At 39.1% G+C, this 144,179-nt stretch overlaps 2 protein-coding genes across 4 annotated transcripts; both read left to right on the top strand.

Moving 5' to 3' along the window:
* Window positions 1–69,016: 69,016 nt before the first annotated feature.
* OBI1 (ORC ubiquitin ligase 1) lies at window positions 69,017–111,850 on the top strand. Of its 3 annotated transcripts, none has more exons than XM_074021612.1 (7): window positions 69,017–69,153; window positions 82,099–82,234; window positions 83,982–84,090; window positions 84,916–85,007; window positions 87,313–87,561; window positions 91,210–91,298; window positions 109,012–111,850. In XM_074021612.1, exon 7 carries the CDS (start codon window positions 109,172–109,174, stop codon window positions 110,552–110,554), a length of 1,383 nt encoding a protein of 460 aa, XP_073877713.1. In that variant the 5' UTR covers window positions 69,017–69,153; window positions 82,099–82,234; window positions 83,982–84,090; window positions 84,916–85,007; window positions 87,313–87,561; window positions 91,210–91,298; window positions 109,012–109,171; the 3' UTR covers window positions 110,555–111,850. The 3 variants fall into 3 exon arrangements, with proteins under 3 accessions (XP_073877713.1, XP_073877714.1, XP_005586114.3); XM_074021613.1 differs by having other exon boundaries at window positions 83,822–84,090; XM_005586057.4 differs by lacking the exon at window positions 83,982–84,090.
* Window positions 111,851–122,743: 10,893 nt separating this feature from the next.
* Window positions 122,744–129,163, top strand: POU4F1 (POU class 4 homeobox 1). The gene is made up of 2 exons (XM_045377209.3): window positions 122,744–123,007; window positions 123,677–129,163. The coding sequence occupies exons 1-2, from the start codon at window positions 122,885–122,887 to the stop codon at window positions 124,820–124,822; spliced, it is 1,269 nt and encodes a 422-aa protein (XP_045233144.2). The 5' UTR covers window positions 122,744–122,884; the 3' UTR covers window positions 124,823–129,163.
* Window positions 129,164–144,179: the final 15,016 nt, after the last annotated feature.

The following is a 144,179-nucleotide window of genomic DNA, read 5'->3' as shown; positions in this document are numbered from 1 at the left end:
ATAATGATATAAATCAACTAGAAAACAGCATGAAAACACCAGTAAAGACAAATATTATCTTAACTTCCTCATATTGTTCTCTTGTAATATCTCCTGTTAAAAGTGGTTAGGAAGAAAAGAAAAAAATACCTCTTAAAATGATCTTTGCCATAAATATTCAAATTGTGATGCTGTTTATGCTAGACAAAACAAAAATCTAGCAAGGAAAATGCAATACTACCTTCAGTGCTGATGTAAAGATAAACAATAGTAATAGCAGTAATGTACCACATAATACATAGAGAAATAAAATTGATAAAGAATCAGCAAATAAAATTCCCTCAATAAACTTTTTCATAGAGCACACATAAACAGGAATTCTGGAGCATTTAGAAATCTTATTTAATCCCATGATGACTATACTCACAATTGTCATGAATGTGAAAGAACAAATAACAATTTCTTTTCTCTTACAAAGTAGTCACAGAAAAATAAAATTAAAATATACTAAATATTACAGGTACCAGTTTCAAAACACAATTTTAAGTTATTAAGAGAGTCTGCTACTAATTCTTCTTTCAAAAAAGGCTCTGACACAGCAAAACCTAGTTACACAAAGCTAAATTCATTCAGAGATTTTAAAGGAAAAACATCGTTTTGTTACTTTCTAATAATTTATTTAAAAAATAAAAAATATTTATTTAAAAAATGCACACATGTACACACACACCACCATTTCTATCTCTCGCTCTTTTAGTAATGCAGCAGTGGGTGAGACGGGGCGTTCAAGGCCTCTGTGGTTTGAAAAGGCTCCCTATGTAGATTCTGATGAACATGCAAGCACTGAGCAGCTTTCCTCCAGCTTCTTACTCCCCAAAGAAAAGCAACAACTCAAAAGGTCTTAATTTTTACCTACATAACTTTAGCTGAATTAATTATTGACACTTTAGTTTTGAAAGGTTAAAGGCTCAATTTCATAAGAAAGCAGGGTGCATGGGCTGGAGGGAGATGGATGAGGGGGCTGGAAGGGGGAGCTGAAATCCTGAGCAAGCACAACTGGAAATTAGATGACAAAAGACAGTGTTCCCCAGACTCTGGGCGTTCTAAAGCAGCGGTCTCCAATCTTTCTGGCACCAGGGACCAGTTTTGTGGAACAGTTTTTCCACAGACGGGGTTGGGGTGGGGGTATAGTTTTAGGATGAAACCATTCCACCTGAGATTCTCATAAGGAACGCACAACCTAGATCCCTCGCATGCACAGTTCACAACAGTGTTCCTGCTCCTGAGAGAATCTAATGCCCTGGCTGATCTGGCAGGAGGCGGAGCTCAGGGGTTAATGCTCACTCCTAATGCTCACTCGCTGACCGCTCATGGCCTGGTGTGCAGCCTGGTGCCTAACAGGTCAGCGATTGCAACCCTGGGCTTGGGGACCCTGTCTTAAAGCAAAAAGCAAAGACCAAGGTGAAAGCAAGGATGAAAAGGAAGATCGGGGTGACCAGTTATCTGGTACAGTCCATGCTTAGGCACTAGAACTATGACTGCAAGAATCCTCCTCTTCCCTCCTTCTCCTCCTTCCCCCAAAATATTCTTCCATATAAAAAAAAAATTTTTTTTTTAAAGAGAATTCCTAAGCATAGGACAGGATCTATCCATTCCTTAAAAAAGAACGTTTATTTTTTTGACTAACATCAGATCAATCTTTAAGCAGATAGAGAGAAAGAAAGGGGAACTATCAAAGGACACAGTATCTCTGTGTTGGCCTATGTTCAACCAACGTCTATGAGGACCTACTATGTCCAGCCATTGAGCTTAGTTTTTGTTTAACACGGCCAACATTTATGAATAATGTTAACATGTGCCAGGCTCTGTCCTGAAAGTTCTTCATGAACCATCTCACTTAATCTTCACAACAATTATATAAGGATGAGTCTACCATTATTCCCATTTTACATATGGAGAAACTAAGGCTCAGGAAATATAAGTAACTTGCTAGCTGTCATACATCTCTTAGTGAGAAAAAGATCATGGTAATCTGACTCCAGGTAATACCCAGGTAATCTGACTCCAAAGCCCATGTCCTTATCCATTGTACTTGATGGCAAACTAATGCTTTATTGGTAAGGGGTTTTGCAGGTTGGATGAGTAGCAATGACATCATCCCTCATGCACATATATGACTGTGGCCCTACACTGCCCTTCTGTTTTTCCGTAGTTTCATAAACTAAATGTAGGTTTCATTTCAATATCTTTAATGGGCTGTTAACTTTTCTTTACATGCATCTGTTGGCATGCAGCCACCCAGCCTTTACAGAGCTATGCTAATAATGGCAGAAGCAATTCAAAAGAAAGGGTTTGAGTATATTGCACAATGTTAGATTAGTGGACTTTTCCTCCTAATTAGGTATTTCTTATGTTATTGGTAAAAATATCTCAATTCCCTAAGGCCATAGTAACTGATTAGTGAGGACAGCACATGTGGATCACGCTGGGCAGCAGACAGAGAACAAATGTGGGGCACCATGGAGGTAGCTGGGTCTGAATCTCAGCTCTGTCACTTAATTCCTGGGTGATGGCCGGACAGTCATAAAGCTCTTTGAGTTTATTTACCTATCTATGTAAGGGAAAAAGAAGACAGCTACCTTCATAACTGTATTGTAGGAAATAGAAGAAACCATGTGAATAAAAAAGCCTAGCAACATACCCGGTGTCTACTGATGCTTTCAGCACATTAGCTTAAATTTCACAGAGGCTAACCTGATATTTCTGTATTTGACTGCTTATTGGCCAGTCCAATTTTCTCTTAAATTAAATGCAAAACTGTTTCAAATGTGCAAATTCTATACTAGCAGATCTCAAATTTTACTATATGTAAGTATCAGTAGAGATACTGTTAAAATGCAGGTTTTGTAAATTCTACTCACAGAGATTCTGATTCAGAAAGTCTATGGTGGGGCCACAAAATTTTCACTTTTGGTGAATCTGAATTGAAAAACATACTTTGAACATTATGTACGCTCTCACTCCCCTTCTCCATATATGTGTATATATGTGTGTCCATATGTGTATATATATGTATATGTGTGTATGTATGTATATAAATATATATAGATTCCATTTCAATGTGTGTGTGTATATATATATTCTTTAAAGTCCTGTATTTAAAATACTATATGTGCAGTCTCAGCCCCAAATTCACTAATGCTACTGAAGCCTACTGAGCATTAGGTTAAGACTATACTTTTAATATCTTCATGACACTAAAGGCCATGGGACCCATAATAAAAATACAAATCTATATCAACAAATAATTTCTGAAACTTATTCTTGAATTAGTATGTGACAAAATAAAGAGAGCATAGTTGGGTATAGTATATAGCAATGTGTAGGAGAGAATTGAAAAAAAGCTATTCAGATTGGAGTAGCTGTTACAAAAAAGAGTATGGAGGTTCCCAAATAAATTTAAAATGCAACTACCATATGATTCAGCAATCCCTCTTTTGGGTATATACTCAAAGGAAATGAAATCACCACCTCGTAGAGATACCTGCCATCTCAAGTTTATTGCAGCACTATTCAAAATACTCAAGATATGACAACAACCAAAGTGTCCATCAATGGATGAATGGAGAAAAGTTGTGTTACACAGTCATGCACTGAACAACATTTCAGTTGATGATGGACCTCACATAAGACAATGGTCCCCTAAGATTATAATGGAACTGAAAACTTCCTATTCTCAGTATGTCACATAGCACAGCGCATTACCTACTGCACTGATAGTTGTATAAAAGTATAGCACATACAATTATATAGGCTGGGCCAGCGGCTCACACCTGTAACCCCAACACTTTGAGAGGCCAAGGCAAGAGGATCATGTGAACCCAGGAGTTCCAGACCAGCCTGGGTAACATGGGGAGACCCTATGTTACAAAATTAAAAATTGAAAAAGAAAAAGAAAAAGAAAAAAAAACTTAGCCCAGCATTGTGGCACGCACCTGTGGTCCTAGCTACTTTGGAGGCAGAGGTAAGAGATCTGCTTGGGTCAGGGAGGTTGAGGCTGCGGTGAGCCATGATCACACCACAGTATTCCAGCCTGGGTGACAGAGCAAGACCCTGTCTCAAAACTGTATATATTTATACAGTGCATATGCTTGATAATGATAATAAGAAACTATGTTAGTGGTTTATGTATGTACTGTAATATACTTTTATTGTTATTTTAGCATATACTCTTTCTATTTATATTAAAGAAAAAACAGCTAACTATAAAACAGTCTCAGGCCGCTCCTTCAGAAGGTATTCCAGAAGAAGGTATTGTTATTCTAGGAGACAATAGCTCTGTGTGTTATTGAGCCTAATAGACCTTCCAGAGGGACAAGATATGGAGGTGGAAGATGGTGATATTGATTATCCTTACCCTGTAGAGGCCTAGGCTAATGTGTGTGTGTGTGTCTTAGTTTTTAACAAAAAAGTTTAAAAGGCAAAATATAAAATAAAATATTTTAAAATAGTAAAAATCTTACGGAATAAGGACATAAATTAAAAAAACGTTTTGTACAGATGTACAAGGTGTGTGTGTTTTGTGTTATTGCAAGGGTCAAAACGTTTTTTAAAAGTTCATAAAGTAAAAAGTCACAGTAAGCAAAGGTGAATTTATTATTGAAGAAAAAATATTTTTATGAATCAAGTGTAGGCTAAATGTACAATGTTGATAAAGTTTACAGTAGTATACAATAATGTCCTAGGCCTTCACATTCAGTCACCATTCACTGACTCAGCCAAAGCAACTTCCAGTCCTGCAAGCTTCATTCAAGGTAAGTGCCCTATGCAAGTGTGTTTTTTATCTTTTATGCCATATTTTTACTGTACCTTTCTATGTTTGGGTATGCTTAGATACACAAATCCTTACCATTATGTGACAATTGCCTACAACACTCAATACAGTAACATGCAGTACAGGTTTACAGCCTAGGAGCAATAGGCTATACCATATAGCCTAGGTGTGTAGTACACTAGCCCTCTAGATTTGTGTAAGTACACTGTGCGATGTTTGTACAACAACAACATCACTTGATAATGCACTTTAGAAGGTATCACAGTTGTCAAGCAACACATGACTGTATATGGACAATGAGATATTATCTGGTCTTTAAAAAAAAATTCTTACTATTGGCCACAGCTGTGGATGAACCTGGAGGACATTATGCTAAGTGAAATAAACCAGACACAGAAAGATAAATACTTCATGATCTGTTTCACTTATATGTTGAATCTAAAAAGGTAAAATAAAAGTTAATTACATAGAAAAAAAAGCATGTAATTTTGGTTACCAGGAGGAAGTAGGCAGAAGTAGGCAGAGTTGGAAATTGGGAGATCTAGGTCAAAGAATTCAAAGTTGCAGATATGTAGGAGGAATAAGTCTAGAGATCTAATGGACAATATGAGGACTTTGATAATATTGTATTGTTTTTGAGATTTTTGCTAAGAGAGTAGATTTTGTAGGGGCTCTTGGCCCTAAAAAGCACACAAAAAAGGGTAACTATGTCAGATGATAGACATGCTCGTTGCTTTGAATATAGTAACCATTTCACCACCTATAAGTATATTAATACATCATGTTGTACACCTTAAATATATACTATTTAAATTTTTATAAAAAGAAGCTACCCAGATTATTATACTTTTTTCCCCGCGGGCATGCTTTGGAATAAAAGGAATGCAGAAAAGTTAACTTTGGAGAAAGCTTAAAAAAGAAATCAATGAAGTTTTAAAAGGAAGGCCACAGAACCAGTCGCTGGAAAGAAGTTCTCAGTACTTAACTACATTTTCAGGTTTTCAAAAACAATTAGGTAAAGCCCTTGTTTGCAAGAAGTATTGGCAGAGTTTTGTTGGTACTTCTTTTGTGTTTGTTTGGACTGCTTTGGCATTCTTCAATTTTTCTTGGACTGTGAAAGGATCTATTGTGCCTCGCATCACCAGTGTTCATTAAGAAAAATTCTTACTGGCTGGGCTCGGTGGTTCACGCCTCTAATCCCAGCACTTTGGGAGGCCGAGGAGGGCGGATCACAAGGTCAGGAGATGGAGACCATCCTGGCTAACACGGTGAAACCCCGTTTCTACTAAAAAATACAAAACATTAGCCAGGTGTGGTGGCAGGTGCCTGTAGACCCAGCTACTCGGCAGGCTGAGGCAGGAAATCCGCCTGAACCCGGGAGGCGGAGCTTGCAGTGAGCAAATATCACACCACTGCCCTCCAGCCTGGGTAACAGAGTGAGACTCTGTCCAAAAAAAAAGAAAAGAAAAGAAAGACAGGTTTTACTTTGGTCAAAGGAAATTGCATTCAATAAATGATGGAGACAATGTCCAGTTTTGCCAGGTAAATCTGCCTGCATGGAGCTAAGTGCATTCTTCCAGAAGAATTTGGCCATAGATAGAAAACCTTGTCACAAGACTTTAAAATACAAATGAGTTATTAATTTCCTAGGCTTGGAAAATCAGCCTTCAGTCTATCTGTATCTTTCAATATTCCCACAGAAATGATGTTCTGGGGGAATGTGCCCACTAGAACATGTCACTAAGTTGCCCGCTAAGTTACCAACTGGATAGGGATTCATTTGACGCTGAGGAACTTCCCTAAAATGCCCCATCATATCCTTCACTTCAGCCCCTTGACTGTCATCATTCACTCTTCTCCAGAAGTGGACTTTCCTATCCAGCTCTTCTACCTGAAACCTAACCAGATATTCCCGCTTGTGGTAACCACTCTGGTGTCCTGCAGCCCTTAATGCCTGTGCCATTCACTCAAAACCTGTCCATTTTTAGCCTACACTTTATCCTTCTTGAGTATTTGTCTCCTTAACAATATCATAAACTCCTCAGAGGCCAGAAACCATATCTTCAGTTTCATCTGAACCCCTATAATGCCTAGCCCTGCACTTTTGGGCATAGTAGGCATTCATTCAGTAAAGATGTACTGACAGGAGTTCAGCATACTGAATTTCACACATCTCCCCAAAAGTGCCATGCTAGTCCTGAAGTCACCGAGTGTTTGCTGGGCAACATACAAAGCCACTGGTTTCTTTTGCTAGTACTGAGAGTGAACATAACCTTCTCCATAGCTCACTGAGCTTTGGATAGTGTCTTGGCATTATGGGATTCTCATCTTTTGTATGATAGAAGTCCAAACTTCAATCTGGACCCATTTTTATTCATACATATCTCTAAGTAGTGTCAGAAAGACAGAGAAATAGTCTGTAGCCAATACTGGTCTTTATTTTCTTTGGCTTGAAGGCCAGTAGTACCATATTTTCAATACATGAAAAATACCACCCAATAAAGCATGCATCAATATAACTGAAAATTTGAAGTAAAAATAAGAGCAATATTTCTAATGTGGAATATTATTTCACCCACACATTGTTAGTGCTGGGTGTGCAATACAGGAATAAGTATGACCAAAGAATTAAGAAAGTAAGCTTCTACCTCTTTCTTTCTCATGGCTTCACGGTGCTTACATCCTCTCACCGATAAGATCACAAGAGAACTTGTTAATTACCACCATTCACTATAGTGTGACATTATCTGTGGAAAAATAATGTATTTTTCTTGGCCCCCATTCAAAGGGATTGGTTACATAACAGCTTAAACAGGCTCATTAAAAAAATTGCTTTACCTGCAAAGCCTATCCCACACCAGGAAAGCACAGGAAGAAATCTTTGAGGAAAATCTCTGTTTTAAATCATCAAAAGTTGCTTTATGTTTCAGTATCTCAGATTTTCAAAGGAGTAAACTTGCTTGAGTCCATGTGACAAGAGCTAAAAGAATGGTAAAATAGATCTGTCCTGTACCACACAGTGGAGCCTTGAAACAGACAAGTAAGTTCCCTGATAGCATCAGTCAAGTGAAGTTCTAGTTATTTTTTTGACTACGCACTGAGACAGTGATTGGAATAATGAGAAACAATGCTGAAAAACAATAGAAAATTGCTGGCTTCCCCACCTCCCTCTACTACCACTTCCAAATGATAGCTATAATTCAGCAAAAGATCATAGAGGCTGGCATTTATGCTGAATATCACTTCCTACCAGCCTTTTATTTACTGAATTTCTCCTAAATGAATATCTAGCTGAGGGAAGTAAATTGTATGTGACCATCCCTATCAATAGCAAACTAAAATATATTGGCATGATCTCAAATAAATAGAACAGATAAATATATTAGTCTGGCACAGGATTGCACATGGTGAGCTGTTTTATAGGTTTGTGGCGAAAGAATAGAAGACGCATTACAAATAAATGTACCGTACTTAATATTGTCTCATGGAAGATGGCTCAATCTTGCTAAATCAAATAAGAATTTCAGGGAAAGATTTGAGCCATACTAAGTTTATAAATCATAATACAGCTCTTTTTCTAGGGTACAGAATTTCACATCTGAATGGAGAAGTTTAAGACTGGCTGAAATAATGAAGGCTGAATCCAAGAGAATGAGTTGTGCACTCTATCAAGAGAGACATGGAAATGTTTGCTGATGAATAAATTTAAATTCATTATTGCAAACTGAAACAGCACAGTATTTGTTAAAATTAGCCTAAAACTTTAAATTTGGAGGGAAACTTTGTAGACAATAAGGGAGAAGTTTTAATTTATAAATTATTGTCATTTTAACTCTGTCTTTCTTACATGATGTCTTCAAAATCCATAATAGAAATATGACTCTTGTTTTGTTATTAATATTCCCAGAAAGGAAGGCGAGAGGGAAAGAAAACATTTCTTCCTCAATTAAGAAGGCTTTTAAGCCTTTTTTTGCCTGAATTTCACTAATGCTTCATTTCGATAAATCAATCATGTTGCTCTACTATTGTATTAAAATGTACTTCAATAACAAATGTTTGAAATCAGAAGTGACTTTTTTTCTAAGATGCATATCTAATAAAGTAACGCATTTTCATCCTGTGTGAAACAGCTGGACCATGACGAGATCACATTAGCACTAATTAAAATGATATTTTTTGTGCAATTTTTGCTAACCCAGCTTCATTGGACTCAAAAGGATTTTTGAAATCCATAATAAAGGCTATTATGTAATCTTACCATGATTCTTTTGAATCAGGCTACTGTCTAGTTTCTCTGTAACAATATTTTCTTAAAACTCTCACTCTATAAAATCAATATTAAGTTTTTACTTATATAGCTCTTTTTTCAATATATGATCCTCATTTAATTAAAAAAAATTAAAGCTTTAATTTATTTTGCTTGATGAACAAAAAAAATATAATATTAAAGACAACATTTTGCAATGTTTCTCTTTTTCCTCACTTTACTGGGTCCCTGTTGTTCCCAACGTATAATTTGCAAAACATATTGCTTCAATACTTACAATGAGAGAGGCGGCCCAGCTGTGGGAGGGAGAGGACAACAGCCTCCAATATTACCATAATAATCTGCCTAGGGTCCCGTGAGCCCTCTGGTATATACAATTCTCTGTACTGCAGGCCCCAGCTGGAGAACATTCTCTTGACATGTATGCCAACCTTTGCCTGCAGGCAAAATAAAAAAAAGGCAGAGAAGTAATCATGAAAATAAAAAATCTTGTCAACGGCATTAGAATGCAGTTCCCATGTTTTTGCTCACGTAGGCAGCCATTGTGCTAACAAAATGATATGAGACTTTAAAAGACTGCAGCTGGTATGTATTTAGAGTTTAAAAAGAAAGCCATGTGCTACGTTAATTCTGCAATCCTAAAATTCGGAGCAGGGGGGTCTGTGGGCAGTGATAGTGTAGTTATTACTGTCAATATATATGACAACTTTATTTACTAACTATTACTTGGAAGATTGCTTATTATAGAGATTGAACAAGAAGTAGCATTACAGTGATGAGGTTAATCATGGATAAAAATTTCAAACAACTAATTTTTATTTTTTTGGTCAAATGAATGTGAGAGGAACTTGAGCAGTTGCTGATTGTAATACACTTAACTTTTTTTTTTTTTTTTTTTTTTTTGAGACAGGGTCTCACTTTTTTGCCCAGGCTGTAGTACAGTGGCACAATCATAGCTCACTGCAACAATCATAGCTCACTGCAGCCTTTAACTCCTAAACTCAATTGATCCTCCCGCCTCAACCTCCCAAAATACACTTTTAAAATAATCTTTCAAAAGTAATATTCTATCAGATCCAAAAACTCAATCTTTAGTTAAAAATGTTATGTTCACCTTTAAAATAATAAAGCATTGAAGATACTTTTTGAACAAAGTATGTGTATTTTGAAACCAGAAGTTCAGGTTTGGTTGCAGTTTGCTTACAAAACCAATAAAACTCAATGGGCTTAGAATATTCAAAATTAATATTAAAAAATCTGATATTCTTGTTACAACACTAAAAGTTCCCAAACTTTATTTGTTGAAATAAAAGACTGCCCTGAAAACAATTCAGAATATATTTGGAGTCACACACATTCTAAGCTCTTTAATCTGGGTAGCATCCCACTGAATAATTACTCTGAACAGGTAAGAATACACTATGATATATGTAGGATATAAACTTTCTTTGTCAAATTAACTTTTCGAGATACAAGACCGACTGAAAGAGGGCAGAATAATGTTGTATCATTCTTAAACATTGTCAAGAAATGCCAAATTTTACTGTCTTTTTACAAATCTAGTAATGATAAGTCTCTCTACTTGGCAAACGAAGAGACAGATTTAGACAATGTAGATTTCACAGTGCAAAGGCAAGTCATTCATAGTTGATTACTTGTGGGGACAAGATACAAAATAGGGTTCGTAATTACATATTTATGAGACTACTTAATTAATCTCAATCTCTCCCACCAAATGTACATGAGGGCAGGATTATTTTATTTTTACTTTATTTAGAACATTTTATCCGTTTGTACCAACAGCATTACACACACTAGGTATTCATTGAAAGAACGGGTATATGCATTTAATCATTCATTCATTCACTAAGCAAATATTTACTGAGGCACTGGGGATATAGCAATGAGTAAAACTTGTCTTCACAACACAGAAGACAGATAAAAGATAAAAGAAAAATAAGTACAATATATACTGTGTTCGATGATAATAAATACTAAAAAGAAATGTTCATCAGGGAAAGGGGACAGAGAGTATATATGGACAGGTGACTGCAATTTTAAAAAGAGAGGCCAACATGCCTGTAATCCCAGCACTTTGGGAGGCTGAGGTGGGTGGATCGCCTGAGGTCAGGAGTTCAAGACCAGCCTGGCCAACATAGTGAAACCCTGTCTCTACTAAAAATACAAAAAATTAGCTGGATGTGGTGTGGGGTGCCTGTAATCCCAGCTACTCAGGAGGCTGAGGCAAGAGAATTGGTTGAACCCGGAGGCGGAATTTGCAGTGAGCTGAGATTGAGCCTTTGCACTCCACTCCAGCCTGGGCATCAAGAGCAAAACTCCATCTCAAAAAAAAAAAAAAAAAAGAGTGGCCAAGAGGCCTCCCTACAATGAAAGTGTGAAATGGACTCAGTTCTTTCCACTGGGTAAAAGTGAATAGGTTCCCAGCAAGAATCCAATAAAAAAAACAAAGCAACATCTCAAAATGCTTTCCCTTTCATCGCTGATGTGAATAGCTGTATCTCCCATGAACTTATAAGCCTCTCTTAAAGCGACTGCAATCTTTTTTGGATATTATGTCTGGCATTTGGCACAGTATCTTACACATAGTAGATGCTCTACCTATTATGCCAAATTGACTTGGCTTTATATTGGAATAAAAGGACAAGAATAAGAAGATCTTCTCTGCCCCCAAGGAGTGGTAAAATCAGCAAGAATGGAGAAGAACCACGCAGCACACTGCATGTCCAGAGGAGAGATACGGTGATGTTGGGCATACATCATCGTGCAACATTTGGATTGATACTGCTAAAGTTCCCAGATCACTACACTCAGCTGCCCAGCCCAAAGATGAACAACCACTTTTGGTCCGAAGTGAAAAGAAGGCAAATTTATGTAGAGAACTGTGCATATGTACCATTACAAATAGGGAAATTAATCAAAGCCCTTGCCTTACTAATAGCGACTTAAATTAAGATCATGCTTATCCAAGAAGGAAAGCACACATATGCCATTCTGATGAAAGTGGTCTTAAAGGAAGTTTATGCCTCTTTTTATCCATATTTTCAAAGTGTAGAACTGGACACATGTAAATAGCAAATTACATGAGGTACTTAGATGCTGCCTGGAGAGGTCAAATGCTGCAGTGTCATGTAGCATGAGCTAAAGGGACACTGCTTTCTCACAGACATAGGAAAATGGGTCACTGGATGGGGGCTCTGGGGAAAACAAGTAACAGTAAAAGGCAGATGCAAAAGGCACTGTGATAAAAAGGGGTTGACACAATTACTGCCTGAAGTTGTAGAAGAACGTACAGATGGCAAAACAAGAAAAGTTGCAACTAACACAATGGAAGAAATGTGTAATATCATGTTCTTCCTTCACCTCTAGCTGAATGTACATGTTCTTCCTCACCTCCAGCCCATTGCATGTTTTCCCATTGTCTCCTTTTCTGCTGTCTATTACTGAAAGTCACAGCTTTCTCGTCGCTGCCTCTGTGTGAAGACTGAAGGTTTGCCCTTTTGAATTCCTGAGTCCTGGAAAGTGTCTAGAAAATGTAGGCACTCAACAAATATTTGTTGTTAGGAACAAAGCCTTCAATTACATTAGGCGCTGACTTCAATCTTTATTAAGCCACAGTGCTCACATTCTTTTAGCAACTTTATTGAGATCATTATTGACAGATAAAAATTGTATGTATTTAAGGTATTCAACTTCATGTTTTGAGATATGCATTACGTAGACATTGTGATATCATCACAATCAATCTAATTAATTTATCTATCAATCACCTCACATAGTTAACATTTTTTCTTTGTTTGTGGAGTGAGAAGACTTAAGATGAACCTCTTGGCAGTTTTCAAGCATACAACACAGTATTAACCACAGCCACAGTGCTGTACATTAGATCCCAGGATGTATTCATCCTATGTAATGGAAGCATTGCACTCTTTGACCAACATCACCTATTTACCCCTCCCCACAGCCACTGGTAACCACCATTTCACTGTCTGCTCTTGTAAGTTGACTATTTTAAAATCTGCATATAAATGAGATCGTGTAGTATTTGTCTTTCTGTGTCTGGCTTACTTCACTTAATATAATGTCTTCCATTTTCATTCGTGTTGTGGCAAATGGCAGGATTTCCTACTTTTTAAAGGTAGAATAATTTTCCATTTTGTGTGTATGTGCATAAGAAAAATATAACATATGTATTATATGTATATAAGAAATACATGCATTATATTTCCATAAAAATATATGATTATATATAATATAAGAAATATAATATATATTTCTTTTTTATTCATCCTGTGACAGACATTTAGATTTCTTCCAATGTCTTGGATATTGTAAATCATGCTGCAATGAACATGGGCACAATGCTCACATTTTACTAGGGGCAGCAAAACTATACATCGGACATTTAAGTAAAAGGAACAACAATAATCATTAAAGACAAGTAAATTTTAAAAGCAGATGTCCATTAGCAGTGAAGAGAATCATTAAGTTAATTTGGTAATATGTGCTTTTAGTTTTGTTTTGTTTTGTTTTGTTTTGTTTTTTTGAGACAGTCTTGCTCTGTCGCCCAGGCTGGAGTGCAGTGGCCCTATCTCGGCTCACTGCAAGCTCCGCCTCCTGGGTTCACGCCTTTCTCCTGCCTCAGCCTCCCGAGCAGCTGGTATTACAGGCGCCCACCACACGCCAGGCTAATTTTTTGTATTTTTAGTAGAGACGGGGTTTCACCATGTTAACCAGGATGGTCTCGATCTCCTGACCTCGTGATCTGCTCGCCTTGGCCTCCCAAAGTGCTGGGATTACAGGCGTGAGCCACTGCGCCCAGCCTATGTGCTTTGTTACTACTAGAAAAGTACAGAGTAGCTGGTCCCATCGTTGCAGAAAATAATAGAAACCAAAGTAAGGGCACATAGGCATAATGAACTTGAAAGAACTAATTTAAATATCAGCTAGATGTTTGCTTGTTTGTTATTCTAAGGGTCTCAAAATATTCACACATGCCACCAAGGCGCCATTTCTAGAGAATGATCACACAATAGGTAACAATGTTCATATGGATGTTAATGCTGTCAACTTTCCTCCACTCTTCCAGTGTCTCCATCGCACCGATGGTCATAAATAGCTCCTCTCTGCTGGGGTCCCCCATCTCCTTCCAGCTCACTTGTCTCTTCTGAGCTCCACATAAATTGCCTCTTGGACATCTTCAGTTACGCTCCACAGACCTTCAAATTCAACACACGCATAATTTTGCACTCTAAATCCTTTCCTTTCTTATCTTTGTCTTAGTAAATGGCACCACTAGTTACCCAAGCCAGAAGCCTGGAAATAATTTTTAACTCCACCGTCTCTCAGATTTTCTCCCCACAATGTCATCAGCCACCAAGTCCTATAGAATCTTCCTCCTGAGTAACTCTCACACCTCTTTAGCTGCAATTCATTGTTAGTACCTTGGCTCAAAAACTTCACATCTCAGCTAGATTACCGCACATCTTCTGACAGGTCTTTTCAAAAGAAGTTTCCTTCATCCCAAGCAACACATCCCAATTAAAGTTACCCTGAGTGACCTTTCTTAAATGTAAATATCTTCTCATTCACCTACTTAAAATGCTTCAGTGCCCATCTACAAAGCACCCTTGCCTTTAAGTTAAAGTCCACATTCTTTTGTGTGGCCTGCAAGGCCAATGTAATAATGACTCCTTCCTATTTCATCTTTCCATACCCCCATGCTCCACCAATGCTTCAGGCACATATAAAGATCTTCCTTCATGTCACCCAACTCTATTCCTTTGCTGACACTCTACTGTTGATCTAAAAATGCTGCCTAGCCTTCTCCACCTTAATCACCCCCATTTTTAAGAACTCAGCTTAATCATGACCTCTTTATTTTGTAATATTCTTCCCTTGGCTAAATTATGAGGCCCTTCCCTGTGCAGGCATCTGGCATAGCACTTACCACACAGAATTCATTTCTAGCTTACTGTCTCTATCCCCCACTTAACTATATGAGCATAGAGAGGACTGTTTACATCTGTTCACCCTATGCCAAGCACAATGTCTATTGTTTTGTAGATGCTCAATCAATGCTTGTATAGTGTACAATAAAAGAATGAGTTTCCAAGGATAAAGCCGGACGACTGGATGAAAAATACACCACCTATTTCTGTATTACAAGTAATCTGTTAGAAAACAAAAAGAAACAAGTATTTCCTGTGTAACTTATACTCAGCACCAGATCTGTGGATCTATTGATTAAGAATTGAAGAGAGAAGCTGGGCCCGGTGGCTCATGCCTGTAATCCCAGCAGTTTGCGAGGCCAAGGTGGGCAGATCATGAGGTCAGGAGCTCGAGACCAGCCCGGCCAATATGGTGAAACCCTGTCTCTACTAAAAATACAAAAATTATCCAGGCATGTTGACACCTAGTTACATGGGAGGCTGAGGCAGAAGAATCTCGTGAACCTGGGAGGTGGAGGTTGCAGTGAGCAGAGATCCTGCCACTGCACTCCAGCCTGGGAGACAGAGTGAGACTCCATCTCAAAAAAGAAAAAAAAAAAGAATTAAAGAGAGAAAGAGAAAGAAAAAGGGTGGGGAAGAGAGGGAGAGAGATCTATTGGTGTCTCAGTATTGGTTTAAAAGCTCCAGAATCCTGCACAAGACAAGCTGATGAGAAATGGATCTGGCAAATTAGTGCTTCATGGGGCTAGGACTCCTTGGAATTCTAATACCAGCAGATCTTAAAGAGGAACAAAATATGTAACTAAAAAGAAAATTGACCTGGTTGCCAAAACAAATTCTCTAAATGTCAATATAAACTTGTTAAAACTATCTGATTTTGTTTTTATTTTACAGGATACATTTTGAAGGCACTATTTTAAAAGAATAATTTAGTTTTAGCCTATGATAAAATAGGCAATTATACCAATTTTTTAAAGGACAATATATGCCAAACTAAAGCATTACTTGTTCAGTCAAAGGAGCATGTAACATATGTGTTGAAACTGAGATTGGTTCTCAAGAGTTTGCAGAGTCTAAAATGCAAAACTAAAATTGACTCATCGAAAAGTTTTCTAAACAAAGCTATTACCTGCTCCTCTCAAATTAGCATGTCTGATTCCATTTAATCGTACCTGACCTTTTGCAAATCCACCTGCTAGGCCATTGTGTTCATGCGCTGCCAACTGCCTTTCACCATGATACCCCAGTCAGGTCTGCCTTTTCTAATAGTACCCTCTAATTCAGATCTCAGTCACACCATCAAAACTTACCGGTCCTGTTACATTGCCTCAAAATGTTTCAGTACCACAGGCTAAAAGAAGTTCCAACTAATGGTTCCCACAAAAATTCAATAGACTTCAAATCACAATATATAAGTAGGATCTCCCTCAACCTTGTTTAATTTATTAATGGTTAAGCTGGCTTTACTCTTTCATCTTATTTCTACAGTCATTCTCTTCCAACCAAACTCATTCTCAATTCAGCCTGAAGGAGTCATTGTATGGCCACATTAGTCATTAGTCTCATGTTCACAGTCCTAGTCATTCTATCTAACTTGGGCTAGCTAGCTGTGTACTCACAGGACTAAGACCTTATATTTCTATTTGATCAGACCCAGCTGAACCCAGCAGTGATAGACAAAAGAACAGAATGAGACAGTCTTAAAGCACAAGCCAATTAATTGAGTCTGACTTATTATAGGGAGCACCTAAATATGTGTCCCCAAAACTTTGTAATTGCTATGAATATCTATACAAAGTTACTACGTTCCAATCTTTTAATCTCTGAATCATTTTATCTCTCAAATATGTTAAATTACTGGAAATTACAAAGGCCAAGTGATATTAGTAAGCTGAAGTTTTACTATTTTTAGCTTCCTTCAATTTTCTCAGAATAATAAGCTTCTGTTATTTTTCATTTTGTTTTGCTTTGTTTTGTCCTTTAAGTGAAGAAAGGGAAATGTTTCCTATCACTTTTGTTTCTGATCACTTCATTCTCCTAAGAAGTCTTTAGGAGGCTACTATTATAATACACCAGGAAAACTTATCCTTTTCAAGTTAATTGAAAAAATAAAAACTCTGAGAACTTCCTTTTCAAAAATTCCTAGGAACAAAAGATCACCAATGGAGTTGGCAACACGAGAACAATCATTTCCCTAAGGAAATGAATGGTACAAACTCTGAAATGTTAACATTGAGTTATCTTCCAAGTATCTCAGGCACATAGGGTTGGCAGCTCATTGACTCAGTCAGAGACTTTGAAAGAAAGATAGCAATTACAAGCACTGAATAAAAGAAGGAAAAAAAAGGAAAGATTTCCATAAAACAATCTGTTTTCTACTTTGATTTTGTTAAATTATATTGCCCACAATTTGTTGCGTTCATTTTTTTGTGAATATGGCTTAAATAATCTGTCTTATTTTTAGTTTTATTTACACATTTATTGTATTTATATGGATAACATACTTATAGAAAACCTGTTATACCCAAAGGAAAATAAATTGTTCTACCAAAAAGACACATGCACTCATATGTTTGTCACAGCACTGTTCACAATAGCAAAGAGATGGAATCTACCCAGAATCCCATCAACAGTGAGTTGGATAAAGAAAATGTGGTACTTAGACACCATGGAATACTACATAGCAGTAAACAAGAATGAAATCATGTCCTTTGCAGCAACGTGGAGCAGCTGGAGGCCACTATCCTAAGTGACCTAAAATACAAGTAGAAAATCAAATACTGCATGTCCTCACTTATAAATGGGAGCACATGGACATAGAGATGGGAAAAATAGATACTGGGGACTGTAGGAGGGAGAGAGGAAGGTAAGGATTGAAAAAATACCTATTTCGTACTACGCTCACTACCTGGGCAATGGGTTCAATCACACCCCAAACTTCAGCATCACGCAACATATCTTTGTAACCGACCTGCACGTATACCCCCTGAATCTAAAATAAATGTTGAAAAAGCAAAACAAAAAAGGGATTGATAAATACGTGTAGAATCGAATTAAGGGACCCATAGTATAATGTTAGGCCACATGATAATGCATTAAGGAATAAACTTGACCAAAATTAAGCTAACTCATCTACATCAGTCTTTTGCTGTAAGAGATACTTCATATTACTACCAAGAATTAAAAAAAAAAATTATGTTTCCTGCATTTTTTTTCTACCAAAAAAAAAGGTTTGCAATGAAGGAAATCTGTTAAACAACTAGGAATCTACATTGTTTTCAGTGTGATCTTTTTTTTTATTTTTTTATTTTTTTATTTTTTAAAGGGTCTCGCTCTGTTGCCTAGGCTGGAGTTCAGTGGCACTATCACAGCTCACTGCAACCTTGAATTCCTAGGCTCAAGGATCCTCCTGCTTAAGCTTCCTGAGTAGGTGGGACTACAGGTACTTGCCGCTGTGACTGGCTAATTTTTTTTAGTTTTGTAGAGATGAGGTCTCACTGTATTGATCAGGCTGGTCTCAAACTCCCGGACTCAAGCTATCCTCCCGCCGAGGCCATAGCCTCCCAAAGTGTTGGGATTATAGTCTGAATCACCTGGCCCAGCCTGTTGTATTTTAATTCAAATGAAAAAAATAAAAAAAAAAAGTAGACTTTTGTCATGTTGATCTATTTCTCTTAAACACACATCTTTCTGAGAATGCATGCAGTGTACAAATTTTAATGCTAAAATCTAAATAAATTCTAGTGGGATTAGCAGCCAAAGTCAGTACTACTCCTCAGGTTCCCTGTGGGCAAGTATCTTTCTGCAGGTTTTGTGGCTGCTCAGCTTTGGAAGCTTTGCAGTCCCCATGGGCAAGCAGCTGCAGAGATATTTAAGCTGGAGAAGATTCAATCTCTCTTCAATGAGGGGTGTGATGGGGAGGAGCTGATCGTTGTGTTTGCATACGAGGCAGTGCCGTTCCTGCTTCAATTTCTCAGCATATGTTAGCCTCTTTGTAAATTCTTTGCAAAATATATTTAAGTGTTCAGATTACTATAGTAAAAGAATAAAATATGATGTGCTCATAACAAAATTATCTGGTTGAATATTGAGGGGAAAGTGTTATTGATCCTGTAGGGAAATCACTGAAGCCAACCACTCAATTAACACTCACTTGTTCATTCTACAAACAACCCATGAGTGTCAAGTATTTGGCTATGTGATGAGTGTGCAGTTTTGAACAGGATCGAGAGAGGTTATGCTCTAGTGGAGAAGATCAACAATTAAGCAATTTAGTATTAAAGTATGACAGGACATTACAAAATAAACCCCCAAAGATGAGAAGAAAATCTCTCAGGACTGAGAAAGTTTACAGTCTAATGGGGAAGATCGACAATTAAGCAATTTAACAATAAAGTATGATAGGACATTACAAAATAAACTCCCAAACATGAAAAGGAAGGGAACAAATAATATTACCATGAGAGATGACGCAAAACAAAGAATCAAGTGAAGCAAAACCCTCTTGATGGTTTCCAAATTTGTTTAAATAAAAGAGAGAGAGGACAAGAATCTTGTGTGGGGGGGGAAGCTTCCTCATCTAGATCTAGTTTCCCATATACTGTAAATATTTCAGCCTTTGTCACTGGGCAACTGAAAACTTTCTGCCATACTTCAATGTATGTTCTCAGCAAAGCAAACAGGTGACAAAGCAACAATATGTAAATTAGCCAAGTGAAATGGAGTACAAAGGCTATATTTGAAATTCTATGTGCAGAGTTAGTCTCCCAGTGACCTTACTGTAGAAAAAGCAAACATTTCTGCCTCAGAGAAGAAGCAATGCACATACCAAAATAATCCATGCTACTCCATCTGTTTTTGATCTGGAAGAAAGCCCTCAGAGGAAGAGAGACTATACAGTAAATGTTGTATCAGAAAGCCAAAATGGCATAGTGAATGGGAACATCAAAGTGTCATGATGCGTAAAGATAACCTTCCCTCATACATTCTGTATTACATAAAATGATGACTATGAAATGTTTTTATTCTTTAACATAAAAATTCATTCCACATATGTTGCAGGCCAATTCTGCCTTTTTTCATTGATCAGCATTTCCAGGGGCCCAAATCCAGCTATTATTACATTTTTATGTTTCATATCACTTCAACATCTTTAACTAAGTTTTAAATGAATTGTAAGAGTTCCAGTGAATAAAATGAGAGTCTCCTTTTTTTTTTCTCCTCGGCCATAATGGCTGACATGTCCCTTATAGTCACAATCAATGTATAGTCAAGCAAAGCATAGGAGAAAAAAAAAATGGACTTTGTGGTTTAAAAGACATAGGTTTAAAGCCAAGTTCTACCACTGATTATTATGTCATCTTGAGCATGATGCTTCAATTTCCTAATTTATTGTAGGGTGGAAAATAACTTCCTAATACAATAATTGCAAGAATCAAATGAGATAATACAGAGAATGTACCAAACACAGTGTATGGCATGCAGTACACATTCAGTATGCAGTGGCAACTACTTTCCTGGTAGTGCTTCCAGAATTCTTTTATTTTTTTCTCTTTAAAACCTTGCTTTCTTTAAAAAAAAAAAAAAGACTTTTTAAGTTTACAGGCACATATGCAGGTTTGTTATATAGGCAAACTTGTGTCATGGGGGTTTGTTATACAGATTATTTCATCACCCAGGTGTTAAGCTTAGTACCCATCAGTTATTTATCCAGATCCTCTCCCACCTCCCACCCTCCACCTTCCGTTCTCAGATAAGCCACAGTGCTGTTGTTTCCCTCTATGTATATACTGTGTACTATATATACTGTCCATGTGTTCTCATCATTTAACTCCCACTTGTAAGTGAGAACATGCAGTATTTGGTTTTCTGTTCCTGCATTAGTTTGCTAAGTATAATCGCCTACAGCTCCATCCATGTTCCTGCAAAGGACATTATCTCATTCTTTTTTATGGCTGCATAGTATTCTGTGGTGTATATGTAGCACATTTTCTTTATCCAATCTACCATTGATGGGCATTTGGCTTGTATCCAAGTCTTTGCTATTGTAAATAGCACTGCAATAAACACACACATGCATGTGTCTTTATAGTAGAATGATTTATAATCCTTTGGGTACATCCCCAGTAATGGGATTACTGGGTCATATGGTATTTCTGGTTCTAAATCCTTGAGGAATCACCACACTGTCTCCCACAATGGTTGAACTAATTTACACTCCCACCAACAGTGTAAAAGCCTTCCTATTGCTTCACATCCTCTCCAGCATCTGTTGTTTCCCAACTTTTTAATGATTGTCATTCTAATTGGTCTGAGATGGTATTTCATTGTGGTTTTGATTTGCATCTCTCTAATGATCAGTGATGATGAGCTTTTTTAATGTGTTTTTTGGCCACATAAATGTCTTCTTTTGAGAAGTGTCTGTTCATACCCTTTACCCACTTTTTGATGGGGCTGTTTTTCTCTTGTAAATTTGTTTAAGTTCCTTGTAGATTCTGGATATTAGCCCTTTGTCAGATGAGTAGATTGCAAAATTTTTCTCCCATTCTGTAGGTTGCCTGTTCACTCTGATGATAGTTTCTTTTGCTGTGCAGAAGCTCTTTAGTTTAATTAGATCCCATTTGTCAATTCTGGCTTTTGTTGCAATTGCTTTTGGTATTTTAGTCATGAAGTCTTTGCCCATGCCTATGTCCTGAATGGTATTGCCTAGGTTTTCTTCTAGGATTTTTAAGGTTTTAGGTCTTACATTTAAGTCTTTAATCCTTCTTGAGTTAATTTTTGTATAAGGTGTAAGGAAGGGGTCCAGTTTCAGTTTTCTTCATATGGCTAGCCAGTTTTCCCAGCACCATTTATTAAATAGGGAATCCTTTCCCCATTGCTTGTTTTTGTCAAGTTTGTAGAATATCAGATGGTTGTAGATGTATGGTATTGTCTCTGAGGCCTCTGTTCTGTTCCATTGGTCTACATATCTGTTTTGATATCAGTACTATGCTCTTATGGTTACCATGGCCTTGTAGTATAATTTAAAGTCAGGTAGCGTGATGCCTCCAGCTTTGTTCTTTTTACTTAGGATTGTCTTGACTACACGGGCTTATTTTTTATTCCATATGAAATTTAAAGTAGTTATTTCTTGTTCTGTGAGGAAAGTCAATGGTAGCTTGATGGGAATAGCATTGAATATACAAATTACTTTGGGCAGTATGGCCATTTTCACGATACTGATTTTTCCTATCCATGAAAATGGAATTTTTTCCATTTGATTGCATCCTCTCTTATTTATTTGAGCAATGGTTTGTAGGTCTCCTTGAAGAGGTCCTTCACACCCATTGTAAGTTTTATTCCTAGGTATTTTATTCTCTTTGTAGCAATTGTGAATGGAAATTCACTCATGATTTGACTCTCTGTTTCTCTATTATTGGTGTAAAGGAGTAATTGTAATTTTTGCATTGTAATTTTGTATCCTGAGACTTTGCTGAATTTGCTTATCAGCTTGAGGAGTTTTGGGGCTGAGACGATGGGGTTTTCTAAATATACAATCATGTCATCTGCAAACAGAGACAACTTGACTTCCTTTCTTCCTATTTGAATACCCTTTATTTCTTTCTCTTGCCTGATTGCCCTGGCCAGAACTTCCAATACTATGTTGAATAGGAGTGGTGAGAGAGGGCATCCTTGTCTTTTGCTGGTTTTCAAAGGGAATGCTTCCAGCTTTTGCCCATTCACTATGATATTCGCTATGAGTTTGTCATAAATAGCTCTTATTATTTTGAGATATGTTCCATCAATGCCGAGTTTATTCAGCATTTTTAGCATGAAAGGGTGTTGAATTTTATCAAGGGCCTTTTCTGCATCTATTGAGATAATCATGAGTTGAGACACAGTCTAGCTCTGTAGCCCAGGCTGGAGTGCAGTGGCACAATCTTGGCTTACTGCAACCTCTGCCTCCCAGGTTCAAGTGATTCTCCTGTGTCAGCTTCTCAAGTAGCTGGGGTTACAGGTGCCTGCCACCATGCCTGGCTAATTTTGTTTGTTTTTTTAGTAGAGATGGGGTTTCACCATCTTGGTCAGGCTGGTCTTGAACTCCTGACCTCAGATGATCCGCCCGCCTCAGCCTCCCAAAGTGCTAGGATTACAAGTGTAAGCCACCACACCTGGCCCAGAATTTTTTTTTTTTTAAATTTCTGTCTAGTCCACCTCTTCTTCTTCTTAAAGCTGGCCTTGCTTGTCCCACTATTATCATTGAATAATTAGATTTCATAATTTCAGCATCTAGACTGCCTTTATTTTTAAAAAAAGTTTAAAAGTTGAACTGAGTATGCCCTTTAACATTTTATTAAATTCACCTATAAGGTTTGAGTTCTTTATGAATAAGAAAAAGAGAATGTCACCCAAGAGACTAGCTTTTAATTTAGATTTCATCAAACTATAACAAAGTAAGACAAAATGGCTGAAATTTTCCAGAAAAGAAAACCACTAAAATAGCCAAGTAGCCCAACAATTAATCAATCATTCTAATACTCATAGATTGTCTACTCCATCAACAGCTCGGTGAGACCATGTTATAAAACGGTTTTATCAGGCCCCTTGTACAGGAAACAAACTAAACGAGAGAAAATCTGAGTTTGGCAGCAGAAGGACCTAGTGAGGTCTGCTTAATCCCACAATTTCCTGACAAGGCCTGAAAGAAGAATTCAGATTGGCAGAAAATTAGGCAATCTAGAATGTATTTCTGCAAATAAACATTGACTTTAGAAAAAGCAACCTCAGGAATTATAAACCAGTAAACCTGTATAAACCAATGAGGCTGCCATTATGTTTATCTCCCAGTCATTAAGTCCAGTTCAAAATCAAAATACAAATCAGTGTTATCATTTCAGAGTCACATCTCCATCAGCATCAAAAATCAGGTATCTCTTTTGTTAACCAATTTTAACTAGTAGATTTCATTTCATATGAATTTTGGCTATTTCCAGAAATCAAAGCTGCCCTAAAAGAAGCAAGATGAGGTTCTGCTGAAGGTGTGTGAAATAATACAATGAAGGCATGTTCTGAGACAGCTTCTCAAAAAAAAAGAAAGTCATGTAAATTCAAAGATGATTGACTATCTTCAAGAGCACAACTCTTGATTATACAAGTTCCAGCATAAAAATAATGAAAACTGTCGTGTGAATTTTGCTCCTGATGTTAGCCTATGTCTCCTCCCTACACCTGAAGATGGGAATAAATTTTATGCCGTGATCAATTATTCACTTTCTGCCCTGCTTCAGGCTTGCTTTTATCAGCATCCTGGTTATACTGTAGTTTCTGCAGCTGTGGAGCCAAGTCCACTTTCTGAGGGAACAACAGCCAGCCGAGGAACAGAGGTAGTCATCTGCAAAAGCCTGTCTGTCTGGGGAAATGGCTATTTATTGTCAGTTGAGTTGGGAGTGAATCGCAACATACATCAGTGGTGGTGGCAACGTTATTCATATAATATTTAATAAGTTTATGTAATTGGACCAAGTTCCATTAGTACTTGTTGCAGTAAAACCACAGACATTTCTCAAAAAGCAGGGCATCCAGCTGGAGGATATAGACTGTTTATTTAAAATTGGTGAATACATAGCCACGGGCATCCAAAAGCCAGAACAAAAATAAGCATGAGCAGTAAAAAGTGCAGCAGCCAAAAAAGAGGCTGAGTGGGCAACAACAAGAAAAAGAAAATTTAGCAAAAGCTCATCTTGCATTCAGTCATTCAATTCACAGAGGTCCATGAGCAACCACTATTGCAAAACAATTCCACTGATCTCTTTCATTGTTTTCTAATTAATTGCATGTGTCATAGACTTGATTTTTGTTTTCCAAAAAATGTGTCTTGAATGCAAAATCCAGTTTATACAATATTGTTTTTCTATTACAGCATTTGGCACAGTGCTTTGTATTCTAGCTCTTATCAGTACATTTTAGGCCCTTTGCCAGACGTTAGAATGTAATGTTATAAAAAGAGTACTGTACCTTCAGTAAAAAATACATCGGTACAAATCTCAGTTTTCCATTTCATTGTATAATTTGGGTAAAGTAACAAAGCATATTGAGAAATATAAAGAAGATCTAATTAGTCTGTTAAAAGAAGAGAATATGCATTTTTCTAGTTGGAAACATCAATTCTTTGCAAATTATTTTATTAACCAACAGAATTCCTTTTATTCTCAATGAATTTGGGGGACAGCTTAACAATGGTTTTAAAGTTTATTTAAGGAATTAATAAGTGAAAGTAGATAAGAAGCTTTCAGGAGAAACAACTGATGTGAAAGTTGCCCCACCCAGATAAAATATTATAAAGCTGAAATCACTAAAATGACTGTACCAATACAAATATTTAAAATGTTAATCATTAAGTCTAGGTAGTGGGAATATAGATGATTTCTATATTATTCTTTGGCTTTTTTCCTGTTTTATTCTTTTCAAAAATAACTCAAAAGAGCCAACAAAGAAGAAAAGCCACCACTTAAAGAATAAATACATGAATCAATATAGATAGTCCCTATGAGCCTTAGTTTATGTAAAATTTTAATATATGATGTTATGGACTGAACACTTGTGTTCCCCCAAAATTCCTATGTGATGAAGTAGAAGGTGGGGTTATTGAGAGGTCATTAGGATTTAGATGAGGCCATGAGGGTAGAGGCCTCATGAATGAGATTAGTGCCCTCATCAGAGTTATGAGAGAGCTTGCTTTCTCTCTCTTTTCATACACTGTGCAGATCCAAGAAGTTGGCAGTCTGCAACCTGAAAGAGGGTCCTTACCAGAACACCACCATCCTGGCCCCTGATCTCAGACTTCAAGTCTCCAGCGCTGTGAGAAATCACTGTTTGTTGTTTCAGACACCCAAAGCACAGTGCTTTGTTAAATCTGCCCAAATTGAATTGAGATATGTGACAAAGCAAGCATCATAAAACAATGGAGAAAAAATGAAATAATCAAATTATGTCACGAGAAAACGAGCTAGGTATTTAGAAAGAATTCTTTAGATTCCTTATACCACACAGTGAAATGCATTTTAAGTTGCTTTCAGAAATCAATATTAAAACTAAAACAATTTTTAAATATAAGAAAATTTAAAAGAATTTCTTATTTTTGAAGAAAGAAATGCTTTCTGACCCTGAAAGTAATGGAATAAATAACTAAGGAACAAGTCAATATATTTGAAATAGATTTATGTTTAGAACTTTGGCTTATCAAAAAATCATAAAGTTAAAGACAGATCAAATTGGAAACATATGCCATAATTTTATAAAGAATGAGTATTCCAGTATGTAGAGAATTCATAGAAATTAAATAATGAAAACAATATCTAAGAATCAATAGTAATATGAGAAATAAATATGAGAAATAAATATGAGTAGCAAATTCATAGAAGAGGAATTTCATGTATCTGATAAATGTGAGAAAACCAATTCAACCTAAGGAGTCATAAAAAAAAATGTAAACTGAAACAAAAATAAAATATTATTTTCACATATTTGAATAGCAAAACATTTTAAATGTTGATTATCTTAAGGAGGCAGGAAAACATACATTCTCCTGCAGCATTTGTGGTGTGGCTCTATAAATTAGTATAACTTTCTGGAAGCAAGTTGTGAGTTTTAAAACCCGTATACTCTTGCTCAAATAGTCATGACTAATTCTAGTGATCTATCTTTTTTGTTTTGTTTTGTTTTGTTTTGTTTGAGATGGAGTCTCATTCTGTCACCCAGGATGGAGTTCAGTAGCATAATCTCGGCTCACTGCAACCTCCACCTCCCTGGTTCAAGCACTTCTCCTGTCTCAGCCTCCTGAGTAGCTGGTACCACAGGCTCAGGCCACCACGCTCAGCTAATTTTTGCATTTTTAGTAGAGACGGGATTTCATCATGTTGCTCAGGCTGGTCTCGAACCCCTGACATCAGGTGATCCACCGGCTCAGCCTCTCAGAGTGCAAGGATTACAGGTGTGAGCCTCCACGACCAACCCTAGTGATCTATCTTAAAGAAATAATCAGAAAAATGGTCAAAGATTTATAGAGAAAAATATTCATTGCAGTACTATCATAGCAAAAACTGTCCAATATGAGGAAACCAAATTACAGTGGGTGCCTAATGGAATACCAGTCATTATTTTTCAATGTAATTGTAGACGTACATTTTTTGACCAAGAAATATGTCACAATATGTTGTTTTGTAAAAATAAGCATACAGAAATGAAAATAGAGTATAATTTCAACCATATAAAGATATTCACATAGAGAAATGATTGCCTCAAAATAGTGATAGTATGTATTGGTTGGTAGTCTTATACGTTAGAATGAAAGCAAAAATTAAAAATGAGTGCAGTTTTCGGTGGATATAGCAGCTCCCCACTGTCAGGGTCCTTCCACCTCACTATGTCAGTATTCTGCAGTGTTGCCATCATTGTCCTCAAACAGTGCTCAACCCTGCATTCGTGTTTCAGGCAGAAGGTAAAAAGGAAGAGGGAATATGACAAGTACACTTCTTCCCTTTCAGGTTACAGTTCCAAAATTCCATATATCACATTCACTTTTATCCCAATGACCAGAGATAATCTCATGGCCCACCAAAATGTAAGAGAAGCCGGAAAATGAAGTCACTAATTAGGTGATATTGCAAACTAAAAATTGTATTACTACATTTAAAAAAAAAAAAAAAAAAAAAAAAACACAGACTATTATGAGATAATTTCTGGTATAGTTCACCTCTTTGGACATGACACCCAAAGATCCACGTGCACCTCTCATCGTATATGTAGAACATGCCCATTTCTCAAGACAGACAATCCAAAAAGTTCTTCCAGTTATTAAATGTGTCTCAATGTCCTGGAATTCTGGAAGATGCGCAGTTCTCTTCATCACATCTAGATGTGTTTCCTAGCGGTCTGACATCCTACAAACTAAAATACAAGTTGTATACCTCCTCCATCCAACACACATAAAATATAATAGTGGGATAGGAAAAGGTTAACTGCATTAAAAATTTCCCTTCACACAATCATGCCAATGAAATTAAAATACTTGGGTATACATTTAGCAAAACATGTACACAATCTGTATGCTGAAAATTACAAAATGCTAATGCAAATCGAAGGAGACTTAAATATATAAAGAGACAGACAGACTGTGTCTATGAATTGAAAGACTAGTCATAATAAAGATACCAATTCTCCCAATTGATCTATATGTTTAATGCAATTCCTATCAAAATCTTAGCAAGAGGATTTTGTCTATATTTTTGTAGACATACGCAAGCTTATGAAATGTATATGAAAAGGCATGGTGTTAGAATAGTCTATGTATTCTTGAAAAATAATAATAAAATGGAAGTAATCACTCAGCTCAATATTATGGCTTATAACATAGCCAACATAATCAAGACAGAGTGGTATTAGTGGAGGTATAGATATGTAAATTACCAGAACAGAATAGAGAACTCAGAAATAGACCCACACCAAATATGCTTAACTGACTTTTAATAAAGATGCAGAAGCAATTCAATGGAGGAGGATAGCCTTTTCGACAAATGGTGTTAAAGCAATTGGACATCCAGAGGCAAAGAAAAAAAAAGAAACTTAATCTAAACCTCACATCTTGTGCAAAATTAACTCAAAAAGGGTCACAGACTTAACTGTAAAATGTAAAACTGTAAAACTGTTAAGTTGAGTGTGATAGTGTGCACCTGCAGTCCCAGCTACCCACGAAGTTGAGAGAGGAGGACTGCTTGAACCCAGGCATTCAAGTCCAGCCTGGTCAACATAGTAATACTTTTTCTCTAAACAACAACGAGAACAAAAAAATTAGAAAAGACATAAGATAAAACCTTCAGTGTATAGGGATAGGCAACCTGTCATGAAATCATGATTCCTGAAAGGAAAAATGGATAAATTAAGCCTCATCAAAATTTAAAACTTTTACTCTTTGAAAGACCTGTAAAAACAATGAAAAGGCAAGCTGAAAACTGGGGGGAGATATTGTAAAAAAAAAAAAAAAAACCACAAAGAACTAATATCAAGGGTATATAAGGAACTCTCAAAACTCAACAGTAAAAGAACAAATAATCTAAACAGAAAGTGGCCAAAAGGCATGAACAAACATTTCACTAAAGAGAATATATATGTCAAATAACCACATAAAAAGTAATTCAACACCACTGAACTTTGAGCTTAGTCCATCAAGAAAGTGCAAATTAAAACCTCAATATCATTGCACACCTATTAGAATGGGTGAAACAAAAAATAATAACACCGAGTGCTGATGAGGATATGGGGAAAACTGGATTGTCCACACATTGCTAGTGAGAATATGGAATGGCACAGCCACTCTGGAAAGCAGCCTGGTTGTTTCTTGTAAAACTAAGTTTGCAGTGCAACTGCAATTGACCTGGAAATTTAAATATTGGGCTTTTGTCCCAGATTAATAAAAACTTATGCTCACTCAAAACAACTTGTACATGATGGTTCATAGCAGCGTTATTTACAACAGCAAAAAACTAGAATCAGCCCAGATGTCCTACAACTGAGGAATGGTTAAACAAATTGTGCTGTGTCATGCCACGGAATACTACTCAGCAATAGAAAGAAACAGATGATTGAATTCACCCATAACTTGGATGAATCTCCTGAATATCATGCTGAGTGGGGAAAAAAAAAAAAAGGCAATCTCAAAAGGTTACATATGAGCTACAAAAAGTTACAAAGACATAAATTCAATTTATATAACATTCTTGAAAAGTGAAAATAAGAGAAATGAAGAGCAGAAGAATGTTGCTAGGGGTTACGAATTGGGGATATTGTTCAATGTTTATGGCAATATTATTCATAATAGCCATAGCCTGAAAACAACCAATTAACAGATAGAAAAGCAAACTGAGATAAATCCGTACAATAGAATACTACTCCTGATACCCAGCAACATAGACAGACCTCAAAAGCATTGTAAAGTGAAAGGACCCACACATCTATTGATATAAAATGTAAACTAAATTGCATTTACATGTAATCCAAATACAGGCAAAACCAATCTACAGAAGAATCCAGAGTGTATGTGAGGGTGAAGACAAACTAGAAAGGGATGTGGGAACTTTCCGGAATGGTGGAAATTATTTATATGTTACCAGGATAGTGGTTGCACAGGTTTATACAATTATCAAAACGTATTGAACTGAATGCTTAAAATCTGTACTGTTTATAGCACATTAACTATAAAGCCATTTTCAGAAATGCGATTGTGAGGTTAGATGGAGAGAAATCACTCTATGATTTCACTTTAGTATTTCCAGGGTCATGCTAGGAGTTTGAGCAGAATTAGGACAGTTGCCTCCTTAAGCCTCTAAGAGGATTTGAATCACTCCATGTTTATCTCACAGCCCTTGAATTATTCATCCATTCACTCAGTAAACACTTCTTGAATCCCTACAATGGGTCAGGCACTATTATAGACACTTAGAATCTAGACAGAGAACTTGTTCAGGAACAACATCCTACCTGTCCTGACCCACGTCATCCTCCCAAGCCCAGAAAGGAAAGCTATCGAGGTTCAAAGAGCAGAAATAGGGACCAGACACACATGAGCTGCTTCATTTGTTTTTGTTGTGACTAGTGATTAATGACACACACGTCATTAACTATATTACCACCTTCTGTAACATATACAATGACTAAGCACATTCACTAGCCCTATGAATGGTTGAAAAACACAGCAGAGAATCTGCACAGGACTCCTGGATAAGAGGGGAATGCCAAAGAGGCACATCTTGATATATAAAGACAGGGTAAAATTTTCAAAAGCTTCTTTGCCTTTTCTCCTCCCCCACTCTTTGTTTACCTTTTCTTTTCTCGGGATTTTTGCCTCTTTCTCTCTGAAACAAACTTGTTCCCAGTCTCTCACTTCCTGTCTTGGATTTTAAATATTTTAAATTTCATAAAATAAGATCTTATTTAAGTTGTAAATGTTCTTTCCAGGGCCTTACCTTCTTAAAAGGAAGAACTGATATATGAACATATCTTCTTCATCAATGAAGAGTATGGGGAGGACCCCAACATGGAAAGAACATGTATGGGCCCCAACATGAAATCAACAATACGAGGAGGGCCCCAACGTGAAAAGAAAAGATAAAATACAAATTTTGAGAAACAAGACAAATCAGGAAAAGTTAGATGAGGACAAATAGGGACCTTCTGTGAAAGCTTAAAATGAGAAGCCAAAATGGGTAGAACCTTTGATATCATTGTAAATAGTAAGATATGAATTGGAGCTATAGTAGAGATGATACAGTCACATGGAAAAGATTAAGTTTTAAAAGCAGAGTTATTATCTAACAACAACAAGAAAAGCTGCCAATGAAACAGATGAGCCTAATTATCAGTAATTTTGAAGGGTCGTTGTGAAATCCATCCATCAGATATATTAATAATTAAAGTTTCAGGAAATGAAACATGCTAGGACATTAGCACTGGTTTCTTAATATTTGGCTAATTCACATATTTGGGAGGTAAACATTCCCATAGAACATGTCTCAAAGTCTTAATGACTTGTTTGATGATTAGACAGTAACTGAATCAAGAATAGAATCAAGATTTTCCAACTCTTGGTTTAGTAGCCTGGCTCCAGACCAAACAGATATACCTTGTTTTTAAGAAATATACCTTTGCATTTAAGAGTTTTTGAAATTATTTCATGGACCACCTATAACTAATAGCAGCTTAAACAGCATTTCTTACTGTACTCACATTGAACTAGCATCTGTTCTAAACGGTATATGCTTAATCATTGTTGCTTATTTGTCATTTGACTCAAAAGAGATCATTTAGTATTGAATTTTTAAAATAATTTTATGCTCTTAGGAACCATGTCATGAATTCAAAAAAGATAAATCAGCATATTATTTTTCAAGGAAAAAAATCACAAGCTTATGTTTTAATATGTAAAATACAATAAAGCCATTCTCAGATCATAATATCAGTATTGATTTATGGATCAGTTGTAGATAATCAGCCTAAGAGCTCAGAGACCCCCAAATCATTCTATAGGAGGCAAAATATCTGTTTCTTTAGAATCCACTTATTTGTGCCCAGCAGAAGACCATGCCCTAAATAGGGACCGAACGTTTGCCTTAATAAACTCAATATTTCATATAAACCAAAGATGAGATTATTTAATTTAACAGGAAACAAATATTACAAGAATACAGGAAAGTCGCACAGCCTTCCATAGCGAGAGCATCGCCACTCATAATACTGAACTGAATTCTTATCTACAACAGACAGTGCCAGTCTGAAATAGCAGTGGCAAAATTTTGAAACTGATTGCCATGGAAGATGCCACTGCATGGAAAGTCTTACCCAGGTTAATTTCATCTGTTTGTGAGGGTTCTTATTTTTCACTCTTGTCCGTAAACACAACTATTAAGAATTACCATCCAGAAGTTGGTTTCCTAGCATTTCTGAGAAATCCACATAAAATCAACAAAGTATATAAACTCATCAAAGTTGTTGATGTGCGTAATTTGGGAAGAAAGGAAGGAGCTGTAATAAATAATACCAGGATATGACCAGTAGAGATGTGAGTTAGTTTGTTGCTATCCCATTTTGCCTTGAGTGAACAATCTATTTTTTATTCGTGATGTTCTGCTTTCAAAGTTCACATTTTGTAGAGCTGTAATGTGAATCAAAAAATGTGGCTCCACAGAGACCGCTAGAAATAGAAACTGCTATTTTACATCTATGATTTCAGGGAAATGGCCATACTTCAGCTTTGTTAGTAAATTGGCATAAAGATTCTACAAGCCAGAAGAGAGTCGTCGTAGAAAAATAACAATGTCAGGCAGAGGAGGGTGCTGGTAATACACACGAATAAGGTGTTTAAAATATCCTCTCCAAAACGTGTTCCTGTATTAACTACAACTCAGATTGACTCCTATAGCACCTCATCTGTACCTATACACTGGTCTATAAAGCTGTAATGACGGCAAAATCTTGAAACATATGCTTTATTTCTTTCTAATGGGAAAGGTAAGGCTTTGACATGAGAGAGAACTGAGTTTGAATCCTGGTCTGGCCCTACTAAGTTGAATGATCTTGAAAGACTGACTTTTTTGGAGGTTCAGTATTCCCTTTTGTAAACAAGGATAATAATATTAATACTTGCCTTAGGGGCTTGTTTTATGAGTTATTTCAGATAACATAAAAATAACCTAATCGTGGAGAATAGATACTACATACATGATAGCTTCCTTTCTTTTTCCTTCAGGCTAGGGATCAAGATTTCTAAAACGTTTATAATTCCTCTACAACCTAAAGAATTCTACATACAGTGTACACTTGATAACTGAGCAATCACATCAGTATATTTTAGCAAGACTATGAATATTCAAGTTTTAATCACTACTACCTCCAAGTCAACTGATTTCTGCAACATAATTACAACCACAGATACACACAAAAAGAAATAATGATCAAGTTAAGGAGCAGCACATATTTAAGGCTTATGTTGAAATAAATTTTAAAGGCTCTAGAAAAAAATATCTTTCAATTGGTTATGTAAGATCAAGAGCTCACTCTCCTTTCTTAATATTTAATTTAAATAATGCCCAAACATACAAGCATATAGTAGACTAACAATAGAATTCAATATTGATTTGTTTGTCCAAAACACATAAAAAGCAAACCTTATAGAAAGCTTTATGATGTTAATAGTTAGCCTAATCACATCATTTGGAATACAACACTTTTCTCTGTTTTAAAATGAGTATTAAAAAAATCAATATGCTCTCCCTGCACTATCTGTATGTTGTCAACACTCATAAGTGTAATTTCAAATCAAGACAACATCAAAGTGCCACCTATATTGCCTTCATTTGGACCTGCTATGAGATTATTGTTACAATATGAACTACATTTACATACATTAGAATACAGCAGAAAAAGTAGCCACTGTGCATGCTAAATAGTTATTTTCCTAAACTTAAATATCTCAGGTGGCTTCCTTTTATTCCCCAATCCCCTAAGGACATTTTTCTACATTAAGAATTGCCTACACCCAGGCAATTATTTGTAAAATTTCGAATCAACAATACCTTTGCTTATTTGTGATATTGTCTCTATTTTTCTATGTCTGTTTTCAAACTGCAAGGCTACCATGAAGTCTGATTTCTTTACAAGTTCATTTTCTCCTGCTGTTTCTCTCTCACCTCAAATCAGCATCCCCTGTTGCAAAGGGCATGTGCTAATGATCCAAGTCACAAGTGAGTAGATAAAAGAAAAAATGAAAAGGCTATAATCACGTTAATGAAATGAACAAGGGGGATTTCAGGAGGAAAGTCCACAAGGCTTTGAGTAGCAGTCCTGTTATCATTAGCACTATCTCATCTACCAACTAACTTGTGCCAGTCTTCTACCGGCAGCCTAGTTAATCCAGGACCACATGCTTGTAAATGCTTGCATGAAATACCACCGAAACGCATACATAGAAATTGTTATTCATTAAATACACAGTTCTATTTTAAACCACACCTCTGACTGCAGGCGGACGTTTGCCTGAAGGTAGGTCATTGAGAGTCAATGCAAATAAGGGCAGCTCCTCAGCAGTTTAAAAAAAAAAAAATTAACTTAGGGAACTTTGTGGTCATAGGTCTTTCTCAAAGCAGCTCCACTGATGCTCTTTAAGATGTAGGCCCATCACCCAGGTGCTGAGCCAAGGCCTCTAGGCTGATTACTGAGAATGGAAGCTCTCCCAGTGGACCACTAGCATGGTGCCTTCCACTGACTGTGGGCTGCCATCACTTTATAAAAATAACAAGGATTACAATGAGAGACACGGGATATATTCTATAATATGATAATTACATCGCATCACTCTTCTACCTGGAGTAACATTCATTAGAAAGTGCCAAACACAGATCACATTAGATCTTACCCAGTCTTAAAAGCACTTTAAAGTCATGGAGAATATAAAGCAAAATAGCTGAATTTCTCGGGAACCTAGGTCTTGACTTCAATAGAGACCTTATTCTTCTCTCACTGGTTTCTAGCTGAGATACAGAAATTGCTTCTATTCACAAACTCCAATTTGAAATTGGAGGTTTCTTCTTTTTAAATGTGTTGGAATCAGGATTCAAACTTATATTTTCAGGACCCAGATTTTTGTTGTTACCCACTTTGTCATAATGGCTTTCAAGAAAGAGAGCAAACCCCTTCATCTGACAAAAGATTGGATAATACCCTGATCTCTCCTCTGCTCTACTTCTTTTACTCAGTAAAGCAGGTTCTATAATTTCCAGAATTCCAAGGAGTCATCTCTCTAGGTACAGTGATCCTTTTTGAGATAATCAAATGGCTTACCTGCTCCCTACCTCCGATTTTTCTATTTCCTTTAAGAATCTTCAATTCGGGCCAGGCACGGTGGCTCACTCCTGTAATCCCAGCACTTTGGGAGGCCGAGGCGGGTGGATCACCTAAGGTCAGGAGTTGGAGACCAGCCTGGCCAACATGATGAAACCCTGTCTCTACTAAAAATAAAAAATCAGCTGGGCATGGTGGCATACACCTGTAGTCCCAGCTACTTGGGAAGCTGAGGCAGGAGAATTACTTGAACCCAAGAGGCGGAGATTGCAGTGAGCCGAGATAGATCGTGCCACTGCACTCCAGCCTGGGCGACAGAGTGAGACTCCACGTCTAAAAAAATTAAAAAAAAAAAAAAAAAGTGGATTGGAATCAGAGATTTAGTTGGCCACAGGATTTCTAACAATTGATATCAGCAGTCCCCAGGGGGTGGTAGGAAGTATTTGGGCCCTGAAAAGCAAGAAACTGGAGCGATGGTCCTGAGGGATTCCTAATCCAAGGGGAAAAGAGTGAAAAACAGGAGTATTTGGTTCTCAGGAGTTTTGCCACATGGTGGCAATAGTAGAAGCCTCTGATAATTGGGAGACTTAGTTTTTTCTCTGGAGCTTCTCGTGAATACTGAGCTTTCAACAACTAAAGTCTGGATTGATTTTTGTGGTCTAGATGTACTGCTGAAGAGTACAAAAATACCAGAGAGGGACTCTTAATAGGTCCCTCTTTTTGGCTGCTGCCAGAAAGAATCCTAAGACATGCTTACTTAGAAAACTAAACTAAATGGTTTGAGGTTCCATCCTAGTGCATAGGTGCTGAGAGTAATCAGAGTCAAGAATTAGTGGTATTCCCACTGAAATCAGGAAGGAGCCATTGCTGATAAAACCACGTTGCAACCTAGAAATAGAAAGAAACACTCTCATTGTGTGAAAAATTAGGAACCAATGACAAAGATCATTCTAAATGGTAAGGCACTTGATAATTAAAGATAGAAAAAAGATATATGTGTTCACTATCATTGTTATTTTTAACAAAGTTCTGGAAACCTTAGCCAATGCACAAAGAAAAATAAGAAGCAAGATGTGTGTACCTATTGCAAACGAAAGGAACGGGAAGAGAAAAAAACTGTCCTTATTTGAAGATTGCAAGATGATCAGAAAAATCATTTTAATGCAATAGAAAAGCCATTGAAACTATTTAAAATTTTAGTAAATTAATATTTGGCTAAATGAAAATTTAAAATATGTATGTGTATACTGCAAACTGCAAAATTAAATAACAAATTAGAGGAAAACATAAATAAGAACAGAAAAGATATGAAAAGGCTTAATATACAAAAAGGCTTTTTTTGCAATTCAGTAACAAAAGCATTTTGATAGCACGGACAAAGTAAATAAACATAAAAAATACAATCGAATATATAAAAATCTCCTAAATGGAAATAAAACTGCAAATTTTAAAATATGAGACAGCCAGATCGATTTGATAAAAATATTTAAAAAGGTAATAACATTTGCCAAAACCTGTCAAATGCACAACACCAAAAGTGAACCCTAACCTAAGCTGTGGATTTGGGGTGATAATGACGTATCCAGGTAGGTTTATTGATGGTAACAAAGGTATCACTGAGGTGTAGGAAGTCAATAGTGGCAGAGGTTGTGCATGTGTGGGACAGGGGCAGATGAGTACTTTCTGCTCAGTTTTGCTGTGAATCTAAAGCTGGTCTAAAAAATAGAGTTCTTTAATGAAAAATGACAAAAACACTTTTGTAACTGCTATTTAAAAGTTATTTGGTATCAATAACCTTAAATATATTGATATGCTAGGGGCCCATAACTTTGCTTCTAGTAGTAAATCCTAAGTGATTTGTTTAAAATGTAGCAAAAATTATGTGTGAAGATGCTTAGTACAACTTTATAATGATGAAAAACAAATAGCAAGCAAAACAAAAAGCAAAACCTAATTGTCGATGAACATTTCACACTAAAGACAGTACAAAACTGCAGAAGCAAAAGCACACCTGGAACATTTTAACAATCAAAAAAAAAAAAACCTCAAGATAAAACATCACTTAAACAAAAAGAAGATGTATGTTGTACATGTATGTGGTTTTAATCCTAACTCTATACAAATATAATTACATAAATATTCCTTAAAAACTGTGTGGATGTATTAACAATATTATCACTGGGTAGTGAGATTTCAGGTGATTTTTAGTTAATTTTTTATAATTTTTATATTTTCTGAACGTTCTACAATAAGCACATATTATATTATAATTTAAATGCAAAAGAAATATTTTAAAATTGTTGCTCAAGGCTAGCTCAATATTCAAAAATTGATCAATGTAATTATTATATTGTCTTTTTAAAAACTCACATGCTTATATCAATTCATACAGAAAAATATTTAACAATGTTCAACATCTCTTCATGATAAAAAGACCCATCAAACTATGAACAGAAGGGAACTACCTTAACCTGATCAACAGCATTTACAAAAACACTATGGCTAACATTACACTTCATGGTAAAATAACAAATAACACTTTCTCCCTAAATTCAGGAAAAAGACAATTTAAGACTTCTACCGTATTTGTTAATAAGAGACAGTAACCTTGCTACTCAAAGTGGATAACAAGGTAAGTGCAGACTGGGCGCGGTGACTCACGTCTGTAATCCCAGCACTTTGGGAGACGAGGCAGGTGGGTCACCTGAGGTTGGGAGTTCAAGATCACCCTGGCTAACATGGTGAAATCCCATCTCTATTAAATATACAAAATTAGCTGTGCATGGTGGTGCATGCCTGTAATCCCAGCTACTCGGGAGGCTGAGGCAGGAGAATCACTTGAATCCTGGAGGCGGCGGTTGCAGTGAGCAGGGATCATACCTCTGCACTACAGCCTGGGCAACGGAGTCTCAAAAAAAAAAAAAAAAAAAAAAAAAAAAAAAAAAAAAAAAAAAAAAAGCAAGGTAAGTGCAAAGGCGTAAATGTGCAGAGAAAGCTAACATTCCCAGAACTATTGATGGGGAAAAAGCAAAAGCAAGAACTTAGGTTTCCTGAGTACCAGACTATCACACACTGTATTTGACTTTGCTAGGCTCTTATCATAAAACTCAGACTTGCCTCCACCCCCAAGTCATTTCCTGAATTGCTGAATTATATATTTCTTGACATAATATAGCAGTCACAGATAACTAGTATTAGTCTATATGTCTATAGACAGACTACTGCTATCATTTTTAAAGGTCGAATTGAGATGTAGGTAAGATCTCTCCCTCTCCAATATACCATATTTGTCTCCTACAACTTTAAAAAAGAAAGTTCCTTATTCCCATCTTGCAGATAGTTATGAAAAAGAAATGAAAAAAAAATCAGAGTGAAAAATGCAAGGTGACAAATAGAAAAGACCTGTCTTAGAACTCAACTTCAGCTCCAAATAGCAATGAGAGGATCAGAAAAATGAATTCCATCGTTCATATTGGTCAACAGTAAAGAATTAATGAGGTTAAGGAGTCAGAACGAGACTTTTTACTCTTAATTCCACTATTTCAGAAATCTTAGAGTCATCACACTCTCTTTATGTCTGATTTATTACCTCCCTGCTGCTATTTTAGCCAATGTCCCCTTTTGGTCCTTAATGAGGATGTAGAACATTTGGTCACCAGTCATCTTGGCAAAAAGTTCACATGGCCTTATTCAATCATCCCTCACCTTTTTTCTCATCAGCTTTGCTAAATTTTATCTTATGAACAAACCATTTTTCTTGTTGCCTTTCACTCAAACAGAATACCAAATCCTTTCCTTTCTCTTCATATTTTCCTTAAATTCCTTTCATCCCTTGTTGAGAATTTCTTCTGGATTTCTGAAAATGGTGTTTCCAGAAAAAGTTCTATAGCTCCCATCTGCCACTCAAACTTTGTGTCCGTTTTTACAACACTGGGGAATGGCCTCCTGGGGTACCTGATAACAGATCCCAAGCAGTGCCAGTAGGTGTCAGGGCCCACCATCACCACTCAGCACTTCTGTGTAGCCCAGCACCAATCCTAGACTCATGCCCATCAGAGACCATCCCCAGTAAAGGCACTGTAGTGAATTTTCATAAAACTGTGTTTATTTCCGTGGAAACAAGTTGCTTTGTATTCTGAGATTGTATCTTTTCTTTTCCTGTCTTTAAAATGTCCTTTCTTTTGTTTGGATAGCATATTAAAATTGCCTTCTTTGAAATGGATTATCTTTGCAAAACTAAAATGCTGTCAGCTGTCAGTCCCTTTATCTTTGCTGTTGTTATTTCTTTTTTACTGCTTTGTGAAATATCGGTCTGGGTATGGAGGTTAAGACTATACGTCTTGACCTCAGTGGTCAGGGCTGGATTCAAATTCCTGCTCCTACAGTCTTTGTTGGTAAAGTAACCATAGACAAGTTGCTAAACCACTATAAGCTTTCGTTTATTCATATTACAATGGAGATATCAGGATCTACATTGTGAGGTTGTCAAATAATACATGCAAAGTGCATAACATAGTATCTGACACAGAGTGATGAATCAATAGATAATTGTGATGATTATTATATTCCCTTGAGTGTTATTTGGTCAAACGTTTAAAATAATTTCCCATCTGTTATCAAGGTTCCACTTCCCCTTCTGAGTGAAAGCTCAATATCTAGACAACTTCAAGATCTCACCTTTGATTGCAACTCAGCCCTACAGAATAGGGATTCATGATTGAAGTACAGCCAGAGTATTAGTCATGTTTTCCTTTTTTTTTTTTTTTTTTTTTTTTTTTTGTATTTCATTATGCTTTGAAATATTGGGAGACCAGGGAAGAGACGGTCCTTCTCAGAGTTAGCAAATTCCTGGCAATACCAAATGTAGGAGTCAGAGAGCACTCCTAACCCTCCTTTTGCTCTTGGTGGGATCCTCAGCTGGATCTAAAGACAAATTGACCCCAGGCAGATTAATAAGAGAAAAGTATGTAGATTTTGTTAGGTGTACATGTACATGGGGATCTTCATAAGAGAGTGAAGTCTGAAGAAGTGGCTAAAGCAAGATGCTTTTGTACTTTTTGGACAAAAAGTGATAAATTTAAGAAGAAATGACAGAATAAAGAAAATCTGGCTGGGGCAGTAAATTTCTAGGGGTATCATTAGGAGATATATGTGGGGAAAGTATACAACATGTGGAGGATAAGGAGGTTACTTCATTAAGTATGGTTATTCAGGTCCTTCGTAGCTTCCAATTCCAACTCTCTGGTGATAAAAGCTATTTTTTCACCTTTGTATGGAGAGAGTAGCTCTCCCAGAGGAATCTTTATCACTTTGCTCCATGCGGGAAGAGACAGGTCAGCTCACTTTTTCTGAAATTATAATTTCTCCCACGTTTTTGAAATGGGAGAGTTCCCTGGCTCCCCTCGCAGGCCATGCAACAGATGTGTGACTTGTCTGTTCAGGCCGCATGCTCAAACCCGTTGTGGGAGAGGGAGCATGCAGATGGGAAGATGCAGGAGCTGAGGCAAGTGCTTTTGGACTCTACAGTAGAGTCTAGAAGTGGGTGCCTGTGACTCCAGAAGCCCCAATTGGTGTGTTACAGTGCTCCTTTAGCTCTGCCATCAGCAGACAGCTTAAGTGTTAGCCAGCTTAGTGCCCTCTTGGTACCCAGGTTCGTGTCTAGTGTTCAGGAAGAATCAGGTTACACATGGACTTTAAGGATGGTGAATGCTGGGGTTTTATTGAGTGGTGGAAGTGGCCCTCAGCACAATGCATGGGGAGCTGGAAAGGGGATGGAGTAGGACGGTGACCTTCTCCTGGAGTTTGGCTGTCCAGCAGCCGATCTTGTCTCTAACCATCCTCAGCCGATCTCCTTTCAACGTTCAGACACTCCTTCCCTTCTCTCCTCCTCTGCTGTGCTGTTCTCCTGCTCTGCCACTCTTCGTTCGTCTGCTCTTCTGTTCATGGAGCCTGGGGTTGGGGTTTATATGGGTATAGGATAGAGGGACATGGTGGGCCAAAAGGCAACAATTGGGCACCAAAACAGGAATGCCTGTTCCCATTTAAGGCCATGGGTTTCCAGGTTTGAGGGTAAGGCCTTTACCAGGGAACCATCCTCTTCTGCCCAGTATTTCCTTGCCTCCCGTTTGTATCATTTTCAACCCAAAATAATATATTAATTAGTCACATATTGGTGTAGCACATCCTTCACTCCTTTACAACTTGCCCACTAGAATACTAGAACACCTTTCATAGGCAAACCAATTCATCCCAAGCCCATATCCCTAACCACCACTTTTGTTAAGTCTCACATACCAAGTCAGTATTTCCTTCGCCCTTAATCACTCCAGGGCCAGGTACTGGATGACTATAGCTCAGAGCCCACCAAAATTATTTAAACTAAGATCCTAAGGTATTTACCCTCCCCTGCCTTGCCCTTCCCACAGAAACCACAGTAAAATTTGGGACCGTGCTTTCCCTCCCTTCTTCTGCCTCCTGACTGACCCAGGTGCTCCCCCATATGATCCTGTGTGCTGCGTCTCCTGGTTCCAGGGAACTGTTAGAAAAAAATTAAAATAAAAATAACTTCTTTCTTCATGACAGTCCTCTCCTGACCTGTTGGTCTTGCTATACATGATTAAAACAAGTACACTTTAATACCAGCCAGCAAGTCAAACCTGCCTCAGATTAATTTTTTTAATATATACTCCCTTAAATTTGCACCAACCAAAGTATCACCAACCATCAGAGTGCAAATGTATTCATTATTGATAAATGCTCCCCACTTCCACTCCAAATCCACTTGGTAATAGATTTGAAAATCCGGAATGGCTGGAGAATTCATTGACCTTCCAAGGATAACTTCCAGTATTGAATATTGTCCTCATGGAAAGTTGGGCCAGATTTAGATCCCCCTAACCCTGACTCAGAATTGCAGTGATAAGCATTGCCTTCAGAGAATTTTTGAGAACAAGCCACAATAAAGCAAAAATTATGTTTTACTTATTTCCTGGGAAGAAACTTACTTCTTATTAATCAATTTTCTGTGTTTTAATGACGTTAAAGATTCCTTTCAGTTCTTACATAATTTTATGACTATTACCATCATTTTATTTTCTCACCACTTATGATACAGTTTGCTGAGATACTGTTAGGAGGTATGAATTGTTATTGATAACAGATGAGACTGAGCAAAATATGTGTATTGTTCAATACAAGAAATAACCTTGTGGAGTTCAAAAACTCAGAATGTTTTTTCTTCCTATCCCACTGACTCCCCTACAAAAAGTCTTTTTGGCCAAAATAAAAGTTCCTTGCAACCACCTAAAAAATTGCTTACTCTCCAGAGAATCTTATCCCCTCACCCTCCACAGCCATTGAGGATGATAGAATGAAGCACAGAATTTTAGAGGCTCTGAATTCCTCACTTTCTTGATTCATTCTGGACATTGAACAGAATTACCTGCTGGGAGACCCCAATAAAAAGACTGCCTTTACAAACACTTTGCCTTTCCCTTCATTTATAATTGAGGTTGAGCTTGTCAATAAAGCTTTCCAAAGGCCATTCACCACAATACTCTTAGACAAGTATTTACATTCTTTCCTCTTCCCCTATCAAAAGGAAGACTATTTTTGTTGCCTTAAAAAAAAAAAAAATAGTAGTAGCAGACAATTGGAAGCAGACCTTAGTTTTTCTATCCTGGTATGATATTAAAAGATACCCACTCTAACAGAAATACATCGTGGACAATAAGAAGTTGTTCCACTTTTTTCTCTTACTGTAGTTCTTGTCATGTAGTCCAAAGGAATTTCAAAAATGGGGTCCTGAAGTCCTTTTTCTCCTTGCTCCTCCTACTGCGACTATTCTGCTGGGCATTCCGTCTTTCCTTTTTTCCCTTTATTTTTGGTAACAAATGAAAGAAGAAATTACTGGACTTGGGTCCATTTTTTTCTTCTCCAAATCCATTGGTCTTACTGAGCTTTGGTGCTTGTGTTCACATTTATGAAAATGATCCTCTGTAGACTCCTGTTAAGAAATGTAAAGTTAAACAGCAACACTAACCAGCGTATTCCTCGTCTTCATCTGGTCAGTCATAATTACCCACTGCATGCACCATCACCAAGTGCTGAAAGTGGTTCTTTTCTCTATTTGTACTGTTTATTTTACCTCCAAATGTATGCAAATAAAGATTAATTGTACCTAGACTATGTAGATCATTTTTTAATTAACAGAGTTCTCCGGGCTTACAGAATATGATGATTAAATAGGACAGTAAAATGGCTAATCCATCATAAAATGTATAAGTTCCTTAACCCCAAACTTTCACCTTAAGATGCTTTTACTCATTCGAACAATTCAGCCTTGCAGTAAAAGACAAGAAGGCAACTCATATGAGCTAAAGCCCCATATTTGCGTTAGCATCAGTCAAATAGAAGAAAACAATATAACCTATTTTTAATTACATTCAAGGTGTTTGTCCTATTAATCTGAAAATTAACTATGCAAAAATGAATTCCACTGGTGAAATATTACTTTCTAGTATATTAGAAAAAGAAATAAAATCACCCTGAATATAAAGCAACGTGTGGTGAACACTTCTTACAAACTCTTGCATGGTGGTTTCCCAGGAAACCAAAACTCTGCAGATGTACAAACAAAAATGCAGATGTGGGCATTTCACAAAACTAAATCCAGTTTTCATTCCTAATGAGACCAATTCATTTTCAGACATTTATGCAAAAAACTGTGTCCCTCTAAACTGAAATTAAAATATGATCTCCTAAGCATGAACACTGATGATGTTTGAAGATGAACATTTATTCAGTCAAATTTGATTTTTGAAGCCATGTATTTCACAGGATCTCCATAGACTGGCAACTAGTGAACTACCAGGTAACCTGGTTCTTTGGTACCTCTACAAAGGTCCTGCTGAATCATCGCCTTATAGGTTGTGTGCCAACTCTGGAACAAACACAAACGTGTATTTCCTTTCCAAATGCCCCACTTCTGCCAGGAAACTAACAGATGCACCAACAAATGTTGCAAGTCTGCCTATTAAACATGGAGCTCATTGAATTTCTATTGCATTTCTCCAGCACAAGTGCATTTGGAGCAAAGAAAGAAATTAAAATGAAGTCAGGTGTCATTCAAGAAAATTACAGTCCCACAGAGGATAGTTTTGAGTTGCAGTTTTGAGTTGCCATGCTGTGCCTTTCACAGCTGCCTACAGTTCTCGTCATTAATAATCAGTAAATAAGATCTGCAGGTGGGCCTGGAAGGCACCCTGAGCCAAGAAGACAGTAGTTAGGGCTTCTGTCTCTAAGATGGGTGGCCAGGCTCATTTGCACAACCCAGCTTATGTTTCCACACAAAAGTGCAACCCTATTTAGCATAGCTTCAGGGAAGCTGCCACAATATAGGGAACGCTAATTACTGTAACCAACTGGCAACGATGCATCCAAAATTAAATGGCCTGTGACTGAGCAGATGAACAATTTTTATGGCTCAAAGATCAGGGAACAGGGATAGTTTGTTAAATTAACTGACAGCCTCTTTGGTCTAAGTAGGTGAGTCGAAGTCATTTGAAAGCTGTGTTTGCGTGCAGTTACATAGCAGAGTCTCTCCTGCGTAAGTACGGTTCCCCTGCAGTTTTATGTGGGAGTACGGCTACATTTAGTACATAAAATTCACAAAGTTCTCCGGTTCAGTTCATAAATGACCAGGAGAAGCTATTCTAAATCCCTATGGGATTGATGTTTCACATACAAAGATTCAGTCTTTTAAAATTCAGCTGAATCTAACTCCTAGAGTTGTGTAGAGAGGTTTTTAGGAAACCTACAGACCCCTGCATGAACAAAAGCTTTTAACTTCTAATTTCCAACATTGATCACACTTAGACACCAAGCCATTTCACTAGCATATCAGAAGTTGCTGTTATTACATGTTCATTCCCAACTGTTAATGCATATCTAAAAGTCTTCCTGAAAAACAAATAATGTAGAGATGAGAGCACGTCCTCTAACATTTCCAAAGCATTGCTTCTAGCAAACAACGCTTTTTCACCTCACAGTTTAAGTCAACATTTCTTAGCTTCAGCACTACTGATATTTTGGACCGTATAATTATTTGTTCCAGGGGGGTGGAGGCTGTCCTGTGCATGGTGAGATACTTAGCAGCACCCCTGACCTCTACTCACCAGATGCCACTCCCACCCCCTCCCAGTTGTGACAACCAAAAATATTTACAGGCACTGGCAAATGAACCCTGACAAACAAAAGCACTCCTAGTTAAGAACCACATTAATTGAATGCCTATGATATTTTACAAGACTGCGCAAGATGGGGGATAAGTAAGGTTTGTACTGAGAAATAACAGTCAGACCATGCCGCAGTGTTAACCTGGAGGAGTGTGTAGTTTAATAAGGGAGACAGATATGTGAACAGAACATTTCAGCACTATACAATAAGTACTAAAATACAGGTGTGTAGAGGGTGCTCTGGAAATATAGAGTAGTGACAACACCTCCTAAAGGTTCTGGTAGGATTTCCTAGAGGAGATTACTCTGAACTGGGGCTTGAAGAATGGGTTAAAGCTGGCCAAGTAAAGAAAGATGGAAAGAGTATTCCAGGTAGAAGGAACTGCATGAGCAAAGACATAGAGGTATGAAATAACAGGGTATATACAAGGTGCTATGTCCAGTTCTAAGCAGCCCCATTAATACTACAGTTTTTAAAAGCACATCCAAAATAAAAAGGAGACAATGCAGTGAGGTTGGAGCAGAAGTATATCATGATTTCTGATGTTACAAGAAAGTTCTTCCTAATCATTAATTCAACAAATATTAATTTACTGTCAACTAGGAATACAAAGATACATGACACACCTTGCCATCTAGATGATGCTCACCATCTGGTGAGAGATTTCAGAAATTCAAGTATGACCCAGATATTGAACTAAGCTGCACATTAGAATATAAATCTGTGTATTACTCCAGCCTCTAGAATCTTTCCTTCATATGTTGAATTTCACCATGAAACATTAGAATTATAAGACTGCTATTACAGACTTATAGGAGAAAATGAAGAAGCTGAAGACAAGCAGCCTACAAAAAAACCTTATAATTTAGTTGGAAAGATAAAATTCATTAAAAAGATAATAAATCATACAAATAACAAAAATGCTAAAGAAGAGTTATAGACGCAGTGTAGCAGAACAGACTGGAATAATGATAGACTTTCATAGCCAGGAAAGGAGTTGACAAGGACATGGACTTTGTTCTGATCTTAAAATACAGGTCATGTTAAAATAGTAGAAAATTGAAAAACATTTTAGACAATGGAAAAAAATGATAATTACAGTGAAACAGATGTTAGATTGTGCCTGGCATTGCAAAGACAGTGAGAAGACATACTTGAGCAAAGCAAAGAGCTCCGGCAGGAAGGAAGCAGAAAGGAAGGGTTGAAAATAGTAGCAAGATATGGAGAACCTTCAAGCTAGAGGATAGGGTTTGTGGATGGGGTGCAGTTAGACAATGCTTGGTATTTAAATCTGTCCTTGAAAGGAAAACAGAATGTTGATAAGAATTAGGGGGAAATACATGGAAAATAGTAAGGAGGTGGGAAAGGACAGTGCATGTCCAATGTGGCTGGAAAGTTTTGCATGGTCTTACATGATGGATGAAAGACACGTCTTATTTGTCTGCACTTTTTCTGTATTTCATGATAAATACCATGATATGGCTTGGCTATGTCCCCACCCAAATCTCAACTTGAATTATATCTCCCAGTATTCCCACGTGTTGTGGGAGAGACCCAGGGAGAGGTAATTGAATTATGGGGGCCCATCTTTCCCGTGCTATTCTCTTGATAGCAAGTAAGTCTCACGAGATCTGATGGGTTTATCAGGGGTTTCCACTTTTGCTTTTTCCTCACTTTCTCTTGCTGCTGCCATGAAAGAAGTGCCTTTTGCATCCCACCATGATTCTGAGGCCTCACCAGCCGTGTGGAACTGTAAGTCCAATTAAAGCTCCTTTTCTTCCCAGTCTCGGGTATGTCTTTATCAGCAGCATGAAAATGGACTAATACACACCATTTCTTTCTTAGCATTGTAATAACATAATGGTTACTATAAATAATTACAGGGAAGTTTTTATCTTGTTAGAAAATAATTTCAAAGCCATTCTTTAATATGTATTATATCTCTGCAACCACAGGCCAAACTTCTAGGAAATGACTTCTGCCATTCTCCTTCAGTCCTCTGACTTCAAAAAAATGACACTCACTTTTCTCAGCCCTGTAGAATAGGTAATAAATAATACCTCCCAACTACACATGCCGCTGCCCCATGCCCCTTAGGGACTCTGTTGCCTGCAGCCAACAGATTTAGGTGCATTCCTGCCTAGAGCAGGTAATAATCTGGCCCAGCTAGTTAGCATCCTGCAAGTTAGCTCCTTCTCTCCCAGAGGCAGGTGTGGGAATCTCTTGCTGTTTTCCTTACATTTTCTTTAGAAGCATGAAGTTTTTATTGTAAAAGGCATGAGATAGAACATAGACTTTGCCTTCCAATGACCCTGTGGCCCTGGCACAGAGGCCAGCATCCACATTATATAACTAAACACACATACAAGAAAAGACATTTCTGTCCATGATTTTCAAATTTCAGAGTACATAAGAATCACGTGGATACTGGCAGCCTAGAAATTCTGATTCTGTAAGTGGGGGGTTGGAGACTAATAGCTCTTTTTACTCAGATGATTCTGACATAGGAACATATTTTTAGAAACAGTTTTCAGAGAAACACAGATGATTATTTTTTAAAGAATATTCCAGACATCTTTCTGGAAATTAATGCTTATCTTGACTTTCTCTCTAAATAATGATTAGTCAAAAAAGAAAACTTGTTGATGCTTTAACTTGAAGGTTTTAGGTTATGAGGCAAATAGATCACGAGTATTCAGTACTTTAAAATCACTAGAGGAGTCCTTTAAAGAAATCTACTTCCACAAGTCACACAGCTCAGACTCAAATCTTCCCTGGCTTGCTCTATAACTCACATTTTACATCATTGCAAAATGTGAGTTACGGAGAAAATTTCTTGTCAAAGAATCTCCTTTCATTGAGTAGAAGAGAAGCTCTCTCAAAATTCAGGCCAGGCACTAAGGCTCATGCCTGTAACCCCAGCACTTTGGGAGGCTAAGGTGTGTGGATCACTTGAGGTCTGAAATCTGAGACCAGCCTGGCCAACGTGGTGAAACCCTATTTCCACTAAAAGTACAAAAAAAAAAAAAAAAAAAAAGCTGGGTGTGGTGGCACGTGCCTGTAATCCCAGCTACTCTGGAGGCTGAAGCAGAATTGTTTGAACCCAGGAGGTGGAGGTTGCAGTGAGCTAAGATCATGCCACTGCACTCCACCGTGGGCAACACAATGACACTCCATCTCAACAACAACAACAACAAAAAAGAATCCTTTGGAGTGGGTTGAGTGCTGGTCTGGGGTGAACTTATGATTGTCACCATAAAGCCTTCATCTTACCTGAGACTCCTTCACTCTATGCTTTAATTCCCTCCTACAGAAACCAGGGAATCAAAAACATGTAGAAAGGGGAAATGCCAGAACTAAACTAGGGAATAATCTGACGTGGTCCTGCTCACACATCAGCCAAGATAGAGTAAAAGAATCTGTCCCACTTCTAGACTTGAAGGAATCAAAGAGAGGGAAGGAGAAAGAACAACTTCATCAAAATTAAATACTTTTCCTCTGCAAAACAGATTGCTAAAAAAATCAAAAGACAAGCCATAAACTGGGAAAAAGTAATTGCAAAACACATATCTGAGTGACTTCATCAAAGAAGACATATGAATGGCTAATAAACACATGAAAAGATCCTTTCAGGAAATGTAAATTAATAGCATAATAGATGCCACTGCACACCTATTATAATAGCTAAACTTATAAAAGCCTGACTGTACCACTTGCTGGTGAGGATGTGGAGCAACTGGAATTCCCATACATTGTTGGTGAAAATGTAAAAAGATAAACCACTTTGAACAACACTTTGGCAGTTTTTAAAAACACAAACACACTAATAAACTAAAAGCTGCCAATTATAGGAGGGTTGCTGTATACATACCAATAGCATGTAAAAATCTAAGAAATTAAAAATGGAGCTTCCTAATCTCCTTTTGAGAGCAAGGAAGATAACCTGCTGATATTTTCCCCTTGCTGCAAAAATGAATTGCAATAAACTAACTAGCAGACACAGGCCCGCTTTATTACATCTATCTCTGGCCTGGCCTGCAAAGCCTGATGCCCCAGTACTTAGCCTTGCAAGCCTCAACATGGCTTTTCTAGGTACTGAGCATGCCTGTCCTTAATAGCAGCATGCCAGCAGGGACTATCAGTTGCCGCTGTTTCTCAGCTGTTTACAGCAGAGCTACATTACTTCAGGCTGAGCTTCTGTGCTTTGTCCAGCCACCTGGTCTGATTTCTTCCACCTACTTTCCGTAAATCCAATGATGATTGTTTAAGTTGAAATGCTGTTGAGAGTATCACAAAGTCTGATACTCTCCTTAGAGTTGAGCCCCATTTTAGTGAACCCTAGAGTAGTGATAGGGATTCCTCTTTGCCTAAACTTGACCTCAGATTAGGTCACACAGCCCAGAAGATACGTCTGGCCCCTATCTCTGCATCATAGGTTTATTCTAGTTCTTTCTGAACACACAGGGGGCGGTCCTGTTTAGTCACTTTGCTGTTCAAAGGACATTTTTTTCCCAAAATGACTATAGCCCTGATGGAAATGAATGGTATAATCTCACCCATCTTCATCCTCATCCTCATCCACCAAAACCTCCCCTCAGTGAATCTGACCATTCCTCTAAGCCTAGACTATGTCATTTCAATATTTAATATTTTAACCTATAAAGATTCATCTCTCTTATTCCCTGCTTATCATCACTCTTACTTCTTAGTACATTCAACTAACTTTATTACACGCATGGCACAGAGTAATCTACCTTTTTATTCCACAATCCAATTCATTTTATACACTGTTGATAGGTTCATTTTTAGATGCACACACTCCCTTGCTCAGAAATTTCTATTGGCTCTCAAGAGCCTATAAAGCAAAGTTCAAAGTCCTGGGAACCTTCAAAAGTGGCCTCAGCCTGTGTCATTGGTGTCTCTACTTCGGCCCTTTCCCCAGTTTATGTTTCAACTAAGCTAAACCGTGGACTGTTTCTAAAAGCTTTACTGTCTCCATAACTTAGCTTATGCTATCCCTTCCACTTAGAATACCCTTCTTCCTACTGCATACATCTATGTATGACCAGCTAAAAAGGCTTTTTGAATGAAATCTGCTCTTTTATGCACACTTAAAATAATCCGTCCCACTTACCAATTCTTATTGTCACATATTTGAATCTCTCTTGATTCTTATCAACTTACTTCTTTTTAGGATTTATTAGAGTATGTGTTCTCTCCCCATGTTTGACACAAATGCCATAAGAGTAGGTAGGATCCATATATGACTTATCTTTGTTCATACTGTCTTGAGTATAGTAAAAGCTTAATAAACAAATATTTTCAAGATAAGCTCAGTCTTATCCTCCAGAGACAGCTGGGACAGAATTTGTGAAAGGAGAGGAATTTGAGTTTTTGCCCTAATGTTTGTTAGTTCTGCACCCCAGGGCAAGCCACTTACCCTCAGTTTTCTCAAATGTAAAACTGGAATAAGAGCATCTTTCCAACCTACTTGTGGGGTCATTATAATGTCAAATAATGTGTTGAAAGTGCTTTGAAAACTCCAAAGTCTCACTCAAGGCTTATATTCTTTCAACTCAACATCTGGCACATGCTTTAGAAATACACATGTTTTTCTACATTGCAACTAAAAGTATTAGGTATATAAACCCATCATAAAGTTAGAGTAGCTCAGTGTCATCTCATCTGATACCATTAAGGTCAGAGAAGCTTGGGGACTTGCCCCTAAATATTAGTGTCAGAGCCACAATGCCCAACTTTTAGTCTTATGCTATTGCCATTAAACCATTTATAACAGATACTCAAATACATGTGGAACCAAATAGATTCTGTGACATTTTGGTGGAAATTTCAAAAGGTACTACCATTAGTTCCCTTGAAAACTTACCTGACTGAAAAAATACTATCAAAGAGTACTGGTTAGGAAGACATCCTGTATGCCTCATGACATAATATCTATACTATCCTAGGCAAAGTCTCAAAACTCTCTGAGCCATCCCTAGAATGTGAAGTCCAGAAAGGTGGGGACTTTGTGTCTGTTTTTTCATTGCTCTTTACCCAAACCTAGATCAGTGGTTGGTATGCAGTATACATTGAATACATATTTGTTGAACAAATGACTCTCAGTTTTCTCAAAAGTAAAATAGTAACAATAGCATAGGGTTGTATTGTGAATTAAATGACCAGAATAACTAATAGGTCTTTAGAATGACTGTAATCCAGTAAGTGCAATCCAGTAAACTGGCTATTTTTACCATTCTGAAAATCAATCTCTTATCATTTCTATGAATTGGAACTGGCTGGAGAGTGGGGTCCAAAAGTATGGGTTTTCTAACCTAAACACCCAATCTTGGTTACTATGGATTGAAAGTCTAGAAAGAATTAGCATATCTGGCAAATGTAGATTACTCAGAGATGCCTATACCAAATAAAGCGTTAGTAATAAATATTAGAACTTCAAACAACTAAACAAAAAGAGCTCACAGATGCCATTCACCAACATCATATGTCAATTTTTTTTCTTAAATCAAAGAAACATCATTTGCCTACCAACTGCCTCAAAAATTTAATTTAGAAGCAAACATACATACAAGGCAGTAGTAGGACATCTACAGGTAGCAGTCCTTTTATATCAAAGGGATATTTTATAGTGACCAGTTATAAGATTAAATGTGCACATTAAATTCCTTTCTCACAAATATTCACACATAGAAAATTAAAATATAGTTAAATAGGGCCAATGAAAACAACAATGTATGACACAGAGAGAGAATCAATATTTAAATAATATAATAAAATATAATTATCAATAATATTGACTTTGACATAATTTAATATACCCTTGGTAATCTCAAAAGGTATTTCAGGATCATTCAGGATTGTGGAATTATTAAGAATTCCCATTATAATTGTGCAGTGTTGATTGAATTCTGGATAACAGATGTTTGTTTGCTAGGTATACGAAGGCAGGTGTTGGGAGCAGTGTGGGTACAGCTATGCATATACGGCATGAACATAACGTAATTACAGAGTGCATAAATTTCTCTCCTGCTTTGCGTTCCTTTTCTAGAATGCAAAAAAAAAAAAAAAAAAAAAAGGAAAAATGCTTCCATTTTATTCCTAAAAAAGCACAACATATTCTAAAACATTTTTATCAGTTTAAAAAAGTGCTCTTGGCAGTTTAAAATTTTAAAATTTTTCATTCAGCACATACTTTGAATCCTGGATACTTGTGCCTTCACACTTTTAAAAGTTTATTTTAAAACAACGATGTTTGATTCCTTACAGATCCATCCAAATAATGATTTAAATTTAAAAAAGAGTTATTCAAACATGAATTACTTCAAAATTTATTTTTAATGATATCCTTTGTCATTCAACTAGATTGTATCTTCTGGTAATTACCTGTTTATTATCCATCTTCTACATCGGTTACCCATATCTGCCTAAACACTCTGAAATTGACTTCTCCTATTTCATTAAACTTTTAGGTACAGGTTTTCAATCAAAAGATGAGTCCCCATCACTGAAAGATTTGAATATTGGGTACAATTTTTGATGTATTCAATTTTTCCAAAATAAACTCCTAAAACAAACAAATAAACAGAAAAATCAAATTTTTAAATCAACCAGCTGTTCCTAAAACTTAGTGTTTCGTTTGTCTGTCTGTCTGTTTGTTTGTTTTAAGAGATTGGGTCTTTCTCTGTCACCCAGACTGGAGTGCAGTCACACCATCATAGCTTATTGCAGCTTCAAACTCCTGGGCTCAAGCGATCCTCCTGCCTCAGCCCCTCAAAGTGCTGGCATTACAGGTGGGAGCCACTGTGCCTGACCTTGAGTTTTACTTTTTTAGATTCCACAGATAAGTGAGATCATTCCACAATACCGAATCTTGAGTAAACTTACAAAATTCAGTGATTGCTTATGTCTTACCCCCACACTTTGTTGTCCAAGCTAGTAATCCTGAAATCTTCACAGCTCTCTGTCCCTTGCTTGCATCCCCATGACAAAAGGCACTCTCTCATCCAGCCAATTTCTCTGCACAGTCAGTCTGCTCTGTCCTGAGGGCTTTGCTGTCCTTGGTTGCTGCTGAATATTCTAACCACTATTTCCTAGAAATGGTAAAACTTGCCTGATCCCTACCCTTAAAGCAGACTTCTCCACAGGATGCCCACAGCACAGTGGAGGCCTCAAGCCTGGCCCAAAGTTAATGCTCCCTAAGTGATGGCTGTTGTGGCTATATTATCTCACTATATTTGATTAAGTATGAAATGTATCTATAGCCACAGAGTGACTCAAGCTGTTTGAGGGCAGACACTATGTCTTAATTTAATATTTTCCAGGTTTCCTAATACACAGTTTCTAGGACTTAGTGCATCCTTGACAAATGATTGGTGAATGAGCAACCACTGGAACACGTATCAGAAAATCCATCAGTGGCATTTAGCAGCTATGTAGTTTTGTTACCTCTCTGAACTTCAATTCTCCGAACTATAAAACAGAAAGAATGGCAGGCTATCTATAAGGGTTGTTGCTAAGAACACATAGTAGACATGGCAGAATGTCTGCTGGGCTGAACCATTATTCATATTGGGTTACCTTTTGCAGTACTGTATTAGTCCATTTTCAGGCTGCTTATAAAGACATACCCAAAATTTGGTCATTTATGAAGAAAAATAAGTATGCCAGGCACAGTGGCTCAAGCCTATAATCCCAGCACTTTAGGAGGATCACTTGAAGTCAGGAGTTCGAGACCAGCCTGATCAATATAGTGAAACATAATCTTTACTAAAAATACAAAAATTAGCTGGACATAGTGGCCTGTGTCTGTAATCCCAGCTACTCAGGAGGCTGAGGCAGGAGAATTACTTGAGCCCGGGAGGTGGAGGTTTCAGTGAGTTGAAATCACACCACTGCACTCCAGCTTTGGTGACAGAGCGAGACTCTGTTTCAAACAAAAAAAAAAAAAAAAGAAAGAAAAAAGAAAAAGAACAAGAGGTTTCATTGACTCAGTTCTATGTGACTGAGGAGGCCTCACAATCATGGAGGAAGGCAAAAGACACGTATCACATGGCAGCAGTTAAGAGAGAATGAGAATCAAGCAAAAGGGGTTTCCCCTTATAAAACCATCAGATCTTGTGAGACTTATTAACTGCGACGAGAACAGTATGGGGGAAACTGCCCCCACGATTCATCTATCTCCTACCGGGTCCTCCCACAACATGTGGGAATTATGGGAGCTATAATTCAAGATGAGATTTGGGTGGGGACACAGCCAAACCATATCAAGCACTGCTAGAATTTTGTGTCTGAGGAAGAAATTACAACAAAAGTCATACTCTTTTCTTTTGCTTGCACTCAGTTTTTGCAAAGCCAGAGCAATAAAGTTGAGACTATTTCTTGAAAATATATAATGTTTAACTTTATATTTTGGTGGAGGGGTAAGGCTAGGAGGGAATGGGGACAGAAAAAAAAAAGTGGTTAATCAAGGCACCACTGGGTTGGTAAAACACCTTCTTGCTTAGGGTGGATGGGTGGGGTAATACTAGAAGATTCGTTTGGCCCAAGTCTTGCATTTATCAGGTGAACCAAGTTTTGATATTTAACATCATCTCAGAAAGAATGTAAATACTTCATTGTAGGGACATGCTGATCATTCAGCCTAAACTTGTATACTATGATACCAGCTCTGAAATTTTTTATTGTAAATCACAGTCAGAAATGTATTATACATCACAAACAGCACAAAGCAATATTTACAATTACCACATGCAACCCACTATATATTTGTATTCCATTCTCTTTTCTGGAAAAATATTAAAGTATAGGTTGCAATCAGATGAAGGTGAGGGGATGGAAAATGTGGAGGCAGTATAAATTACTAAGGTTCTGCAGGCTGGTGTGAGTGGGGGGAAAACACAAATCCCACATAAAAAATTTCAACCCATCCACCCTGGCTTGGGGGAGAGAGGGTGAAGGAGTTTTTTACACCTGAACCTGCTCTTGTTTGCTCTGCTGTTCACCCACAATTGATTTCATGATCCACTGAGGGAGATGTGATCCATGGATTTAAAAAACCAAAAACTTCCCAAGACAGCACTTCTTGTAGTGCCCAGGATTTAATATTCTACAACAAATCCTATAATTATCTTGGAATATGTGAACTAACTTTTTTACATTATTTTTTGTGTTAAAGAAATTCATTTGTTAAATGTAAATCTTCAAAATATACTACAATACTGTAATACTGTGTTGGCATTTTCTTTCATTAAAAAAAAAAGTATACTGAGGAGCTTAAGAAATAAAAACCAAAAACCAAAAAAGGGGCCCCGCCTTCTGACTTCTGATAGGTCCTTCTTACACACCTGTAGTTGATAAGGAGTTTCCCTCAATGACCCTCAACATAAAAACCAAGTCTCCTTCTGAAAGATAAACTTGCGCCTCTGACGTATCTTCTAGAAGAAGATAATCTCTGAGGCCCACAGGAGCAGAGGGGGCTGCAGTTATCCGTAATAATGACCTATCTCAACAACAAATGGGTAACCAAAGGAGGAAAGTGGGAAGACCCTGAGGCACAAAACCTATCCGCAGTAGGTGTGTGCCCAACCCACTCCAGCAGAGAGAACTACTGATTGCAAAGATCAGAGAGGAGAAGTATCCTCGGTCTTAACTCTTTAGAATTTTCTGCACCCCAGAAACAGCATACCCTCCAGACTCTCCATTTTCCTTTGCTTTAAAGTAAAGGAAAATGAAAGATGCAAGTCACCAGAAAGGCGTTTCTTTCTTTGTAAATTCATGCGTTTGCATTATTCTTTATGTATCTGTGGTGGTCAGTTTGATAAAAGTGAACCTGGTAAGTATTGACTGAACTGATATATTGCAGTTTCTGTACTTTCAAGGCTGAGTCAAATCTGAAGTAAGCTGAGTTTACCAACATGATGCCAACTATGAAGAATGATGGCACCATTTACAGTGTTATTCTGATGCTTCTATCCATGTCCCAAAGCTCTTGGGTGTCCCACTGGTCCCTTGGAATTCCTCAGCCACTTATACCCTCCCTAGAACTATAGGAGGAACTTCTATATTTGGTAGCTCTTTTTGTGCTATAATTAGATTTAGCAATTAGATTCAATGTTTTAGGCTTCCTTTAAGACCTGAAAGAACCTTTGGAGGCTATTTTGCCCAATCTCCTTGACAAGCAGCTGAGAGTACCGAGGCCCACACACGTGCAATGATTTGCCCTCCGTCAGGCAGGTAGGTGAGATGTGGTGCCAACGTAACCTTCTGCCCCCTCGATTCCCGGGGTACTTAATGCTGAGACTGCTGAGAATCGAACGTGTAATCAATAACCTCATAGTAAAATGTGTTTAGGTTGCCCTAATATGGGGTCAGAGAGATAAAGCATAAAGATGGATAGGATATTCCAGTGAACAACAGGAGAAATGGGAGCTAAAAGCCCAGTGTCAAATGTATCCATGTAGAATTTGGGACAAGGACAAAGAAAATAACTTTGGGCTGGAAATGTCTCTCAATTCTCTTTCAATCTCTCTCTTTCTCACTCTCTTTCTTTCTTGCTCTCTCCTTCCCTCCTTCCTTCTTCTCTCCCTCCTTCTTCCCTTCTTTTCTTCTTTCCTATTGTTGTTTCTTAAACCCAGTTTTTCTTTATAGAATAATTATGGGGATAGCCATGAAGCCAGGATTAGATGCACAGATAATTAAACATACGTGTCCATTAATGCACACACGAGCACATGCATGCACACACATGCATATCCTATGTACCAGAAACCAAGCTCAAGGTATGTTGTTGCAGGTTGGGTTCTCTGGGAAGCTGATTCTGAGACAGAGTTGAATATGCAGGATGTTTGTCAGGAAATGCCCTTGTGACCAATACCAGTGAAAGGGTAGGAGAGGGAAGTAGGGTAGGGCACAGGAAGAAGTCAAGCTGGGATGCAGACCCATAAACACTTCATCAGATCCCACAGGGAGCTCCAGAGCTAAAGCCACCCATTACAGTTGTTCTGCATTGTCCCCAAATAGCCAAGCCTTTATATCCCTGCCTCCATTAGTCTTCAGGTGTGAGCCACCCCAAGAAGAATATGACCTTGATTGAGATAGTTCTCTGTAGTTGAGGCAAACCCTGAAGGGGATGAAGGCTAAAGAGTGTCTGCTGAGAGTTCTCCCAATGAGCGGGGCAACAAGATTCCCCTGAAAGAAAATTTATGTGGCTTATCTATGTTTAGCACATATTTTTCCAAGAAAGGGCTAACCTGTACTGTATACATAGACACAGACACATATACAGTCTCACAAAACATGAGCACTTAGAGGGCAGGGCTGTTATATTGGAAGGATGAGCTAGTATTTGCAGCTATTGAAAAAAAAAAAACACTCCAAAATGTCAGTGGCTTATAACAATAAAGACTTACTTCTAACTTATGTTTCAAGTCTGTTGCATGTGGCTTGAGATTCTTCTCTGTGCTGTCTTCACGGTAGGAGCCAGGCTTACAGAGAAGCGTCTACCGAAGTACTTCCAGTACTCACAGCAAAAGAAAAAGGGGCATGAGGAAGTAAGCACATAGTTGTAAAGTTTGAGTGTGGAAGACACCTATCTATATTACTTCTACTCATATTTCATTGGCCAAAGAAAGCACCATGATCAAGACAATTTCAATGGGACTGTAAATATAACTGTCTTCCAGGAAGGGGAGGAGAAGCAGATTTTGGTGGCCACTGTTACAAATTTTTTACAGCCACATTAATCTCAAGGAACACTCTAGGGAGACCAAAAACAATTCTGCAAGTCACCATTTAAGTTCATGAAGTACAGAAATGGTGTGTGTTATAACTGTTGAAAGACAGATATGAGATTTCTGTGAGGCCCTTAAGTATAGCACTTGTTAGGGCTTTGACTAGACCCAGCAGGCCCTCAATATATTTCCATAAAATTGAATTGAAATTTGGTTTTCATGTGGATTTTCCTTGAATTTTGCTCTCTGTAAAGGTAACACAGGTAGCCTATTTAGTAAAATATATAGTATAATGATGATGCTTTTAAGGTTGATTTTTTTTTACTGTTAAAACTTTTGTGGTTATGAAAGTAATTTTTAAGTTTAAGAAAATCAGAAAAGCATAAATAAGAATCACAAATAGAAAAAAAAGTATAAATAAGTAAGAATAAGACATAAATAAGGGGAAAAGTGTCTTGGTTCAGCCTGCCATAACAAAATAGCATAGACTAGATGGCTTAATCAATAGAAACTTATTTTCTCACATTTCTGGAGCCTAGAAGTCTTCTCAGAATGACAATATGGTTGGGTTTTGCTGAGGGCTCCTTGGTTTGCAGACAGCCCTCTTCTGCTTTTCTCATACATCCTGACACTGTGGGGAGTAAGAGAGCTCTGATCTCTCTTCCTCTTCTTAGAAGGCCACAGTCCTATAAGATGAGGTCCTCACACTTATGACCTCATTAACTTAAATTACTATCTAAATACTCTCTTCAGATACTTTCACATTCAGGGTTATGATATAAGAATTAAGGAGAAATCACTTAGGCAGTTAGCAAGGATATGGGAGTCCTCAGTAAGGCTTTTCTTTTTAATGGGTATATTTAAAAGGGCTTTATGTTTTTCTCTTCATAAATCTTGTTTTTCTGGAAGAGATTTTTTGCTATCAACTGAATTACTTTTTTCACTGTTTCTTGTCACTCTTGGTGCATGCATGAAAGACCCTAGAATGACTTCCGGTGGCCTAGGACTCCTTGGGAAAACAGAAAAGGCGCCACAAATCCCATTTTGGAAAAAATCAGGTTTCTTCATGGAGCCCTTGGAATTAGAGGTCAATAAGTAAGTACCTCTCAAAATCTGTCTTTGTTTTCCAGCTATGCTTGTCCGCTAGGCCCTGGAAATTGTATTCCTGGCCCTTTTCTTAAAGGGTCTCACCGGGAAGCCAATAATCCAATTGAGAAATTAGCAAATAAAAAAATCTTACAAGAAGTGGATCTTCTTCTGTTGGTCTGTGTGGTTATATATGTGTTATGTGTGTAATCTCTAATTAATTGGGCTAAGAACAGTAAGTGCTTAAATCAAATATTTTTAAGGGAAAAGTAAAAGCTGTGGTACCTTTCAGTTCATGTAACTTTAATCTTTAAAAATAAAAATAGTCTTAGGAATTATCGTGAAACTTTAACAGGTGCTCTAAAATACAATGTCTTCAAGGTGTAAAAATGTGGTCTAAATTAGGCAGGTCAGATACTATAGGTTTGCTAAATGTTTTGAGGTTGTAAACTGCTTCTTTAGCCTTTATAAACTGTCAACTTGCCTGCTTCACAATTGGTAAGGCCTGAGAACATATGGAAGCAACCATGCCCCTAACTATGCTAAAAGAAGTCAAACTTTATCTACATCTAGCACAGAATTAAAACAACCTACCGGGTTTTACATTAAAGTTGAAAATTGCTAAGAGTTACCATTATGACACGTAATTGAAACTACTGAATATAAATCTACACACAAGGTGTATACAAACCAGTAAAAGGTGTTTTCATTTAAAGAGTATAAAAAGGCATGGAAATGTACATTTTGCCTAGAAATAAAGGATTGTCTTAAATTAAATAAAATAAAGTGAAGGGCTTAAGCAAATTGTGAAAAGATTGTAAAAATCTTGCAAAAGAGACTCTGTGTGAACACACTAACTATATTCAAAAGAGTATTCTTTGTTTTTTTTCTGTAAATTAAACACTAAAATAAAAGCACAACGAAGTTTTTTTTTTTCTTCCTTTCTTTCTTTGAGACGGAATCTTGCTCTGTCACCCAGGCTGGAGTGCAATGTCGCGATGTCAGCTCACTACAACCTCCACCTCCTGGGTTCAAGCGGTTCTCCTGCCTCAGTCTCCTTAGTAGCTGGGATTACAGGCGCGTGCCACCATGCTGGACTAATTTTTTGTATTTTTAGTAGAGACAGGATGTCTCCATGTGAGTTAGGCTGGTCTCAAACTCCTGACCTCGTGATCTGCCCACCTCGGCCTCCCAAAGTGCTGGAATTACAGGTGTTAGCTGCCACCCAAGGTTTTCTTAAGATGCCAATCTGCTTTTTAGCAAAACTTGAAGAGAGTTATAAAAGGTTTGTGAAAATCTCACTTCATGGTCAAACTGGTTAAGATTAAATAGGATTGTCTATAAGGTTTCATTAAAAGTTAGGGTTAACATTAATAGCAAACTAATGCAAAGGTGAAATTTAACTTTCTCTGTTGAACAGGATTTTCATGTAATACAAAAGGCTGATGGATTGTTTTTGCTGTTTCAAATTTTTGACTCATCATTTTGGCAAAACAAACAACTTACGGTAATCTAAAATTCTATTTCATAATATCAAGTGTTTTAAATTCTAAACCTATTTGACATGTTTCCCAAAACCAAACTTTAGCCTCAAGGTTGTCTTTCCTAACCCCTTAGCTTTTGGGTGCTACAGAGGGACCCTGGAGCATCCGGAAGAAAAGTAAACAGAATTATTTAACATGTTTAGGTACATGGAATTGCCAAAATAATGTAATACTCTTCAGGTTATATTTAGGGAATAATGTTAACATGTCTTCCAAAAGTGTATGGGGTGTCTAATGTCTAAATATGTGCTATCAGTCACAATTAAGGTTGTTATGTTGTGTTATCGTCAACCACAAAAATCACCAAATTTCTTTGTTTCTGACTGTATCCAAACTGGACATTTTTGTCATTTACAGACAATTATTGTCTTAATTTTCTTCAAAATATGGTTTATAATCAAGCTGTGAAACTTTAACAGATGCTCTAATAATAAATGCAGGTTTCTAATAACAGAAAAATGTACAGGACTCATAAAAAACTAAAATGTTTATGAATATCAAGCAGAACAAGGGTTAACAAAATAGACTAAACGAATAGAAAACTAAGGCAATATTCTTAATTTATGCTTGAAACATTGCTAATACTTATTTTGTTTTTCAAATTCAAGGAAACTCTCTTAAAAGTTTTCAACACCTAAACAAGTTGTACTCCCATAAACAAGATTTAAAGCATGTTTGTTTCTCCCTGCCTAGTACCTCTAACATTTGGAAACTAGTTATAAGTATTCTTAAATTACAACAATATAGTTGTTTGCATCAGTGCAACAAGAATCCATTCTCTTTTGCAACAAAACACAATTGGAAAAACTGGTTGTTTTACCAAAGCTTTGACTGGAAGGGTCGGTTTCCTTTTAAGGAAGCAAGCTTGACTTGCAAAACCAATAAAAGCCCGTTTAAAAAAAGTGACCTCATACTTTTCTACACAGTGTACAAGGGTTGTTGACCTGTGGTAAGTAAAGAATGTCACTTTTTAACAGGCCAGAAACGCCATGCTTCTGGAACCTCAAGAAGAAAGAAGTTTACCCAACTTACATGTATTTAAAGGTACAAACCCATGTCTGGGCTTGGTTTTAAAAATCCTATCTAAGATTCCTTGCGGAACAGAGTTCCATCAAAGCCAATCAAAAAGGCCTGTATAGAGGTAATTATTCTTGCTGTACTTTATGCAAATAATCAGGCCAAGTATAAAACTTAAAGTTTATTTTGCAAACAGCTCAGTCCTATCATAAGTTGTTTGTAACAAAAACAATGACCGGTGAGAGATAAGTTATGTTTGTTTGTTTTGTTTTTGAGATCGAGTCTGGCTGTGTCGCCCAGGCTGGAGTGCAGTGGCGTGATCTCGGCTCACTGCAAGATCCGCCTCCCGGGTTCACGGCATTCTCCTGCCTCAGCCTCCGGAGTAGCTGGGACTACAGGCTCCCGCCACTACGCCCGGCTAATTTTTTGTATTTTTAGTAGAGACAGGGTTTCACCATGTTAGCCAGGATGATCTCGATCTCCTGACCTCGTGATCCGCTGGCCTCGGTCTCCCAAAGTGCTGGGATTAGAGGCGTGAGCCACCGCGCCCAGCCATAAATTATGTTTTAAAACTTATCATACATCTGTCATTAACTTTTAGACTCATTAGTCGTTTTAAATTCTTGCCTACATTTTAAACTAACCAGACTTATTCCTGTAAGCCAACCACCAATCTTCAGCTGTGGCTCACGGAAACAGAAAGGGATGGGTAATGTAAAAATCCAGAACATATGTAACAAATCTGCACGTTGTGCACATGTACCCTAGAACTTAAAGTATTAAAAAAAAAAAAAAAATCCAGAACAGTGTTCTAGTTCTCGGCAATTATCCTATAAATCCTGTCGGGTAACCTATAACCCCAAAGTTTCCTTCTTTTGGGGCGGGGGAGTGGGGAGTAAAACCAAGAAAACTTAACAAAGACAAGCCCCATACACCCACCTACAACAGCACAACCCATCTAAATGGCTCAAAGGTATAAAACAAACTCTGTTGTCATGTCATGACCTATATTGCCTCTACTAATAATGGTAGTCTTAATACTCATATTTAAACCCTATATTTATAAACCTCCTTGTAAAGTTTATCTCTTCTCACCTAGAAACCATCAAGCTTTAAATGATGCTGCAAATGGGGCCAAAAATAAAACCGCTCTTCTACCAAGGACCCTTAAATCAACCCCAGGAGGAGCCCTAGCTGCTGTTTCCATACCACGCCCCTCTCCAGCAGGAAGTAGCCAGAAGTCGTGGCCCAATTCCGCCTAACAGCAGTTAGCGATTCCATTCCTGAGGGGGGAAATACATTATAGGAGATAGAAAGAAATTATTAGGTAGACAGGGTAAAGAAAGTCCCCGGCAGAAAACTTTCTTTCTAACAAAAAGCAGCTAAGAAATAGCTCCTTTTCTAACTTCATGCAGTTCAAAGAAATCACGTTTCTTCTAACAAAGAACAGCCAGAAAGATCGGGCTGTAAAAACAGATAAACAGGTTGGGCACAAAAGAGTCGGGGAGTCTCCTGGGTAATTTACCAAACTTCACACTCATACAGTGGGCCCCAGTAAAAACAGTGGGCCTTAATAAGCACATTCCTTTCCCTTTAGGCACACTAAGATAGGGAAGCTAAAAGCGAACTCTGAGATGAGGTGGGGGCGGTACCTACAACTGCAAGAAGATGTCTAGGAACAGACATAGAAACCCTGCCTCCTAGATAAGCAAAACAAAGCGGCACAGACTAAGAGTTTGCCTATGGCCGGCCGCGGTGGTTCACGCCCAGCGCTTTGGGAGGTTGAGGCAGGCGGATCACCTGAGGTCAGGAGTTCGAGACCATCCTGGCCAACATGGTGAAACCCTGTCTCTACAAACACACACATACAAAAGCCGGGCATGATGGCGCGCGCATGTAATCCCAGCTACTCGGGAGGCTGGGTGGGAGAACTGCTTGAACCTGGGAGGCGGGGCTTGCAGTGAGCCGGGACAGCGACACTGCACTCCAGCCTGGGCGACGCAGCGAGACTCCAGCTCAAAAAAAACAAGAGTCTGCCTACATAATCAAGGAATGGGGTGAATGGGGTGAGAACTGATAGAAATCTCTGCTCTATGCAGACAGCACATCTGGCCCCAACTAAATCTTTGGGTCTTAGGAAGATAAATTCCCCACCCACCACTCCTCACTAGCCCGTTTATAAAAACCCTAACATTTTTACCCCGACTTGGCAACCTGCTTGAGACCCTTCTCTGTGACAGAAAGCTGTTCTTTCTTTTTGCCTATTGAACTCCTGCACCAATCTCACTGTGCGTGTGCGTGTTTCCGCAACCTCTATTTCCTTGGCCGTGAGATCAAGAACCTTGGTATTTACCCCGGACAACGAGTCTGCTTCACAATGACTGGGAGCATTGAGGTGTTGAGCCCTATTTCCAGGAAAAGCAACTTGAGAACTCCATGGTTAAGTTTAGCATGCCTTTGTGGGAGTGGTACCCTCAGACAGAATGCAATTATTTGTAGAGCTTCAGTAAATAGAATGAAAACATCAGTTTTATTAAAAGGGGCCTGACTTTGGGTTCCTATGGCGGAGCGTCACCTTGGAATTTCTGTTCACACGTAAAATAAGGTAGGAAGAAAATGAATGTGCTCTGATGGGCAACTTAAGAGACAAAAGCAGTCAGTATCTCAGAGTTGGGTTCCCTATTCTGCTACTTTGCCCCACAGCCTCTCCTCCTTGGTGGTTCCTGTTACAATATTGCTAGAAGTGATATTTGCTTCATTTATTCTCCAGCACTCAACAAACATTTGTGAAGCACCACTTAGCCTTAGGTAGAACTAAAACATTCTTTTTTAAATGACCTAATTTAATACAGTCACCCAATTTGCAACATTTAAAAATATTTAAAATTATAACTTGCTGTGTCACAATGGCCAGAGGCTAAACGAGAGAAATAAGAGCATCCAGAGAGAAATTACTATAGAAATAGGCATTTCATGATTGAATAGAAGAGTTGGGCTCAGTTGTTCCATTTATAAAGTGGTTCATTAATAGTACAGTGGCTGGCACATCATTGGTAGTAAATAAAATATTTGTTGAATGAATAAATGAAGGGAAGGGTCTTTTTTGTTTGATTCACAGTTGTATACCTACTCTTACACCAGTGTCTGGCACACGAAAGAAGTTTAAAATATTGGCATATTGAACAAATAAATAACTATTTTTATTTATTTATTTATTCTGCAATTACTATACTGTGATTACATACAAAGTTGATGTGCGGGTTCAGTATTAAAATCTCAACTGCTACTCAAGAGGCTAGAGTTAGTTCCAAAACAGTGCCACATAACTTTTCCCACTAAAATGTAAGCTCCATGAGATGGAGCTTTGTCTGAGTTAGCTGTGCCTTAATGCTTTTAATAAAAATACATTAAATGAATGACTGCTAACTTCTAGGAGTTTTACAGTGAAAGCAACCAACATGTGTCAAACTATTTTTAAAAAATCAAAACCGAAACCGAAACCCACTGTTTAAGAGAAACGCAAGTTTTCTGCTGCAGTAACAAGTTTTTCATGCCAACATCTTGAGACACCTTAGTTCAGAATTCCTAGCCTGTGAGAGGACCATACCATACCTGACATTCATGCTACTGGGCCAGCACCCCTGATTAATTTTTAATGTATCTTTATGAGTTTCCTCAGTGTTAACCACAATCCAGGTGGGGGCGTGTACAAATTTAAAACAAACAAAGTCTTTCAGGAATGAAAAATAAATGTAAGCTGAAATCAATATTTATGAAGTTGTGATTAATTGACTGATGATCAAATGATTACAAAATCTCTGTCTGAAACATCTACTCAAATTTATTAGCTTTGACCAAAAAAAAATTAAAAAACAATCCGAACTGGGTCAATGGAAGAATAATGCATTCCTAATCAATTTTTAATAGCACTTAAGATTTTATATTTTTTCAAACTTGCTTTTAAATAATTTATCATCAAAATGAATCTGATTTAAACACGGGGTAAAAGGTGTTCCATGGCTATTTGATGGTTTTCTTAGCAAAGAAATTCAATTATGACTGACTTTTTATTACTGAGCTACTTTATTAATAATAGTTCATCTTGCACTTACACAAAGGCATTGGGCCAACATTCTCAGAAAGTCTAGTAAGTGTGATCTAGGATTTAGCCCCAATTCTACTGTTATCTGGTGGTTTACCTTACATAGGCCTCGATTTCCTCATCTGTGAAAGGAAGGGCCTGCATAACAATCCCTAAGAGCCCTTTTAGCTCTAAATATTTATAATTCTAAGGATGTAGGACAACTTTAGCCCATTCCAGGTGTCAAATGTAATAGAACTCGTCAGATCACAGGGCTGCTCATAAAGCTACCAACATGTGGTGATCAAAATTCAGCAGCAGTGAACCACGTAATTTTTGTTTTCCTATTAGGGTAATGGTAGGATGGTTTAGTGATTTGGGCCAAACGACATCTATTTAGAACATGATTTGTCAAAAAATGGGAAATGTCCTTCACAGAGCAGAGAAGAGATAATTCCTGACCTTAAGCCACTTGCAACGCCTGGGATCCAGCCTGGCATTAATCTGGACTGAGGAAGAGTCCTAATCAATCTATATTGCTAACAATATTATTTGGATATGTGTGTGCAAGTGTGAGGGTATATGCGTATTGATTCATAAAACATTAAGTGAATAAAGCACCTGTTTATATATACCTATATTATGCTGTGATTTTGTGCCTATGTATACAGTAATAGATAAATTAATATGTTTTAAGGATATATTCTAGAATGTTAATAGTGATTTCCACGCTGGATACAGAGTTGAGGCAGAAATATGGAGGAACTTTTACTTATTGTTTTATATACTTTTTAATGGTTTATTTTTCTTAAAATGAGCATGTGTTATTTTTATAATTCTCAAAAAGCAATAGAATCTTCCATTTTGAGATTAAAAACAAGTAAAGACACTGTTTAAAATAAAAGAGCCTGGGTTTATTATAAAGTTAGGCTGTCGCAAATGAGAATATTACTATTTGTGAAACAGTAACCTAGCACAGACATTAGATAAATTGGATGCAATCCCTGACCTCAAGAAACATAGCCTGTTGTGGGGACAAACACATGACCAACTATAATACAATGTCATCAGCAGAGAAATAGCTGTATGGACTGTGCACTGAAACACTGAGAAGCTGTGGCAATGCTATGAAATGTGGAAAGAGATGTTAGAAATTGTCCAGATTTTAATACTTAAAATGCAGGATATGTTTTTTAAAATTATCTTTGTGACTAGTTATTGACAGCCATCAACAAGATGATTTACAAGGAAATGGAATTGCCCCATTAAGTAATGGAAATGTTTTTAAAATAAATGTCTTTACAATAGAATACTATTGAGCCTTAAAAAATTAATAAAATCCTGTCATTTGCAACAACATGGATGAACCTGGAGGATGTTGTGTTGAGTGAAACAAGCCAGACACAGAAAGACAATTACCACATAATCTCACATGTACAATCTAACAAAGTTGATCTCATAAAAGTAGAGAGCAGAATAGTGCTCACAGCTGTAATCCGTAGGCCAAGGAGGGGGAATCCATTGAGCCCAGGAGTTCGAGACCAGCCTGGGCAACATGGGGAAACCACTCCCTGACCCTCGAGGCGGGCAGATCACTTCAGGTCAGGAGTTGGAGACCAGCCTCATCAACATGGTGAAACCCCATCTTTACTAAAAATACAAAAGTTAGCCAGGCGTGGTGGCGCATGCCTATAATCCCAGCTACTCAGGAGGCTGGCTGTGGCAGGCGGACAGGATCGCTTGAGCCTGGAAGATCGCTGTGTTGGAACCGCTACACTGCAGTCTGGGTGACAGAGTTAGACTCTGTCTCAAAAAACAAAACAAAACAAAAGTTGCCTGAAGCCATGGAGCTACCATGTAGGTAGGAAGTTGTTGGGGGCAGGGATTTTCGCTGGAGCAGCCCAGGTCCAGAACCGTTTCTTTTAACCATGAGGCTGCTTCTTGAAGTCATACTGCCTCTTTTTCAGAAAGATTAGTAAAAGTTGTCTCAGTGGTCTTGTTTTTAAATCGCTCAACTCACAGATTTTATTTGTTAGTATAATTTATCACATCAGCTCTTCCTCGCTTAAAGTAAGTTGCAGATAAATTCCAAATCTGCTATACTTCATTTAAGATGAATTTAGGAACTTTTAGGTTTTTTCTTTTTTTTTGTTGGTAGGAAAAGCTAATTTATAACCTCACAAATAATTCTCCCTTGGGGTTCAACAGCAGAGCGGTACATTTCGTATCCAACCATGCACCTGAAGTCAAGACGTTAAAACGTTAAATCTCCTTTTGGTGGAAAACCAAGAACAGCCCAAGGGAAAGCGTATTTTCAGGGAAAGCTGCGATTAAATGTATCCGGATCGTCTCAGACACAGATAAGGAGACAATCACTGTTTTCTTAAGTGAATTATTGTACCGTCTGGAAGCACATTATATTATTTGAGTGGAAAGAGAACTGACAGAGGTGGAAAGCTGTTTTGAAAAAAAATTGAAACGTGTAGATAACGTCTTTTCTCTTCATGTTTTGATTGCGCTGTGTTGACGGACTGTGTGGGGTTTAATAATTAGGGAAAAACTCTCCTTCACCCCATCCAATCCCCGATAACAATTTGAGGATTTTAAAAATCGCCTTTCCGTATCTTCCTCTCTTCTCTCCACTATTACGCATTCCTTTAGAGTTTCCAAGATCCTCGAGACTTGTAGTAAACTACCTTCCTACACATTCGTAGGTATCTTGCAGCTCCCTAACCAGTGATTTTGTTTTATTTTATTTTATATATTTATTTATTTATTTTTTTTTTAATGAAAGGAAAATGCCTTGGAGATCGCGCGTTTCCAAAGTGCGTTTTCTCTCCCAGGCGGGTTATGGCCCTATCGGGCCGCCGTAGCCGGTCCGCGCGTGCCCAGTCTTGGCGAGGAGTCGCGGTAGGTCGGCGGGACTTCCGTGTTGGCGGGATTCTGAAAGCTGCCATGGCTCAGACCGTGCAGAATGTTACATTGTCGCTCACTCTGCCCATCACGTGCCACATTTGCTTGGGGAAGGTAATGGGTGATTGTGGGCACAGCTACAAAACGGGGTTGGATATGAAGTCGCTTGCCGGGCCGAGGGCGGTCTCGTGCGGGGGCGGGGAAGGGGCGTGAGGCGCCGAGATAGGAGAAAACGCTCACCCGCGTTCTTGATGGGAGCCGCGTCCTGGGAGACTGGGGCAGTGCACCGTGATTAATGGTTTCATCTGGGCGCCTTTCGGTAGAGGGTGACAGCGGCCCGTGGTCTGCCAGGAGGGCGGCGAGACGGCCCTGCCACCGCCCGCGGCCTCACACCGGCAAGACGCCGGCCTCGCAGGAGGCCCCATCAGAAACACGTCGCAGCGATATTTAACTTCCCTGTGCAAGCTCGCGTGGCGTGTAGTGAAGCCTATTAAAACACATTTCCTGGGAGCCTCACCTCGGGCTCTTTATTCCTCCGTGTAACTAGTGTTCATCTTCTGGGGCCTATGGTGCTGTGTATTGAGTCTTTTCCATTTCCAAGACCTTTTGCCTTTTCTTATCCTGGCCTTGAGGATGACCTTTGCTCTGAATTCCTAATTTGAAAAGTAAATAGTAAGTGCCTGTGGAGGGTATTAGAATAAGAGGTGTGGCCTTTAACTCCAAGAATGGGTCAGTCAGGAGATAGAATACTCTCTCTTTGTGATGCAAGAGGTGCCTACTGTGTTTGTGAAACAAGGTAGGGAAAGTGGTTCTGACTTAGAAACGGAGCTTTGAATATTCTAATGCATTCCTCTGCTCTTTCATTTCCATTTGCGCCTCACTTTTGGTGTTTTAAAGAGCATTTCTTTACCGAATAGATCAAGAAGGGGAAAGATACAACCACCAATTTTTTTCCACCCTGAATTATTTTTACGTCTGTAGTGTGTCTGGGTGTGTGTTTACCCCCCAGCGCAGACTGAAACTACAGCCGTAGACTTAGATTTGAGAAATACAAACTTCTAGAGCAAGCATTTGAGTGCCGGCCAGTACGATCTGCCTGGGGTGATTCAAGTTCTGTGTGAATTTACTGGGTTCAAAAAGTAGAAGTAAGTCAGCATTGGAAGCAACTGATAATTCTTGATAGCAGTCAGAATGAAATGCCAATGAAATAGCAAATGTGCTGGGAGATTATGTATTGGGGATGGCTTGATCAATTTGACTGGAGAGATTAAGGATGGCCTCCTCGAGGGTGGTGTTTGAGCTGGCATTTGCTACTACTTACTGCCTGCATGCATGGCTAGGGGGAGGGAAGAAGCGATGTTTCTATTTGCCGCAGTCTGCATTTGGCTCCTGACATAAAGTCCCTGGAAATGGGTGTTAAATTCTGAGTTAATTTCCTCCAACACTAGCTTTAAAGGCTGATAAAAATATGCTTGGGAAGTAATTTTTTACACATTATACCTAGTTTCCGTTGGTTACAGGCTGTCTTTTGCAATTGTGTTGACAGTGTTCTGTCTGATTTACCAAACCTATACTTTCTGTATTTAATGAGAGTGATACCTCATAGAATATAGTGAGTGATTTGCAGACTACAGAGTGCTTTTGTATGCATATATTATTTTGTTTACTCTTCACACCAGTGCTTTAAGATAGGGCTGTTTTTCCATTTTTAAAATAAGAATACTATAGCTTAGAGTCTTTGTGGTTGAACCTGTATACTATCATTTGTGTCTTCGGAGTACTAAGGCTTTGAGTCTTCACAGTTGAACCTCTATCATTATCATCATTCGTCTTCAGATTACTTCGTAAAACACTCACCTAAGCTCATCCATGATAGCAGGCACTTTTAGTGGTTTTTTTTTTTTTTTCTGTATTGGTTAACTTTATTATAAAATAAAAATCAGATGATAAAAATAAAAAGATTAAGACTTTTTAGGCCGGGCGCGGCGGCTCACACCTGTAATCCAAGCACTTTGGGAGGCCGAGGCAGGCGGATCGCCTTAGGTCAGGAGTTTTGAGACTAGCCTGGCCAATATGGTGAAACCCCATTGCTACTAAAAATACAAAATTTGCCGGGTGTGGTGGCAGGCGCCTGTAATCCCAGTTGAGGCAGGAGAATCGCTTGAACCTGGGAGGCTGAGGTTGCAGTGAGTTGAGATCGCGCCATTACACTCCAGCCTGGGAGACAAGAGTGAGACTTTGTCTCAAAAAAAAAAAAAAAAAAAAAAAAAGAAAAGAAAAAAAAATAAGGATTTTTAAACTGGCTTCCCCATCCGCCTCCCCAGCCAGATACCACCATGGAAGCAGAAATTTCGGTGAGGGCCTGAGTTCTACATTCAGACTAGCCGGGTTCTAATCTTACCAGTCATACAACCTTTTACAAGTTACTTAACTTTTTAAATTTTTCTGAGATGGAGTTTTGCTGTTGTTGCCCGGGCTGGAGTGCAATGGCGCCATCTCTGCTCACCGCAACCTCCGCCTCCCGGATTCAAGCAATTCTCCTGCCTCAGCTTCCCGAGTAGCTGGGATTACACGCATGCGCCACCACGCTCAGCTAATTTTGTATTTTTGGAAGAAACGGGGTTTCTCCATGTGGGTCAGGCTGGTCTTGAACTCCCGACCTCAGGTGATCTGCCCGCCTCGGCCTCTGTGCACAGCCACTGTGCCCGGCTGAAGTTACTTAACTCTTTTGAGCCTGTTTCCTTATCTGTAACAGTAGAAATATGGTAATAACATGAATTCCCTATCCTTTCAGTTTTCAGAAGATTACACAAAGCATGTGCAAAGTTCAGCGTAAAGTCTGGCACATAATATTTAATAACTGTTAGCTTTTGCTGTAGCCCTTGAGGCCAGCCCTCAAACTGAGGAAACCAGCCTTTTCCAGTAATTGTTCTTCCCAGTTGCTTTATGAAGCTGGAGCACTTCTAAATGAAGATTTGCATTCCCAACCAAATGAGACCTGTTTGTTCTGGAAATTGCCACAGTACATCCAGAATTTTCAACTGGTTCCATGACTCTTGCCTTTTGTATAGTGAAAGCAAATTCAATATGATTGTGCTTCTCACCCTTCTACACATATTATACTGTGAGCTACTAAAAATGGCCTGTCCTCAGGTTCACTTCTGCTTCCCTAACATAGAGCATCTCTGGCCACTTCTGAGAATGGTCCTAAGGTCCTTCCTTCCTAGCTCTTTTTTAAAGATATTTGTTCTTGTGCCATTGTCACCGTATGTCCCCAGATCTCACAGTCACCATCTTCTCTTTTGATTATTTGATTATTCCACTTTGTGATGGAGGGTCACAAAGTGGATACCATGAAGGGAGAGAGGTGAGGGCAGGGCATTAAATCTGAAAAGATAGATGCCAGTGGGATGGAGAGGAAGGAGAGAGAGCCTAAGTATTCACCTGTTAATGCTTTGCCTTTGCACTTAAAATTGGAAAATTCAGAGCTCTGTCTCTACTTCAGTCTTAAAAGTGAATATTCTCTACCCAATAATGTTTTTAGTTACTTTGTAAATGTTGTAAGTAAGAGCTGTATGTGGCCTGAAGAAGTTAGGTACCATCCTATGGGATGATTTTTGTATAACATATTTTCTTGCCTATTCTTCCTTTTTTTTTTTTTTTTTTTTTAATTTCTTAGACTGGTGGGCCAGCCAGCAGAAATGTAGTAATGATCTATCCCAGGGTATCTGTTAAGTGACATTTTGATAGTGCTACCAGGCTGTTACAAACCAGTTTACCTCTAGATAATTCCGGGGTTTATCTTTTCAATTGAGACTCAAACTGTGAAACCAAATTATGGCATGTAATACTTTCTATTGGCCATGCATGCATTTTGCCATGAGTGAAAGCCAAATGTGGCCCGCAGTTGGTTTTATGAAAGGGTGAAAGAGATTCTCAAGAGAAGTGCAAAGTAATGTTTTTTCAACATGAATGTATCATATTCGGTTATTTCTCATTTGACTCTGAGTCCAGTTTTGGGCCCTACACTTTAAGATAAACAACCAGAGTATTTTGAAAGCATTTGGGAGAGAATGAAATTGGGGTTGGAAAGTAGGTGGACTGAAATAGTTCTGGAATGAATGGATATGATAGAGAATCTTTAAATAATTAAAATATTTTTCATTTGGAAGGGACTCAGGCCTTGTGTGGCTCCATAAAATAATGATTTCTACTTAATGTTAAGGTCAAGCTTTCTGGCTGAAATAACCAGAAATGAAATCAGCTTCCTTATAATGCAGGAGTTCCTTTGTCTTGGAGTATCCTCTAATAGACTGTTTCCCATAAGGAATGCTATCAAAAGGATCCCTTCTTTAGGGGATGCCTCTCTGCTTCTCACCCATATTGTTTATTTAAAATATTGAAAAGATAGGGCTAGGGACAAAGCCTTATGCAACTTAGAGTCCTCACTCCAGTATGACAAAATTCATTAATCACTGTTCACTTGGAGCTGTTGATTGACCAGCAAGTCATCCACGTCAGTACATGGAGCCCATGTTTGAGTCCTGATTGCCTCTCAGTTCCCAAGAGTGGATTTAAGAACCAGCCTTGTACATAATTGTCATAAGTAATTTGCTTTGGAAAAAAGCCATATGGACTGCAAGTTCTACATTTTTCTCTTTTTTCCAGTTTAAAATAAGTTTGAAGGATTTAGTCACTTTCAGAAAAGTCTAACAATATTGTATTTTTACATAGTGTATAATAAATTAATTCAAAAATCATAGATGTATCCTAGTAATTTTCAGGGTTGGTATGTAATAGCTGACATACTTACTTGACAAATACAGTTCCAGTTTATCCTAAAGCATTTCTGGTAGGGATGAAGGGTGGGAGAGAAGAGATGTATCATCTCTCCTTTTACCTGGACAGGAATGGGGAACCAGTACTATAGGCATTAAGTGACTTATTTCACACAGGTTTTTTTTTCCTTAAGTTATAGGACCTAAATTTTGGCCCAGAGCCAGGGATGTCTTAAAACGTAACCAAGAGCTATCCAGGAATTCTACTTTGAAAAGTTTCCAAATTCCTAATGTTAAAGTAGTAGTGCCCCTATCATAGTCATTTTTACACCGAAGACTAATCCTTTTTATTGTCTTTCCAGGTCTTCACTAGAGAAACCCATAAAGTTTTGACAAGGTACTAGAAAGAATAGTATTCGTTCTAGAAGCAGAGTAGGCTCTTGTCTCTAGTGAGGGGAGGATGCTAGAAGGGCAGGGGGGTTGATTTTATAATAGATATAATTACAAGACCTGTTGGTAAAGTGCATCAATACCCTCTTCCCTCCCATCACTTCCATCAGTGTCCAGGATCTCACTTCCTTCAGGCACATCGTCTTGTATTTATTATTCCCAGATTATTGTTCACTAACCCTGCTCCAAGGAAGAAATAACTGTTTCTTAGTTGAAATAACACATGATTTTGCAGTTGAATCACACTGAGTACAAATGCTAGCTCCACCATTTATAACCCATATCATCATTTCTTAGAGTCTCAGTTTCCACAACTGAAAATGGATTTGATACTAACAGTCCCACTCGCTTATTAGCAAGATTCCTGTGAATATCCCATACTAGTGGTTCTCAACTAGGTAGAGGTAGATTTTGTCCCCCAGGGACATGGGGCAGTGTGTGGAGGCATCTCTCGTTGTTTTCAAGGAGCTGCTGCTCGCATCTGGTGGGTAGAGCCCAGGGATGCTGCTAGACAAACATCCTGTAATATGCAGGAAACCCCCTAAAACAAAAATTTCTTCAGTCCAAAATGTTAGTAATGCCAAAGCTGAGAAACGCTGTTTGAAGCCAATGTATAACTCCTCGTAGGTGAGTCTAGGATGATATGGATATTAATGAACAACAGCCTTGGGCATGTCTCTGCCCAAGTATACTTGCTTTTTTTAAGAAAGGGGATTTGGTGGTAGATTGGAGTCTCTTAAGACTGGAACATCCTTAAAAGAAATGAAATATCAGAGTAGAGTAACAGATTATAAGGTTAATATATCTGCCCCAAGGACTGCCCACTCAGGCCCATTCCAGTAAGAAGGGCCCATCCTTTACACCTGGGGGATATACCCTAGGGCAAGAGTCGCCAGTCTCAGTCCAGTACTGGTCAGTCAGTGGCCTATCAGGAACCAGGACTGCACAGCAGAAGGTGAGCAGGGATCGAGGTGGCATTACCACCTGAGCTCCGCCTCCTATCAGATCAGAGGCAACATTAGATTCTCATAGGAGCACGAACCCGAATGTAAACTGTGCATGCAAGGGATCTAGATTGTGTGCTCCTTATGAGATTCTAATGCCTGATGTTCTGAGGTGGAACCCTCCAGTCTGTGGAAAAATTGTCTTCCATGAAACCAGTCCCTAGTGCCAAAAAGGTTGGGGACCACTCCCTAGGATACCACTTTAATGTGCTTACTCCAGATGAGTTTGGAATTGTATGTTACTTACCATTGCCATTTTTTGGTCTTGTATTTTTATTTCATGAGTTCTGTTTTATTGCAACAGGTCTCATTGGAGAGTAAATTGGATAGAAAGTCTAATAATGTGACAATGATGACTTTTTTTTTTTTTTTTTTTTTTTGTCTTGGAAAGATCTTATTAAAGAAAATCATGTGTGTGTTTTGTTCTGCCCAGAGCAGGATCTGGGTAGAGGAGGATGGGTACTAGATTCTTTGTGTTTTGCTACCACAGATTACAGTCAAATATATAACAAGTAACTTGTTTTAGTAGTTATTTAGAAATTTCTATTCTCCTAAGATAAATTGATTCCGTTGTCTAGAAATCTTCATCTGATAAATACTCATTCCAGTATTCATTTCCAAAGAAATGAATTAGCTGTTTCAGAAATCCTCCAACATAAAGGTGGTGATGATACCAGGTATCCAACAGTGCAGAAAATTTTCCTGTGGGTGACATTGTTAATGGCTCTTAGTAGACAGAGCCAAGCAGTCTGCCTGTGGTGGTGGTTCCGTATCATTTTGGCATATTAAATGTAGAGGTTAAACTTTTGCTTTTTCACAGTTTGACAGTGACTGTTGACCTTTTGCTGCTTGAAACATTTTTAGGATTATTATCTCAGCCTTTCATTATAGTACATCAAAATTCACTTTTATTAATCTTACAGTTATTGTCAAAGATGAGAAAGACACTCCCCCAGGTCAGTGAGCCTGAAATCTATTAAGGAAGACAAGATGTAAACAGTTTTTAAGTACAGCACAATGCAGAAAGAGGGGAACATTAAATAAATGAACAGAGTGCCCTATCAAAGACTTGGTTAATTCTGAAAAAGATTAGTGAAGGCTTGCAGAGGAGGTAGCATTTTATTTGCATCTTAAAAGGAGGGAAGGAATTTTTTTTTTTTTCTCTGTTACTGTCTAGGGAGGATGGAGAGACCAGGAGGATACATCAAGCTGAGAAATGGGAGCTCCATAAACAGGGAGCCCATAAACAGGGAGCCCTCAATGTTCATATTCTTATTGGTGAACATAAGTAGACCTGTGAAGTTGAAGTGTGCATTGTGTCAAATATTGAAATGGTATATCAAAGGAAATGGCTGTTTAAGAATTAGATTATGTTCTTTGAAGGCTATACCTTGAACTATGAGCAGGAAAAAAATCATTACTGTTTTGTAGGAGAGGAGTGAAAGCTGCTTATTCATATTTTAGGAAGGTAGCTCTGGCATCATTGTGAAAGGTGTGCTGAAATGAACATTTGTAAGCTTGGGAGGTGGTCATTGCAGTAGATCAAAGGTAAAAGAATGAGAACCTTAAATTCATTGGGGTGAAGATGCAAAGGAAAGGATAGATGAGAGGTGAAATAACATTTGGAGGTAGATTTGTCATGTTTTGACTATTCTGAGATGTACATTTTTTTTCAAATTATAACATCTCTGGAATCTGGTTGTATCTTAACAATTGTAATTGACAGTTTTTCATTCTTAGTGACACATAAAATATTGGTGAATCTTCATATCTGTGACTTCTTAGACTTAATGTATAATACCAGCATCTGGTGACAGTTTGGATGGTGAGGATAAGTAGAAAGAGTGATTCAGACATAGCTCTGTTGTAGCTCAAGTGGAGAAGTAGTGATCTCATTAACTTAGATGGGAGGGTGTGCAGGAAGAGGAGCAAGTGTGTATGGAGGCCAAGTTTGATTTTGGACATGTTATGGTTGAGGCAGCTGCAGTATCCTTATATGTAGTTGGCTCATAGGCACTTGGATATAGTAATATTATTACTTTTTTTTTTTTTTTTGAGGGATTGCTTTGTGGAAGTGTCCGTGCTGACATCCATTGTATTATCTTAAACCTGAATGAAAAGGTTGCTAGGTTAAGCCACAGTTTTCAGAGGCAGAAACTGATGCCCACAGTAGCTAAAGGGCTTACCCAAGGTCAGATTGCTCAATAAATGGCAGTTGGCCCCAGGTTTGTCTGTCAGAGCCTAAGCTCTGCCACTTACTGAGGTCCAGTTACAGAGGGAGACTTGGGAGTTGTCAGCATAGGATAGATGTTAATGCCATGTGACACATGAGATTGAGAGTGAAAATAGAACATATCAGATAAGATGGCCCAGGACAAAACGTTAGCGAAAGCAGTTACACTACCTTTAGTATCTTGACTATAAGCATCACACTCTCCGATCCTGTTTCCATCATACTTACTCTCCACCATTACTTTAACCTTATCGAGACATTTTTGTTGACCCTATCACTTTTTCACTGTCATCATTACCACTTACGTGTTTCCCTTATTATTTGTGGTCATTTGTTACCATCAGTCCCTGTCTCTTCCTCCTTGGCAAAAACCCCAACTCTGGATAAACCAAACTACTCATCTACTTCCTGCCTGAATCTCCACAGCTAAATATTGATAAGAAAAATACACACCTACATTAATTAATCTTACCTTGCATTAGAAACCACAGACCTGGAAAAGGAACTCAACAATGTATACCAATCTACTACATATCCCTAGTAAATTTGCTTTCTCACTTTTCAAAATTACTGCTTTATTCTCCTGTTTTCTCAATCTGTAACCCACCTCCCTTCTCGTTTTACCTAATAACCTCACCCCATATTTAATGACAAAAGATAAACAGCTGAAATAGTTGGAACGTGAATTTCCTCATTATACCATCCACAGATCTTCCAACCCCTTTGTATTCGTTCACACACCTCTTACTTTCCCTTTTGTTGCAAAAGAAGACAAACCCTCACTCTTGTATAAGCCAAAATCTCCTTTTGTGCTTTGAATCCCTTTCCCCTCTTGACTTTTTAGGGACTTTGCTGCCTATTGCTGTAATACCCCCATCACTCTTCCTCCATCACTAATATCCTCTCTTTATCATTCCCATTGGCATTCCTAACTGTGGTCTTATTTTTATGCTCTCTCCTTTACAGCAAAACATGAAAGAATTGTCTGTATTTTCTGTCTTCACTTCATCTTTCATTGTCTCTCAACCTCCAGTCAGGTTTCCATCACCAACATTCACTGAAACAGTGCTTGTCGGTAGCTGATCACAGTGACTTCCAAGCAGTTAAATCCCATAGTCACATCTCAGTGCACATCAAACTCAATCTCTCATCAATATTTTACTTATCTGGCCGCTGCCTCTCTCTTGAAAAACTTCCTTGCCTGGACTTCTGTGATATCATATTCTCCTTTCCTACATCACAGGACCCCTCCTTGTCAGTTTCCTCTGCTGGTTGCTCTTCCTCTTTGCTTGCTGGAATGCCTTCTTTTCTCCAGCTATTTTGTTGGTTCATGGGATCTCCTCTAGTCCTATGGCTTTATATACCCATATCTTTTATGCCAGTGACTCAAAACCTGCTGTGCTGAACTTGTCCACCTAAAAATGGGCTTAGCATCACAAATTTAGCATGGCTAAAACAGAATTCTTGATTTTTACCTTGTGTGAAATCTGCTTTTCTTATCTTTGCCACTTCAGTATATGATAACACCAACTATCGAGTTGCTCAAAACCACTTCATAGATTGGGGAGATAATATTTAACCTTTGTTGTGGGAGCAAATACATGAAAAATACTGATTGCCTTTTTTTTTTTTTTTTTTTTGAGATGGTGTTTTGCTCTTGTTGCCCAGGCTGGAGTGCAATGGCACGATCTCGACTCACTGCAACCTCTGCCTACTGGGTTCAAGTGATTCTCCTGCCTCAGCCTCCCAAGTAGCTGGAATTACAGGCACGCGCCACCACAACCCGCTAATTTTGTATTTCTAGTAGAGATGGGGTTTCTCCATGTTGGCCAGTCTGGTCTCAAACTCCCGACCTAAGGTGATCCACCCACCTCGGCCTCCTAAAGTGCTGGGATTATAGGAGTGAGCCACCGTGCCTGGCCTACTGATTGCTTTTAAATGTTTTTTTTTTTTTTTAATGGAAAGGGAGGCAGAGCATCTTGAATCCTCTCATATAATGATATAATGTGCACACTTTTATGTCTTGAGCATTGGCTTTTATCCATTTTCAGATGAATTCATAACTTATAAAAAATAACTTACTACTATAAAAGTAGATACCAGTGGATAACTTCCCTTTTTACCTGAGCTTCCTAATTTGGGGCATATAGTACTTCTAGGAATATTGCAGGGATATGGTGTGTGTGTGTATGTGTGTGTGTGTGTGTGTGTGTGTGTGTGTGTGTGTGTGTGTTTGGGGGAAGTTACAGAATAGATAAGGCAGTATCTTCTTGGTTTGGGATTTTTGTGTTGGCAGTATCTTCTTGGTTTGGGATTTTTGTCTTCTTAAAAGATTTCATGACATAAAGATGAAATTAAAACATAGGTAAATATATTATGGTCTGGACTTGTAAATCACATGAATTTTTAAGAAAAAAAATAGAACCTGCAAATAAAGTTCAGGTTTCTCTGCCATTTGAGACTCTGATCAGGAATGCGATAAGCGTTCACTCCTGGCTGCTGGTAGGACCACTTTGAAAGAAGACTTTGAAACACTACGGTTCATGATTTTTTTTTTTTTAAATGAATCTTGTCAAACCAGTTGAAATGAATGATTAGAATTAAGTTTCTCCAAGAAGAAGTTTAGATCAATTCCAAATTATCTTTGTTTAGTTTTCTTGGGTTAGTGTTCATAATCAAGGGAGAACCAGAATGTTCAGAAAGCCGGACTGAGACCAGAGAACTCTTTGTAATGAGACTCAAATGATTACCTGCCCGTCATGAATAGCCGTGCATCTATTATTTCTTTGAGAGTGGGGGCGCCTTTCAAATTAATGAATACTCAGTAGCATCCTTTTAAGTCAGACAGAGAGCAGCACAAGCATTTTCTGCAAGAAAAGTGGTTTGTGTTGGTTCTGCGTCTTCATTCTCCCTCTGCTTATTCTGCTTTCCCTTGACCTTCTAGTCTTCCAGTTCCTAGTGCAGAAAGGTTCTACACTGTAATTACTATTAGAATAGGGAAATATTGAAAATGGCTATGAAATGTTTTGAGTCCCACCGTGAAGATAACATGTAAATCAAGTGAAAGACTATATTTTTCTGTGCTGTTTTTGTTTGTATTGTTAAATTTGTGCTATTTGAAAAAATATTAAATCATTATTTCCTTCTGACAACTTTCTCAACTAGTTGAATGTTAATACTATCTTAATAGCAGTTAATCATTCAACAAACCCTTTGTTGAGTACCTGCCAAGTACCAAGCTATCTTCTAGGCACTAAAGGTTTAGTTATGAATGAGAGTAAAGAAGTTCTTGCTCTCATGGAGTTTCATTCTGATAAGGGAGATAGACAGTAAATATGTAAACACACATATAATATCAGGTAATATTAACGCTGTGGAGAAAACCAAAACAGCTTCTCTTTTCTTTTTTTCCTCCTGATAAAACAGCTACAAACAGTCGAAACACCCAGTTAACCCTGAGTAAGCTACCTAATTTCTTCATGCCTTTGTTTTCTTATTTGTAAAGCATATTTACGCTGTTTACCTCACCAAGTTGTGGTATTTTTAAAAAGAGAGATGGAAAAGGGTTGGGGCGGTGAAAGATGCATGTGAAAGCCCTTTGTAAAATATGACTATAGGCCAGGTTTGGTGGCTTACGCCTGTAATCCCAGCACTTTGGGAGTCCAAGGCAGGCGGATCACCTGAGGTCAAGAGTTTGAGATCAACCTGACCAATATGGTGAAACGCCATCTCTACTAAAAATACAAAAGTGAGCTGGCGTGGTGGCGGGCGCCTGTAGTCCCAGCTACTCGGGAGGCTGAGACAGGAGAATTGCTTGACCCAGGAGGCAGAGGTTGCAGTGAGCCTAGATGGTGCCACTGTACTCCAGCCTGGGTGAAAGAGCGAGACTCCAACTCAAAAAAATAAAAAATAAAAAAAAAGGAGGGGGTGCTGTAAATGTAAGATATTATTATTTGTGCTTGTTTAAATGGAGTCTGGAGTCAAAGATTTGTGTATTTGGTGTATCTCAGTAATTTTGTCTGCATTGTTTGCTGTTTAGATTATAAACTACTGGAGAGTGGAACTCATGCCTTTTGGATTGTTTTAGCTTTCATTACTGTTTGGTTTTGGGGAATTTCTAGTAAAATATCAGTACTTAATAGTTGCTGTTACTCTATAACACAGTGGAATGAATTGAGAAAAGGATTCAGGCATCAGATGGATGATTGTGCTAAATGATATTTTCAAAAATCTAATCCTGCTGTTCCATAATGTTAAAATAGAAGAGTTTGAGCAAAATTGTCCCAGCCTTAGTGGAACAAAAAGCATTTTCTTTTTGGCATGAATTCTGTGGTTTAGGTACAAAATAAAGCATTTTATGTCAAAAACTTCAGTCTCCATGATCCGGTATCTCAGCTAGTATCTCTGTTAAATGTGTGTAAAAAAAAAAGTGGCCAACAGAAGCAGTGTTTATAAAAGCCCTAGATATGTCCCTTCTTAAACACCTACTCTGCTATAATCTAGAGAAGCAGTTTGCTCTAAACAAAACCATTTGGTCTTCTAATTATGACTGTTGTCCTGTACTAAAAGTGATGTGTTTTTTTTTTTTTCAAAGGTACGTCAGCCTGTCATATGTATCAACAACCATGTATTTTGTTCAATTTGTATTGATTTGTGGTTGAAGAATAATAGCCAGTGTCCAGCTTGCAGAGTCCCCATCACTCCTGAAAATCCTTGCAAAGAAATTATAGGTAAGGGCCTGTTTTATATACACATAGGAGTAGGTTTGAAACAATCTCCAAATAATATATATTTTGGGAAGATTGAAATAGACTATTTTCAATGATGCTATTTGGCCAACATAATACTGAGTGGATGAGTAATTTGTGTTATGTGTATGTGGAGCAACTGGAGCACAAGGCACTGAGAGGTGCTAAGAGGAATAACCCTGAGAGCCTCACGGAACTTACATTTTCATAGCAACTGAACCAAAAGAAAAGCAGCGAGTGCTAAGGGCCTCCCAAAAAAGCCCAGAGAGTTCAGGCAAGAAACTTCAGCTAAGAACATTGAGAAGGGCTTCATAAGGTAGGTGGCCTTTAAGCTGGACATTTAAATTTAAGGATGGATAACATTTCAACTGGTGAAAATTAAGGAAGGCATTTCCTGCAGGAAGAATAGCATGTACTAAAGTTTAGATACAGGAAAACACAGAGCATGTTTTTAGAAATGATCAGTAGTCTACTTTGGGTTCGACTACTGAAATAAGACAAAAGGTAAATTGAGACTTTAGTGCAGAGAACCTTGAATGACAGCTAAATCAGGGACTTGCTGTAGGACTGAGAAGAAGGGTGAATCGGGCATGATGGTTTTGAGCATGATAGTATGATCCAAAATGTGCTTTACGAATATTACTCGTGTGGTAATACATAGGTTGGACTATAGGAGTAGACAGGATGTGAGTAGGTCTGATAGGAGGCTTTTACCTAGGTGATAGAATATGTAAGTGGATTAAGGGTAAAAAATAAATTCTGTGTCACACTAATATCGGTGGGGCATTGGGGGAGTAAAACTTGAACTAGAGGATCCTTGAAAAAGAAAACTTCTAAAGAGCCTTTTCAGAGTTTGGTTTTTATTCTACTCATATAAGTTACTTATTTTAGGTTGTAAAAATTAAAATGATTTCTACTTGTTTTTGCTTTAGGAAAAATTGAAAGTGAATCTATAATTAGCCAAGTAGAAAACATTTTTCAGAAAACCTAAGAAGTCATTGTTAATAGTCCCAAGTTAGGGAAAATGGACTTAAATTAAGATTATTTATTTATTTTTTTTTGAGACTGAGTTTTGCTCTTGTTGCCCAGGCTGGAGTGCAATGGCGGGATCTCGGCTCACCACAAACTGCCTCTTGGGTTCAAGTGATTCTCCTCCCTCAGCCTCCCGAGTAGCTGGGATTATAGGCATGCACCACCACGCCCGGCTAATTTTGTATTTTTAGTAGAGATGGGATTTCTCCATGTTGGTCAGGCTGGTCTCAAACTCCCGACCTCAGGTGATCTGCCCGCCTTGGCCTTCCAAAGTGCTGGGAATTACAGGCGTGAGCCCCTGTGCCCGGCCAAGATTTTTACAAAGCAAATAGTAAGGAATATATTTGCTGCAGAGCAAAAGAACTAGTAGTACTTAGGAAATTAAGAGATATGAAGGAGCAATCAGAGTTGGCTCTTGGTACCTGGGTGGAGTCTGGTAGAGGACTAGTTCTCTGCTGTGTTGCATGCTACGGGGTTAACCTCTGTTTTTTTGTGTTTTTTTGCTTTTTTTTTTTTTACCTGCTGAATTTCACCAAGGAGTCAAGTCTTTTCTTGCAGAATATGAACTTTGATGATCTGAATATTTTCCCCCAGCTTTTCTTCTCATCCCATATCCTACCTTTATTCATTCATACCTAAGTGATATTTCATAACTGCTCTCAAGGAAAATAGTTCATCTGTTTTTGCATTTGGATAGAACATCCTGAAAAAGAACATCTGTAAAATGCCTTTGCTATTATTATAATGCTAAGAAGTACAAAGAAGGTAACCAGAGCATCAGTGAAGAGCTCTCAGGAAGATTCATTGTGAGTGCATTTGTAACAAGTCATGACATATAGTTAATGCCATGACTTACAGTCCATTGTAACTAGGCTGATAGAATCCGTGAAAAGACACATTAATCTACATACATAGGTATATAGCAGTAATTTTTTTTTTTTTTTTTTTTGGAAACGGAGTCTTGCTTTGTCGCCCAGGCTGGAGTGCAGTGGTGCAATCTGGGCTCACTACAAGCTCTACCTCCCAGGTTCATGCCATTCTCCTGCCTCAGCCTCCTGAGTAGCTGGGACTACAGGCGCCCGCCACCACACCCAGCTAATTTGTGTGTGTGTGTGTATTTTTAGTGGAGATGGGGTTTCACTGTAGCCAGGATGGTGTCGATCTCCTGGCCTCATGATCTGCCTATCTCGGCCTCCCAAAGTGCTGAGATTACAGGTGTGAGCCTCCGCACCTGGCCAGTAATACATTTTTATATAATCTGTTGGTTAAATGTAAATATAATAATTGGTTTTATTATTTAAATATAGTCTAGTTTTCAGAATTTGAAGTAGTCCAAATATGATAATATATAGCCCTTTCCTCTACTGAGTTTGCTGGGATAAGATATATAAATATGTAAACACAGTATGAATGTATTACTGAAGATATTTCTTATGGTGTTATTTGATGTATTTTTTTTTTCCTCAGGATTAGGATAGAGAAAAAGCCTAGATGTTAGCCCCAAGTGTGTATGTAAGGGGAAGGGTAGATATGAAGCTAGGAAGCTATATAAAACAATATGAAAAAGGATCATTTTCATTCTTCCCGAATCAGAACGAAAAATTAGGATTTTTTTTTTTTTTTCCCTATAGGAGGAACAAGTGAAAGTGAACCTACGCTAAACCACACAGTCAGGAAGCATCTTCGGAAAACTAGACTTGAATTATTACACAAAGAGTATGAGGTAAACAATAATTAAAGTTTAAAATTATATTAGCAGTGAATTCAAGGTAAAAACTGACCTACCTCAGACCCCAGACTTCTTAGAGTAAATATCCAATGAAACTTAGTTTTAAAAGCTTATAAAAAATTATTTGATAAATTCTTTTTCTTTTTTCCTTTTGAAAAATAGAGGAAAGAGATTTTTTGTTTTATTTGTTTTTTCTTTAAGTACCAAGGAAGGGGGGAATGGGATTCCAGAAAAAAGGAACAGATGGAAGCATTTCTTTCTTTTTTTTTTTTTTAAGTTAAAATTTGTACATCTACAGACATGTCGTTTTTATTTGCTTCCTGAAGAAGTTGGGAGAAAAGGGAAATCTCCTTATGAAAGCCAGTCCAACCTCTACAGTCATGAGTTGCTTCTGCCTATGAAATTACTGATGATTATAAGCCTGATCAATGCTAGTAAAGTAAATACTATACCTTATGTCAACTGCCAGCACAGAGATTTTAGTGTGAAATGTGCTATTTCCTAATTATTGTCTAAAGGTGAATGAACAGGATGATTGAACATGGTGATGCTATTTTTACAAATAAATTCATGCAAATAGAATACACACACTTTTGAATAGCACACATTAAGCCCAGTGTTGACTACAGAAGGAGATATTATTGATCCCCTCTTTTGACTCAAAATGTCTTTCAGTTTAACTGTATACGTGGAAGCTACCTCAACTGCCTCAAAAATTTTTGGAATGCAGTGGGGCATAAATACATTATTAAATAAATGTTTATTCATATATGTGTTCCCCACATATATGAATTTGCTTGTTTTATAAAAATGCTATTTAAGTTGAAATGTATTGCAATTTAAAATAGTAAGTAGTACTATCTGTGTGACATTTAATGCTAAAATGTATTTTTATATAATGAATATCATACTCAGATAGTAAACAAATAAATCCTTTGGAAGATCACTTGAGCTACTTGGGAGTTTATTTTCTGACAGAATTTTTAAAAACCTCAATTTAAGGTTACATATTTATTATAGATGAATAAATGGCATCATAGTAAGAAATTCTAACCCAAATGTTTAGTGACTGCTTTTAAGATAATAAACAGTTCCAGAGTGGGAAAGCTAATACTTGCAATAGTAACAGTAGTAATTGAAGAACCAGAATCCAGAAAAGTTAAAAATTATTCTGATATTATTCTGAAATGAAAAGTAGAAGGAAATGATAGATGGTTTCACTCATACTTCAAATATAGAAGTGAAAATATCAAACAAAACCCTAACGATCATCTTTTTCTTTTTTGAGACAGTCTCACTCTGTCACCCAGGCTGGCGTGCAAATGGCATGATCTCAGCTCACTGCAACCTCTGCCTCCTGGGTTCAAGCAGTTCTCCTGCCTCAGCCTCTCAAGTAGCTGGGACTACAGGCGCCTGCCACCACACTCAGCTAATTTTTTGTATTTTTAGTAGAGGTGAGGTTTCACCATGTTGACCAGGCTGGTCCTGAACTCCTGACCTCAGCTGGCACACCCTCCTCGGCCTCCCAAAGTGCTGGAATTACAGGCATGATCATCTTGATAACTCTGTACAATCAGCCCACCATATCCAAGGGTTCATCATCTGTGGATTCAAACAACCAAGATTGAAAATTTTAAAAAATACTATAAATAATGCAGTTTAACAACTATTTGTAGGACATTTACATTGTATTAGTTATTATAAATAGAGCCAATTTAAAATGTATGGAAGGATGTACATAGGTTATATGCAAATACATCACTAGCCATTTTCCGTCAGGAACTTGAGCATCCATGGATTTTGGTATCCCTAAGGGTCCTCGAACCAATCCCCTGTAGATGTGGGGATTAGGTGGGGACAAACTGTACCTTTTTTTTTTTTTAACCCAGCCCCCCCTCAATGTACTTTTAAATTCCCCCAGTAAAGCAGTTTAATGTTTTTTATTGTTTTTTGTTTTTTTCTGAAATGGAATCTACTTGCCTGTTGGAATTCATGTGACTTTTCTTATTTTCTGGATGATATCTTAAATAGAATCAAAGGTTTGGCATTTTTAAAAATGACAACTAACATTGAATTAAAATGAAGGCAATATAAATCCCAATTTTTATCAGTCAGGCCACATTTTGAGAATTTAAACTGTATGTGACTTTCTCCCTACAAAACTCTTTTGATGTGTAAAGAATCTATGTGTCTACAGAATTTTAAGTACAAAATTCAAACCATGTTGGCTTCAGTTTAGCATATGTATGTATGTGTTTAGTGTCTATGCCTGCCTCATGACTATGCAATGCTTTTTCAGGACGAAATAGATTGTTTACAGAAAGAAGTAGAAGAGCTTAAGAGTAAAAATCTCAGCTTGGAGTCACAGATCAAAACTATTCTGGATCCTTTAACCTTGGTGCAGGGCAACCAAAATGAAGACAAACATCTAGTCACAGATAATCCAACTAAAATTAACCCAGAAACTGTAGCAGAGTGGAAGAAAAAACTCAGAACAGCTAATGAAATCTATGAAAAAGTGAAAGATGATGTGGATAAGCTAAAGGAGGTAAGTTGTGGTTTTTAAAAATCTATTATGGTTGTTTTTAAAATAAGTACCTTCAAAAGCATAAATAGCCGTATTATCTTGACTCATCATCAGGTGATGTGTGAGGAAAGGACAGAATCTCTGGATTAGCATTTATATGCAATAGGAATACTTTTTCTCATTTAAATATCATTAACTGCCAAGAAATACCAGGTGGTTCCATTTGTGACTATAATTAGAAACTGTAGTGCTTCTTTATAAGGTTGCATCTTCTTCTAGAAGAGTAATGCCAATTTAAAGGATGTGTTTCTGTTTCGTCCTCTTTGTGGTTTGCTATAGTTTTTTTAAGCTTGTATCAGCGACTTCCCTTGTGTACCTAAAACACGTACTCATTTTTGCACCTATGAAAGGAAAAGTTTTGACTTTATCTTTTCTATTGCTATCACTCTCTTATTTTTAATATTGTAGATAGATAAATAAAGGCTTAGTGACTAATTCCAGGACAGCAATAAGCAGCTGCTTTAGAATACTCCGTGCAAAAGAATATTGTGGTTTATGAAACTGGTTCATTTTTTTCAATTATTCTTTGAACAAGGTACAGCATGGTGAGAAAGGCAAACCTCTAGGATTTTTCAGCCTAGAAAGGGAGATAAGATTCATGCCATCAGCACTAGATGTTACAGTCAACTCCTACAACGCTGTCTTGACCCAAGTGACCAGCCTTTAGCTTGAGTTCAAGTTTATCCACAGTGGAATTCTCTTGTACCCTATGGAGATGGCTTTGTAGTACTCAGTTCTGCAGTCACATACTCAACTATTTGCATTTCCTTAAAATACTGTTCCTGTGTGAAATTTCTAAGTCTTATCTCCCAAAATTATTAATGAGATCCATATGGTATTTTAAAGAAGTTCTCCTGTATATTGGCTCTGAGGTCCTCAGGTTAAGTAGCAGAGAAATATCTGCAACTTAGATGTTAGATGTGAGCTATCTTCCACATATAAAATAAATGTTGTTTGGGTTCAGAAAAGGCCAGGGTGAGGAGAAAAGAGAACCTAGTGCTTTTAGAGAAAATAGAAACTACAGACATAATTGTACTGAGTGTATTATAAGTGTGTAGGAAGGGGAAGTGTGTAGTTTCTTTGGGTATTGATGGCCAGCGTTAGTACGTTGATTTGTTAGAAAACAAGAGGATGCCAAAAGGAATGCCTACTGGGAAATTACAGTATTTGTCAATTTGCCTTGTTCCCTTTAATTTCCCTGGTTCTTCTTGAGCCATTGGTAAGCATATATGGTCTCCTTTGTAGTTATTAAACTTGTTTAAAGTTTTGGCAGTAAATACTTCTTAGAACATGAGGCTTATAAGGGTGACATGAGGGATGGATGTTAAAGAAGAATACATAAAGCACAGTTAATTTTCCTTTCCTCTTATAATGGTCACATGTTAAATTCAATACTCAAAGCTACCCTGAGACTTCAGAATTATTTGGGATATTGAATAAGTCCATTTTCGATGCCTAGTGATGCTAGTAGTTAATAGGATATAAACGGGGACATAACTAAATAAAGAAACATGGATTGCAGAGACAAAAACTAAAGTGTGGAGTGCAAAATAATAACATACTATAAATCAAATACAGGAATACAAAAGATTCAGAATAAAGGACTACTTAGCATGAATGACGTGGACTTTTTTTCTGATATTACCTGGACTGGATGAGTTTTGAACCATCACGAGGCCAGTGTCATTACCCAATCAGTGTTGAGAATGCAGAAGAGTTAGCTGAAATATTCATTATTCTTTTAGGTGCAACAGGTAGGCAGAACTCTGCCCTTCATAACTTTTACTCACCTAACCCTCTTGAACTTGAAAATATCTCTGATAGTTGAGGAACTAGCAAGCCTATAATGAGAAGTATTAGAGAGTCAAAGGACTATTGAGAGACTTCGAAATACAGCTATACAGTAGTGGTAGGGGGCAGGGAAGGGGAAAGGAGATCAAATGAGTTTCTAATTTAAGTTTGTCATCATCATCAAAAAGCATTCACTAAGTGCCTGCCCTTATGGTGCTATGCTTGAGAGCTTAATTCATTGTCTGCATATATGAGGAAGTAAATGGCTTTCCTTATATCTTCAGAGAAGCAGTAATGGTGTTTATCAATCACTTAAAGAATTAACTCTCCACAGTCCTGGTTGGTGTGCATCCATAAAGATAAACAGATGCCTAGAGCCCAGAGGGAACCTGGATGGGTCTAAGTAAGGGAGTTAGACTTTATGCCCCCAATAATGTTCTCTACTTTATTTTTCCTGTGATCCTTGCGATGCAGCGTATGTGGGTAGATAAGTAATACAGTCGGAAGTTCTGGAAATTCATAAAAGTAATGGCCAAATTTTTGAAATACGTTTTTAAGGCTTCTTGGTTTAAACCTTTTTTGGTGACAGTTATTCTTGTGACCCATTCACTTTGAATATAAATGTTCTAGTCAAACAATTTCCCTTGCCCAGGTTAGTGAAGTTGGTTTCTAGTCTAGGGAGTGTTATTTTTATTTGTAATACATAAAAGCAGTAAGTAGGGAATTTAAAGGAAGTAGCTTCTAAGAAGACTCTAAAATTTAAGCACACTAGTTTTCAGTGTGTCCAGAATCAGTGTTGAGCCTCTAGATTTTCTAGCAATTGGTGTCCTGTTAGGTAATTTTTAGGTGTTACACAATTCAAGAAAGAAAATCATACTTGGAAGGTTTTTGTTTAATCAAAGAACAATTCATGGAATTTATTAGAAAAGATTGATCCAGGCCAGGGAAGTGGCTCATACTTGTATTCCTAACACTTTGTGAGTCCAGGGCAGGTGGATCACTTGAGGCCAGGAGTTCAAGACCAGCCTGACTACTAGGGCGAAACCCCGTCTCTACTTAAAATACAAAAATTAGCTGGGCGTGGTGGCACACACCTGTAGTCCCAGCTCCTTGGGAGGCTGAGACAGGAGAATCATCTGAACCCTGGAGGTGGAGGTTGCAGTGTGCCAAGATCACATGACTACACTCCCGCCTGGGCAACTGAGCAATACTCTGTTTCAGAAAATATATATGGATGGATGGATGGATGGATGGATGGATGGATGGATCGATCGATCCAATTTTGAGGGCCCTAGAAGTTGTGAGCCAGAACATTGGAAAGGCCTTTTTGAAGGAAAAAAATCAAGTGGTTAAATGATATTAGATTTGTTATCACTAGAAAAAAACATTTTTAAACAGCACCCCAGAAATGAATTTCATAGCTCATGAATTAACTCTTCAGCATTAGTTTGCCGATACTGCATGTGGTATAATGTTACCTTGCCTAGAGTATTCAGTTATGTGAAAAAGAAAAAAAATCCCACATATGTTTGCCATTAGTATGGTCCCTTAATGACTGTAAGCTAACTAGCATAGCTTCGTTTATTTCCCTGGATAGGAGATTTGCAAAGTGCTTAGGGAATATGGATTTAAAATGCTTAGTAGTATTCACAGTTTCAGAAGTCATTGCCAGTAGTGATTTTAAGTTTCTGAAGGCCATGTTCTACTATTCAGTTTTCTGATAATATTATCACTCTAGAAAATACAGATGGCTCATGTTGTAATTTTTACAAGGCACTTTTGTTTTAGCTTTTGCTTAGTTTCAATTTGTTCTTTTAGGCAAATAAAAAATTGAAATTGGAAAATGGTGGCCTGGTGAGGGAGAATTTACGACTGAAGGCTGAAGTTGATAACAGATCACCTCAAAAGTATGTATTTTGCTCACAGAGCAATGTTTCAGTTTATGTCAATATTTCAGACTAGGCTGCTGTGAGGGTTTGTTTTTTGCTTGATTCTTCATTTAATCATACAGATTTAGGTAGAATGGCTTGCCTCTAAAAGTCAAGTTTATACTCCGTGTTGTTGGTAAAATTTTAGGCTCGGTTAAGGCTAATTTTAAAGAAAGAATTTTACGCCTATCCTTTTTTCTTATCTGATGAATAATGTGACCTAGCACAAGTGAGCATTGACTTAGTTTTACATATAACTGTTTAATAGTACTAACATAGTAGTGAGATTAAGGTAATGCCCTTTAGTTGTTTTCTTAGATAGTCTTAGTAGTAGTTAATGTTCATATAGTTCTTTCTCTTTGCAAGATACAACAACCTGTAATGAAGAACTATTAGTATTCTCTGTTTTCAGATGAGAAAATGGAGGCATAAAGAGATTAAATTAATTTACCTGAATCTGCACAAGTGGAAGTGTTAGAAATAGCATTTGACTGGCTGGGCACGGTGGCTGATGCTTGTAATCCCAGCACTTTGGGAGGCAGAGTTGGGTGCATTGCCTGAGCTTAGGAGTTCGAGACCAGCCTGGGCAACATGGTGGAACCCCATCTCTACAAAAAATACAAAAAAATTACCTGTGTGTGGTGGTGGGTGCCTGTAATCCCAGCCACTCGGGTGGCTGAGGCAGGAGAATCACTTTAGCCCGGAAGGCAGAGGTTGCATTGAGCTGAGATCACTCCACTGCACTCCAGCAAGACTCTGTCTCAAAAAAGCAAAAAGAAGTAGCATTTGACCTTAGATAGCCCAACCCCAGAGTCTGTGCTCTTAACCATTACACTAAAAAGCCTATCTGAAATAGAATTTAGGACATTGTTCATTGAATTTTTTACTGATTTAAAACTATACAATTAAGTGAATTTATTCTTCCCTTATGGAATAGTTTCTATTCCATTCCAGAAGATAAGAATTTGCAAGCATTGGACTGCTTAACAATTTGTTCAATATTTTAAGAAAGAGTTGGGATTTAAGGGTTGCAAATGGAGAAAAGATCGCAGGCAGCACTTAAGGTTCTTCTTTTTCTAGGAAAAAAAAATGACAGATGAGAAGACAATATGGCCCCCAATGTCCAGCAACCTCTCTGAGGGATGGCATATGAGAACTCCACACTTTCTTCCCATCCAACCACTGGACTTCATTTCTTTCTAATGGAAAAAGACAGTGCAGGAATAAGCAAACAATAGAAATTTATCCTACCAGAAATAGCTCTCTGCTTGTCATTTGAAAAGCAGGAAATGTTGCCCTTGGTAAAACCAGATGTGGTATCAGGAAATGGCGGACGCTAACCATAATTACTGGAGGCAGAGATAACTAACCAATGAGAAAGAAGCATGGCTTTTACGTTTAAATAGTTTCTTCCCCTGTGTTCTCCAACCCCGTTTTTCTTTCACTTCAGATAATGTCCTACTTTGACAAATTAGTGAAATAACCTTAGGAAGCGTTACTGTTATGTAGTGGTTTGAATCTCTACGCCTGTCATTTATTGGCAGCTTGCCTTGCTGGTCATAGTAATGCTTGTCCATTAGCCATTTCCCACAGCATGCTGAATGGAACTAAAGCTATTTTGTTTGTAGCTCTTATTTCTTGAAAACTTGCCCACCAGCTTTCGCATTTAATGCCAGCCACAAGGATGTGTGTTTTAAAATATCCATGGGTCAAACTGGATAAAGAACTGAAGAATCTCACCTGAGGAAACATGGCCTCTTTCAACTCTCTAAAAAGGAACTGCGCATCTGAATCCAATATAACTTTAGGATTTTCCATCTTTAACTTCCATTGCTTCCCTTCAGGGGAAGGGAACAGTTCACTTAAAAAGTGATTTGAGCTGAAAACCGTATTCCAGATCAATTTGCAATGCATTGAGGTATTAAATGCATTGCATTTGATTTATAGCCTTGTTTACTCTGCATCACCAAACCCTAGTGGGATTCAGAGAAAAGCTGACCACAGCTGAAAATACCCACATCTGGTTCACCTGAGGAGAGCTCCTATTTGTATGAAAAAGAATAAGACATTTCAAGAGTTCACAAATAAATGCCAGTGAATAAAAATCACCCATTCCATTTTATTCCCTTGGTTTAGGAAGTGCCTTGACTAATTATTTTTCTCTTTTCTACTTGGTTAAGTGTCAGGGTATACTTTTTTATACACTTGGCCTTAGTCTCCAATGTATCCTACAAGTTGAGCAGAAATATTCTACAAATCATACAGAAGAGAGAGCTTTAAAGTTTACACACTAGAGAGGGAAAAAATATTAGGAAGGTGTATTAGCTCAGATTGTCATAACAAAATGCTATAGGCGAGTGGCTTAAACAACAGATTTATTTTCCCATAGTTTTGGAGGCCAGAAGTTCCACATCAGAATTTGGCAGAGTCAGGTTGCGATATGGGTTTTCTTCCTGGCTTGCAGATGGTGGCCTTCTTGTTATGTCTTTATATGGTTGGGGGAGAGAGAGAAATCTGGTCTCTTTTCCTCTTAAAAGAACACCTAGTGACCTCGTTTAGCCTTAATTGCTTCCTAAAGATCTTATCTCCAAATACAGACACATTAGGGGTCAGGGCTTCAACATACGAATTTGGAGGGGAGGGTGAGGACATGACTCAGTCCATCGCAGAATGAATTTCTTTCTAAGATGCTCCAACAGATATCACGCTATTTCCCAAAAGCTTGACTAAAATCTGGTATGAACAAAGGAGATTCAAATAATATTTACCCTGGTCTAAAGAACATGGTATTGTATAAAAGCTAATATATTTTACATACAGTCTTTTAAAAACAATGCTATAATCTTTTAAAATGAAAGTGTTGGCTGGACGTTTTTCCTTCCTCGATTTTAACTTAAAATCCCTCTTGAGCAATGTGGCAGATAGCCTACTAAGCATATTCTTCTAGGTTTCAATAATATTCATCCTGTTCCTTGCCAAAAATTCGTTGTCCTAATATCCAAACTCATGGTCCAGAAAATGCAGTCTTTTCCTTTGGCTTTATCTATTTAGCCACTTTCTGAATTCTTATTATGCTTCTAAATGTATTTATTTCACCTGGAGGAAGCCACCTGTTTGGCCCTTCGGTTTCCCCTAACTTGGACTTCTAAGAGATTCGGATTTGATTTTCAGAGCTCAAGGGGTGGTGATATGACCTTTAAGTTTATAAGAGTAATATACGAAAAAGACTTACTCCACTTGCTAACCCAGAAATAATGAATTTTTTCTTACTTAACATTGTGCTAGATGCTTTGAACAAGCTAAATACTCTCTCTGACCCCTAAAGAAGGTTGTGTTCCCTTGCTGTGATTTCTTATTACCTGTCCTTTCCCTTAGCACATGTCACAACTGCTAATAATTAACACTTTGTGTAATTGTTTTATGACTTTGTTCTGTTTGAGCCAGGGCTATAATATGTAGTCACTATTGCAGCCACTGCATTTTATAGGATTCTGGCTTCCGTGCTGCTCCTACTACATATCTTTTGAGTAAATGAATTAAAAAACATAACTCCTATGACTGAGGAAACATAGAGACAAATCGAGAATGTGGGATACTCAATAGGAAGAATGACTAGGTTTCTTCTAAGTCATTGAGGGAGAGTGCTGCTTTACAATAAAAGAGAACTATGAAACTTAACCAAATGCACTGTGGACTTGTTGGGATACTGATTAGTAACAAACTGATTGTTGAAAGACATTTTAGAGGCAGCTGGGTAAATTTGAATATGAAGCAAGAATTAAATGAAATGATACCAAGGAATCACTGTTAATTTTGTTTAAGTATCATGGTTACTTAAGAAAACACCATTTATATTAGTCCTTTTGGGCTGCTATAACAAAATACCATAAACTGATTGGCTTATAAGCAACAGAAATTTATTTCTCACAGTTCTGGAGACTTAGTCTAAGATCAAGCTGCCAGCTGGTCTGGTGAGGCCCGCTTCCTGCTTCATAGACAGCTGTGTCCTTTTGCTGTATCCTCGCATGGCAGAAAGAACAAAGGAGCTTTCTGGGACATCTTTTTAAGGATATTAATCCCACTTATGAGGGCTTGAACCTTTTGACCTATAGGCCCCAGAACCTTACCTTTAAATATTATACCACTACCTCCTGATGGCCCTGCCTCCAAATACCATCACATTAGGGATTAGGTTTCAACATAAGAATTTATGGGGGACACAAACATTTAGTCCATGGCACCATATTTTCTTTTAGAAATGCATCCTAAAACATGGACTATAAAATACTTTAGCAAAAGACAAAGGATATACATACAAAGGAAATAAGACAAAAATCTTGATAACTGTTGAATATGCATTATGAGTAAATGGGAGTTTATTATGTTCTCCCTACTTCTGTGAATGGTTAAAATTGTTTATATTAAGGGAAAAAAATCCAGCAAAACATGGTCCCTGCTTCCAGAAAAGTCATAGTTAATGAAGGCATGACATGAAAATAAATGAAACGAATGCTAAACAGATATTAAGCCAAATAATAGAGACAGCAGTATGGGTTCAGAGAATGGCGGTTAGGTTGCAGGGATAAGGAAGGTCTTTATCAAAAAGGATTTAAGCCCAGCTTTGAAGAATGCAGATTTCATCCTTCAAAGGCATTTGAGTGAGAGAAAACAGCATGTGCTGTTAGGAATACTAAGCGGTCCCTTCAGCCCCAGTCCTTTTTCTCCAGTACTAGTAGCCACATATTGTGGTACTACTCAGTTAAGCACAGTAACTTTCTTCTCACATTTATCAGAGCAAAAGTCCATGTAATTTTTACATCTCTCTATTGTGACCACCATCACTCTACTTTTATAGCTTGGTAGCATGACTCCACTATGTCCACCATTTTCTACTCTAAGCAGAAGGGCCTGTTCTCAGTCTGAATATGTAGTGGGGAATGTGAAGCGTGTCATACCTCCACATGGTAAGAAACATCAAGAAAGGGAAGAAGCTGAAGGGAACAGTTAAGTACTGGATTTCTTGTATTCCTAAATTCCCTTGACTTTAATTACTGCTCCTAAACTGTGCCAAGCAATGTGGATATACTTATCATTGGTAGAGTTAGATGTTCCTTAGTGATTTTTTAATTTGAAGAGATGTGAAGAATTGACTTGTAAAGCATCTGAAAGTTCCATGCCCTCTCTCCATATCGCTGTTCAGTTGTGCCACTTTTTGTTTTTTTTCCTAGCCACTTGAGGCAGGGATCATGCTATGTCACCAACTGTTATGAAGATTTAGTAGAGCAGCTATTTTTGTCCTCAGCTACTAACTCACCTTAATAGTATGGGATATTAGCTGATTTGTATCAAACTTGGTTATAATTGAATTAATGGTTTTTCTTTCTATAAATATGTATGCAGGAATGTTATGTTTTCTGTCATTATGTCTTTAGTGAGATCTATGGGTTTGATAAGTGTTTCCCTGAGTGCATTTCATTTTACGGCACAGCAACCCCAAGGCTTGTCCTTATGGACAAGTCTTCACCCATGCCTCAGCTCCCTTTGGGAGAGGATAAAGGCTCTAAATACTCCGGGCAATAAGTAATATTTCCTGTTATTAATATATGAAAAGAAGTGTTCTGAAGAGGAAGGAATAGACTTCATTGATTGTGACCTGGGCTTGCTTCCTTTTTTGCTCTATTTTTATTTCTTGAGCCATCAGAAATGAAATTTAAAATCAGTTATCTTAGGGCTTTAATAATTGTCAGCCTATATGTCAGAGATTACAAAACAAAATCAAAATCTTTGACCTCACATTCTTTCTTGAACTACAGGTTCATGTTTTCATCTATCTTTTTTGTGCCTTTACCAGAGATTGTATACCTCAAATTTACCACAGAGCATGGTGGTTAAGAACTTAACTCTAGAATCAGACTTCCTGGATTCAACTTTCCCTTCTTCCATTTTGTCCCTCCTTTCCCTACCCAATTCATTTTTTACCATACTCAAAACTGTCTTTTAATAAAGTACAAATCAAATTATTTAAATCTCCTGCCTAAAACTATTCAGTGTTTTCCTAGAATAAAATCCAGACTCTTCACTGGCTAGTCTGCATCTGCCACCTCTTCTTCATCTCATTCTTAACACCTCCAGCTCATCCTACTCCAGTTCTACTAGACTTTATTTCTAAAACATGCTGTGTTTATTTCCTTTACTTAGAATATTCTCCTTGCAGATCTTTACATGACTATTTCCATCAATCCTCAGATGAAGGAAAGCCTTTTCTGATCATTCAATTTAAAGCAGCCCTTTCACTCAGCACTTTCTACTCCCTTAATAGAAGACCATAATAAAATCGTGGTTGGGTAAGACAGTAGAGCGTGGTGATTATGAGCACAAACCTTGGAGCCAGACTCCGTGTGACCGAACACTAATCTTGTCTACTTACTAGCTCTGTGATTTAGATGAAGATATTTAACCTTTCTGTATCTCAGTTTTTGTCTTTTGTGCAGTGGGGTTAATAGTACTACCTATGTTTTAAGTAATAGTAAGAGTTAAATGAAATAAAACTTAAAATACCCTTTTAACAGAGTCCATAATTAGCAATTAATATTTTAGTATTGTCTTCACAGCCATTATCACTGTCTGAAATTATCTTGTTCATTTAATTGTGTGACCTGTTTGTTTTCTGTCTCCTTCATTCTAAACTCTAAGCTCCATTTTAAACTCTCAGCTCCTTGCTGCCTATCCCCTTCATTTCCAAAGCCTCCAGTATCTGAAGATACCTGATAAATATTTTTTGAATAATTGAATTAATAAATAAATAACATTGGATAAATTTACCTTGAAGTCTTTTTTTTTTTTTTTTTAACATAAGATGAGGGTGCATTATTGTGAGGATTAAACGAAATCTATTACCTTGACATGATGTGTCATATAAAGAATGGGAAGACAAAATAATGTAAATCATTCTGTAAAGATACATGCTTGCATATGTTTATTGCAGAACCATTTACTATAGCAAAGACATGAAACCAACCCAAATGACCATCAGTGATAGACTGGATAAAGAAAATGTGGTACATGCACACCATGGAATGCTATGCAGCCATAAAAAGGAATGAGATCATATCCTTTGCAGGGACATGGGTGAAACTGGAAGCCATCATCCTCAGCAAAGTAGCACAGGAACAGAAAACTAAACATCACATGTTCTCACTCATAAGTGGAAATTGAACATTGAGAGCACATGGACACAGAGAGGGGAACAACACACACCAGGGCCTGTTGGGGGTGGGGGCTGAGGGGTGGGAATTTAGAGGATGGGTCAGTAGGTGCAGCAAACCACCATGGCACATGTATGCCTATGTAACAAACCTGCATGTTCTGCACATGTATCCTTTTTTTTTTTTTTTTAGAATAAATAAAACGACCAGAGTTGGGATTGGGGAATTTGTATATCTAAAAAATCATATCCATAATCCCCCATCCCATGCAAAAGATTATTTATCCTCTTGCTTTGTTCCTGTCCTTCTTAATGACTTTAATACTTACCTAGTTGCCTAAGATTAAAACCTCAATCTTCTGTGCTTCTCCACTCCTTCTCATATCACACCTGGTGTTTTTTAGTATGTTCTCTGTAGCCTACCTTTTTAAAATGCCTCTGTAATCCATCTTCTCATTTTCACTAGTTTAGATCCATATTATTTCTTGCCTAGCCTGTTGTAACAGCCTTTCTACTGCTTACCTTTCTTTCCTATGCTGTCACCCAGGCTGGAGTGCAGTGGCACCATCTCTGCTCACTGCAAGCTCCGCCACCATCTCTGCTCACTGCAAGCTCCGCCACCTGGGTTCATGCTATTCTCCTGCCTCAGCCTCCTGAGTAGCTAGGACTACAGGCACCTGCCACCATGTCCAGCTAATTTTTTGTATTTTTAATAGAGGTGGGGTTTCACTGTGTTAGCCAGAATGGTCTCGATCTCCTGACCTCATTATCCTCCTGCCTCGGCCTCCCAAAGTCTGGGATTGCAGGCGTGAGCCACCGTGCCCAGCCCCAATATTCTTAGTCTAGTATAAAAGGGTCTTTATTATATAACTTCGGTTTAATCTCCTTGCCTCTTCTTTATCCCCTCTCTTCTTGTGCTCTGCTCTGACTATGCTGAATTTCTCATTGGGCCCACATTCATCATATTGTATTTTCCCTGGTTCTCCACAGTAGCCTCTCTCGTTTTTATTCTTCCTGGTTAATCCCTGTCTGTCCTTTGAGATCTAGCCCAGTTGTTGCTTTATATGTGAGACCCTCCATAATTTTCCCAGAGGTAGCATTTTCCTCTTGTTCTTTTGATTACTCTTCTTCTACCCTATTGTTTTAATGATCATGTTGTATATTGATCAGTTCCATGACTGTCGTACCCAGTTAATCTGGCAGCTCCTTGGTACCAAGACATATTTTTTAAATGCACATTTGTGTATTTGTACAAAAGACGTATATATGTGTGTGTATCTTCCTTTTATGGAGTCTTACAGAAGGAAAGTGTCCTTATACTCTAATACTTGAAGCTTAAAGTACAAAGGATTTATAAGAGAACAGGAAATCAGAGATTCTGGAACTTTCTCCAAATTAGAGCATAGGATTTCCGGAAGCTTTCCTCTTTAAGTTATGCCAGAGAATCAGAGTTAGAAAGAGAAACAGAGGAGGTGATAGTAGGGGCTTGCCTGGCTAAGTCTTGAGTTTCTTGTCTGCATCTATGTACTTGAACCAGATTTTCCTTCATTTACCTGTCTCCATGCTGACTCTGAACTGTGCAGTTCCAGTTCCTAGGTCTGCTCTTTCTAAACTGTGTCTCAAGATGTGGTACTAATGCTCTAACCTTTTGCTTCCTCATCAACACCGCTGCTCTGGCTGGCTCTGCTGTTGTCCCTTCTTGACCTATTCTGGCCTTTTTTGTTTCTTACGATTCTTCTCTGACAAATGTGGTGATTCCTGGTATTTGACCCTAGCCTGATCCAATGACTGATTCTGCTATGCCCTTTGGTTTTCTCAGAAGGGGAACTTGTAGACTGTCAGGGGAGTCTGATGATACCCTGGGGCCAGACTGTGACAGCCAGTTGCACTCAGGCCCCTTGACTGCCTGAGGGACCCTTCCCTGGATATTCAGCTAATGGGGGATAGACAGGTACTGCAGTTTTCTGTCAGTTTGTCTTTATTGTATTGATAAGGTACTTGGGGAGGCGGTAGTGCATGCTAATTGACTAAGCAGTAAGGTTGTCAGAGGGATTATGAACTGTTTGAGAAGAGGAATGATCACTTCTACTTCCTTTGTTTTCCTTCTTCATAGCCCCTGAGCACACATTAGTACTCAATAACTGTCATCTGAGTAATAATTACAGGGTATCTAGATCAGTTTTTTGTTTTGTTTCATTTTCTTTCAGATCTTGTTTCATGCTGAGAGAAAATAAGAGATAATTTAGTTAAGGTGAAAAATGTATAGACAGGTAGATACTAATCCAGAGATTTTTAAATATATTTTTTATCACTCAACAGTAGTTGCACTCACAGTATTGAGATTTTGTTGTTAAGGTTATTTTATTTTGGGGAAAAATGTAAGTCCTTTATTTCTTTTAGAAATAAAAAGATATGAAATAGGATGTCTTAATGTTCTCTCCTTTCCATGACAGATTAGGATCCCTGTTAATGTCATGCAAATTTCAAGGCTGATCTTGGTTGGTTGAAGGGAGCTGGGGGAGAAAATGAGGGCATTTCTGCTTGGAATCAAAATGAGATAAATTTGTCAAATAGAATGGAATTTATTCCACAGTAAAAGGAGTAGTCTGTCCTCACAGGCAATGCAGAGAAAGTAGTACTTAGAGTTAGGCATCCTGTTTTGAGCACCTTTGCCCAGTGTGCTGCCCAGAGGGAAGGAAAGAAGCCTTGGAAATGGAGGCTAACTAGTTGCAGTTTCCAAACAGAAGGCCAGAGACCAAGTCCCAATTGCCATAGAAGCAAGTAGGATGAAACTGGCCAGCATGGAACACAGTCTAGTTCTGTATTTCTCCTTATCCACCTGCTGACCCAATAGAGGCTTATTAGAGCCCTTATTAGAGGCTTAACCACAAAAGGGACCTGTCTGTTCCTCTTCAGTTCACATATGCTGCTCAACACTCAGGTCATTTTTATTAATTTCTAAGGTATCTCAGCTAGAATTGTCACCACAGTTTTTAACTATAAATGCATAGTTGGTTTAATAAGATAAACACACAAAGAATTTCCTTTAAAATTTTGTTCTGCCGTGAGCTGTGATCATGCCATTGTACTCCAGTACTCCAGCCTGGGTGTCAGGATGAGATCCTGTCTCAAAAATAAGTGAGTAAAATAGTGTAAATATGAGCTATTAATTATTAACCCTGCTCTTCATTTGAAAACTTGCAAAGCAAACTGTACTTTGATTTTTAAATGGTACTTTTAGAAGATGGAGGGATAAGGAATTACTGCAAGGGCCTAATTCTTTGTCTTGTTCCCCTGTCTTTATCACCTTCGTCTTTAAGGGTGAAAATTCTGGCATTTTTTTATTCTTACAAATATTGGAACCTTTCTGTTTTGTGATAAAACTAAGATGCAACATAATGTAGCTTGTATTTTTTTTATTTCTCTTAATTATACCCTGAAATAAATAACCCATGTGATGTTTAGACCTTGAAATTTTGTATTTAGTTTTTCTCATTTCATATTAAAAACATCTTTTACTTGTAGTTGAAGATACCTGCTGATTGTACATGAGCTAGGCAAGTTTATCATACATACTTTCTACACATAGCACATTTAATTATTATGCTTTCAGTTCTGTTTCAAACTTAGTCTTTATATCTCTGGTTAAATATTTGGGTTGTCGTTTACCAGGGTGATCTGTCAATGCTATACTTTCATGCAAGGCCGCTTTAATAAATGATCTTTTAAAATTTCAAAATATTATTGGATTTGTGCCTAAAATATGGTGGTGGTTTGATAAATGTTTACTGAATTTGTGCATACATACTATACGTCTTCCTACAATCTTTGTATTTCCTCTGTTTTTATTAGCGAATGTATGTACCAATAAATAGCACAAGGATGCTAGTTCACTGACTCTTGTATACACATTGTGTCTAGAAAAATCTAGTCTATATTTTGATATGAAGTATAAATAGGTGCTGATACTATTTAAGAGGGGACTTTATGCTCCAGTATTTAATATGGTTTCAAACATGGTGTATGGGGTTAGAAAGACTTGGATTCAAATCCTATTCCTGCCACTAAGCCCCTTTTAAGCTTCTCATTTCTCATTTTTAAAATAAGAATAATGGATCTTGCTTCATAAAGTTGATGCGAGGATTAAATGAGATAATATATATCAACCATATAGCACTCTGCTTGATACCAAGTAAACACTTAATGACTATGGCAGCTGCTCTTCTTTTTGTCATCATCATTGTCAGTAGTAGTCAGTTATACAAGTTAAAGATATATTTGTTACACTTACTTTTGGTAAATTCCAGCCAAAAGTTCACTTTCCTTTTTTTTTTTTTTAAAGTTCTCTTTCAGTATATCTCATTTAACATTTTTGTGGAACTAACACGTGTGACTAGGATTGGCCATAGATAGTACTTTTATGATTAACAAATTTCTAGGAATGTAGCAGTTTTGTAACTGAGAGCTTCTTTTTAAAAAGAGAAAACTCTCTTGAGGAAACATTGGCAAATTATACAGCTCAGCAACAATATAAATGTGTGGGTTGCTTCCCAAAGCTTCCCTAGTAGTTTAAAGACAGAATGTTTCCCCTCTATCCTCCCAACACATATATAAGGGTGGGTAATGCACAAATGATCCATTGGAAGCAGGTGAGAGAAAACGGATGCCAGAGGCTTTGAACCTTTTCCCCCACCACCTAATACAGTTTTGATATTCCTACAGCTCTGGTCCTCCCTGTCTACTTTTCCTAAAATGTGCCCCACCCACCCTGCACACATGTACACGAGATAGATACCACTACCAGGACCCTTTCATTTTTCTTCCCACTTCTGTCAAAACTCAGATTTCTACAGAGCTCCTATTAAGGCTACTCACTTATTAAGTGTAATCAAAAAGAGGAGTTAGGAAACTCAGAGAATCTGAAACTGGTAGGTTGTGCATTGGGAGATATAATTAAGAAAGGAAAGGGCAAATGGAAAGCTCTTCTCTCTGAAACCTTACCTCTCTGTGTTTAAAATAAAAAAGATACTTTCCTAATATTTCTGAAATTCAGGAAATGAGAAGCTACTACGGCCATGTAGACAGGCAAGTCCACAATAAAATCCACTCTATGAATGGATCATTCTGTCTCAGATTAAGTGGCAGTTCTTTAAAGAAAAATATTTGAGACTCACATAAATTTATTTGCTTTTCTCCCATATCAACTGTTACTTTATGATGCCCACTTGCCCCTTTCATTTCCCAGGCTCAAGCGATCCTCCAGCTTTAGGCTTGTGAGTAGTTGGGACTACAGGCACATGCTTCTGTGCCTAATATTTTTTTTTGTAGAGACATGATCTCATTATGTCACCCAGGCTGGTCTTGAACTCCTGAGCTCAAGCCATCCTCCTGCCTCACCACCCAAAGCATTGGGATTATAGACATGAGCCATGGACCAAAGCAATCTTAGTAATTAATGGGAAAAATCGCAGTTGTTTGATGACGTTTAGAAACTTTCGTCAAAACAATTAACTCTTATTGTCAATTATATATGTATATGGATGGGCAAAAACAGTAAAACTAATATTTAGTACATTAATATTTATGCAGTAAAATTTGAAACATGAGAAATATTGAGAATTAGTGAGTTTTTTTGTGAAAAACTTCTGGAGAATAATTTGAATAGTGCTTCCCTTCTCATATAATTTATGATATTAAGCTAGCATCATTTCTGATACCTTGATGAATTTTCACACTCCTAAGTTTGCATCAGCTTCTAGCATTTTATCCTGTGCTGTCAATGTCGTGAAAGAGCTCCACATTGCTTTAGTGTGAAGTGTTTTGTCAGCCTGTCACTTTCTCTAGACATCTTCATCCTTTTCACCGCAACTTTTCTCATCCGTGTCAATAAGTTTGCCTCTCCAAAGTGCTTCTGGCATATCTAGAATTTCCTGAATGAACTGACATTGTTGTAATATTCTCACAGTCAGTGATTTCTTCCATAACTACATTTACATTTGATTGCAGTTTCACTTCCAGTGTTATCATTGTTTATTTCTGTTATACCTTCATCTTTGTTGACCTGTTCTGTCTTTTTATTAACTGTTTTTGTAAAACGTCATGTGGGTTTTTTACTGGGAGACAAGGAGGCAGCCCAGTTGCACACTTTGCTATCTGTATGTTAACTGAAAAACAGGTAGATGCACAGTGACTCATCACTGACTGACCTTGAAAGAAGTGACTTGATGGGTCACTGATCATGAAGCACGTCTATTATTTATGTAGTGTTTTGTGAACTGAAAAGCTAGAAGTGAAGGTTTTACTTCATGCAGTTACTCATTAATATTGTGTGGTAACTGAAATTTGAATCACGTTGTTGGGTGACTGGTAAATTAAACCATGGTAACTGAAATTTGTACATATTGAAACCATATAAAGCAAGGATATCAACACTGAAAACCTGTCAGGCCAGACCACAAAAGCTGGTCCAGGTCCAAAGATAGCTTTCACTTTCTTTCATTACCTCAGCTACCAAGTAAGGAAAACATATAAAGTCAAAGTTTGATGAGGCAAGTAGACTGACTTCCCCAGTGTCCCCTACCTTGTTCCTCTTCAAGAAGGCATTTCTGAATTTTGGCAGTCTTGGCCACCCACTGGGCTTGCTGCATTTACCCATTTTTTTGGAATTGTCATTGAGAACCAGAAAGGCAAAGTGAATTGCTCAAGGATAGTAGCATAGCACTAGAGCTGATTAGTTTCTTGGTACTCAGGTGTGGTATTCTTTTACCACATTTGTTTTCTTCAAACACGTCCTGTTTTTCTGTTTGATAGACTATGAGAAAATATGGTCTTAGGAACTTTTTGTTGTTAGAGATGCTCTTTAGTTTAGTTATACTACCTCAAAGTTCATACCAATAGGACTTCCATTTCTCTTCTACTAGGGACAGAAATGATCTTGTATCTCTTTAGCTATTTGGACAAGGGGAACTCTCATCCTTTTGTCTCATCCAGAATGTATGTATCAGTTAATATTGCAAGCTGAAAAATCCTTTAAGCTTCTTCTGTTAGATTCTGGCAGAATACACTTCTGATATCAGTTGTAGCTCCTGAACTGCTGTACAGTGTTTTTTTCTGGCATAATGAAGCCTTTGGCCATCACTGCTACTTTGAAAATCAAAGCCTTTTGGTCTCTAATGGAATGTTTATAAAAATACACCATTTTGAAATTTGCTGAAGAAAAGGAGGAAGTATGGCAAATGATATTAGAAATCCCTCCGGCTTGCCTTGGCATAGCTTCATTTAGTGTTATGTACTTGAAATATCTAGAATTAGTGTGAATACAAAAATATTAAAACCCAAAGATAAATAAGCTCATATCCTCCTTGTCTTCTATGGAAGTATAGCATCAGATACTTATCCCTAATTGTTATTTCTCTATAATAAGGTAAATTGCCCCTTGCCACATTTAATATAGTTACCTTGGATAAGCTGAAAATCTCCTGACACATGTTAAAAGTTTCATCTATTTGCAGTCTTACTAAGGTGAAGGTTTTTGGGATAGAGCAGTATAGAATGCCAAGCCTGTAGCAAAGAAAGCTCTACTGTATATATGTCAGTCTCTGTTGCTTTCCTAGGTGTCAGAGAAATAAAGTCAACAGTCAAATGTGGTAAACTAGACATGTTTAGTTTAGTAATACAGTGACTGTCATAATACTTAACATGTAAAAGAAGGCCAAGGACCTCTAACTTATCCTGTGGTGTCAACCCTGTCTCAGTGTAAGGCACTAGTGTATCTTAAAGTAAGAGAATGACTTTTATTCAGGAAATACACAACAACAAGGAATTATTCTAGGAATCTGGCAGTGAATATAATAAGACAGTCAAACTACCTGCTCTCCTTGAGCTTCTATTCTAACGTGGGAGAACGAAAGCAAATAAATTACATGAATTGATTAATTGATCAGTTGCATGGCTTTTAATATACATATCTGTCAGTCTGCCCACCAGCACAGGTCCCTTATTAGCATGGGAGAAGGGCCTGATCACTGAAAGTATTATAGATTTATAGAGTATTGAAATGAAACTTAGGGAAATTAGGGGCAGTGGCCTTTTAGAAAACAGCCTAACTCCATCAGTGACTTCTGCTTGCTTGTCCCTCTCATATGTGATCTGCTACTGGCCTTTATTATTTCTCTCTGAAATAACACAAAAATTATGTTTAGGGCTCTCATTGACTTCAACTCCAAACCATATGTTACATCTTTTAAAAACATAATTTCTAACAAAAAAAAAAAAAAAAGAGGCAAGTACAGTATCTTAAGATGATACTATATTTGAAATTCCAAGCTAAAACCCTGAAACAAGAAGCTGGTAATATTTTGGGAAGCATTCTTTATTTTTGACTGGTCTTTCTGTGTGTAGGCCTCTGAATTCCCAAAGATATCCTTTGGTTGCAACTGACTTACTATTTAGTGGCATTATTTGATTTTTAAGTCATTTGATTTTTTTATCTGAGGAGATAACTTTATTATAAAAAAATTTTACTTGAAAAAATGTATCTTGGTAAGCAAATGTAAGGCTGTCACTTTTGCTTATTTGCATTAAATAAGCATGCTACACAGTTTTTCCATTTCAAAACATGGGTTATTTGATTATGCCAGAGTAGCTACAATCAGGAACTCACAAACGTTTGTACTTAATGTACTGAAAGGTCTTTGCTCACTTTTTAAAAGTTCTCTTACAGAACTGCAACTCTGTGAAGTACTATATTTATAAGCCAAAATTTTTAACAAAGAAGAAAAATTCCCATCATTCATTTAACCAAATACAGTAGTAAATTTTGTCTTTAAAATGGGAAGGCTTGTTATCATAGTTGCTTTTGTTTTTGTTATACCTGTGGTTTTTGCTGTTTTTTTAGAAGTTGAAGGGAGTGTGCTCTCTCTGGGGGTTCAGTTAATTGCAGTTGAGTAGATCAATATTCAGCAATCATGTCTTTTAAAGCCCTTTCTGATCTTGAGATTTTATGATTCTATATTTACCTTTGCCTCTGCTTTTTCCTTCAGTGATAAGAGTGCAGGGATAATGTAGGGGTTGAGATGGGGAGTGAATTGGGCTAGTGGTTTAGGAGGTGATGGGCATTAAGTAGGAGTTGAAAACATGTTGTGGTTGATTCTAAGAGGGGCAATTGCTATTGGTGTCTGCTTTTTTGGTAGTTTTTTTTTTTTAATACTAAATACATGTTCTTAATTGTAATTATTTTTTTAATTAGGGGAAAAAAGGAAGAAAAAGATAAACCCAAAGATAAAAATAATTTTTGAAAGTCACCTTCTCATAGCTTCCTCCAAACAGACAATCCCTTAATTCTTAGAAATGGGCCAATATATAAATCATCAAAAAGATGATTGAGAATAGGTTTTGGAAAAGAACTCTGGAGGAGATAAGGTATTTTTCATGGGATTAGAACGTAAGGCTTATGTTATTTACTGGCTCATAAGAAGTTTCCTGAAAGATAGAATTTTTTTTGGTGATAAGATTGCATTTAAGGTAGATATTTTATGTCCCATGGAGCTAGACAGTCTTTTTTATCTCTGGGTTCCCAGCCCCAAATATACCACCTAACCTATACTAGGTACTCAAAAATTGTTTCTTGAGCTTAACCCAGTACTCATTCTTGATGGAAATAAAAGCAAGATAATCCCGAGTAAAAGGAGTAGATGTTTTTATGAATAAAGGAATTCTTTTTCAGTCACTCTCCAAAATGTTCTCTTTCAGAAAGTGTACATTTTTTTTTTTTTTTTTTTTTTTTTTTGCCTAGTATATTGGAATCACAAGCACTGACTTCGTATTTCAAAGTTGAAAGAAATGAGATTGATGTCCCACACAGTTGTAAAATGCCAAAAATAAGTAGTGCTGCCATGAATTAAAGGCCAGTGCTCTGAAAAGCTTCAGATCAAGGGTGGCTGTAATTGAAAGGGCCCAAATAAGTATTTAAAACCACCTCTCCTGGGAATGCTAAGATTTCTGAATATCAAATTGGCATTTTATGTTTGACAAGGTGACATTGTATAAGAAATGTGTTGTAAAACACAGCTGTATGATAGGAAAATGATTGAATGTAAATATTTCAAGATGCAGACCACTGTTCAAATGTTATCATAAATCTTTGCCATTGTTTTAGGGGATAACTCTTCATGCATATATGAGCTGAATTGATAGAGCCAGCTCTTCGAGAGGAAATCATCAGCACGTTTCTGCCTCTCTGCTACCACTAGTCTGATTCAACCACAAAAATATCTTATTAGGTTTTGCTATTATTATCATATGTTTATTATTATGTAAGTGGGGAAAGTTTTTTTTGCAAATATACATCTGGCATTTGCCCTACTCATTGAGTGATCTGAAATGTCACTGTTAGATGAAATTAGAATAGCCTGGGACAGTTTGCACTCTCAAACCTTGAAAAGAAAAAAGCTTGAGTTATAAGATTAACTATCTTTCCATTCTTTGTAGGTTTGGAAGGTTTGCAGTTGCTGCTCTTCAGTCCAAAGTAGAACAGTATGAGCGTGAAACCAATCGCCTCAAGAAAGCCCTGGAACGAAGTGATAAGTATATAGAGGAACTAGAATCTCAAGTTGCACAGCTAAAAAATTCAAGTGAAGAGAAGGAAGCTATGAATTCCATTTGCCGGAGAGCACCTTCTGCAGATGGCAAAGGGAGCAAAGGCAGTGAGGAGGATGTGGCATCAAAGAATCAAGGCGATAGTGCCAGAAAGCAGCCTGGCTCATCCACCACCAGTTCTTCTCACCTAGCAAAGCCTTCCAGCAGCAGACTGTGTGACACCAGTTCTGCAAGGCAGGAAAGTACCAGCAAAGCAGAAATTAACTGTTCTAAGAACAAAGACCTATATCAAAAACAGGTAGAAATAATGTTAGATGTGACAGATACAAGTATGGATACTTATTTGGAAAGAGAATGGGGAAATAAACCAAGTGACTGTGTGCCCTACAAAGATGAAGAACTTTATGATCTTCCAGCTCCTTGTACTCCTTTGTCCCTTAGTTGCCTTCAGCTCAGTACTCCAGAAAATAGAGAGAGCTCTGTGGTCCAAGCAGGAGGTTCCAAAAAGCACTCAAACCATCTCAGAAAATTGGTGTTTGATGATTTTTGTGATTCTTCAAATGTTTCTAATAAAGATTCTTCAGAAGATGATATAAGTAGAAGTGAAAATGAAAAGAAATCAGAATGTTTTTCTTCCCCAAAGACAGGATTTTGGGAATGTTGTTCCACAAGCTATGCCCAAAACTTAGATTTTGAAAGTTCAGAGGGGACCACGATAGCAAATTCTGTTGGCGAAATAGCTTCAAAATTGAGTGAGAAATCAGGCTCATGTGTATCCAAGAGGTTGAATTCTATTCGTTCTTTTGAAATGAACCGGACAAGAACATCCAGTGAAGCATCGATGGATGCTGCTTACCTTGACAAAATCTCTGAGTTGGATTCTATGATGTCAGAGTCAGACAACAGCAAGAGCCCTTGTAATAACGGTTTTAAGTCACTGGATTTGGATGGGTTATCAAAGTCATCTCAAGGCAGTGAATTTCTTGAGGAACCTGACAAGTTGGAAGAAAAAACTAAGCTAAACCTTTCCAAAGGTTCTCTAACTAATGATCAGTTAGAAAATGGAAATGAATGGAAACCCACTTCTTTTTTTCTCCTCTCTCCATCTGACCAAGAAATGAATGAAGATTTTTCACTCCATTCCAGTTCTTGTCCAGTAACTGATGAAATCAAACCCCCAAGCTGCTTGTTTCAGACAGAGTTTTCCCAGGGCATTTTGTTAAGCAGTTCACATCGACTATTTGAAGATCAAAGGTTTGGGTCATCTTTGTTTAAGATGTCCTCAGAGATGCACAGTCTTCATAACCACCTTCAGTCTCCTTGGTCTACTTCCTTTGTGCCTGAAAAGAGGAATAAAAATGTCAATCAATCAACAAAAAGAAAAATCCAGAGCAGCCTTTCCAATGCCAGCCCATCGAAAGCAACTAAAAGTTGACTCATTAGAAAGGTGTCATTTGTAGTTTTGTCCTGAGAGAAATAGAAAAGTTGTTAAAGTTACCTTTTTTCCTCAGAAAAGTTCGATACAAATTGGAATTGATCATCTTTAGTCAAGTATCAAGTCAGGATGGTGGATTAACCTGTACCCAGAATGCTTTTTGTTCATCTTGAAAAGATTTTGGTCTTTTCATTTTTATTTGGGGGTCTTTGTGACCAGAGAAGTTAGGGAGGAGGTCTTTGTGTTTGGGGGTTGGGTTTTTTTGTTTTGTTTTGTTTTGTTTTGTTTTACTGAATTTGATATGTGTTTCGGTTGGGTGTACATTGTTTTTTAAAAAATGTTATTTAACTGTCAGATACAGTGGCCTGTTGATAAGCCCCACTTGTCTTCAGAACTTGGATTTCTTAAATAAAACTTTTAGTGTTGTCTATACACTGCTCAGTAAGACACTTGAGTTTCAAGTTTTTCCTAGGGTGGAAATTATTTTACATGTCCCTTTTTATTTATGTTCAGTGATGGCCTAATTTTTCTGCAGGGCCGTGATGGAGAAATAGCACTCTAACCTTAGTCCAATATTGATTTACTTTTTTTTTTTTTTTAGGTTTTATGCATATGTTTGCATTTTTTAGCATTGTGTTTTGTCCAGTTTTGTGAAAATGTTCTGCTAGTATGAAAGAATACATTTTCTATATGAAAACATTTGTTTTATGTTAGGTAGCTTATATTTTCTCATCTTTGTGTGTGTATGTGTGTGTGTATATGTGTGTAAAATCAGAAATTTAGCATATTATGGAAAGAAGGCATGGAGCACTTGGGCTTAGAGGAATCTAAAACATCATAGCTTCATTGTTCCAGATGTACAGGTTTGAAAGAACTCATCGCCAAGTTCTTGATCCCCTTACATTCCAGGGGAGTTTTCTTTTGAGTAATATGTTTCTTGTTTGCATGTTACTGTTCTTTGTGGCAACTATGCATGGTAGCATTTTTGCTTGCTGTGTTTTCCATACTTAAAGAGGTTTCAGTTGACTGATAGAATATCTTTTATGTAGGACAAAACTTTTCTGTGAAGAGTGTTGAGGGGGTGAGGATAGGTAAGAGGTAAGCACAATTTTTAATTTAGGCTCTGAAAAAAGTGTATTGTTCTAAACATATTTGGTATGCCTATATAGGCCTTTAAAAATGGGTTTGTATGCTGTTTAATGTGCACTGAACATTTTACATTAATATTATACTGTTTTACATTAATACTGCATGCTTTTCTATGTGAATTGAATAAAGAATGTCATAAGCACTGTATTCCTTGATGTTGATGATGATTCTTTGTCTCATATATTGAATTAGCTTATAAAGACTGGGAAAAACTACTTTTTTTTTTTTTTTTTTTTTTTAAAGACAGAATCTCACTCTTGTCGCCTAGGCTGGAGTGCAGTGGCACGATCTCTGCTCAGTGCAACCTCCACCTCTCAGGTTCAGGCAGTTCTCCTGCCTCAGCATCCTGAGTAGCTGGGATTACAGGCACCTGCCACTACACCCAGCTAATTTTTGTACTTTTAGTAGAGAAAGGGTTTCGTCATGTTGGCCAGGTTGGTCTTGGACTCCTGATCTCAGGTGATTCGCCTTCCTCGGCCTCCCAGAGTGATGGGATTACAAAAAAACTACCATGTCTTAATTGATTTTATAATATGTTGACAAGCTATGGTCCATGGACCAAATCTGGCCTGTGGCTATTTCCCAGGCTGGAGTGCAGTGGTGCAGTTATGGCCCACTGCAGCCTTGGATGGACTGGGCTCAAGCCTTCCTCCCCACTCACTCTCCCAGATCTGGGACTACAGGGACACACCATGTCAGGCTGATGTTTTTAGTTTTTGCAGAGACAACGTCTCACTATGTCGCCCAGCCTGGTCCTGAATTTCCAGGCCCAAGTGATCTTCCTGCCTCAGCCTCCAAAAGTGCTGAGCCACCACACCTGGTCAATCATAAAATTGAATTTTATGCATTTTAATATTTTATAAAAATCTCCCTTGAAAGGCCTGTGAGCAAAAAATGGAATTTACAGTTTTCGATGGTTTTTAAAAATCCATAGATTATTGCATAACACAGGAAAATTATATCAAAGTCACATTTCATTGTTTCTAAATAAAGTTACTGGAACACAGTTACACTCATTTGTTTACATATTACCTACAACATCTAAAATATTTACTATATGGTCTTTTACAGACAAACTTGCTGACCCTTGTTACAATAGACTGATGATTCAATGAAACCATAAAAGTGACAATTCACATTTGTAATTTGAAGAATCATGCCCTCCACTTATAGAAGTAATAGCCAAAGGCTGGCATGGTGGCTCATGCCTATAATCCAAGCACTTTGAGAGACGGAGGTGGGTGGATCACCTGAGGCCGGAAGTTCGAGACCAGCCTGACCAACATGGAGAAACCCCATCTCTACTAAAAATACAAAATTAGCGAAGCGTGGTGGCACATGACTGGAATCCTGGTTACTCAAGAGGCTGAGGCAAGAGAATCGCTTAAACCCAGGAGGTGGAGGTTGCGGTGAGCCAAGATCACGCTATTGCACTCCAGCCTGGGCAACAAGAGGGAAACTCTGTCTCAAAAAAAAAAAAAAGCTAATTTAAAGCAGAATTTTTTTTTATGTTACGTATTTTCCAATCATTTTTCTGATATGTTTAATGGATACATTCAGAGCTATTGGCACTTTAAATGTCTTCGATAATATGACTACATATTAGAAACTCACATGTAGCAATTAAAATTCTTCTGTCACAGGTTAAATTTAGGGGTGGTATGATCTAAATCTACGTTCCTCCAAATTCATATGTTGTAACACCCAAGATAATAGTACTGAGGTGGGGCTTTTGGTAGATGATTAGTTCATGAGGGCTTTGCTTTCACTGAATGGGATTAGTGCCCTTAATAAAAAAAAAAAGGCCTGGTGCCAGGTGCCGTGACACAACGCCTGTAATCCCAGCATTTGGGGAGGCCGAGGCGGGCAGATCACGAGGTCAGGAGATCAAGACCATCCTGGCTAACACAGTGAAACGCCGTGTCTACTAAAAATACAAAAAATTAGACAAGCATGGTGGCGTACACCTGTAATCCCAGCTACTCGGGAGGCTGAGGCAGAAGAATTGCTCGAACCCAGGAGGTGGAGGTTGCGGTGAGCCGAGATCGTGCTGCTGCACTCCAGCCTGGGTGACAGAGAGAGGTCGCAAAAAAAAAAAAAAAAAAAAAAAAAAGTCTGGAGTAGTTTCCCTGCTTCTTCCGCCATGTGGAAGGACACAGCTAGAAGGTACCATCTTTGAAGCAGATAGTGAGACCTCACCAGAATCTGCTGGTGCCTTGATCTTGGACCTCCCAGAACAGTGAGAAATGAAATTATATTGTTTAAAAATTACTCAGTCCAAAGCATTTCGTCATAGCAGCCTGGACGGTCTAAGGCAAGGGGTAAGCCTCATTCTAGTTCTGTCTGTGATCAAGGATATGTCTTTTTAGTCCAAATACACACTGACACTGTGACATGGATATCTGGAGTGTGTAACTTGATTTACTAATGACTAACCTAGGTGAGAGCATCTGTGTTGGACTAAGGTATTTTCCCGCTGCTTATATTCAGAAATATCCCTCCATTCTCCCTAAAATGGTATTCCGTATATTAAATGTGTGCCATTTATTTAAAGGGTCTAATCTGTGTAGGATTTGATTTTAATCACACATTCTCATTTGCACTCTTTACCACTTTTCTATAATGTGATGTCATGGCAAATATAGTGGTTTCGTAGATTTTTAAATGTATCCACTATGTACACACATTCCAGGCAAAAACAAAAAACAAAAATACCTCATACTAAAACTAAGTATCTTGCTAAGCTAACCTCTATTTCATCTAATCCCTTCTTATTTCATCTAATCCCTTCTTAAAACTTTGTGAACCAAGTACTGTCGTCCCCAGTTTACAGAAAAACAAATCGAGGAAGAGTGATCACACAGCTGGAAGAGATACGAACCATATCTTGGAGCTGGGTCTGTGGCTCTAGAGCTTCTCTTCTCCCTTGTGTAATAAAGAATTCACATTTATAGACCAAAGGATAAAGGGATTTGAAATTTTTCAAGCATTATTTTTAAAGTATTTTGGAAGTATTAGCATGTTTCTTTATTTTTTATTTTTACATTTGAGACAGGGTCCCGCTCTTAGGCTGAAGTGTAGTGGTGTGAACACAGCTCACTTCAGCCTGGACCTCTTGGGTTTAGCATGTTTCTTTTACAGTAGCATTTAGTTCCTGAGTCTGACTACTAAACAAGCTCAATGGTGGGAGTTGTGTATGTGCTACTTAAGAGATTCACATTGACTCTGACATTTAGATTAAGTTAACCTTGTCTTGGTTAATTTCACTAAGGCTATGATAGAAAAAGATGTACTCATGACAAGGAAGCAGACAGTTCATGTTTTTAGAAAACCATCTTTTGCTTAAAATTCATTGGCTATGGGAATGTGACAGGATGCTAGTGGTTTTGTTGGTTTTTTTGGTCATGACTTAGTATTCATCTTTTATTTTTAAAATCATTCCATCCAAAAATGACAAGTCTTTTTCCTGTTTTATGGAGTCAGCTGACACACAAAAAAAGAACATGGTACAGTAAGATTTACAGTCCCTTAATTTCAAGTCTGCTTTGTTTCCCAATCATCTCTTGGCCATCTACATTGGTTTGAAAAAACTACTGAAAAAGACAACTTGGTCTTGAATCTATGATGTTTCAGGAACTTCTTGTTTCTACTTGAATGGTTTTCAGTGATTCAAAGTGAAATACACTAGATTTTTCCCCCTTTTGTACCTTTGGATGATATTTGTAAAGAGAATCAAACTGAGATTAACTGTTTATGGGATGTGCTTTATTAGATTAGAAGGGTTTCCCAGAGCCTCATAAGAAGGTCTTTCATTCCCATTTGTGGGAGTCCTACAACACAGCTTTTGCCTATCACGATGTAACCTGATCCTTTTAATACTTGGCAGAGAGAAAACCTTTTAAGCAATGATCTCAGAGTGCACAGTGAACATTTATTGCCTAATTCTCGGAACCCCACTCAGCTAGGAAGCATCTGTGAAGATGCAGATTTCTTTACAGAACCCACCTGGAGCGCAAGTTAGGGCGATATTCAGTTTTATATGACTGAGACAGTCTAGAATGCCTTGAGTTACAGCTCCACTTGAGAAACAAGGCAGATTCTTAGACCTGCTGTGTCTTTTTCTTTCCATTATCCTAGATTCCAAGTGTTGTGTCTTAATAAGGAGCAGACCCTCTCTAATAAATATTAGCTTATTGGTGTGTAGAAGTGTGGGCCTTAAGTGACGTTTGTAATTTGGGGATATAAAGATCCTTTTCCCAAGGGATTTGTCTTGGCTGTTTACTGAGACTTACTGGGAGGTGGGGGGATGCAATTCTAATGCATTTTGATTCTTACATCATTTGTGAGTAGAAAAATGCCCCTGTTGGGGATAGCATGGAGCAGTGAGAAAGTCTGGCGTCTTCACAGAGGTGTTACTCTCGTACTGGGTTTTGAAGGGTGAGTAAGAGTTCTGCGCGCGGAAGAGGACATCTCCTGCGTGTCTGTTTGTGCTGGTGGGGGCGCCTATTTAGCCTCTGTCTCAGAAGAGGTGCTGAAGAAACCATTCCTTAACATCAGGGCTCCTATTTGAAAAAAGGTTTCCCGGATTGCTCCAGCCTGGGTTTACACGTTTGGCTTTGCTCCGCCGCCTCTCAGAGTCCCCAGAGGCTCTTGGGCTTGCCCCAACCTCCTGAGTCGGCGGCCTGATGGCGAGACAGCGGCTCCCTGGGCGCTGGAAGGCTTAGGCGGTGGCGAGTTGGCCCATCATCTGTCCATTAAGATGAGACTTGACCTTTTGAGGGAAGGAAGGGGCGACCTCGCCTAACCCATCAGGTCATCTTTGTGTTCGGGGTGGGGAGATGGGGTCCGGCCCGCTAGCCTCTGCTCTAAGTCCTCTTCTCTCCCTGGGATTCCAGCGAACTCGGCCTTCTCAGATTCCCGCCGCCGGTGCCCGCTCTTCCCTTCCCCTCCAGCCCCCACCGGAACCCCAATCCCCAGTCTTGGGAAGACAGAAGCGCCCTGGCCCTTGCATCTCGATTTTCCCACTTTCTCGAGGGCGCTCCCGGCTGGTCCCGCCCAAGCCCCACCCGAACGTCCCGCTCTGCGGTTTCCTTTCATTTTATTACTACTCGTGAAACCTGGCGATTAAGACGCGAAACCAACAAAGAGTTTTCTTTCCACCTTAACCTTGCACACAATCCTTTAACAAATTAATTAATCCTAATGAATTAACACTTCATTTATTTAAACGCGCTACAGTCCATGAATTAAATTTTCATGCAGTGATTAAAGGCTGTTAAAATATGCATGATTTCGTTAAAATTTTATAATAAATCAGGGCAATGTGTTACATGACAAGGCAACTATTTCCCAGTCCCTCGCAAGGGGCTTTGATTTGTGCGGGCGGCGGGAAGGAGGGGCGGCTGGCTGCGGCGCCGGCGAGCGTTGGAGCCCGGCGACAGGACCCAGCTCCGCACTCTCGGGTTTGGACTCGCGTCCTTGCGGTTTTCTCCCCGGCTTCCAGACCCTTTTGGGGATCTTGTTCCTGGAGGCAGAGCGGAGCTTGCGGAGAGCGACAGGCACCCGCTTCCAGGTCCTCGGAGCCGCGCTTGTGGGGGCTGGGGGTCCCCTGCTGCTCATTGACTACCGCAGAGCTCACTCCACCCGAGGCGTCCGTGCGTTCTGGTGGCAGCAGCCAGCAGGCGGCTATCCGCGGAGCGGGAAGGCCACAGAACTTCCCGTGTCTTTGCGTTGGATCATGGGCAGGCGTGTCTGTTGTGGAGTTTCGTTTGTTTTTGTTGTTCTGACCCAGGACCTGGAAGCCCCTTCTCTGATCAGCGCTTTCTTGCAGCGCCTCTGATCAGGGCCCAGGCGGGGCGGGGACGCCTCTGCTCCTCCTGGGACCTAAATCACAGGGGTCCGTGGCCGTGTTCAGCCATAAGACATTGTTCACTTGAGTTGCGAAACTCCTGGCAACTATTAGGCAGGGGAGGCCCAGTCCCTGTTGGGACAGAGACGTAGTAGTCATGTGTCACCCGTAGGGCTTTCACAAGGTAGGTGCGTTTCATGTCCACGGAGAGATTAGGATGGAGATACATACATAGGTCTGTATCTATAGATATAACGTCAAGAGTGACAATAGTCAGCAGTGAACTTTCCTGGGACGCATCATCTGGGTCGCTAGGTCATCAACGACATCTCAAGGTGGGCTGGTTAACGTCCAGGAAAATGTCCCCAAGGGAAGTTGCATTTAAACTACCAGACGAAAGAAAATAGTATGTTTCCCACCGGTTTCCTTGAGAACCTCCTCTGCCGGTCTCAGCTGGAGCCCAGTCTGAATGCCCAGCTGGGAGCCTTACAAGCAGAGATGACGACGGGCCCCAATACCGCCAACCACTCTGGGCCTTAGGGTAGGAGAGAGGCCGCAGGAGCTCCTCAGTGCCAAGCAGAAAGGGAGGACGACGGTCTCCGGGAAATGTCCGAGCCTAAGCCACCTGGAGCGCGGCCCGGGGAACTCCAATCTCAGCGCTGGGCTGAGTCCCGGGACTGGACGGGAGGAGATCCGATGGCCCCCAGTGAGGCCGGCAAGGAGCCCAGTAGCCATCGCCCCGGAGGTACCAGACCAAGATGCGCGAGTAGCAATACGACACTAGGATCAAAGCAGCTGGGGCATGACTCTGGGAAGGCGGTCCAGAGGGGAAGCGAAAGTTCCACCGTCCTTTCTCCATTCCTTTCTCCATTCCTTCCTCCATTCCACCCTTGAGTGTCAGAGCCGAGGGCGCCGGGACAGCCCAAGAGCATCCCCTGTTTCGAGACCCGAAGCTCTTACCCATATCCTGCTCCCTCGCTGTCTGCCCTTTCACCCGTGCTTAAAACAACCTAAGTGGACTCTAAAGCCGGCAGACCCTGGGCCCTGGGAGCTTCCCCTGCATGCAGGGTGCTGGCTGCGTGGTGAAATGTGCCTCCTTTCAAACTAGACAACTGCCTACGCACAATGTGGCTTCCCGAGTCTGCGAGGAACATAGCTCCGGCTTCGACCACCAGGACCCGTGGTGGCCGGGCCTGCAGGTGGGGCAAGAACTCCGGGTTCCAGCAGGAGCGAGGGGCCCGGCGCTCTCCCCTGTGTACCCACAACCTCCACACACTTATGTCGACATCCCTCAGGCCCTATCCTGAGTCCCTAAATCCCGACAGACAACTCAGATTCAAACCCCGGAGGTGAGAAGGTGGGACAAGTGGTGGCTGCGGAGTCAAATACTAACTTTCTCCGCACCCCGTTGGAAGGAGGAAGTCAGTGCCCAGGTGGACAGCAGCTGTCAGGCGAGCTCTCCAGAAGTGGAGGATGGGAAGGTGGCGGTTCAGGTCAAAGATGAGGAGGGTTCACACCAGACAGTGTGGATCCTGGCACAAAACCTCTCCCGCCAGTCCTCACGCCAACCAGCGAAGGTCTGCTCCCTTAGCTCGGGAAAAGGGCTCTGCCAAAGGAAACGGGAAGTGAGGCCTGCCAAAGGAGGAGGAGAAAATTAATTAATGAGGGAAAGAAATGTGTCTCTGATCCAGATGATAGACTCCCTGTCCCTGGGGGCGGAAATTCCTTGGAAATCAATAGCTGTGCATTCATTATCCTTCTCTTGATAAAATGCAAAGCTATGAGATGAGGAGGAGGAGGGGATCTGTGTTGGTCATTAAATAAGAAGGAAAAAAAGATTGCCCAGAAATCTATGCCAAGACTCAGACCCCATGTGGGTATCATTAGCACAGGCAGGGGCCAACGAGTTACAGCAGTTGCCAAACCAGGAAAACAAAACAGTGACATATGGGTGAGCTGAGCCCAAGCCCACCACCCTTTCCTTTTATGCACCAGGAGGAAAGTAGGGAGAGGCTTGATATGGTCCAGGGAACTGCCTGCAGATGTGCCGGCATGCCCCATTCTTTAGCCTGGAGCTGAGAACCAACAAGGATGAGGCGTGATTACTGTCCAAGGATCATCTGCCCCATATTTCTATGCACATCCCTCTCATCACACCTGTTATAACTGTGTCATAGATGCCTTTTATTCGTGGCTGCCCCACGCACATACACTGTCACGTCCTGTAGGGCAGGTACTCATATTGTATACCTTATTTTATCTCCAGTGTCTTGTACTGGGCCAGACTACTGCTCAGCAGGCATTTGAGGAAGGAAGATAAGGTAGCAAGTTAATGAGGGAGGAGTGAAATAATTGGCTCCTGAAAAAGAACAGGCTGGAATCAAAATTTACAGCTCTGCCTGGGGAAAACACACCCCTCCTTTTTAAGGAGAATGTAGACCACCCTCCCCCAAGCATCTTCCTGCAATCTCCAACCAGCCCTGGATTGTTGAACAGCCCCTAGGCCACCATCTCTTCCCCAGACTACCTGAAACTGGCCTCTCTTCCTTCCTACACACATGCCTTGTTTGGTGGGGTACTTTTCCTGTGACAAACCCCGCACTAAGTGCCATAGTGAAGTTGGATGTGTCCTAGATGGGCTTCCTATCCATGGTGGCAGGGGGAGGGAGGATTGTACCCATCGCCCTCATATTTCTGGTCCCATCAAAACACCCAATATCCCGAGCAAAGATCTGTCCTCACCCCAAGGTGGGGTATTCCTGTTGTCAAAAGAGAGGTAAACAGGGAAGGAAATCTTGGTGGGACCAACTCCTAACTTCAGGCTAAACTGGCATCTCTCCGCTGGGTTTATTGGAAGTCTCCCAGGGTTGGAGGGTTTATTGGAAGCCTCCCAGGGTTGCAGGGTGAACCGAGGTGCCTTTTGGGTACTCAGGAGCTCACTGCGCTCTCAGAGGCCCCACCCGGCCACAAACCTGTACTGTTTGTCTTTCTGTCGCCCCTGTACCCTTCAGGGTCCCTAAAGACCAGCGCTTCCTTGAGAGGGGAGGAGCAGGCTCCAGGCCCTCACCCTGTGAGGGCCCTTTCTTTCCCCTCAAAAGAGAGTGCAGGGAACTGCCACCAGGGGTGTCAGGAAGGATTAGGTTAAGCCCGGACTGCCGGTGTGATGACTGCCTTAGGACTCACTCTTTCCCTCTAGCGACGTCCTGCTCATCGTCCATTCCCCGTTGAGATAAAGTTGCATTTAGCGCTCCCAGGGGACTGCATAATGGATGGAGCCAGCTCCTTCTCTCACCAGCAAGTGAACATCCTTCTCACTTCCCTCTGGAGCTAGAAGGAAGGGAGGGGGTGGGGGGGAACATGAAAAGAAAGAAAGAAAAAAAGCCATGGTGACGCCTGTGGGCTCTTCTTGGAATCTGAGTAGGTGAGTGGGTACGCTAAATACACATGCGTTTGTGCAGAGGAAAGATAAAATCCACGGGAACGCAAATTTAGGTTTATAGAAATGAGATCTGCTCTTTGGTGGAAATACAGACCTCCTTGGTGTGAGAGAGACCAAAAAGATTATGTATCTGATCTCGGCTTTCCATAAGCAGCCCCTTGCTGCTCTCCAGCTCTCTTGCTGCAGATGTGATAACATCTGGGCTGTTAGGTTATTATCACCGCGAGCAAGTGCTCGGTCTCTGGGGACTTTCGCACCTGAACTGTGGCTCCCCTGGGAGGCTTTTGATCTGCTGCCACATAAGGGCCATATAACAGGTTGGCTAATTGATTTATTCTTTTTAGGTCTTAATTTCACAATAATGTTTTAACAATTTAAAAACTGGACCAGAGCTTGTACCCGTTCTTTCAAATTGGCTTGATTTAATATTTTTGAATCAAGCTTTCCTATAAGTTAGCTTGATCTGTCTCCTATTGAAAAAATATATATGCGCGCGCACGCGTGTGTGTGTGTGTGTGTGTGTGTGTGTGTATGCAAGCAGAGATAAGAGGCGAAAAGCCAAAACGATGGAAGGGAAAAGAAAGTTTTCTTTTCAACATCTTATTCCCTTTTCTCTGAAGCAGTTTTCCCGGAGTTCCCAGCATAAAGTGTGTGTGTGTGTGTGTGTGTGTGTGTGTGTGTGTGTGTGTGTGTGTGTGTACGCTGAGGGGAGGAAGGATCCCAACTACACCCTGTTAACTATTTTTTCCTTTTGATTACTAGAAGCCTTAGATCACCCGGAGCTCGTTTGAAACGTGGGTTTGTACACGGTTGAAGGAGACAAACAATAAGAGAAATGCACAATTTCATTTCAACAGCTTTTCCCGAGTAGAAAGCACACGCTCCTTGTGGCTCCTAAGTGGCTGTCACTGGCGGTGCCTGACACAGTTATATTCACAACAACAACAAAAAAAGTATGCGGAGGAAATTAAATTATATGGAAATCAATAGCGTCTGACTGCTTCAAACAAATGTCTGTCACCGCGATTATTCTCCAGGAACCTATTTATAAACGTTGAAAGAAACAGGTTCTTGCAGCAAAAGACAGCACCTTCTGCATTTCTGTGTTGTTATTTATACTGTATACAGAGGAATGCGCGGGCATAATTTAACATACAAATGCCCAGCTGTATACATTATATAACAGCTTGTTAGGCATCCCAGAGAGGAGGAGTGCCTAAGTAATGCGCATATATTCAGGGCTTACGATCAGGGGGAAGAAACAAACAAACAAAAAAACACACAGAGTGGCGTGCGCTCATCTCGTCTTTTTTCTTCTAAAAGGTGTCCACCCTTAGACAATAGCTCGACCTTCTGATCTTTCCAGACCGCGGTGGGAAAGGTGAGGCGGGCAGTGCGCATGCCCGGGTAGCTACAGGTGCATCACCTGCGCTGTCCTTGCTGGTGGTCACTATAAGAGCGGCTCCCACGCGCCGGTAGCGGCCGGACGAGCGCGCGCGCGCGCAGACGCACGGCGCCGCCGAGAAGGAGAGCGCGCGCCAGACAGACGGAGACAGCTGATGCCTGTCAGCGCGGTGGGGCCGCGAGCTCTCGCGAGAGCTCCCCAGGACGGCCGCGAGAAGTGGGGCTCAGGTGTAAGAGGAGTGCATCCCGTCGGCGCGCGGGGCTAGAGCTCTCGGAGAAGCAGGACCGCAAGGCCGGCGCGCGGCGCTCTGCGCGGTCAGAGGGAGAGCCCGGCAGCAGCAGGCGCAGTAGCAGCAGCCCGCGGCGCGGCCGCCACCAGCCGCCGCGACCGCCGCGGCTGCAGCCTCGGAAGGGAGGCCGGGTGAGCCCGCGTACGCACTTTCCCGCGGACTTTCGGAGTGTTTGTGGATATACATGCCAAGCCGCCACGATGATGTCCATGAACAGCAAGCAGCCTCACTTTGCCATGCATCCCACCCTCCCTGAGCACAAGTACCCGTCGCTGCACTCCAGCTCCGAGGCCATCCGGCGGGCCTGCCTGCCCACGCCGCCGGTAAGCGCCCCACGCCCGCGGCCCCGGCCCGCGCGCCCGCCCGCCCCTCCCCGTCTCCGAGACGTTGCATGTCGGGGGCTGGTGTGTGCAGGTCCCGGTGCGGGGAACTGTGGGCAGGGGGTGTAGAGCAATCCCGCTGCGAGGCACGTTTTGTCCGGCGGCGCTTAATGTCGTGTTCCTGTGTGCCTCTGCCTCCGCGTCGGGCGCCTGCGATCGGAGTGGGGAGCGCTAGGGCCAGGACTCTCGACTTCCCTGCACTTTCTCTGTTAATTTCATGCCTCAGAAAGGCGGTCTCTGTGCGTGCTCGGGTGTGTGACATGGGTCCCCAGCTACGAGTTACATTTCCATTTCTTCTTCTTCTTTTCCCCCTTCTTTTTCGTCTCCCACGCCCGTTCCCGGAATGTGTTCTTGTGTCCCCCTTTCTCCCTACTTCTGTCACCCTCTCCTATCCCTTCTCGTCTGTCCCCCTGCCTGGTCGCCAATGTGCCCCCTTCGTCTTTCCCGCTCTCCGCTGCCCCCAACCCCGTTGTTACTTTGGTTGCTTTGTGTTTGCCCTTCGCATGCTGTGCTTTCCGGCTTGTGTGTGTGTTTCTTCTGTTGTTTTGTTTTGCTCTTTTGGTTTTGTGGGTTTTTTTTGGTTTGGTTTGGTTTGGTTTGTGTCGCCTGCAGCTGCAGAGCAACCTCTTCGCCAGCCTGGACGAGACGCTGCTGGCGCGGGCCGAGGCGCTGGCGGCCGTGGACATCGCCGTGTCCCAGGGCAAGAGCCATCCTTTCAAGCCGGACGCCACGTACCACACGATGAACAGCGTGCCGTGCACGTCCACTTCCACCGTGCCGCTGGCGCACCACCACCACCACCACCACCACCACCACCAGGCGCTGGAGCCCGGGGATCTGCTGGACCACATCTCCTCACCGTCTCTCGCGCTCATGGCCGGCGCGGGCGGCGCGGGCGCGGCGGGCGGCGGTGGCGGCGCCCACGACGGCCCGGGGGGCGGTGGCGGCCCGGGTGGCGGCGGCGGCCCGGGCGGCGGTGGCCCCGGGGGCGGCGGCGGCGGCGGCGGCCCGGGGGGCGGCGGCGGCGGCCCGGGCGGCGGGCTCCTGGGCGGCTCCGCGCACCCACACCCGCATATGCACAGCCTGGGCCACCTGTCGCACCCTGCGGCGGCGGCCGCCATGAACATGCCGTCCGGGCTGCCGCACCCCGGGCTGGTGGCGGCGGCGGCGCACCACGGCGCGGCAGCAGCGGCGGCGGCGGCGGCGGCCGGGCAGGTGGCGGCGGCGTCGGCGGCTGCGGCCGTGGTGGGCGCGGCGGGCCTGGCGTCCATCTGCGACTCGGACACGGACCCGCGCGAGCTCGAGGCGTTCGCCGAGCGCTTCAAGCAGCGGCGCATCAAGCTGGGCGTGACGCAGGCCGACGTGGGCTCGGCGTTGGCCAACCTCAAGATCCCGGGCGTGGGCTCACTCAGCCAGAGCACCATCTGCAGGTTCGAGTCGCTCACGCTCTCGCACAACAACATGATCGCGCTCAAGCCCATCCTGCAGGCGTGGCTCGAGGAGGCCGAGGGCGCCCAGCGCGAGAAAATGAACAAGCCAGAGCTCTTCAACGGCGGAGAGAAGAAGCGCAAGCGGACTTCCATCGCCGCGCCTGAGAAGCGCTCCCTCGAGGCCTACTTCGCCGTGCAGCCCCGGCCCTCGTCCGAGAAGATCGCCGCCATCGCCGAGAAACTGGACCTCAAAAAGAATGTGGTGCGGGTGTGGTTTTGCAACCAGAGACAGAAGCAGAAGCGGATGAAATTCTCTGCCACTTACTGAGTGGGCTGGGAGGTGTCGGGCGGGACAGAGTGGGGAGCTGAGGAGGCATTTTTGGGGGGCTTTCCTCTGCTTGCCTCCCCTCGGATTTGGAGTGTCCGTTATCCTGCCTGCGTTTGGGGAGTCCCTCCTCGCTCTCTTTCCTCCACCCTCTCTCTGATTTTCCTGCCTTTGCTGTCCCCCAGCCTTGAGGATTGGGGTGCTGGCTGTGGGGATTGGAGTATAGGGTAGGGGAGAAGGGGGAGAGCATTAGGATGAGGGGGAGTGGGGGGAAGGAAAGAGGAGACCCGAGCAGGGGTTTTAAGGAGCAGGATGGTTCTGGGGTTTGGGTGGGGGGAGACGCGGGAAGGATAGGAAAATGGACTGTTTTTGACCAGAGACACTTACCTAAATCTCCTGGGGACCAAGGAACTATGTACAAAAACAAACCCACCAACCACTAAAAACTAGACAAATAAAGACAAACTAAAACAAAACAGAACAAAAGCAAAGGAAAATACTTTAGAAATTTTAACTCCGGGGAGCCATAATCTGCAGCTTCATTTCCCCCCATGGAAGAGAAAAAAGAGCACCACCATTATTACCACCTCCCCAACCCTACACACACAAACTGAGTCAAAAAACGAAAACCAAATGAGTCGGAAGTTGAAGTTCTGGGTATCAAAGCTAGTTGTTCTGTCTGCGTGTTTAATTTTTCCCTCTAAATCTCACCTCCACCCCATCCATATCCTCTTTATTTCCTCCGTTCCAATGAGAAGCCAATGGCTGCTCTCCAATCCCGGGAAGTGAGTGGGAGCACAGCTGAAAAGAGAGGGTCAGGGGGAGCCTGGCTGCTTGCTTAGGTGGAATCCAAGTTTTCCCCTGGCCCTGCCTACACTCTGGTGGCCTGGTCCTGGTGGGGTGGGGGTCTTTGGAGATCGGGGCATAGTCTTTGAGCTAACTAAAAAGCAGAATTCCGGGACTTCGAAATATCTTATTCTAGGAAAATGAAACAATTTTAACAACAGTTTTCTTTTTTTTTTTTTCTCTTATGTCAAAGATACAGTTTTAGACAATTTCAAAATAAGCTTTTTTCCCACTCATAGAACTTTTACCCTTTCAGTTTTATGTTTTAGAGAGGTTTAAACTACTGATTTTTTTTTTCCTGTTGATTCAAATAGACTGATGGGGTGAAAGTTATTAGGAGAGATACTCTCTCATCTTGCTCTTCTAGGTCCCCTTTCTTCTTCTCTTGGAGAACATGAAATTATAGAAATGTTGAGAAGTTCCTGCTTTCTGTTGGAGCAGGACTTGGCTGTGAGAAAATCACCTAAATCCCAGAAAAGAAGACAGATTTAAAGTGCCCCCACCCCCATTTGTTTCAAAGAGGTCTGCATGTTGGGGGAAAACAGAACAACTGTGTTTCCTTTTACTTGTTCTTATTATTCAAGAGTCATTTATTACTGGGGATAAATGTTGGGTAGCAAGAACTTTAATTTGCACTACCAGTCTCCCAAATAGAAAATCATGTATAGTATTTCATAGTAATAATCAGGTACCTTACAAGCTGCTGGTGGATTTTAAAAAATAAGATTGTTGAAGGTGGTTAGGTAAAATGCCTGCTTTGTGTACAAGATACTCTTTGGATCTCTTGTGGAGATGGTTTGTTACCATCCTTTAATCATAACTAAAACATTGAAAACAGAACAAATGAGAAAAGAAAAAACCTGCCGATTAACAAGACTGAAATCATGCATGATCTGAAAGGTGTGGAAAGAAACACAATTAGGTCTCACTCTGGTTAGGCATTATTTATTTAATTATGTTGTATATCATTGTTTGCAGGGCAAACATTCTATGCATTTGAAACAGCACTAAACTGGGCTTTCTGGTAGACCGTTTTGTGGATAGTGTGATTTCACAGTCTACTGCCTGTTTCCACTGAAAACACATTTTTGTCATATTCTTGTATTCAAAGGAAAAGGAAAAAAGGAAGATTATTGTAAATATTTTATTTAATGCACACACTCACACAGTGGTTACAAACTGCCAGTGTTCATCCTGAAATGTCTCACGGATTGATCTACCTGTCCATGTATGTCTGCTGAGCTTTCTCCTTGGTTATGTCTTTTCTCTTTTACCTTTCCCCTCCCCTACTTCTATCAGAACCAATTCTGTGCGCCAAAATACAACAGGGGGATGTGTCCCAGTACACTTACAAATAAAACATAACTGAAAGAAGAGCAGTTTTATGATTTGGGTGCATTTTTGTGTTTATACTGGGCGAGGTCCTGGTAGAACCTTTCAACAAATGAGACAATATAGCCAAAAAAACCCCAACCAACCAACCAAACAAACAAACAAAAAAACAAAGAAATGGGGGGAGGGGAGGGTGTTGAAGGGGTATGAAAAGAGGGGAAAGATTGAGAATGATGTATTTTTTTGCTGAATCAGAATTCGCTTTCAGATAACTCATGAAAAGTGGTGCTCTAAATAAAATGAATTCTATATTAGTTGCCTGTGTTTATAAAAGTTATTATTTTTTAACTGCAGAAACTCTTAAACCACAGCACTTGATCCAGAGTGGTGAAAACCAGTAAATAACCAGGCACCCAAGAAACATTTAAATTTAGGGTCAGGGACAGAGGCATTTGGAGGTTTAGATGTGATATTCTAGCCTAAAAACACCTAGTAACTAAATGGCTTTTCTTTGGAGGTTAATACATTTTAAAACATTTAGTGTGCCACCTACTGCTCCAGAGTGACCAGAGAGTATTTCTTGGTAACTTGGGACTAGATCAGATGCCAGATGTACAAAGTTTCTTAAGAGCTGGGATTATATCATCTGAAGTCATTTTAGCCAAATCTTTTTAATATCACCGGCAAATCTGTGAAGCAAAACACTTGATGTTCAAAAAGAATAGTACATTTTAAAAGCTGTGATTTTAAACAGTTGTTTAAAAAAAAAAAAGCACTAGAGGTATTTTTAAAAATAGAACTCTTCCATAAAGAGTTGAGTTGTTTTTGTTATTGACTTGAAATATCATCAGTTTTAAATAAAATGCATTTGTAAAAAAAATTGTTATTCTATAGAAAAGTATGACTGGATTTCATTGTTGGAAAACCAGGACTGAACAAATGAAAAGATTTACAAAAGGTGGTGGTTTTTTTTTTGTTTGTTTTTTTGTTTTTTTAAGTCTGCCTCAAGCAGAAATGTTGCAGGCAAATACATGTGTATTACATAATAATGACCAATGTAGGTATTAAGAATTTAAGGATTTGCTTTAAATAAACCCTTACCAAGTAAAAATAAGAGTATTATGTTAACAAAACATCATGAAAATGAATTTCCTATTTTATGTAGTAGGAAACTGCAAAACAAACAAAATGCTTTGCTTTCTGGTGAGCGAATCTATATATGGCTTGAAGGAGTAATAAGACTATTTTCTAAGATGCCTTTAACTGTCAATCCATAAAAAAACAAACAAAAAGTGACCTCCTGAAGAGGCCAAACTATCATTGAAGTGGTGGGTGTCAATCAGTGATAGTTTGGCCTTTCAGAGTTTTCTAGTTCTGAAGAGAAGTTCACTCTAAGTGGATTCCTCCACCAGTTTTGGGGTGAATATGATTAAATGTGTGTCTCGGATTCTTTTAAAGAATAATCTCAAAATAAGTTTGAGAGAGTGGGAAAATTGGGCTCCATTTGCATTTCAGCTTCTCAGCAAATCCAGGCGGCGGTGGCGGTGGAATAGGAAAAGCAAAAGACAAATAAGCATTAAATCATCTGCCACATTTATGCCATCCATTAGTCTTAAATTTCTTCTTTTCCCCATTTCTAGCTCCAGGTCCTGTTCCTTCTGTAGGTCTAAAAAAATGATGTCCTCAAGACCCATCAACTAACTTTTTGTTTAATGCGTGTTTAATGCAAAAATTTAATAATTTTTGTTTAATGCGTGTTCTGAAATTGCTCTCAACTTCTATTACACTTTCATAAATAAACTGTAGGCACCCACTGCCATGATTGTATCGATTTTTGTTTTCTTGTGATAATGAGACTACTTCGGTTGGGTTCCTACACGTGGCCGGGCACGTGAGAGAATAGGGCGCCCCAAGCCCGTAGGACTCACTGAGCGAGCCCTGCCCTCTGCCCCTGCCCCGCCGCCCCTGCTTCTCCTGATCCCACCTGGCATGTGCATGAAGCATCCCTACTCATCTTTCACGTTGGTAGGCTTTTGCAGTTTTTCGTCTGTGAAGTTGGAACTGGGGCTTCTGATCCTGGCTAAAACTAGCGTTTCCCACCCCATTCGAACGGCCTTGGTGGGATGATAAAGGTGATGACAATTAATACTGGTACAGTTCTGCCATCGGTGTTATTGCCATCTCAGTCTTAGCGCCACGATGACAGCCACGCGGTCCTTTCGAGCTGTTTCAAAAAAGACCACAAGCTTAATTGATTTTTTAAAATAGCAGCCGAATTCTAATTCTCACAAGGTCCTCTTTTCCACTTGCGAGATAAGCCGTGTCGCAAACATTACGTTATTTAATGTTTGATCAAACCATCGTGCCACCGTGGCTTCTGGCACGGGGCTGGCTCACAGAGCACCGGGTGAGCGGAGCGGCCAGAGCCAGCCCGGCGCGTGTGGGGAAGGCGGGCGGCTGCCCCACTCGGGTTGGCTTACCCTTTGAATAATTTATGGCCAGAGAGTTCTGGAAATTAATAAAATGAATGATAACAAGAAGCTAATTAAAAACTTTAGTAATTGTTGTCAAGTCAGCTTTATGGGAAGACGGGCAGCCCCCCGATTCCCTCCCCGAAATCCGGTGGATCTGCAGGGCGGGGCGCGGATCTGAGGCTGTAAACTTCAGCGGCCCAGCACTGTTCGGACTCCGAGAGTTATTTTGGAGGCTGCCTCGTGGGGCAGCTCCCTCTCCAGCTGCACTCCGCAGCTTGCAGGTCTCCCGGGCATAACTTTCAGACTTTGGGGCGGGTGGGTCGGCGTGTGCAGTTTCAAACCACAGGCAGAGCTGATTGGGTTGAATTTGAAGCCAGGAGGGGGACCCGCCCTCCCCTCACTCACGCAGGGTTCTTGCTCATCCACCCACCCAACCCTGGCGTCCCAGCGCCTTCAAGGGCACCAGCCGCGGTTCTCCCGGCGGCTGCGAAGGGACCACCGCGCTTCCTGCCTGCACCGCTCAGCCGCCTGCCTGGAGAAGCAGCAGCCCACAGGCTTCCCGCTGCCCGAGGTGGCAGTTCCGCTCGGACTGCAGGACAGCCACCGGCCTGCTGGCCCTGGGGTGGATTCGGCTGGGCCCGGGAGAACCCGAGAAGGTTAACTGCCCTAGGCCGGGGCATCCGGCGCGCGTGCGCAGAGCGGCCAGCGGGGAGTGGTGCGCACCGCGGGGAGCCGGGAAGGAAGAAGCGCGCACCGAGCGCGCGGAGAGCGCGCAGAGCCCGCACATGCGTGTTGGCGCGCGCCTGGTCCCCTCGGAGAGGTGGGCAGAAGTTCCGCGGCTCAAAATTAGGCGCTCCCGGAGGTCCCCTCCGACTCTTACGTGCCCTTGAGGACGTTCTGAGAGAGAAAGGATGGATCAGTATCTCAAAGCGGTTAAAAAAACCCTCTCCCCAGTTGCGTAAGTCAACAGTCTCCTTAAGCACCACAAAACTTTCACAACTGCCGTACACCTTTTGAAAAGAATTGGGAGGCATACGAGCTTGGCTTTTGTTTTGTTGCTAAGGTGCATGTTACCAAAACCCTGCTACAGATTTGAATTTATCCGGCAAGGATTTATACCCGGGGCGAAATGCAGCCTGGCCGCTAGGCTTTCGTCCCGGGGAATTCAGTGGGATCCTGAATCGCAAAGCTGAATTTGAAAATCTCGGTTCGGTGGGAAACCGATATAACCCTAGTGTTAAGACCAGCATCCCGCTCCCGCGAACCGACGGCTGGGGAGGAGAAGCGCCCACGTCCTAGTCCCCTCCCCAAGCCTCATCAGCGAAAGATAGTCGCTTTCAGATTGAGGAAAACAAAAACAAAAACAAAAACAAAAACAAACAAAAACAAAAAAACAAAAAAACAAAAAACCCAGCGTGGAACGAAAGTTGTCAAAACGAGTGGTGGAGAAAGAGAGACTCCTCGCATTGATTAGGTAAAAGGAATTACAAACAAAAGTTTGTTTTATACCTCTGACGCCTGGCCTCAATGCAGTATAATATGTACAAACTTTTGTAGACATAGATTAGAATAAAACAAAGTGTTGCCAATTTCCAGCCGTGGAAATTCACTTAAACCAGTTTCTCCCTCTCCCCGCCCCCACCAAGTGTTGACAATAAACATTTAATGAAGGCAGAGACCTGGTTGTCTCCAGACAGTGTCAGAATACTTTAAGCAGACCATTAGCACGGCCTCTTTCACTTCAAACATCGTGGTACACTCTAACCATATATATATATATATTTATCTACGTGTGAGACAAATAATACAATCGTACGGATATCTTAAGTGGTCTGCAGTAGGTCTGATACCCCCTGTCCTTACTAACCGAAAACTAACTCATTGTAGATTACTCGCGCTTAAAAAATGTTAAATACAGTTAATGCAATATTAATCGCCCTTTGGTGATATAAAATGCAATATTTTCAGGCAGCTATTGAGCTTTTCTAGAGGAAGAGCTGATGAAAAGAGTCACAGCTGAATAGTGGAGAGAAAAAGCCCGGTATTTATTGCTTTTGTTTGGCTTTTGGCTACAGAGACAGGAACCTTCTAATGGGGTAAGGACATTTATTTTATCTGCAATCTATTGCTGCGAGAGCAGGGGCGGCAGATGGGGTTGGTACGATATTCACAGTGTAATTTAGAGCAAATCCTAATAACTAATAATGATTTATGTTAATTTTGACCACTTAAGTGACTTAACCATAGCGTTGTTGTGATGAAAGAAAGAGAAAGAAAAAGAAGCTGAATGTGACAAGGAGCTCCGAGGCTGACATTGGGGCTCAACTGTCCTGCACTTTGCACAATTGTAAAATGTGTTGTATGAGTTAGCATTGGAAATGCAGGCATTTAAAAAAGCAGGTAGGATCCATTTGACTCTGGGCAGAGGTATTTCCCGAGGGCTTGCGTTTCTTCTGAAAATTTATCTTAATGTGACGCCTTTGACGCCCTTGAACGGCAGACGCTTTCATCCCAGTTTTAAATAAAACAGATATGTTTCAATTGTTTCGTTTGCTTATGTGAAACTAAAGGATCGTGTGTGTGTGTGTGTGTGTGTGTGTGTGTGTGTGTGCGCGCGCGCGCGCGCGCGCGCTGACTGTGGGGAGAGGGACTCCATTGTATTCGACGCGGGAGTACGCGCCGGGGTCTTCTTTCCAGAGTGTTATCTGAACCGGAGGCTTGAAAACAGCCTTAGCGCCGAGAAAGCGGATTCTCTCGTGCACCACTGCCACGCCTTATGCAAAAGTTTTAATACTGACTGCTTAAGCAAGTTGCTGGTTCCTAATCTTCACCTGATATTTGTTTGCCCAGAATCAACTTTTGTAAAGCTTTCCGGGCCCTACCTCTGTCTTTAAAAGCCCAAGGGATTCCAGGGCTTTTAAACTTAAAAGTGCCTCGTTTCTCCTCACTCCCCTGGTAATGTGGCACCGGTTCAGAACCCCAGGGGCTGCCAACGGGACGTGGTTCTGCACAGGACCAGGGAGATTTTCGGCTTCCACGCAGTGCACCCAGAGGGTTGGAGCGGTTTTGAAAGGGAGGGTGCGCCTTGCTCGTGGCAATTTACTTTTCCAGTTACCTTTTGCGCGTTTTAACGCCTCGGGGCTATAGTTTGAAAGTAAAACAGCATCAAAGCACCTCCTTATTAGCTCTGTATTTGAGAATCCGAAGATGAAACTACCTAAAAGGTTTAATAGGGCGGAACAGCATTTATTTGCCAAGCAAACAGTTAGAGTACAGTTCAAAAGGGGTACAGTGGTTTATCAGCAGGAGGCTGGAAAGAGAAAAACATGGGCAAAGCGAATTTCAAGCTTCAGTTACGAGGTTAAAGTGAATTAAATAACCTTCAAGTGTGATATATGCTTTGATTTTGAATATCATTTCCCTTGTCCCAAATTTATATACGTATATATACAAATAATATACATACAAATACATACGAGCGCGCGCGCGCACACACACACAACTATCCTAGAGTTTTTTTTCCCCAGCTTTCAGAGTTGTCAAGACTTTTTGTTTGTAAACTTTCAGATTTTGTAGAATAAGATTGATTACCTCTCCATAGATTTGACCTGTAAATGCATTTAAAACACGATCGCATTCTTTAACGTTAAATTTTCATTACTTTCTTCCTGTTTTTCTTGTTTTGAGGCTACGACAGATATAAAAATGCACTTAATTTCTTCTACTAGAGAAAAAAATCAAACTACATGATTCAGAGCAGTGTCTTTCTTAAATATGATGCTGTGTTTTGTTTTTGCTTTTTAAATCTCTATCAGTAACTGAAGTGTTACTGTAATGCTAGTATTCTGGGTATAAAGAAGACTTTAAGCAAAATAAATCTTTAAACAAAATAAATCCAGGCAGCTGACGTTGCCTGTTTACTGATAATACTCAGGAGCTGGTGTGTGTTCGTGAGCTTGAAGCTGTGCCTCCACGTGCATATCCATATGCAAACAGATGTAAGCACGTTTTTCACCGTTGCTGTTGAATGTAACTGAGTCTTATTTCCAAACTTTATTCTGGTTCTGTCCCAGTGTTTCAGCACCAGAAGCAACTCCCTTAAAATTGAAGAGTTGTGCATTATTGAAACTCTCTATCAAACAGCTCTGGGGTGCAGCCTTTCTGAAAATGCTGGCTCTCAATGAGGTCTGACTGTCTGACTGCACATAAGCCCCTAATATGTTAATGGCCGTAGGGGATGCCTTAGGTACTATCTCAAGCTGCTTCGCACACCATATGTCAGGCCGTTAGCCACATGGATCTATTAATCAAAAAGAGCTGGAGAGGAAGGAGAGGGTCTTCAGAAGGGGGGAGAATGAGAGAGATGGGGGAGGAGGAGGGGCAAAGAAAAAAAGCATTTAAAACTCATATGTTTTCATTTTTTAAATAAAAAATGAATAAAAATATCTAAAGAAGATTCCATCAATAAAATTTCTTTGCTGTCAAGTTAAAGACTGTTCATAAATGTCTACCAAATTATTAGCATAGCATTTGGTTCTACTGAAACAGATGGATATTTTACCTGAAGGGTCTTATTTGGGTTTGCTTTACTGCAAAACTTTTATAGGCAAGACTCTGTTGGCACAAAAGTTATTTTTGTTATGTACATTGTTTTATAAATGTGCTTTATTAGAAGTAGTAGGAGGAGAATAGGGAAATTGTATGTTTAGGGGATGTAAGAAGGTCAAGGAGGGAGGTGCCTGAGGGATTTGTTATGAATATATAATTTATTAATATATATCTGCATGGACAGTAGAGTTTTCACTTTTTTTAGTTCTTCTGAGAGTAAATGTAATGTGTTAACATTTTTGTTTCTTCCTTTAAGCTGGCTTTATGATAAATGAAACTGCAAAATATACAGGATAGAAAATAGTACTTTATTCTTTTAGAAGAAGAAATGTGAAAACATTAAAAGTTCCATCTTTTTCATTTCTTTGTTGTTCAGTAATATCTCTTGCCTTTGCGTGTTTAAAATTGTTTTAAGTTAAATAACTAGTTTAGAAAGTTTGCAAAGTCTTAGATGTAATTTTATACTCAGCATGGAGAGGGCATAAATGAGTAAGTATACTAAGTGTGTAAGAAAAATATTTGAATTCTTTCTTGAAATAATGACCATATTTGTCATGTGTCTTAAACTAATTCATTTTAGGGAAATCAAATGGAAGTACAGATTTTAAAATATCAGACCTACATCAGAAACAGAGCAATGAAAGGAAAACCTATAGATTCTTGGATTTAAAAGTTACATTCTTTTCATGTGCAATGCTACCTGAGGATAGAGAAAATATAAAATAAAAAGTCAATTCAAGCATATTTACTTATTGTTTTAATAATGGGCCACAAGAATACTTAATTTCTGGACTATCAACTTTTAGTTAAAAAATCTATAATTAGTGATAGCATTTAAGAAGGAATACACTTGAAAATGACTTTTTAATATTGTCATAATTAGTAGGTTTACACTGTAGTAGTTAATTTATAAGATAATAGAATTACTGAAAAGTTTATTCATCTTAGGCTTAAAAATACATATGTAAATGTTGACTATTTATATATATTGAGAACACAGATTATTCACCCACCCCATAAGCCCTGTGTCATTAACGTAGACTGATAGTGCTCTATTGTATTGGACATGTAAAATAGACAGGCAACAGAATGTTTTTATTTATGATTCAAAAATACATTAAAGAAGATAATTGTGAAAAAAGTACAAGATTAAATAAAAAAAGATAATTGTGAAATTGTACTCAATAAGAAACAAAAATTATATAGGGAGATCTGTTACAATATTTGCAGTATAAAAGTGGAGTATTTTGTACTGTGTTTTAGATATGAGGTATTAAATATTCTGTATTTTCACAAGGGCACCCGTCTATCTTTATATAGAAATAAGTGCTCAGTTACAGGGACAGGTCAATATTGGTAGGTGTTTTTAATTAAAAACACCACTGTTACAGATTATTTGGTTTGGCTAGTAAATTATCTGTGACTCTTTTAGTTAAAAAAAAAAAAGACAGTTTAAAAATAGAAAATTGTATTGTAGAGAACTGCAGTCAATCTGTAAATATGACAGATTCTAAAGTACTATATTTCATCCAGGAGATGATGAATACATAAGAAAGAATCATCCTGAATTTCAACAGTAGCAGGTAGGGAGAAACACTTATTATCTTCAAATTTTGGTGCATGCCACTAGCCTTCATTTCTTTCCCTGTAGTTAAAAGGTAGCCCATATATCTGTCTCTTTGGGTTTCCAAAGACTCGTAACTTAATTCCTTCAGGCTATTCATCAGCACAGTAATTAAACTAGCAAATGGATGTAAATAAAGTGAAATTGGTTTCATGACAGATGAGGCGAAGAGGCCTCTGACATGAAACAAGGCAGGACAATAATGATTTCAGCAGCATCAGGCCATGGAAGGAACCCCAGCTGGATTTATTAGGTGCTGCAAGTGATTTGCTAGAAGCGGGCAAGACATGAACACTCTTTAATTTGACAGGAATTTTGCATCCTAAAGAGCATATTGAAATATAAATTCAGAAACAAGTTCAGGCAAACTGTAAACAGATGTACTGTTAGACTGAAAATACTACTCAGTATTTTAAAAGGAAGAAGAAAAGAGAACGAATCCCCCTCCCTAATACAAGAGCTTCATTTTCACAATTTATTATTTAATCCTGGGGAGTGGTAAAAAAATTATGAAACATTTCGTTCTACTTAGTGAATTCTATTACTATTATAGGGTTAGTAATTTTGGATGTCCGGGTTTATTTATCAGGAAAATAACCAATGCAATAGATGATTTAGAACCCAGCACAAGTAAAACATTTGTACAAATTAGCCGTACATGCATACACGGGAGAGATATATGGCAAACTGGGAGAGAAACCTGGATGGACAATTTATTTTACAGAGTGGAATTATTATTGTATTTAAATAAAATCTAGGATAAAAATCTGGCACCAGTTTATTGCCTCTAGCGGTTTGTGCCTGGATACCCAAAGAACAAATTTCTATCTACAAAGAGAAATTGTTTCAAGCCCTTGATCAGATGAATTCTTAAAATCAAATATAGATTTGTCTCTGCAAAATAAGCAGTTCCATGAACTAGAAGGAACCAAACTATAACTGAAAAATCGCAGAATAAGAGAAGAAGGTGTAAGGAATGGATTCTTGGCTGGCTCCACAAGACTCAAATGAAAATTGAGTCACGATTCCACTACAATAAGGAAGTCACACATAGAATAAATAAAAGGCATATTTTCACACTAGAAGCAGATCAGTCCCTTTCTCCATGAAAAGATGAAAATGAACTGCTTTATGTTTAAATGTAGTCTCAATTATTTAAGTCTCCTTTCATGAAGAGCAAAGTTAAGTAATTCCTCCAAATCCTCCATGAGTGGTGCCCTCCCTTTTCACATGAGTCACGCAAGGTTTTCAGCACCGCGGCCAGCTCCAGGGAGGGACTAGGGAAGAGCGGGCGGGAGGGCAGCCATTGACCCAGGAGAGGTGAAATCTAAATACTCCTAAAAATCTCCCGGCGATTTAATTATTTAGCAGTAGATTCTGATCTTCTGTGGGATACTAAAGCCCAAGTCCTCAAATATTTTAGAAAGTGATGTTTCATAGGAAAGTGAGGAAGAGGGATGGGGGCATGGTGGGGGCTGGGGTAGAGAAAGAGTAGGTTATCAAAATTCTTAATGAAAATAAAACCTGAAAAAGAGAGAGAGAGAGAAAGAAAAACACCCACTGAATGCTACCTGCCTTCTAATGTTGGGTGACTTTCAGGCCAAAAAGGAATTTATTATGAAACTGAATTGGTTTTCTTCTCCCTGAGCCTGCTCTTTTTATAAAAAACAGGAAAATATGCCTAATTATTTTAAAGTTCCTTTCCAATCACAAGGCATAGTTAAGTCCTTTAATTATAATACAGTATGAATGGGGGAGCATATGGAAGAGAATGTCAAGAAGAGGGTGCCAGGGGCAGATCCTCAGAAATCTGTATTCATTTCTGGCTCTTATTTGTTCAGTAATCTCTACCATCATAACTAAATCTTGAACCACTGATGTAGTTCGAGTTGTTGTTGACTTAACGTCAAAATTCAATCACTGGGGGTTTTGCATCAGCCGGGCTACTTATTTGTCTAATAAATCCGTCATTTTGTAAGAAAAATATTTGAGCAGCCGTACTTGACCTCTTGGTATCCACAAGTCACATTTATTTCTCCCAGTTTACAAATGCAAAATCGAGATGATCATCTAATGCCTGGAGGAACTGTGTTGATTTCGGATTGGATTTTAGATGGAAATGTCTATTTTAAATACCTTGTGATTAAATTGTACATATAATAGAATCCATGCATTTTTAACTGGTTCCTGCTTGGAAACTTAACAACCTGGATTGCAAATCACACATACCGATGCCAAAAGGAAACACACACACACACAGACACAACCGAACCCACTTTTCTCAGACAAATACTAAAATTTAGCTTCAACTGGAAGACTTTATTAAAACGAGTTTTGTTTTGTTTTTTTTTAAAATAGTTCTTCTATTAATGGATTATCCAACCTTCCCCGAAAATGTCCTAATTCCTGTAGGGGAAGGCTTCAGCCCAGTCTCAGGAATAGCGCGCACAGAATTCATGCAGTGTTGGGTCTACAGCCAAACTGTAACTCAAGTCTAATGAAATCCATATCACCATCTCTGAGTATTATTAATTAAGGAAAATAAAGTGTTATATTTGATTGAATTAATTTTATTCCCCAGTCTAGCAGCCCGTTTGGATATTGCTTGAAAATATTCGATTGCTTCTCTCCTACTCCTTCTCTTTCAAGAATCTTTTTAGTGCAAAAACCTCTCCACAACTCAATAATCTTTCTCAAATCTTTGGTGAAAGGCAAAACAGTCCATTTGAGTCCATTGTAGAGTTGGGGAAAGTGAGACACTACCCATATATTATGGCAAAAGTACTTGGATAAAAAGAGACGTCTTCAGAAGGCAGACTAGAAAACTGCTTTTGCCAGTTGTCGTTGGAACTGGGTCAGCTGGGGCCTCGGGAAGCTGGAACAACTGGACGGAGGCTGCATTGTCTGCGAGGTGCGTCCTATGGACGCAGTCCCACCCTCGTGGCTGGGGTGGTGGGGCGGGGGTGTAGACTGGGCATACTTTGGCTCAGAGAGGAAAAGGGCCTGGCGACCTGCTCAAGTTTTGGATTCTCTTTTGCCTTCTTGCTCAGGGCTGCGTGTGTGTGTGTGTATGTGTGTGTGTGTGTGTGTGTGTTTGTACTATTCAATAACTAGGAGATGTGTAGAGAAAGTGTTGCTGTAGCTTGTTTGTGTCTGAAACCTTCGCGATGGTCCGAACCCATATACAAGAGATTTCATGCCAAAGGTGATCAATAAACAGGGAGGGTCTCTGACTCCCACTGCCTCCACCCTAGCCCTGCCCTGGAGATTTTCTGCCCCTCGAAGTCCCGCGCAGGTTCCAGTTGAGTTTCCGTGTTCGCATGTTTTTTCCTCAGACTTTTCTCTCCCATTCATTTCACGCTTGGGATCCCTGAGACCTCGAGTTTCTTTCTTTCTTTTTCGGTCTTGTGATGAGGGGAGTGCTTTCCCAGAGCATTTCTGAGCCTCCCCGTCTGGGCCACTCGGAGCTCGATCCCTGCGCCGAGCTCTGGCGACGCATATACACAGGGCAGGACTGACTGGTTGGCGGCGGAGAGGCTTTCGCACCCCGAGCTTGCGATGCTCCCTGATGGAGCAGTCAGCCTGGTGGGCTTCTCGCCCCAGCAATTGTCCCCAGCACTCTTCTGCATGTGCTCTCTTCCCTCTAAGACCTCGAGGGGTCGCTAGTGAGCAGCACACCTGGCACTGAAGAGGCTGTCTGGGGTTTTAGGCAGACTTCCTGTCTCTACTTGCTTAGGGCGGGCACGCCCATGGTGTTAGTGACCAGTCCTTACAGGGAGGATGTTGGGTTCTAGGAAACTATACCTTATAATAACCATTCCTATACCTTTCTCATAAACATGTCACTTCCATTTCCAATCCAGTCGACCTAAGTTTAATTACTTCAAATTTTCATTTTCCCCTCGTAGGACCTTAAGGCATTTAACACATTCAGAGAAAGGCACCGTTGGGGATGGCGGGGGCGGGGAGCGGGAAGAATACTCAATTGTAGGCTCAGCCGCCTGAGAGCAACAAATTCACATAACCCTAACCCCAGTTCCAAGGCTTGTGGAAAGTGGAAGGACCAGGTTATGTTTCTGTGGGTAATGCCACGAATCAGACTGGATGTATAGTTCAGGTATGAGGAGGTGAAGGAATAATTCTTTAGTATATGAAAAAAACTGGTCAGAGTGAATCGACACATTTGTCTAATATTTGTTTCTGTTGCAAAAACAGTGATGGGGCTTTCAGGGTCAATCCATCCTGCTCCTTTTCTCACGCCCTTCCTTTCTTCCACCTCTCCTTTAGTTCTAGAGAGAAATAAGAGAAAGGGAATGTTCTTGGAATTTGTGGATTATCCACTCGTTGATTGTCCACTTTGCTTTCTATGTAGAGATTTCTGAAGGAATTTTATTTCTTAAATGTGGTTGGGTGAGGAGAGAAGGGAAGTATGTAAACAGGTCCAATTCCCCGGGCTTTCTTGCCTGGACAGCGTTAGCTTGGGCTTCCCCTTGGCTTCCAGATTCTTCTGCAACCATCAGTAATGTCGAGGAAAGTACTTTTGCATTTACATTTGGTTTTCCCAAGTCAGTCACTCAATTAGAACACGTATTGAGAAACTAGTACTATGTGCACAGACAATACTAATAAGCCATGAAGGCAGGTATGGCAAACAGAATGCTTAGTAGATGGAGCAGGTCTAAGTGTTTCTGAGATAGATATATTTTCAAATTCAGATGATCCTAAATGTACAAATGTATATGACATCATTTCTTGGAGAAAATTTCTATAAATACTCAACACTGCCTTTAGAGTTTTGAAGTTAGCCCTTACCCACATAAAGTAGGTACAAGTTTTTGAACTTTTTAATTGAGAATGAAATTGGAGGAAAAAGAAGGAAGTGCTTTGGCAGTTCGAAAATATTAATGTTAGCTTGTGGAAAAAGATATACTGTACTGTACTTATTAACAACTTATAAAATGTTAAATCAATATAAATTAATTTAATTATGATTTGTAATTGCATTATGCATGATCAATTTGAAACACTACATTAAAGATAATTAGAGCTGGGCACCGTCACTCATCACTCCCCTAATAGCTTAATGAAAAGGAATGTCATGTACCACCTTTGGGTTAAACCTGTAAATTAGGATAAATGTTATTTTCCAATAAAAATGTGGTAAAATAATTGTACATTTAATAGACATTTTTATGACTCAATTGTAAATGTGTAATGGTTTTTTTTGGAAACTGTATTATTATTATTTTTCATGGACCTAGTTAAGTATTTATTAAGGTTGATTGAGCTGTCAGTATTTTTTCAGGATCAGGCCTTGAGGATTTGAATGAAGACTAACTTTTATGTAAAAATATCATGCTGTCCTCGAAGCGTGTGCCAAGAGGTCACTGCAGATGGAGGTCCTAACTTAGCATAATGGGTTTAACATTTCCATGACATCATCAGGGAATCTGAAAGGAGTCTAAGGATAATCAGAGTGGTCATTCAGAAGAACAGTAAATATTTTATGAGGATATATAGAAGACAGGAAAGATGGTCAGAAAGGTGATTCTAAGCTCCTTACAGTTCTGTGAAGGAGGCTTCTCAGTTACTCTCAGAGTTAAAAGAGCCACTGCATATTCTTATATTAGCAAGACACATTTGAGAGGCTCAGAATAGGACCCAGGTTAGACATTAGTTTGTATAAGATCATTTCTGTTTCCTGAACTCTTCATATTTTGTCAAGGTGACTATATTCATCCTTTATGTGCTTGCAAACAAGAATATACATTCATTATTCCTAAGACTATTTTAGTTTGTTGATTTCCCAATATTATCTGGTATTGCAAGGTAGGTTCTTTTAAGATGATAGTTGAAATTACCGTAAGCATATTAGAAGTGTGTATGAATTAGATGAATTCAGTAAGCTCTATTAATTATTTTTTTATTTTCTACTTTCAACAAATAATATTTAAATTCCTGTATTACTACGGGTCTTTTGATGAGATTCACCTTTACCCCCAAACTTCTACCTCTAATCCAAGGCAGATATTGAAGAAAGAATTATATATATGTATGGAGAAAGAGAGAGAGGGAGGGTGGGAGAGAGAAACCATACAAGCTCCACAAAACTGCATGCTTCAGAGTTTTAAACATTTTCTCTAAATTATGATCATTTTTGTTTCCAGCCAGATGTACATAAATAGAAATAAACTTGTTTTGTTATTATGAAAAGCAGCCATATATTTTTTTAAAAATATGATTAAGTACACTTGCTCAGGGATTATATAGATGAGATATTTGGCATTAACCATTAAAATGGGTATTTTAGACTTTCGAAATGCCAACTGGAATGAGTGCTGAGTCTTCTTGAATTTGTTTATTTTAATAAAAATTATCTTGACACTTCTGAAAACAAAAGAAGTTTTATCATTCCCTGCAGATGATACAAATTCATAAATGTTGGGAAAAGTAAATAAAATATTTTAAACTATAAAATGTAATCTTCTCTCCCCAATCTTGAGCTTTGAACATAATACCCTTTCCTTGAAGCTCAGATGTCATCATGCCAGGAAACCTTCCACGGTATTCTGGCTAGGAAGAATCTACTTGTAAACTCTTAGATAAAAACTTAGGATTTTTTAAGACAAAAATCCTCTTCTTTCACTTATTTCACATTGCCTCTTATTGTAATGACATGTGCTCCTATCTTTTCTACCATAGTAAAGGCTTCTCAAGAGAAGATAGTTTATCTTTTCTACCTTTGCATTTCCCAGTGTGTCTAACACAGTATTATGTAAAGTAGATAATAAAACTTTACATGTACAAATATTTAAAAACACACTTTTTCCTCTGATTATAATATTGAACACATGTAAATAATGTAGTTTATTGCTCCTCTTTCATATAATTCTATTTTATTCTGGTGACTTTGCATATAGCTGGACAAATGGCAAACTGGTATTTTCAAGCTGGGGTTATTCTCGCCTTTATAGTTTATCTTAAAATTCGATTGGGTCAATTAGAATTTGGTTTTACCAGAAGCTGTTATAGTTATACTTTAAAACAATTCAAAGGGGTTAATATTTAAAATGTCGTAATTGTCTTTATATAATTTGTGGAAACAAAATTTTTACAATTGCATCATCTCATTGCAATTGGTTATGAACTATTTTTATGATCAAAAGCCCTTATCTCTTTGACTAAACTGCAAATACACATCATTATTTATGCCATCGTAGGCAGATCTTGCCTTACAAATTTGGCATTATATGCTTGCCAGATACTAACTTGAGAATGTCTCTGTATGATTTATCCTTTCTTTCCCCTTTGCACAGTCACTGAATATTGCAATATAATGATTTCTGCAAGTGGACCAGTCAAAAGTCAAATAAATCATTCCTTTATAAGATGCAAAGTTTAAAGCACCAGTTAGTAAGCTTTGCTTCTTGGTAATGGGACTCAGCAAATTTTACTTTCTGACACATTTTATAACCCTTCAGAGTAGGTGCAGTAATTACAAATGACTATATCACCACACCCTGTTGGTGCCAGGCTCTGCTCTAAGTCTCTCTGAGAATGTTGTGGACAACTGCTTCCTCTTTGATTGCAACTGAGTAATTTTAAATGATTAAAACTATGATTTGATCAGTGCACCAAACAAGACAGTGTTATTCTGTGGGACTCTGATACCTTTTGGTTTCCAATAAGGAAAGGGAATATTAATGCTCTTAACAAAGAAAAGGATGCTAAGAATGGGTCTTAGAAGAGAAGCCTGAGTGAGGCTTCTGCTTTTAAATATAAAATTCATCTTGCATTTTAAAACATCAAAGATATTTTGTTTGCAATGACTTTTGTCATTCCAGTTTCTGAAGTCAGAGATGTCTCTCATGCTCTAAGTTTTTCTTTGTCTACAAGAGACAAGAAAACAGAGCATTTCTACACTCAATCCTTTTCACATTAAATAAAGAAAAAAGAAAAAATGAACTGGTCATGGGCCTGCACATTAAATTTCACAACTTAAAGCCATAGCAACCAAATATTTATAATCAGAATCATTATTTTCTTCATATTTTGAGCAGTTTCACAAACAAAGACAAGGCAAAAACTCCACACTTACACATTCCTACATTAAATGCAGAAACATTACAAAAATTAGATTAGGAAATAGATGAATATAATGACCTTACTTTCAATCATATGCTGCTAGCTAAGTGTTTGAGACTGAAAAATTGCACTAATGAAGCTATTTGAAGGCTTTTGTGGACAACTGCTTCCTCTTTGAAGATTAAATGAATGATGTTGATGTGATTAATCTTAGTACAGGGAGTGATGCAGCAGCTAGAAAATACCTTGGTGATTTTCATAATTAAACTGAATCAACATTTCAAAGAAATGCCAGTGTTATCGCTTGTATATTAGAATTACATTCATTAGACAGAAGAAACAAATAATTTGAGCAAACAAGATTTTCCTTTTGGTGTACTGAGACTTCTGT

This window comes from Macaca fascicularis, chromosome 17 (genome assembly GCF_037993035.2).
Source record: "Macaca fascicularis isolate 582-1 chromosome 17, T2T-MFA8v1.1".
In the NCBI taxonomy this organism is placed as follows: Eukaryota; Metazoa; Chordata; class Mammalia; order Primates; family Cercopithecidae; genus Macaca; species Macaca fascicularis.
This window is presented reverse-complemented; position numbering and strand designations above follow the sequence as displayed.

What these genes read in the sequence shown, in the direction of transcription:
- OBI1 (XM_005586057.4), top strand. Translation starts at nt 69,082, where the DNA reads ATGGCTCAGACCGTGCAGAATGTTACATTGTCGCTCACTCTGCCCATC. An exon ending in GCCACATTTGCTTGGGGAAG is followed by an intron (nt 69,154 to 82,098) that starts GTAATGGGTGAT and finishes TTTTTTTCAAAG; the next exon opens with GTACGTCAGCCTGTCATATG. An exon ending in ATGTGGATAAGCTAAAGGAG is followed by an intron (nt 87,562 to 91,209) that starts GTAAGTTGTGGT and finishes TTGTTCTTTTAG; the next exon opens with GCAAATAAAAAATTGAAATT.
- POU4F1 (XM_045377209.3), top strand. Translation starts at nt 122,885, where the DNA reads ATGATGTCCATGAACAGCAAGCAGCCTCACTTTGCCATGCATCCCACC. An exon ending in CCTGCCTGCCCACGCCGCCG is followed by an intron (nt 123,008 to 123,676) that starts GTAAGCGCCCCA and finishes TGTCGCCTGCAG; the next exon opens with CTGCAGAGCAACCTCTTCGC.